The sequence below is a fragment of the Triturus cristatus genome, chromosome 7 (assembly GCF_964204655.1).
Source record: "Triturus cristatus chromosome 7, aTriCri1.1, whole genome shotgun sequence".
Taxonomy (NCBI): Eukaryota; Metazoa; Chordata; class Amphibia; order Caudata; family Salamandridae; genus Triturus; species Triturus cristatus.
In genome coordinates, this window is record NC_140590.1 from 4,543,176 (window position 1) to 4,687,354 (window position 144,179).

At 51.4% G+C, this 144,179-nt stretch overlaps 1 protein-coding gene across 1 annotated transcript; it reads right to left on the bottom strand.

Moving 5' to 3' along the window:
• Window positions 1-6,834: 6,834 nt before the first annotated feature.
• LOC146808669 (anionic trypsin-like) lies at window positions 6,835-101,771 on the bottom strand. The gene is made up of 3 exons (XM_085614210.1): window positions 101,537-101,771; window positions 79,148-79,284; window positions 6,835-6,984 (listed from the first exon to the last, which is right to left on the bottom strand). Exons 1-3 carry the CDS (start codon window positions 101,679-101,681, stop codon window positions 6,835-6,837), a joined length of 432 nt encoding a protein of 143 aa, XP_085470336.1. The 5' UTR covers window positions 101,682-101,771.
• Window positions 101,772-144,179: the final 42,408 nt, after the last annotated feature.

The following is a 144,179-nucleotide window of genomic DNA, read 5'->3' on the forward strand; positions in this document are numbered from 1 at the left end:
AACCCCTACGCCGGAGGTGGGACGTCCTCCTCCCATGTCTCCTGTTCGCCTACCGGGAGGTTCCCCAAAAATCCCTGGGATTCAGCCCATTCGAACTACTATATGGACACCCCGTCCGAGGACCCCTGAGCCTGGTCAGGGAGGGGTGGGAAACAACCCCCCGGGGGACCCCTCCGGATGTGTTCCGATACATCTTGGCGCTCCGCAACCAGACCCGAAAATTCAGAGAACTCGCAGAAGCGAACCTCGAGGCTAGTCAGGAAGAAATGAAGCGCTGGTATAACCAGAATGCTACGCTGGTCGAGTTTCAGCCGGGCCAACAAGTCTGGGTCATGGCCCCAGTGAGACCCTGCGCTCTCCAAGATAAATGGACTGGGCCCTTCAAGGTGGTCGAGCGGAAGAGCCAGGTCACCTATCTCGTCGATGTGCAGTCCCCGCGGAACCCCCTCCGGGTTCTCCACGTGAACCGCCTCAAACCTCACTTTGTACGGACCGAATTGAGTTTACTCCTGGCCACCGACGATGGGGCCGAAGAAGACACTGAGCCCCTTCCAGACCCTCTGGGGGCGAAAGAGACCGATGGGTCCGTGGAGGGAGTGAGACTGTCAACCACCCTCACAGCCCAACAGTCCGACGACTGCCGCCAGCTACTAGGGCAGTTCGCGGACCTCTTCTCCCTGACCCCTGGGGTCACCAACTGGTGTGTCCACGACGTGAACACCGGCGACAGCCCGCCAGTGAGACATCGGGCCTACTGGGTCCCTGATCGGGTCCGAACCTGCATCCAGACCGAGGTGGCGAAGATGCTAGACCTCGGGGTGATTGAACCCTCCGACAGCCCCTGGGCCAGCCCGGTAGTCCTAGTCCCGAAAGCGACTTCCCCGGGTGTTGCCCCCGAGCTGAGGTTTTGCGTGGACTACCGAGGACTCAATGCGGTCACCTGAGCGGACGCTCACCCTATCCCCCGTGCCGACGAGCTCATTGACCGCCTTGGGGCCGCTCGCTACCTCAGCACCTTCGACCTGAGCAGTGGATACTGGCAGATTGCCCTCACCGAGGGAGCCAAGGAGCGCTCCGCCTTCTCCACCCCGGATGGACACTACCGCTTTAGGGTGATGCCGTTTGGATTGAAGAATGCCCCGGCCACCTTCCAGCGGCAGGTGAACAGGGTCCTGTCCGGACTAGAGGGGTTCAGCGCAGCATACCTCGACAACATAGCGGTCTTCAGCTCCCAATGGACCGAGCACCTCCAGCACCTCCGTCAAGTCCTGCTGGCTCTGCGCCGGGCCGGCCTCACCATCAAAGCCAGCAAATGTCAAATTGGGCACGGCTCCGTAACCTATCTGGGGCACCAGGTGGGAAGTGGGCAGGTCGCCCCCCTCCAGTCAAAGATCGATGCCATCTTGTCCTGGGAACCACCCGCAACCCAAACGGAAGTCCGGGCCTTCCTGGGCCTCACCGGCTACTACCGAAGGTTTATTAAGAACTATGGCAGCATCGCAGGCCCCCTCACAGAACTAACCTCCAAAAAACACCCCAAGAAAGTACACTGGACTCCCTCCTGCCAGAAGGCGTTCGACCACCTAAAGGCCGCCATGTGCGCGGCTCCAGTGCTCAAAGCACCCGACTACGCCCAGGAGTTTGTGGTCCAGACGGACGCCTCGGAACACGGCATCGGGGCAGTCCTCTCCCAGTTCGACGACAAAGGCATAGATCGGCCGATAGACTTCATCAGCCGAAGGTTGCTGCCCCGGGAACAGCGGTGGAGCACAATTGAAAGAGAGACCTTCGCAGTAGTCTGGGCCCTCAAAAAGCTACGGCCCTACCTGTTCGGAACACACTTCCGAGTACAAACAGATCATCGACCCCTGCGGTGGTTGATGCAGATGCGAGGGGAAAACCCCAAGCTGCTACGCTGGTCCATCTCTCTCCAAGGGATGGATTTCACTGTGGAACATCGCCCCGGGACGGACCACGCCAACGCGGACGGCCTGTCCCGATTCTTCCGCTTCAGCAAGGAGAACCCCCAAGTGGATGGGTAGTTCTCCCAGCCTTTCAGCTGGGGGGGGCACGTGTGAGACCGGCCTCGTGGCGTGGGCCCTCCCGACCAGCAATTTACACTACAACCACGCCGAACCTCGTGGACACGGCCTTCCGGCTCCCGTGGGCCAACATCCCGAGGGCCGACCAGATCCCCAACACGCATGCCCGGCCGAGGGCGAACGAAACATCCCCCCCCAAACCAGACCGAGAGGCGCCGACCCTGTCACACCTCTGGTCTCTCCCCCGAGGGAGGTTTCGATCAACCACCAGGCCCCCGGTGAGCGGGCGCCTCGCCTGCTGGGCGTCTGGAGTCCCTCCCGGACCCACCTGAACAGATCAAAGGGCCGAGCGACAGGAAACCCCATCACACCGCCCCCAGGCACCAGACCCCTCTCCGCGAGGACTCCGGACTTCAAAGAGGAGGGGGAGTATAACAAGGGGTGCTGAAGGGACGGGGGCAGAGAAGACCTGGACTGACCAGAGCCTGCTAAGTTGGTCGCGGCTCGATCGCTCCCCGAACAGAAGAACGCTACCCAAACTCTGAACCACCTGAGCCCTGCGGACGCTGTCGCGGCTCCCCGAACTCTGAACCATCTGAGCCCTGCTGACGCTGTCGCGGCTCCCCGAACTCTGAACCATCTGAGCCCTGCTGACGCCGTCGCGGCTCACCGAATTCTGAACCATCTGAGCCCTGCTGACGCCGTCGCGGCTCCCTGAACTACGACCCTCTGGTGCCTGCTGAGTGACTCGCGGCCCGCTCCTCCAAGAGAATCGGCAGAGATTGCCAAGAGAAGTAACATCCCCTCAGCTCGAGGATTGAGAGCGGGGCGCCGGATACCTCGCAGAGACACTGATTCAAAGACTGTCCCGCTACCCCTTTTCCCCTCATCACGAGATCGCTGCCGCTTGTGGCATTAATTCTGCAACTGCCTGCCGGATCATAAAGATCCCTGACAACCACCGATAAAGCATATTATCTTACAACGAATTACTGTGTGGTGTCCCTCTATCCGAAGAAGAGAGTAAGCGCAGCGTGTGCGATCCTAGGTATGAGACCCTTCCAGGAAGGGCCTCCCTGCTCTTGCTCGGCCTAACTCTGGGTAAGGTGGGCCTCCGGGTGGTCAGGAACGCATTCAGCAGCCTCCCCGGGGAACGCCTTCCAACAGTGAGTGAGACTCCACTGGTGTGTGTGAGGTCTGAAGAGTGCAGTGAGTGAGACTTCATATATGTGTGTGAGGTCTGAAGAGTGCTGTGAGTGAGACTCCATACATGTGTTTGTGAGGTCTGAAGAGTGCAGTGAGTGAGACTCCACTGGTGTGTGTGAGCTCGAAGAGTGCAGTGAGTGAGACTCCACTGGTGTGTGTGAGATCTGAAGAGTGCAGTGAGTGAGCCTTCACTGGTGTGTGTGAGCTCGAAGAGTGCAGTGAGTGAGACTCCACTGGTGTGTGTGAGATCTGAAGAGTGCAGTGAGTGAGCCTCCACTGGTGTGTGTGAGGTTGGAAGAGTGCAGTGAGTGAGACTCCACTGGTGTGTGTGAGGTCAGAAGAGTACAGTGAGTGAGACTCCACTGGTGTGTGTGAGGTCTGAAGAGTGCAGTGAGTGAGACTTCATATATGTGTGTGAGGTCTGAAGAGTGCGGTGAGTGAGACTTCATACATGTGTTTGTGAGGTCTGAAGAGTGCAGTGAGTGAGACTCCACTGGTGTGTGTGAGCTCGAAGAGTGCAGTGAGTGAGACTCCACTGGTGTGTGTGAGATCTGAAGAGTGCAGTGAGTGAGCCTCCACTGGTGTGTGTGAGGTTGGAAGAGTGCAGTGAGTGAGACTCCACTGGTGTATGTGAGGTCAGAAGAGTACTGTTGGAGCCGGCCTCGTGGCGTGGTCCTGTTCCCCCTCGCTAAGCCGCACGAGGTCCCGTGCACCTCGGGGCTCCTCCATTTTGGATTGTACGTGACTCTACGTAACCACCTACGTGACCCCGCTCCACCCGGCCTCGGTCCCAGCGAGGCCCGACATCGAGGCGCCAACCCCTGGCCCGGGGGATACCACGTGAACCCTTCCCACTCCCGGCGGAGGGCAGTATCGATGGGACCCCCAACCGTCCTTCCCCACCTAGGTGCGATCGCCCCACAGCTCTCTGGGGCCTTGCGCCTCTCCTGCTGGGCGTCTGGCCGCTCCCAACCCGGCCTCGCCGCCCCCCGAGCGCAAGGGTCCGGACATCAAAGGGCTCCAGACCTATATCTGGGGCGACCCGGCAACAAGAGGGCAGTTGTATCCCGGAGTCAAGAGCCCTGCTGATCGGATCGCGGCTGACCCTACGGAGAAAGACTCATCCTGAAACCACACTCTGAGCCCTGCTGACGACGTCGCGGCCCCACCGTGCTTAAAGACCTCCACGAACCTTTGGGGCCCTGCTGACGCTGTTGCGGCCCGACCTTGTTGAACGTACCATCAGAGCCCAGCTGACCTCGTCGCGGCTCGACCGAAGCGGACCTACCACCGGAGCCCTGCTGACTGTGTCGCGGCTCGACCCAAGCGGAACTACCACCCGAGCCCTGCGTACGCCATCGCGGCTCTCCACGTCCGAGCTGCTTTGAGACCAGCACGCAAGGTCTGGCGCAGAGCCTCCCCGTACCTGGCTGGTACTAAGACTGTCCCGCTACCCTATCCCTCCAAGGACATTGAGACTCTTCTGGATCACTCGATCCCACTGTAAATATTGAATGTGCTACCATTGATAAAGAACCAAGATAAGCAACTGATACGGAGTCCTGTGTGGTGGTGTTACTGGGCCTAGTACGATCACAGGAGAAGGACCTCTCCTAGGAGGCTTCTCAGCGGCGCTCGGCTATAACTTTGCGGTAGGAAGGTGCCCCGGAGTAGTCCCCCCGACTCCCCGAAGGTCCTCCCTCCAACAAGTACAGTGAGTGAGACTCCACTGGTGTGTGTGAGGTCTGAAGAGTGCAGTGAGTGAGACTCCACTGGTGTGTGTGACGTCTGAAGAGTGCAGTGAGACTTCACTGGTGTGTGTGAGGTTTAAAGAGTCAGTGAGTGAGACATCACTGGTGTGTGTGAGGTCTGTAGAGTGCAGTGCATGAGACTCCACTGGTGTGTGTGAGGTCTGAAGAGTGCAGTGAGTGTGACTCCACTGGTGTGGGTGAGGTGTGAAGAGTGCAGTGTGTGAGACTCCACTAAAGTGTGTGAGGTCTCTGAAGAGTGCAGTGAGTGAGACTCTACTCATGTGTATGAGGGCTGTATAGCGCAGTGAGTGAGACTCCACTGGTGTGCGTGAGGTGTGAAGCGTGCCGTGAGTGAGACTCCACTAAAGTGTGTGAGGTCTCTGAAGAGTGCAGTGAGTGAGACTCTACTCGTGTGTATCAGCGGTAGGGTGCAATGAGTGAGACTCCACTGGTGGGTGTGAGGTTGGAAGAGTGTAGTGAGTGAGACTCCACTGGTGTGTGTGAGGTCTGAAGAGTGCAGTAAGAGACTCCACTGGTGTGTGTGAGGTCTGAAGAGTGCAGTGAGTGAGACTCCAATAAAGTTTGTGAGGTCTCTGAAGAGTGCAGTGAGTGAGACTCCACTGGTGTGTGTGAGGTTTGGAGAGTGGAGTGAGTGAGACGTCATATATGTGTGTGAGGTCTGAAGAGTGCAGTGAGTAAGACTCCACTGGTGTGTGTGAGGTTTGAAGAGTGCAGTGAGTGAGACTTCATATATGTGTGTGAGGTCTGAAGATTGCGGTGAGTGAGACTCCATACATGTGTTAGTGGGGTCTGAAGAGTTCAGTGAGTGAGACTCCACTGGTGTTTATGAGGTCTGAAGAGTGCAGTGAGTGAGACTCCACTGGTGTGTGTGAGGTGTCAAGAGTGCAGTGAGTGAGACTTCATATATGTATGTGAGGTCTGAAGAGTGTGGTGAGTGAGACTCCACTGGTGTGTGTGAGGTTTGAAGAGTGCAGTGAGTGAGCCTTCATATATATGTGTGAGGTCTGAAGAATGCAGTGAGTGACACTCCACTGGTGTGTGTGAGGTTTGAAGAGTGCAGTGAGTGAGACTTCATATATGTGTGTGCGGTCTGAAGAGTGCGGTGAGTGAGACTCCATACATGTGTTTGTGAGGTCTGAAGAGTGCAGTGAGTGAGACTCCACTTGTGTGTGAGGTCTGAAGAGTGCAGTGAGTGAGACTCCACTGGTGTGTGTGAGGTTCGAAGAGTGCAGTGAGTGGGAATCCATACATGTGTGTGAGGCCGGTGCTGCGAGTGCCAGTGAGACTCCATTGCAGTCAGGAGTGTGGGGTCAGCGCCTGGAGGTGGGAAACTGTCAGTGACAGAAAAGCACTTTAATTGCATTATTAATATTTTCATTAGCATTCTTACAGGCACATGCATCAAAGGAAAAACCGGTCGCAAACGGGCAGATTCTCAGAATCTGCCCCTTTGCGACCGGTAGTTTTTGCATTTGGGATGCTTCATCCCAAATGCAAAAATCGTAATTTAAGGAATCTCTAAATTGCTATTACTTAAATTGCGATTGCATTTAAGGAATCCCAAATTGAGATTCCTTAAATGCAATGCATTAAAGTAAAAAAAAATTGCGAGTCGCAATTAAGGAATGTATAGGAATCACTATTTTTATAGCGATTCCTACATGCATAGGCTTTTGCAACTCCTTAATTGCGATTCATTAATAATCGCAAATTAAGGGATCGCAAAAGCCTACGTTGATGCATGTGCCAGTTAGTATTAGTTCCATCATGTCTCGTCCGCATAGCGCTGCAGCGTCCTCGAAGCGCTCGCTCCTTCAGTAGTTTTCCACCACGTCGTGGATCCAGTCGATGTAATTGCAGACTTTGACGTAGACCCCGGGGTAGTTCTTCTGAGCGCAGCCTTTCCCCCAGGAGACGACCCCCATCAGCGCCCCCTCAAAGATCAGGGGTCCCCCCGAGTCACCCTGCAGGGGCGAGAGACAAGAGAGGGGGGTCATGTCAGGAGTGCGTGACATGTCGGGGGTGGGGGGGGGCTAGGGAGCGGGGGATGGACTGGGGGACATCGGAGCTGGGGTGCAGACATCTTGAAATAAGGGGTGCACCGGGAGTTTCGGACAGACAAGGACTCAGCTGTTGGGGGGCGGGGACACTCAGTGGGAGTGGCTGTCGGAGAAGGTTGTAGAAGGTAGGGACAGATGGTGGGAGGGGCTGCGGGAGAGGGTCTTACCACGGAAGAGGATGCCAGAGAGTGACCCAAGGGTGGAGGGGCTGTCTCAGAGGGAGTGACATTGGATGTGGCTTCCAGAGAGGGTCTTACCAAGGGAGGGGCTGCCAGTGAGTGAAACAGGGTGGGAGGGCCTATCAGAGAGGGTCCCAAGGGTGTAGTGCCTGTCAGAGAGGGACCTAAGGTGGGAGGGGCTGTCAGAGAGGGAAACAGGGTGGAGGGCCTCTCAGAAAGGGACCCAAGGGTGGAGGGCCTGTCAGAGAGGGAACTGATAGAGCGCCATGTGATTTTGAGATTTGTAGGGGTGCATTATATGCACCGTTAGTCAGCACCCGCATATTAATCGATGTATGTTTAGAGGTACCATAGAAATGTATTTGCTGTAATCGTTTAACATAGAAGTGATAGAAATGTAATAACGTTTTGTGAGAATTAACGTTGCAAGCTATTGTGAATGTATTAGTAACAAATTCAATGATTAGTTTTCGTATAATGCAATGTATTAGGTTAAACGTGTGCCATGTTAGCATTAGATACGTAGGCTGCTTATATATTCAAATTGAGAATAATGAACTAGGGCCCGATTCACAGAACAAACTTAAGACAAAATCCTAAACTTACTACCATTTTCGTATTCACAGAAGGCACTTACACATTTTGGTATTCACAGAAGACACTTACTCACTTCGGTATTCACAGAAGTTAGGAGTCCTAACTTTAGGACTCCTAAATGCCTTCCGTGAATACCGAAAGTCTTAAAATTAGGATTTTTCTCAGTTAAGGAGTCCTAAAGTTAGGAGTCCTAACTTTACTACTACTAAATTGAGAAAAATGCTTATTTTAAAACTTTCGATATTCACAGAAGGCATTTAGGAGTCCTAAAGTTAGGAGTCCTAACTTTACTACTACTAAACTGAGGAAAATCCTAATTTTAAGACTTTCGGTATTCACAGAAGGCATTTAGGAGTCCTAAAGTTAGGACTCCTAACTTCTGTGAATACCGAAATGAGTAAGTGCCTTCTGTGAATACCAAAATGAGTAGGTGCCTTCTGTGAATACCGAAATGGTAGTAAGTTTAGGATTTTGCCTTAAGTTAGTTCTGTGAATCGGGCCCCTAATGTTTAGAATGTGATTTAGTAACGTGTTTAATTTTGTAAAGGCCCGATCGCATATACGTTAGAAGAGAAGGCCTGTTCATTTCATATATTAGCTAACGTTGTAGGCCGAAAAAGATTCCCTTGGTAAAGGCTTGGGTTGCAGAGAAATGTAAAACCTTAAGATGCGAAGTTTCTTTTTTCTTTTCCCATGTTTCTGTTGCAGGTGCAAGGACATTTAGCTCGTTAGTGAGAATAAGTCTTTGTTTTAGGAGTTGAGATGCTGTGAGAAACAAACAGGGGAGTGTATTGGAATGTGCAAATGTTACATCTAGTATGGAAGGTGCCTGGGACCCAAGGTCAAGCTAACGGACGTTGGACGACAGACAGCTCCTGATGGAAACTTACTGAAGGAAGACCTGGCTGAAGAGGTGTGCCGAAGGCGTGTTCTACGATTTTGGGGGTTTGTATTAGGGACAGTGCCCCGTGGGTTGAGCAGATGAGGTTTAGGCGGGAAGCTAGATGGAGCATCTTAGATCGAGCTCTGACTAAGTAAATATACTTCTTAGGAAGTTTTCACTTCTGACACCTTTTTCTTGAATCTCTTACCTGGGAGGGAATGTGTTGGACCCGGCCTCGTGGCGTGGTCCTTAACCCCCTGGATTGTGGCCGTTCCCCGCCCGGCCTTCACGGGCCACCCGTCTGAACTGCACCAAGGCCCTTCACCCGGAGCTGCACGTGGTCGCATACTCCTCGTGGCTCCGCCATCTTGTTGGCATCCACGTCACACCGTGCACCAGCCGGCGCTACCCCGCTCAACCCGGCCTCGACCCCAGCGAAGCCCCGACATCGAGGCACCACGAACTAGCCAGGGGGTGCCGCAGGAACCATTCATCGCCCCCGGCGGAGGACAGTATCGATGGGACCCCCAACTGTCCTCCCCTCTCGAGGTGTGATCGCCCTGCAACTCCCATGGGCCTGGCGCCTCTCCTGCTGGGCGTCTGGCCACCTCCACCCGGCCACTCCGCCCCCTCGGGCGCATAGGTCCGGACATCAAAGGGCTCCAGACCTATATCTGGGGCGACCCCACCACAGCTCGGCAGTTGTATCCCGGAGTCGAGAGCCCTACTGATTGAATCGCGGCTGACCCTACGGAGAAGAACTCTTGTCGGAACCATCACGAGCCCTGCTGACTGCGTCGCGGCTCCTTCTTGTGAACCCTTTCTGAACCACTTGGAACATCGGAGCCCTGCTGACGCTGTCGCGGCCCAACCTCGCTGAAACCTTCCTCGGAGCCCTGCTGACGACGTCGCGGCTCGAGCTGAGCAGAAACCATCTTGAGAGCCCTGCTGATTGAATCGCGGCTCTCCACGAACTGTACGCCAGAGCCCTGCTGACGCCGTCGCGGCTCGACCCATCCGAGATCCGGAGGTCCTCCAGCTTGGGGATAAGAACTGGGCCCCAGGTACCCTCGTACCGCATTCCTGCCAAAGACTGTCCCGCTACCCCGACCCTTCCAAAGAGACATTGAGACTTTTGGTGGATCCCTCGATCCCTTCGTGTAAATATTGACCTCGTAACCTTTTTATTGCTGATAAAGAATTGCTTGTCACAAGACAACCTCCTTGAGTCCTGTGTGGTGGTGTTACTGTGCTAGTACGTGATAGGAGAAGGATCTCTCAGGAGACTTCTCGGCAGCGCTCGGCTACTTTGTGCAGTGAGAGGGCCCCCCCCTTGGTGGTCTCACCGACTCCTCGGGGTCCGCCTTCCAACAGAATGCTAAGTAGGGATGCCACTTTAGAGTAGTGTAGGGATAGAAATGGTTTGACTAATGATTCCAAAAATTGATTTTAGCATAACGATCCTTTATCTGATGCTTTTAGAATCTGTAATTATTTTCATTTTCAGTCGGATGAGAATTTTGCGTAGGCTCGCCTTTGTATTAGTGCCCATTTATCTTTTGTGCCTCGTTTTGAGGTGTCTTTATGTTCAGATGTTTTTGCTTATAATAAAATCCTGAAAATCTTAGACTCAGAGTCCTTGGTCCTTTCCAAATGATGTCTAACTGTGGTAGATATATTTTGATAATCGTGTTCATTCACTCTACGCTGTCTGGCAAATAAAAAGATCCTGGCGACCTGTGGGGGTTCTTGTGGATAATTAGGTAGACAAGAATCCGTCCCTATCAGTTGGTAGCAGAGTAGGATGGTTTATTTCCGATAGCGAGGGAAGATCTAGATTCGGATAGGAGATCCTTGAGGCCCACAGACGTTAAGTGATGGTGATTCATCAGATGGCGAGCAGTGGACGACGGCGGCTGATGGACATTGACGGAGAGTAGCAGTGCGGCAGAAAGCAGCAGTTCGAGGAGGAGTGAGTATGAATAGGGTGAGATGTTTGTAGATTGTGGTGTTGATTTGTTGTGTGATGTCTTGCGGAGTTGGAGTGAGTGTTGAGTGATTGTGAGATCAGGCTGTGAGCGCGCGCAGCCCGGGAAAGTCTTAGGCTCGACGAGTAGCTTAAGCGATTGTGGTGAAGAAAACACCTTAAGTAGATTTTGTTGACCACCGAAAGGGGATCGTGACATGTCATCGATCACCTGGACCGAGATAGGGGGAGTGAATGTGTGAGTGCGTGAGAAACCGAAGCTGGTCGTGGGTTGTTGTATGTGGAATTGAGTATTTGTAACTGTTGTAATCTCCTGTATTCCCTTTTTCCTTTCCCCCCCCCCCTTTCTTCTTAACAGTAAAATATCAGAGGTGATTGTCTGGCCGGACGTGGACGGACATTTACCAACCGAGGTCGACAATTTCGAGAGACTGTGGACGTACAGTCAGAGAAGTAACTTGTGTGGGATAAACGGTTATTTCAGCGTATGAATGGGACGAATGCAAGGGTAAAAAGTGAGTTGTGAAGGAGGGCAACTGCTGCGAGTGGAGGAAAAGTGACGTCACAAGGTGTCGCGCTGCGATAGGCCGGTTGGTGTGAGTCGCGCTGTTATTGGTGGATTTGACATCAGGAAGTAAATGGAAACATTGTGTGCTATCGAAATTTGTTCATCATGTAATGTTTTAGAGTTTTCCGAGAATTGTGCAGAGGTGTCAAGCATGTGGTTACTCGTGGGAGAGAAGAGGCCCCTCCCGAGGATACTCCGGCACATTACATGGCAAGAAATCTGGGATTGCATACCATAATTTGGCTTGAAAATTGGCATAAAATGACCCAGGGTGAAGGAGAATTAGCTTTCCCGAGATATGTTTCATTCAGGTTGGAAGTGTTCTATCAGTTGAAGTCTGTGATGGTGGCTTTACGACCTTTGCCGAGACCAACACAGTTTGAAGCATTGCATGCATGGATTAGAGCAGCGCATGATGGGAAAAGAGATCGAAATCAGGAAAGGGTGAAAGAGTCGATTAAGGCATTTCAGGATGCGAGATGAGACGCCGAAGAGAAAAGGTGGAGAGTGCAAACGATAGAGGGAGACAGGCTGTATCCCTTATTGGTAAAGACTGATGGTTCAAAGATAAAGAGAGTGGATGATGATGATGACAGCGATGCAGATGATAGCCTACTAGAGAGGTTATTGTCTGAAAGACCACCTCCATACAATCCAGATGTCTCTGAATGAAAGTCAGCTCAAATGGAAGGGACTAGTGGAGTACCAGCTCAGTCAGAGGTGAGAGTAGAAGGAAAGATTTCAACGGGAGCTGAGGGTACTAGAAATCAGTCTGTAGCTAGCACGGAGGTTGGGAGAGGTGTGAGGTTACCAGATGCTCTAAAGGTACCGGTCACTATTGGACCTATTGTTTTTGTCTACGACCCAGATCAAGAGAAGGTTGGAAGCTCAGTACAGTCAGTCGTAGGAGCGAGGAGTGTGGCAGAGGGAAATGGATCAGTGAGTGCAATGGAACAGACTCCAAAGCCTATAGAATGGAGTACGCCATTACCAGCCACAGCAGCCTCCTCCAGGGGACAGGGAGAGTCGAGACCAGTGAGACTGAGGTCTTTGGCTGAGTCAAGGTCAGACTTGCGGATGTGGGTACCGCCGGTGAGAAACCAAAACCAGAGTGTGATAACAGCAGAGAGCGAACGAGGCACAATAGTGAATCGTTCTGTTCCTATGAGTATGTCAGAAGAGAGTAGGTCTCAGGAACGAGAATGCGATTACAATGAAAGGGATGGTGTAGCTTGCCGAGAAGTACTGAAGGGAGCCATGAAGGGGAGAATATTAGATGCTGTGAGGCTGAAGGCTGAAGTAGATGAGAGAATAAGTGGAAATTTACCTCTTGAGAGAACATTAATGTACAAACAAGATGAGTTACTCTTCGTAGCGAAAGATGTGACTCGCAAAGCACAAACCGCACTTGAGAAGTTGTCAGAGTTGGCCAAAAAGTATGATGTGGATTTGTCTAAAACGAAATCATTGAAAGGAAGCCATAGATTGCAGTATAACGATCAAGAATTGGAAGAGAAAAGAGTCATAGGTTTGAGGACCCATATCAAAGATTTGATCATAGCAATGCGTGCATGGATCATGCTTGATAAGTGGGAAGAAAGATGGCCCAAGAAGAAAAGCTCTAAGAGAACAATAGGAGAGACACCACCTCCAGGTGGGGGGGTGACGGAGGTAGGGAATTACCCTTTACGAGAGGTACAGACTGGAGGATATGTGCATGTACCTTGGAGTAGGGATGACTTGGCTGCCTTCACTAATGATTTCCCCCGGTTAAGGGAGAAGCCTGTGAAGTGGTACAAGCAAGTTTATCGGTTTGTTAAGATCTCGAAGGTGTTGTGGGTTGATTTGAATACATTGTTTGACATTGTGGTTCCGAGTGACTTGTGGTCGGCATGTAAAATTGCTATTGAGTGGCCAATTTCAGAGCCTGACAGAGACCCAATTTCGAATGGTCCGTCGCCTATAGTGATGAAAAAGTTTGAACAGGTGATTACGTGGTTGAAGTCGAAAATATCACCTCAGGACATCGATTGGGTGAAGATAGATAGGACAGTGCAAGAGCCTAAGGAGACTGAGCATGAGTTTCATGAGAGACTTTTGCAGGCTTTTAAACAGTACAGTGGTCTAGTTGTGTTGGATACAAAAGACATGTGTTGGAGCCGGCCTCGTGGCGTGGTCCTGTTCCCCCTCGCTAAGCCGCACGAGGTCCCATGCACCTCGGGGCTCCTCCATTTTGGATTATACGTCACTCCACGTGACCACATACGTGACCCTGCTCTACCCGGCCTCGGTCCCAGCGAGGCCCGACATCGAGGCGCCAACCCATGGCCCGGGGGATACCACGTGAGCCCTTCCCACTCCCGGAGGAGGGCAGTATCGATGGGACCCCCAACCGTCCTTCCACACCTAGGTGCGATCGCCCCACAGCTCTCTGGGGCCTGGCGCCTCTCCTGCTGGGCGTATGGCCGCGCCCTACCCGGCCTCTCCGCCCTCCTGGGCGCAAGGGTCCGGACATCAAAGGGATCCAGACCTATATCTGGGGCGACCCGGCAACAAGACGACAGTTGTATCCCGGAGTCAAGAGCCCTGCTGATCGGATCGCGGCTGACCCTACGGAGAAAGACTCTTCCTGAAACCACACTCTGAGCCCTGCTGACGACGTCGCGGCTCCATCGTGCTTACAAGACCTTCACGAACCTTTGGGGCCCTGCTGACGCTGTCGCGGCCCGACCTTGTTGAAACGTACCATCAGAGCCCAGCTGACCTCGTCGCGGCTCGACCGAAGCGGACCTACCACCGGAGCCCTGCTGACTGTGTCGTGGCTCGACCCAAGCGGAACTACCACCCGAGCCCTGCTGACGCCATCGCGGCTCTCCACGTCCGAGCTGCTCCGAGACCAGCACCCAAGGTCTGGCGCAGAGCCTTCCCGTACCTGGCTGGTACTAAGACTGTCCCGCTACCCTATCCCTCCAAGGACATTGAGACTCTTACTGGATCACTCGATCCCACTGTAAATATTGAGCGTGCTCCTTTTTATATAAAGAACCAAGATAAGCAACTGATACGGAGTCCTGTGTGGTGGTGTTACTGGGCCTAGTACGATCATAGGAGAAGGACCTCTTCTAGGAGGCTTCTCAGCGGCGCTCGGCTATAACTTTGCGGTAGGAAGGTGCCCCGGAGTAGTCCCCCCGACTCCCCGGTGGTCCTCCCTCCAACATTTGGTGGCCAGCGACGGGATCCGAGCCAGACGCAATCGTACAGGCAAGTAACGCACCCACTACCTAACCAGACGGAAAAAGAAAAAGGGAACCATGGACGGCCAAGAAGCAACCGTGGCCGCAACCTTTGTGGTAAATAATTTAATTACCGGGACTTAATTTGATACAGAAAAATAATAAAAATAGCTCAGTAAAATAAGAGGCAAAATCCGTGATATTAGAGGTTCGGAATGGGCTTTATTCCAATGGACGATTCGAAATCGTGGACTCCAAGTTCCATCACCACGGAGGTTCAGGAAGTGAAGTACATACTTTATTGATAAGTAATCACTTTTATACAATAGGCATTACAGTGAAGCAAATGCAGGAGGCGTAACAATTGATAGTAAAGATAAAACATACATGCGTAGCAAAAGTGGGCGTAACTAAAGAACGTCATCAGGTATGATGTCATAATAGGGTGGTTCCATGAAAGAATTTCGCAATGTCAGCAGAAATACTTGGCAGAAATGCGCGCGCAGCAGCATGACGTATGATTGACGTGCAACTAGGGGGTGAAGGGGATTTGACATTTAACTCTACATGTGGCGACAGATGTCTGGAGGGTCAAGTCAACCTAATCCCAAATCATATCTAACATCCTATGTTTAAAGAACTATGGTATCACAAAAAAGAGGTCTCTTAGAGTAGAATCTTATTCTATACTGACTATACTGACTGTTAGTGCGTGTACAAGCGTCTAAGTGTCTACACTAGATGCGAGGGCAGAAGTCTTCCATAATAATAGGGCTATAAATTACTTGCATAAAGACAGAGAAGCCGGGCCTCTGCTCGGTAGCTGGAAGAATGTTTACTTAAACTACTAGACAGGAATGCATTGGGCAGGGAGCGGAGCAGATAATTTCGAAGGTGAAATACAGTTTTTGGCAGGCAACAGGCTGATGTCAGGCACCGTGAGCCGCGCAGGAAATGAGACAAAGTTCATGGTCACAGATGCAGGCTCAGACTGGAGCTTTCAGAGGCAGAAGGCAAGAAAAGCTTGATGGCAGAATCAGGGCCTACTTGTCTGGATTGTAAAATGGCATAAGTGAACCATATAAAGCCGGTGGCCTTTCATACTTAGGAATGGAATATCCGACCTATTCATGGCGGATCTGAAAGAGGACATGTTGACGGTGGACGCACATGTGTTTGCGTCTTCATAACTGGAACTGGAGGGAACATACATGTACTTGTGATTCATACATGAAACCGTTGGGGTCCAAGATAGGGGACATAACTGATCAGAAAAATCCATATTTCCACATTCCCTCCTTGTCCCCTACTTGCCCGTTAAGAGATATCAATCTTCATCAATCCGTTGATCTGTTCATATAGCATCATTTGTTCTTCTTTTTTCTTCTGGGATGAATGAAATCTTGGTGGTGGAATACACGATGTGGCACACAGACCACAGATCGCTGGTCCACATTGTAGACATAGACAGCAACTGAATAGTATGAGAAAGCCAATACCTAGGAAGGATAGGACCTTCCATCCAAAGATAGATAATACACTCCAAAACCAACCGGACCAAGTCCAGGTGCCTGGATTCTGGTGTATCTGGCTTACAATCTTATGAAGGCGAGTTATGGCTTTATATACAGATGGCGAATTTTCTGGTATGAAAATGCAACAACTTGATCCGATGACCCTACAAGCTCCGCCCCTATCGGCCAGGATGACGTCAAGGACAAGACGATTTTGAAGCACAACAATCCGCATAGCAGACTGCTCTTCTGTTAAATTGCCTAAGGCGGAAATAGTTTCGTTCACTACTGCTTCAAGGGTTCTAGTTAATCTACGTATCAGCTTACTATTAGTAACGGTACCTATATAGGGAAAGAGACCTTTATTGAAATCTGTGTATTTTTCCCATGCTGTTTCAGTGTAATCGACTATTGGGAGATCTCTCCTTTCTCTATTGTGTACTAAATGAGTATTTCTGTGATAATCGGGAGGAGCTAGGAAAACAGGTGGCAAAAGGAATCCGATGTAACAGGTACCATCCCAATCTAGTGGCAAACGTATGTATGCTGTCTGACCACATATGAAGTAGGAATGGCGGGAAGCTCTAAATGTAGACTTGCCTTGATCACTAAATTCTATTATAGTGGTGCATCTACTATGGCCCATATGTATGGAACCATTCTTTCTTACACATAATTCACCTTTTACTGGAAATACTGACCTGGCGGGCAAAATTGGAGTAGCTTCGGATTCGACATTTAGGATCATAAGATTAAGCGTAAAATTACCTAATCCATACACTTCGTTTTCCAGATCAGTTCCTGTTCCTTTGGGAAGTCCCTCCTTGTTAGGGTAGCAGACTTTAAGTAAAGCTAAGTTCAAATTTCCCCATACCCAGTTGTCTTGATAAACTGCAGAATTCGAATCTAGGGAATTGATTAAACTAAACCATGCTCCACAGGAGCCGTTGTGTGTGAACGGGTATGGAAAGAGAGGTAGAATTCCTTTATAATTCTGATAGGGAGGGAGTCGGCCACATATCCAACAATTTGTAGCATTGCTAACCTGATGAGAATGATGTAACATACTAATAAACGTGTTATTGCGCAGCGCAAATCTATAAGACAACTCATGCAGAGGTAATTCACTAAAAGAATGTTCAGCAGTAACCTTATAAACATGTCTAGAAATAGGATAATATATGTGCAACAATATACTTGCAGTAATTATTAAAAGACTTAAGAAAAACAAAATTAATAACGTCACTGTGCAATGACTACGCAGTGATTTACAGTACACCTGTCGTTTCAGTTTTATCCTTCTGTTTCTTTCTCTATACAGGTCTAAGTGATACATGTCAGAGACAAATTCGACCGATTCACCTTGGAGAGGACTTAAACAATCAAATTGCCTGACTGGTTAGACCTAAGTTTTAGTTTGTACTGTTCGTGGTTACTCAGTTCAACCAAAGGAAGTTTTGAGTCAATCGAGGAAGACACGCAAGGTGTGTCGTTTACGTCTGACGACAGTCCATGAAATTTCTTGATATGACTTGAATGTATCCAGCCTTTTCGACCTTCGATCTTTACGGCTGTCCTCGTCGTTAGCAATACGAGCTGAGGCGACCTCCACCTAGGATCCAGCTGAGACTTCCGATCAAAGTTCCTCACTAAGACCAAATCTCCTGGAATTACGTCATGGGGTTTCACCTCAGTGTTGTCGGGAAAAGCTGCAGCTACCTGTGAACGACAAGATTGTAGTGCAGACATCAAGGAAGCCAAGTAATCTGTCAGCATATTACAGTCAATATCAGTTATTTTGCGTGGTATAGGCGTCCCCCACATATTTGGTGGTCTACCGAAGATCACCTCATAAGGGGATAGCCCTGTTCGAGAGTGTGCTACCATTCTCATGTAAAAGAGTGCAACTGGTAACGCTACTACCCAGTCGACACCTTTCTCTCTGCATATTTTGGACAATCTAATTTTCAGGGTCTGATTATGTCTTTCCACGAGACCTGCTGCCTCGGGGTGTCGGACACAGTGAAATTTCCACTGATAACCTAACAAAAGTGAAACGTGTTTCATTAGTTCGGATGAGAACGGCTGGCCGTTATCTGAGTAGACAACACGTGGTAAACCGTACCGTGGGAAGAATTCTCGAACTAACTGTTTGGCAGTAGTCGGGGCAGTGTAATCTGAAACCGGGTATGCCTCTGTCCAACGGGAAAGAGCACAGACAACTACGAGGACATATTTGAATCCTCGACATCGTTCCATCTGGATATAATCCATCTGGAGGACTTCAAAAGGGTGATCAGGAGGCTGAAATCCACCCTGTTCTACGGGAATGCTTTTTCCTGGGTTAAACTGACAACAGATCATACAGGTACGGACTTTTTGTTTAGCTGCTGCTCGTAAATGTTTGTTGAACCAAATGTGTTGGATGCTGTCTAGCATAGCTTTTTCTCCTAGATGTGCTGGACTATGTACAGTGTTAATAACGACTTGGACCATTGAATCAGGAAGGAACCACACAGATTTTTCCTTCGTCATCCATCCTTGATCCGTTTGGATCCCTCCTAATTCAGTCCATTTCTTTATTTCGTCTGGAGTAGCATGTGTCTGTATGTCAATTACGTCAAGAGCGGGATCCTTAACCATCATGCAATGTGTTGGTGTCGGGACTATTGTCTTTGTCATGTCGGATGTTTAAGTTTGAGCAGTCTGTTTAGCTGTTCTGTCAGCTAGATCATTGCCTTGAGAAATGATATCAGTAACTTTCGTATGAGCTTTACATTTCATAATTGATATTGCAGTGGGTAGATGTATTGCATCTAATAAGGCATGAATGAGGGGTCCGTGCTGAATGTGGGCACCGTGAGAAGTTAAATAACCTCTCTCTCGCCACAGCACGCCGAAGTCATGTACAACTCCGAATGCATAACGTGAATCAGTGTATATGTTGACTTTTTTATTTGTGGCTTGAATACAGGCTTGTGTCAGAGCGATGAGCTCTGCTGCTTGAGCGGACAAGGTATTTATACAATTTGTTTCAATGATTTCAGTGTCTGTTGTGACTGCATAAGCGGCCACTAACTCTCCTGTACCTGTTCTCATACATGAACCATCTACATACAATGTCAGGTCTGGGTCTGACAATGGGACATCTGTCAAGTCTTGTCTGGGTTTCGTCGTGATTGTAATAACTTCAATACAATCATGAGCTAGTGGGTCTGTTCCATTTACAGGTAACAGTGTGGCAGGATTCAATGTACTACAACGTCTGATTTCTATATGTGGCTGAAACAATGTTAATTCGTAACCAGTGAGTCGTGCTATAGTCAAGTGTTGTGTTTGTGTGCGGTTCAAGAGAACCTCTACTGCATGTGGTACTTGAACTGTCAATGGATGTCCTAATACTATGGCATCGCTTTGTCTGATTGCTAAAGCTGTTGCTGCCACTGATTTTAGGCATGCAGGCAAAGCCTGAGCTACGGGATCTAATGTACTAGAAAAATAAGCACATGGTTTGTGTGATCCTGCTTGTTCCTGTGTGAGTACTGACAAGGCAGTACCTTCGCGTTCTGTAACAAAGAGTGTAAACTGTTTATTGTAACATGGTGTTGCTAAAACAGGTGCTTGGCATAAGGCTTTCTTTAGGCTTTCAAAAGCTTGTGCATGTTCCTGAGTCCAAGGGAGAACAGTCGATGTGGCTGCCTCCTGTGTTGTCAATTGAATGAGTGGTTTTGCTAGAAATGCATACTGAGGGATCCACTGCCTACAATATGAAGTGAGGCCTATGAAAGCCCGCACCTCCTTTTGTGTCTTGGGTATTGGCATATTTGCAATTAGCTGGATGCGATCTGGTGTAAGCTGCCTTCCCTCCTTGGACAGCGAGTGACCAAGGTAAACAACTCGCTGGACACAGAATTGCAGCTTAGAAGGGGACACCTTGTGCCCCTTTTCGGCCAAAAATTGTAATACCGTCAGTGATGCTTTCTCACATTCAGGTTCGTTTCTAGCGGTGATCAGCAGATCATCGACATATTGAAGCAGGGCAGTGTTGACTGGCATGTGGATACTGTCGAGTTCTCGTTTCAGTGCTTGGCTATAGATGCTGGGGCTTTCTGTAAATCCTTGAGGTGCGCGTGTGAATTTAAAGCTACGTCCATTTAAACTAAATCCGAACAAGTATTGGCTTTCCGGATCTATTGGGACGCTGAAAAAGGCATTCTTGAGATCAATTACAGTAAAGAATGTTGCTCCGGAATCAATAGCTGTCAGTAATGACGAGATATCTGGGACCACAGGGAATTGTGGCACAATGCATTTGTTCAATTCGCGCAGATCAATAACCAATCGATACACTGGCGGGGCCTTTGGATCTGTTCGTTTAAGAATCGGAATTATCGGGGAATTACATACATTGGAGTCTGTTTCCACAACCACTCCTTGGACAATGAGCTCGTCAATGATTTGCAGTAAAGCCACTACAGCATCTGGTGGTAACTTGTATTGTCGCATTCGTGGTAGTACCACTCCTGCCTTTAGTGTAACTCGATATGGTGTAATATTCATGCAACCCACATCAGTAGGGCCTTGTGCCCATAAATGTGTAGGTAAAGTCTGCAGTCGGGGATCCATGTCTCGAGACACATAGTGACCTTTGAAATCACGTAAAAACAATCTTACTCCTTCCGGAGAACAACATATTATAGCTCCTAGAGCTTTCAGTGTTTTTATACCTAACAAGTTTTCTGGACATGATTTAGTAAGCAATAAATCTGTAGTTCGGGTCAAGGGTCCTATCGTAAGTGGAAGAGGCTGTGATACTTCATTAACAATAGGTTTTCCTGAAAAACCAAGGGAAATATTCTGTGAGCCTGAGAGGGGTGCCCCTGGAACTTCACTACGTTTTATAGTTGTTCGACTTGCCCCTGTATCAAGTAAAAATTTTCTATCCTGGCCTAATAGTTCACTATGTACATAAGGTCCTTCTTGGTCTACAGGGACCTCGATAAGGGGTAAGTCAACTTCCCTCTCTAGGCTGGTTCATGCGTATCGTTGATAATCAGGATAGTCATACTGTGCGGTCTGGTACAGCTGTCGTGTCGTGGTTTGTGTGGCAGCAACAGGCAGCGCTGGTGCGGCTGGCACAAACTGTATAGACTGTTGTGGAGCTGGCATGGACTGTGCATGCTGCGGGGCTCCTTGTTCATTCTGATCCTGTCTAGGTGGCCGTGGTCTTTCTTGTGTTTTACCTGTGGCGATATTACGCTTCAGGACTGGGCAATCGTGTATGTAATGACCTGGTTGTTTGCAATAGTTGCATGTCCCTTTTACAGGTCCTGCTGAATCACCGGACTGTGTCGTACCCTTTTTATGACCTTCAGCTGGAACTGTCTGGGAGACTAGCATTTTCATTTTTGTGTCTTTCATGCGTCTCTGTTCATGTTCTTGTTCCTCTCTAATTCTATTGTAATGGTACTGTAACATTTGTAACATTTGTGATGGGGTATTACCTTGCCAGGTACTCTCGAATTTTAATACTCTATTCTTCACTTGGGGCAAGGAATTTTCAACTAATTTTGTCACAAACAGATGTGGGTATGATTCGCTACTTGCTTTTATGCCACTATTTATACCAAAACATTTTTCGAATCGGGCATAGAAATCACTAGTGTCTTCATCTTGCTTTTGTTTACAGGCTGAGATTGCACCCCAGTCTTCCTTTTTCGTAGTTAATAAACGTGGCAGTACCTGTACTAGTAAACCTGGTAGTGCTTTAGTTTTATCCCCAAGCCCCGAACCTGGACCTCGGGCCTTTTCTTCATTTTCTAATGCTGTCCAGTCTATCTTTTGGTCTCCCACCTCCCACTCTTTTTCCTTGAGTTTTTCATAAATGCCAGCAGGCATTAATACCTTTAATATTGTCATAATGTCGGGATAGGTATACTCTCCCATGAGTAACATGTCTTTAATTTCTCGGTGAAAACCCGCTGGGTCTTTGTCATGACTGGGTACCACTTTCTTCATTTCTAACAATTCTATTTTCGATATAGGCGTATATACAAATACACGTTTAAACTGATTGTCCTCGCCCTTTATTGGGTGTACTTCTCGTAAGGGATTCTGTCTGTCCATGTAATACGTCGTTCTTTCCTTGATGGGCAGTGAGACATGTTCTGGGCATACAAAAAGAATGTACTGCTTTCTTGATTCTAGTATATCTCTAATTACCTTAGTACCTGAACCTCTCCATCTATTCGTGAGTAATTCAGTCAATATATCAGGTAAAGGACCAGGATCTGAATGTTGGCTTTTATAAAGTATAAGAAGTTGTTGAATCATATAAATCCCAGCTAAACGCTGTTCATCTGGGGTGAGGTTCAAAAATGTGTGTGCTACTGTATCATCACCATATTTTCCGGGACTGTCAACCCAATGAACGGCTGACCTGGCTAATTCTTGTTCATCCATAGAATCGAGTAAATGATAACCCCTTCGTTCTCGGAGTAATTTGTCAGCGGCTTGGAACGAATGCTCGGGGGACCTTATATTTATTATAGGTGTTTGGAAATTTCTGTTATTATCCGGACATATCGGACGTATCGGGTCAGTGAAACATCTAGTACTATTACAAGATCTTCCTCTACCTACATAGGCTATGGTTTCTGACTGTCCTGTGGGCAGTCCTGATCCTTCCTCCTCCTCGTTTTGTTCAAACTGGTCTACCGCTAATCTCTCTTCGTGTAGGCGTTCTATTTCTTTACGGATCTTTCGGCACATGGCTATTATACATTTTTGCCTATCATGTCTCCCCTCTGATATATTCTGGCTCCATCTGGTAAGAGTTTGCATTATTTCCGGATCTACCCCCGGTCGGTCTTGATTTCTGATCACACAGTTTATGAGGAAACGTAACAGTTCCCCCTGTATCTCCACTTTCTGGTATTCCATAGCTCTGTTAATACATTCAGAATCTCGCCCTGTTTGGACAAAATTATATATATTATCTAGATGCATAGTCATTCCTGGTAGCTTCCCTAAATACACCGCAGCTCGTCTGATACGTAATGATGCCAGGATCATTTCGTCCTCTTTGCCGGGCACAGGGTCATATCTACAATCTACAAGAAGTTCCTTAAGCGTGCGGGAATTTATGAGTTTGGGCGTACGTGGATGCGCTGATTCTTGAAAAGTAAGTTTATTTGTTCTGGGTGGCGTAGAAAAAATGTTGGTAGCACCTCCGGTAGCCCCGTCTGGGGTATCGGGCGTGAAAGGATTCGTTGAACGCGATACAGCAACTATAGGTGTGGACACAGCTGTAGAAGCAGCTGTAGGAACAGATGTGGAAACAGATGTGCTTGCCGGAACTTGTGTCAGGATTTGTTGCTGTAGAGATACAGATACAGGATCTTGGCGTTGAACCTCCCCGGCAGACGGTCTATGTGGGGCGGGGTTAGCATACTCGGGAGCTGCGTCATCTAAATATGAGGAAAGAAAAACATCTTCTGCTGTTCTAGGATGCCCCTTAGGATGCATTTTTATTGGGAACAATGGGGGTGGCAAGTCTTTTGGTATCTCCGGAGTAGCCTTAGGTAATCCCTCGGCCAGAAGGGGATACATACCATTCATAAGGGCATTTCTTTGTCTGTCTGCTTGTTCTGATTTCACTCGTGTACCTTCTTCAATTAATAGATTTTCTCGGACTTTATTTGAATTCTCCTTATTTTTCTCCTCCTGTCTGAGTGCTTTTTCTGTACGTCTATGAGATTCTTTACGCCATAACTCAACGGCGTCTTTCTGTGACTGTCTGGCTTTCCTTTTCCATAACTCTTCCTCTACTTTCATGATGCACTCTGCATCCCAGGTCCCAGCTGCGGGCCACCTCTGACTTTCTGGTAATTCCTTGGTGTAGTCTACCCATAAATCAAGAAATAATATAGCGTATAAGCCGTGTTTATGATACATGAAGTACCCTGGAGTGTCCCTAGGGGGAATAGGAACAGCTTCTTCGAGTACCCCTTTTCTAGTTGTGATCTGTCTTAGTTTCGAAAAGAGCGGCATATTGAGAACTGATCTGATACTGGATCTTGAACAAACTTAATACAATAAACACAATAATGAACAGTCATTCACACCACAATATGCAGGACGTATTAACACATTTAACATTTAACGTTCAAATGAGCAACAATGATGATGACGATCTAAGAAAACTTAATCACAAAACATAATCCTTGGCATTAACTGAATTATTCTGAATTTATATACTTGATATACTAGATATACTGCTAAACAGTACAGATACACTGCTAAAACAGTGCAGACCGGATTTGTGTACCCAAACCCGTCTGGACCGGCACAACTTATGTGCACGTCAGAACGCCTCCCCAGTAATGGTACTCACCGGGTAGCTCGGAACGGAAGGCCTCGGAACGGAACTGAACTGAACTGGACTGGACTCGACTCGAAAACTTCGGAAACTTCGGAACATCGGAAACCTCGGAACTTCGGAACTTCGGAACTTGGTGGGCCTCTGTATACCTCGGATCTTGCTCTCTCAGCTAGGCTCTGGTCGGGATACTTCGCACTTCTCACCGCCTCGTCTGGGTGTTGATCGCAGCCTCAGTCGCCCCCGCTTGACCGGAGGGAGATACAGGAAATCCTGCTGGTACGCGTTGTTGTCCGTCCAGCTGTGGCAGGAGACCGGGCCTGCAACGCACCGCCGGCGCGTGAGATGAGAAAGTGTCCCTATTCGGGCGCCATTCATGTGGTAAATAATTTAATTACCGGGACTTAATTTGATACAGAAAAATAATAAAAATAGCTCAGTAAAATAAGAGGCAAAATCCGTGATATTAGAGGTTCGGAATGGGCTTTATTCCAATGGACGATTCGAAATCGTGGACTCCAAGTTCCATCACCACGGAGGTTCAGGAAGTGAAGTACATACTTTATTGATAAGTAATCACTTTTATACAATAGGCATTACAGTGAAGCAAATGCAGGAGGCGTAACAATTGATAGTAAAGATAAAACATACATGCGTAGCAAAAGTGGGCGTAACTAAAGAACGTCATCAGGTATGATGTCATAATAGGGTGGTTCCATGAAAGAATTTCGCAATGTCAGCAGAAATACTTGGCAGAAATGCGCGCGCAGCAGCATGACGTATGATTGACGTGCAACTAGGGGGTGAAGGGGATTTGACATTTAACTCTACATGTGGCGACAGATGTCTGGAGGGTCAAGTCAACCTAATCCCAAATCATATCTAACATCCTATGTTTAAAGAACTATGGTATCACAAAAAAGAGGTCTCTTAGAGTAGAATCTTATTCTATACTGACTATACTGACTGTTAGTGCGTGTACAAGCGTCTAAGTGTCTACACTAGATGCGAGGGCAGAAGTCTTCCATAATAATAGGGCTATGAATTACTTGCATAAAGACAGAGAAGCCGGGCCTCTGCTCGGTAGCTGGAAGAATGTTTACTTAAACTACTAGACAGGAATGCATTGGGCAGGGAGCGGAGCAGATAATTTCGAAGGTGAAATACAGTTTTTGGCAGGCAACAGGCTGATGTCAGGCACCGTGAGCCGCGCAGGAAATGAGACAAAGTTCATGGTCACAGATGCAGGCTCAGACTGGAGCTTTCAGAGGCAGAAGGCAAGAAAAGCTTGATGGCAGAATCAGGGCCTACTTGTCTGGATTGTAAAATGGCATAAGTGAACCATATAAAGCCGGTGGCCTTTCATACTTAGGAATGGAATATCCGACCTATTCATGGCGGATCTGAAAGAGGACATGTTGACGGTGGACGCACATGTGTTTGCGTCTTCATAACTGGAACTGGAGGGAACATACATGTACTTGTGATTCATACATGAAACCGTTGGGGTCCAAGATAGGGGACATAACTGATCAGAAAAATCCATATTTCCACACCTTCCAGCTGGAAAAACTGGAAGAATACACCCACAAAGAACTAAAACAATTCTGCAAGGACAAAGGGATCCCAACCACAGGATTGGGCACCAAGGAAGAAATGCAGAAAGCCCTGAAAGCCTGGGAAGAAGCCGAGGCCACTCCACCCCGCACCGAAGGGACCTCGGCCCGGGACGAAAACCTGCCGACCTCAACCCCGACAGATGGGGGGCGAGGCATCCCCGAAGCCAGCCTATCCCACGAAGAAATGCGAGAATGGGAGAGGGTCCGGACACACGAAATGGACCTCGCATGACTCCGGCTGGACGGTGAGCTCCTACTGGCGGAGAAGAAAATAGCCTTGGAGCAACTACGGCTGCAAGAGGAAATCGAAGAAAAGAAATGGCATCGGGAACTCGAAGAGAGACGGCTAACCCTCGAGCACGAGAGGAGCCTCAAAGAACTTGAACTGAAATCCAAAATGGGGGAGACCAGCACCCCCGGGGCCCGGGACGCTCTGCCACTGACCGAGCCAAAAGTTCATATCCCCAAGGATGTCGTCAAGGAATACTACAAGAACGACGACATCCAGCAGTGGTTCCGAGCCTACGAGGTAGCCATGACCTCCCATCGGGTACCCCGGAAGGATTGGGGTGCCGGCCTATGGGGGAGGTTCCTCAGCGAGGGCCGTGATACCCTGCTGCAACTCCCCGACGCAGTGATGACCTCCTACGACCACATGAAAGAAGCCCTACTCACCCGCTGTAGGAGAGTAGGGTCTGCTTTCTATGTTCACCCCCACTTTTTGCTTTTGCTTTACTGGTTTTCGACTTAGATGTGGCTGTGGGCCTGCTAATCAGACCCACAGCCCTGCTGTTCTTTCTCTAAATTAATACTATGTACTTTAGGTGCATAACCCATTTGGATAGGATCACCTTATTGGCCCCTGTACAGTGTACCCTAGGTACCCAGGGCATAGTTGTACCCTAGGCCTACCAGGGGCTGCAGCATGTATTATGCCACCCCTGGCCTGGCCTTCCATTTTGACACAACTGGCTGATCACTCAGCTGGGGCAAGGTCGTGTAATCACCCCTTGCTTAGGTGTAGTATTCCTATACCTAACTTACATATAGGCACATGTGTACCTATCAGTCACTCCTATGGCAGGCCTTGACAATCCTGGAGGCAGAGTGCTTGGTAACATGTGAGATGGTGCTCTAGCATGAGCTGAGCCTGTCTGCAGCTTTCGGAACCTTGTCCTTATAGCTGTTCTATGATATAGCCTACCATATACTCTTAAAGTGCCTTATAATCTTAGACGGTTATGGTAACTATGGTTTGGCTTTATCGAAACATGTCGTGTAAGGTGTCTAACACTGTGGAATAATACCCCCATGCCATTTCTGGACATGAGAATATTATTCCCCCCTTCTAGAGGGAAAGACATGTTAAAATCATACTTCAACTGTTAGCCTCTGACCAAAGCCTCAGCATCACAAAATGGATGCTGCTGCCACGACACAAGTCTGACCTCCTGCAGCTGGGAGTGATCCCAGCCAGGGAGGCCTGGACAATAGGTTTCCTGCTTGGGGGGGTGCTAGCACCTCCCCAGACAGCCTTTAGTGTATTGGGGCAGGGTGGGCTGAAAGGAATGAGACATGCCTGGGGCACACAAGGTGTTCCTTGCATAGTCCAGTTCAAACCGGCGCTGGGGCACTCCAGCCCCAGCTCTGGCGCGAAACTGGACAAAGGGAAGTGGGTGTAACCACCCCCTCCCAGGTCCCACCCATAAGGCGTGACCTAGCAGGTATCCCAGCCCCCCAGATTAGTATAAGAGTGGGAGTTGGGCCTCAAGACTTTAGATTATCCTGAACCTGCAAAACTGAACAGAAACTCTGGACCTTCGACATTCGACGAAAGAAGAAGACTGAAGAATCTCCCTTGTGGCCAAGGAGTGGCTACCCTGTGCAAACAGGCACCATCAAGAGACTACCCTTTGCTTTGCGACCGGTCTACGAGGAACCGACTGCAGAGCCCGACCAGAGCCTTGACTTCCAGACTTCTCCGACCCTCATCCACATCTGCAGCAGAGCTGAGATCCGTGGAGGCGACGAGCGACGTGGGACCGGCTACCTGGGAAAAGTGGCTAGTAACTTACAGCGCAGCTTCTGAGGTACCCTCGAAGTTGTGCACCGGGGATTGAGAAGCCCCAACCCCAAGCACCATCTGCACCGAAGATCAGCCCCCCACACTCCACGAGTCCTGCGTGGGGCCCTTCAGCATTTTCCTGCTTGCCGCGTCTGTCCGGTTGCTTGCCCGCTGGCTAGTGGCCTCTGTGACGACGCACCCTGAAATCTTCTGCGCTGGTTTGGCTCCTCCAGACTGGCTCCCGCTTCTCTGCAAAGAAGAAGCACCCCAGACCTTCCTGGTCTGCACCAGAAGCAAGTCCTTTGTTCTTCGTGGGTTCCGCTTGCCAAGGCTTGGTGAGTCCTAGTCCAACTTCGACGCCGCCGACAGCAAGAGCCTTCGTGGGACAGCTCGCCTCCTGGTCCTGGTCGTCCTCGACGCTTCCTGGTCCTCCTGGCTGCAGCGACAAGCTTCACCTTCACCTGCAATCTTCACGACATCGCCTGGTTCCTTCCTGGTTCCACGTGGTCACTGGCTAGTGACCTTGACTCTGTCCCTTCTGCTTGCAGGTTTCTTCTCTTCTTGATCCCAGCCTTGGGATCCACCGGACACTCTCCCCTGACTGCCTGTCAGCATCTTTCTTCAGGCATCCATAGGAGTCGACGAGGAAAACGATGCATCTTCACCCCTATGCACCCGCAGCCTGTGGGCTAGGTAACTTGGGTACTCCGGTGCTCATCAGGATAGTGACTATCCTAGTGTCTAGTTTTCAAGTCTCACCTTCCTAGCTACTCCGGAAGTGTCCTAAATCTACCGTTTTCTAAACTGTACTATTGCTATTGACTTTTACGCATTACGCGTGAGTGTTTCCACTCTGCACACGAATCCCGTGGGCCTCCCACTTCCTAACTAACGCTAGTGTAGTGTAGCCCCAGCGATTCCCTAGGCCTAGGCCTATTCTATTTCCGTGACAGTGGTTCTTATACCACTTACTTAGTATATGGTTTGCGTGGCCCTTAGGGCCTAACTGTATTACTTACCTGTGTGACTTACTGTATGCATTAATAAGACTGTGTTGTACTTACCTCTAATCTCATAAAGAGTGCTGAGGGTTTGCTTAGAATAAATACACTTTATTTTATATATATATCTGTTGTGGTGTCCTTTCATTTGGTATTCAAGGGATTATATAGGGTATCACAGCTGGCTTCACATGCCATTCAGAGTTTAGCCTAAGACTGCTCTTGTCCATGCTACCACTAGGATAGCTGGTCTATAAGGTTGACTTTACAACCAATCACCATAAGGGTATTTGGACTGATATAAGGTGTACACTAGAACTAGTGACATCATACATCAGGCCAACTTCTCACACCCGCTACGGACTATCAGCCGAGATGTACCGGCAGCGCTTCCGGGACTGCAAGAAGCTCCCCGGTACCACATGGGTCGAGTACGTGGACTTCTTCAGCCGGGCCTTTGAAGGGTGGATAAAAGGGAGCAAGGTCACCTCATACAATGAACTGTTCGACCTCATTGTCTGGGAGCACCTCGCCAACAACTGCTTTGTGGAACTAAGGCAACACCTCCTGGACAGTAAGCTGACCGAGCCCCGGAAGCTCGCCGCCGAAGCAGACCGATGGGTCAACACCCGGGTCCCCCGGAACCCCGTGGGGGACTACCAACGGAGTACCACGGGACCCCCTCGCCAGCGGGGCGGAGGAGGGGGGTCCCACCGCAGTCGAGAATTCCCGGCCGGACCGCCCAGAAGCCCTCCACGAGGCCAAGCCGCCAACCACACGTCCCCGACCCTGGGCCGAAGGGGGACCCCCATCGCCCGGCCTGGACCCCGACCACCAGTGACCTGCTTCGGCTGCCAGCAGACCGGCCACTATGCGAGCGACCCGGCCTGCCCCATGAACCGACGGAACGGGACCGCTGGGCCCCCTCCCCGACAAATAGCCGCCGCAGCCCTGGGGGAAGGAGTGAACGGGGAGGAAAACCGTGACAACGGATCCCCCGAGTGGGAACCAGCTGCCATGTCGCTCTTATGCCTGGGCTCCCGAGAAATGGTGCCCCGAGCGGCCATCCCAAGCAACACCCAGAAGTACCAGCAGTGGGTCACCATCAATGGACGACGGGCCGAAGCCCTCCGGGACACTGGGGCCAGCGTGACCGCTGTCCGCTGCCACCTAGTGACCCCCGAACAAATCCTGCCACATGTCCCATGCCCTGTCCGGACCGCGGACAACACCGAAAGCATGTGCCGGATGGCCAGGATCCCCTTCGAGTGGGGAGGAGTGTCCGGCACCCTAAAAGTGACTGTCCGCAACGACGCCCCCGTGGACTGCCTCCTGGGGAATGACCTAGAGAGCTCCCCCCGGGCCCAAGTGGAGTGCCGAGAGCATCTGGGGATGCTAGGGCTGCCCGAGTGGGCCTGCGCCACCACCCGGTCCATGACCGCCCAACCAGCCGCTGCCGCGGCCACCGACAAGCCTACGGGCCCAGAACTATCACCCTCCTCCGGCACGGAGGAACCCGACGATGAGGCCGGGCCATCTGAACCTCCTCCCGACGGGGCCGCCTCCCTCAGCGAGATCCCCGAGCTGGCCCAGTGGCGCCACGATGGGGGCCCCACCCGCGAACAATTCCAGCAAGAACAGAAGGCCTGCCCGTCCCTCGAGGGGGCCCGACAGCAAGCGGCCGCCCAGGCCTCGGGGGACTCCACAGGAACCCACTGGGTCTATTGGGACAATGACTTACTATATAGCGAGCAGAAAGTCGCCGAACTGGGAGCCGGCCGGGTGTTGGTGGTTCCCCTCCGGGTCCGGGAGTTCCTCCTGAACCTGGCGCATGACGTGCCCCTCGCCGGACACCTCGGGCGGGACAAGATTTACAGCCGCCTAGTGACCCATTTCTATTGGCCCCGAATGCGGAGAGATGTGGACCACCACAGCCGGTCCTGCCAGACCTGCCAGGCTAGCGGAAAGACTGGGGGTCGAGTTAAAGCCCCCCTCCAACCATTTCCAGCCGTCCACACCCCGTTCGAACGAGTGGGGATCGACATCATGGGGCCCCTCGACCCCCGAACCGCCCTGGGACACCGCTTCATCCTGGTACTGGTCGACCACGCCACCCGATACCCCGAGGCCATCCCACTCCGCACTGTGACAGCTCCAGTGGTGGGCCGGGCCCTGATGGGCATCTTCTCCAGGGTGGGGTTCCCCCGAGAAGTGGTGAGCGACAGGGGTACGAACTTTATTTCAAAGTACATGAGATCCCTCTGGCAACAATGTGGGGTCACCTACAGATTCACCACCCCTTACTACCCCCAGGGGAACGGACTGGTCGAGCGGTTCAACAGTAAGGGTGGGCGGAATTTGCGTAATCGCGTTACGCAAATCTCCGCGAAACGGTAAAAAATCTCCGCGAACATGCAGAAATTCCGCGAACACGCGGAATTGCTTGTTCGCGATGCTTTTTTCCTGTTCACAGTTGCTGTTTCCGTGCTCGGGGAGAAATATCTCGTGAACACGCATTTTGAGAACGCGAACATGAAAAATTTCGCGAAGTCGCGGAAAGCAGAATTTTGGGCAATTTTGCGTCCTCCGCGGAATGCGAAATTTCCGAAATTCCGCAAATTCCGCAAGCGGAACGGAATTTACCGCCCAGGCCTATTCAACAGAACCCTAAAAGGGATGATCAAGGGCCTGGAAGAGCCCCTGAGGAGGAGGTGGGATGTCCTGCTGCCCTGCCTCCTGTTCGCCTATCGAGAGGTACCCCAGAAATCCCTGGGCTTCAGCCCCTTCGAACTATTGTATGGGCACCCCGTCCGAGGGCCCCTCAGCCTGGTCAAGGAGGGTTGGGAGGCGAACGTCCAAGATGCCCCCCCCCGACGTCTACCGGTACCTCCTGACCCTGCGGAACCAGACTCGGAAGTTCCGGGCCCTGGCAGAAGCCAACCTCGAAGCCAGCCAAGAAGACATGAAGCGCTGGTATGACGCAAATGCCTCGACCATCGAGTTCGAACCGGGCCAGCAAGTCTGGGTCATGTCACCCGTGGACCCCTGCGCCCTGCAGGACAAGTGGACCGGGCCCTTCAAGGTGGTTGAGAGGAAGAGCCCCGCCACCTACCGGGTCGACATGGAGTCCCCGAGGAACCCCCTCCGGGTCCTACACGCCAACCGGCTCAAGCCCCACTTTGCCCGAACTGAACTAAGCCTGCTGCTGGCTACTGGCGATGGGGGCGAAAGCGACTCCGAGCCCCTACCAGACCTCCTGGGGTCCTCGGGCCAAGACGGCTCCTTGGAGGGCGTCCACCTCTCCGCCACGCTGACCCCAGAACAGCGCCATGACTGCCGGAGGCTGCTGCAACCATTCGCTGCCCTCTTCTCTCTCACGCCCGGGGTGACCCCCTGGTGCGTCCACGACGTGGATACCGGGGACAGCCCCCCTGTGCGACACCGCGCCTACAGAGTACCTGACCGAGTCCGAGCCTGCATACAGACCGAGGTCGCCAAGATGCTCGCCCTCGGAGTCATCGAGCCCTCAGACAGCCCGTGGGCCAGCCCGGTGGTCTTGGTGCCGAAGGCCGCCGCCCCCGGTACTTCTCCGGAACTCAGATTTTGTGTAGACTACCGGGGCCGGAACGCAGTCACCAAGACCGATGCCCACCCCCTGCCACGGGCAGACGAGCTGATCGATCGCTTAGGGGCCCCCCGCTACCTAAGCACCTTTGATCTCACCGCTGGGTACTGGCAGATCAAGCTCACTCCCGGCGCCCAGGAACGATCCGCCTTTTCCACCCCCGATGGGCACTACCACTTTCGGGTGATGCCCTTCGGTATGAAGAACGCCCCAGCGACCTTTCAGAGGCTGGTGAACAAGGTCCTGGCCGGGCTAGAAGCCTTCAGCACGGCCTACCTCGACGACATTGCAGTCTTCAGCGACCACTGGGCTGCGCACCTAGGACACCTCGGAGAAGTCCTGGCCGCTCTCCAAAGGGCCGGGCTCACAATTAAGGCCAGCAAGTGCCAGATCGGTCAAGGATCTGTGACCTATCTTGGCCACCAGGTGGGGAGTGGCCAGGTAGCGCCCCTCCAGTTAAAGGTCGATGCCATCCAGGCGTGGGAGCCCCCCGCAACCCAAACCGCTGTCCGGGCCTTCTTAGGCCTCACAGGCTACTACCGGCGATTTATTAAAGATTATGGCAGCATTGTGGGCCCCCTTCCGGAGCTCACTCGCAAGAAACAGCCCAAGGTGGTGCACTGGACGCCCCGCTGTCAGACCGCTTTTGAAGCCCTCAAGGCGGCCATGTGTGCTGCCCCGGTGCTACAGGCCCCTGACTACAGCAAGGAATTTGTGGTGCAGACCGACGCATCAGAGTACGGGATCGGGGCGGTCCTCTCCCAGATGGACGCCGAGGGCCTCGACCGACCTGTGGCCTTTATCAGCCGCCGACTGCTGCCACGAGAACAGAGGTGGAGCACCATCGAGCGGGAGGCCTTCGCTGTGGAATGGGCTCTCAAGAAGCTCCGGCCCTACCTTTTCGGCACCCACTTCAGGGTCCAGACTGACCACCGGCCCTTGCGGTGGCTCATGCAAATGCGGGGCGAGAACCCCAAGTTGTTGCGATGGTCCATCTTGCTGCAAGGGATGGACTTCACCGTGGAACACCGGCCCGGCAACGACCACGCTAATGCTGACGGCCTGTCCAGATTCTTCCGCCTCGGCGAGGAGAACCCCCAAGGAGATGGGTGACTCTCCCTGCCTTCAGCTGGGGGGGACGCGTGTTGGAGCCGGCCTCGTGGCGTGGTCCTGTTCCCCCTTGCTAAGCCGCATGAGGTCCCATGCACCTCGGGGCTCCTCCATTTTGGATTATATGTCACTCCACGTGACCACCTACGTGACCCTGCTCTACCTGGCCTCGGTCCCAGCGAGGCCCGACATCGAGGCGCCAACCCCTGGCCCGGGGGCTACCACGTGAGCCCTTCCCACTCCCGGCGGAGGGCAGTATCGATGGGACCCCCAACCGTCCTTCCACACCTAGGTGCGATCTCCCCACAGCTCTCTGGGGCCTGGCGCCTCTCCTGCTGGGCGTCTGGCCACGCCCTACCCGGCCTCTCCGCCCTCCTGGGCGCAAGGGTCCGGACATCAAAGGGCTCCAGACCTATATCTGGGGTGACCCGGCAACAAGACGACAGTTGTATCCCGGAGTCAAGAGACCTGCTGATCGGATCGCGGCTGACCCTACGGAGAAAGACTCTTCCTGAAACCACACTCTGAACCCTGCTGACGACGTCGCGGCTCCATCGTGCTTACAAGACCTTCACGAACCTTTGGGGCCCTGCTGACGCTGTCGCGGCCCGACCTTGTTGAAACGTACCATCAGAGCCCAGCTGACCTCGTCGCGGCTTGACCGAAGCGGACCTACCACCGGAGCCCTGCTGACTGTGTCGCGGCTCGACCCAAGCGGAACTACCACCCGAGCCCTGCTGACGCCGTCGCGGCTCTCCACGTCCGAGCCGCTCTGAGACCAGCACCCAAGGTCTGGCGCAGAGCCTTCCCGTACCTGGCTGGTACTAAGACTGTCCCGCTACCCTCTCCCTCCAAGGACATTGAGACTCTTACTGGATCACTCGATCCTACTGTAAATATTGAGCGTGCTCCTTTTTATATAAAGAACCAAGATAAGCAACTGATACGGAGTCCTGTGTGGTGGTGTTACTGGGCCTAGTACGATCATAGGAGAAGGACCTCTCCTAGGAGGCTTCTCAGCGGCGCTCGGCTATAACTTTGCGGTAGGAAGGTGCCCCGGAGTAGTCCCCCCGACTCCCCGGTGGTCCTCCCTCCAACAACATGGGACAGTTTGTTTTGAAGTTTGTGTTAGCATTGAGACCAGCGGTTAGTCTCATGATACAGCAGCATCTGATCTGTTGGCAGAACAAGCCTGTGGATGAGATTTTAAGGTATGCTAGATACTGTGGTGATGTGATAGAATCCAAGCACAGGAAGTTAAAGGATAAATTGATGCTTGTTCAGATGCAAACAGCTCAGGGACAGTCTAATGGGGGGACGTTGGGAAGGAAACAGGGAAACAATCAAGGAGGAAATCAAAATGCCTAGGGTCAGGGAAGACCAAAGTCAATTGATCCTAAGACAGGGATGGATGTGGCAACATTGAAAAAGACTACAGCATGTCATCTTTGTCACCAGGTCGTACACTGGAAACGCAAGTGTCCTTTGAACCCATTGAATCAGTTACAGCAGGAAGGAGAGATAGTTTAGGTTCCTGTGGGGGACATGGTCCCTACAGTGACTCGACCTAAGATGGTCAAAGGGGGGACGAGTGTTCCACAGGTGCAGGTTCCTCAACCACCCAAGATACAGAATATGCAACAGGGAGTTCGAACATACTTGCAGATGCCTATGTTTGAAGGGAGTGAGGAATACGGTCCAGACTCGTTGGCACGACTGTGCTTGGGAGGGGAAGAAGACTGTGCACTTGGAGCAGTATTAGAGGTGGATAAGAGGGGACCATTTGTGGAAGCCGACATTGATGGTCACTCTACAACCTTTTTGGTTGATACGGATGCTACTCGGTCGACCTCACGATCTGCAGTAGTCCCTGACTTACCTCTTTCGGGACAATCAATCCAAGTTGTTGGCGTAGCAAATAAGAAACTGACTAGCCCATTGACGGAGCCAATTCCAGTGAGGATAGGGAACTTTAGAGATCGGCACCAGTTTGTGGTGTGCGATTCCAGTCCAGTTTGCTTGTTAGGTAGAGATCTGTTGTGTAAGCTGAACTGCACTATCTATTGTACCCCAAAGGGAGTGGAAGTACAGACGAGGTATGATGATGCAACCTTTAAGGTTGCGAATCAGCGTGTGTGCGTAGAAATGTACCCAGCATTGACGGTGGAGGAACTTCCACTTGATCTGAGGGATTCTGTGTCAATTGATGTGTGGGACCTCAGTGGAGAGGAGATCGGATTGGTCAAAGGTGTAGACCCAGTGAAAATCCAGATTAAGCCAATTGTAGAGTTCCCGAGGACGCCCCAGTATAAGTTGTCACCTGAAACAATTGCAGGGATTAAGCCTGTAACTGAGTCTATGATCAAGCAGGGAATTTTGAAGGAAATAATGGGTAGTCCATGCAATTCACCTATCATGGGGCTACAGAAACCTAGTGGGAAGTTTAGGATCGTACAAGATCTGCAAAAAATTAATGAGATAGTCGTTCCATGTTGTCCAGTGGTACCGAATCCGTCTGTGATCTTGTTTCAGATCCCATGTGAAGCCAAATGGTCCACAGTGATTGACTTGTGTCAAGCTTTCTTCTCGGTTCCTCTGCATGAGGAGAGCCAATTTCTTTTTGATTTTCGGCTGGAAGATCGTGTGTTAACGTGGTGTCGTATCCCACAGGGGTATACTGAGAGCCCGTCTATTTTCAATCAGATCTTGAAAAAGAATCTTGAGGGTCTTGTGTTGCCCCAGAACTCTGTTCTGGTGCAGTAAATCGACGATCTGCTTGTTACGTCAGAAACTGAAGACGCTTGCAGGATCGATACCATTACCTTGTTGAATTATTTGGCGGAAAATGGACACAAAGTGTCTCCGAACAAGCTGCAGTACTGTTTGAGCGAGGTACAGTATTTGGGTCACAGAATTGAGAAAGGCAAGAGAAAGGTGTCACCAGATCGCATTGAGGCTATTATGAAAATGCCTGTGCCCACTACTCAAAGAGAAGTCTGAATGTTCTTGGGAATGGTTGGTTATTGTCGCCAATGGATCCCTAACTTTTCCTTTGAAGCGAGGCCTTTACAGTGGCTGACGCGTAAGGATGTGAGTGATCCGTTACCATGGGACAAAGACTGTTTAAGGTCATTTTTGAAGCTGAGAGAAGCCTTGTGTTGCACACCAGCTTTGGGAATGCCTGATTACAACAAGGCATTTGCCTTATTTTGGTGTGAAAGGGAAGGTTGTGCATTGGCAGTTTTGACTCAGAATCATGGAAGTGTCCGTAGACCAGTTGCCTATTTCTCAGCTACTTTAGATCCAGTAGCTTCTGCGTTGCCCGGATGTCTCAAATCCGTTGCTGCAACAGGTGTCAGTATCGAAAGATGTGAGAGCGTTGTAATGGGTCACTCGCTTACAGTTTACGTACCACACTCTGTTGAATTGTTGATGACAAGGACTAAAACACAGCACCTCACGAATAACAGGTTGACGCGTTATGAGCAAGTCATCCTTGCTGCAGATAACGTGACGTTGAAGAGGTGTTCTGTTTTAAATCCTGCCACATTGTTGCCTATTCCAAAGGTAGATGATGATGAAGATTGTGAGGACCATGATTGTCTCGATGTGATGGAACTATGCACCAAACCAAGACCTGACATTGTTGATGAGCCGCTTCCAGTTTCAGATGAAATTTTCTTTGTGGATAGTTCATGTTTAAGAGACAGTGCTGGTCGATTAAGAGCAGCGTTTGCTGTATGTACCATCACAGGAGTGGTTGAAGCCGCTGTACTCCGCACAGGTGGCTGAACTTATTGCTTTGACCCGTGCCTGTTTGGCTGCTGACAAGATTCGGATAACGATTTATACCGATAGTCAGTACGGGCTTGGTGTCGTTCATGACTTTGGACAGTTATGGTCACAGAGAGGGTTCATGACATCTTCTGGTTCACCCATCAGAAATAGGGAATATATGAGACAATTGTTAGAAGCATTGCAATGTCCGGAGGAAATCGCAGTTGTTAAATGTTCTGCGCATAGCAAGGGGAATGATTTTGTGTCACTAGGTAATAGCTATGCAGATGAAGTTGCTCGATTTTGTGCAGAACAGGGATGCATATTTACTGAAGGGCACGTTGAGAAAATCCAAGAAAGAACCGATTTCAACGTGATGTTAGCCATGGCTGATACATGGGAGGAACTAAAACGGTTGCAGGATGAAGTCTCTGATCAAGAACGGGATAGTTGGGTACGAGCTGGATGTGAGAAGGGAGATGTGGATGTATGGATTTCGAATGATGGAAGAGCTGTGTTGCCGGAATGTCTGTTGAACCCAATGGCAAGATTGATACATGGTGCTGTACATCTTGGTAGAGATGCGATGATGCGAGTGCTCCGCCAGACGTGGTACAATCCAAAGTTTCGTGCAATAGCTGAAGCTGTGTGTCAGAGGTGTGTTACGTGTCAGCAAATTAATGCAGGGAAGAGGACTGCTGTGACTTTGAGCCACATTGGGTGGTCAGGAGGGCCTTTCAATAGAATGCAGTTGGATTTCATTGAGATGCCAAGGTGCAATGGGTTGAGGTACATATTAGTTGTAGTATGTGTTATTTCTAGATGGGTGGAGGCTTACCCAACCCGTAGGTGAGACACACTCACCGTAGCTAAACTATTACTGAGAGAGCTTATTCCGAGGTTCGGTTTCCCAACCTCTTTGGAGTCAGATAGAGGGACACCCATCCATAGTGAGATCATGAAATTGGTTTGTGCTGCCTTAAATGTGGATCAAAGGTTGCATTGCAGTTATCGACCAGAAGCTTCTGGGATTGTGGAACAAGTTAATAGGACTTTGAAAGCACGGATGGCAAAAGTGTGTTCTTCGACGTCTTTGAGCTGGCCAGACGCATTACCCTTAGTTCTCATGAGCCTTCGTAGTGTTCCTGATAGGAGGACTGGGTTGTCACCGCATGAAGTACTTATGGGAAGAGCGATGCGTTTGCCAGCGATACCTGCTACTGCTTTGATTAACATCACTGATAACTTGATTCTCGACTACTGTAAGGGCCTAGCTGACGTAGTCTGTTCTGTGTCTCAGCAGGTGCAAGCAGCAGCTGTTCCAACCACAAGTGACCTGTGCCACGACTTGTGCCCATGGGATTGGGTACTTGTGCGTAAACACGTGAGGAAGAGTTGCCTGGATGCTCGCTGGCGTGGTCCATACCAGGTAATCCTGGTTACGAATACGGCAGTGAAGTGTGGGGGATTGCCGAACTGGGTGCATGCCTCCCATACCCGCAGAATTCCAGCACCCTTGGAAGATACAGCCCCTCTCGTGAATGAAAATCCAGCTGAGGTGGCAGAGCCATCTGAGAGGGAAAGCCAAGCTGTGAGGGTTGTTCATGCAGTTGGTTGTGCACTAGATCGAGCTGAAAGGGGATGTGTAAATCGAAGTCCCGAATTTGACTCAGATGAAGAAAGTGTTGCTGTGGGTGGAGTAGAGTCAAATTCTGCTGAAGAAGGAAGTAGTGCACAGGGTATTCGAAGGGAGAGCAGAAGTGCCACAGAAGCAGAAAGAGTTTGGCCTGTGGATCAGAGACGGGTAAACTTGCGATTGGCACCTGGAAGAGATCTTGTCCCAGTTTCTGAAACGTCTGAATCGGAGCAGAGTGACGAAGAGCAAGCTCGAGTTAATCTGAGAAGATCGAGGAGAGTAAGAGTGCCATGTCAAAGGTACGCCTCACCAGAGTGGACATACGCTGTGACTGATGCCAGGCATACCGAGCACGGGGAGGCTAAGATCCTTGACATTGGTCAGCAATTCTCCGAACCTGAAAATAGAACTGTTACTGAAAATTCCAGGATTGGAAATCGATGGAATACTGACCCTCAATATTCTGAATCCACCGCTTCTGAGTAAAGTTTGTGAGCTGATCTTGGAGACATTGGTTTTTCCGACTTTTGCTGTTATACCAACACCTCAGGAGTTGGTGATACTTCGTCTCGAAATATTGCAAGGAGTTTTAGAGCTTTTGGGACCGAATGTTGTTCTGGACTGATAATGAACTCTTTTTGTTGTATATAAGTCTGAAAGAAGATAACCTAGACCCGAGTGGAAGAAGAATACATTTAGGGACTTTACGTTACAGAAAACGAAAGAGGGCAAGGGATGTCTTTTATGGACTGTGTAAATAAGGAACTGAAAATTGCTAGGGGATTTCCAGCATCAAAGTGTTGATTGAACTGATTTGACAAGCAATATTTGGATGAGAAAGAGACTTTTACTTATTGCTATCGAACTGAATTCTGAGAACTTTACGAGAATGGCAGAAGCTGGAAATACTCACCGTAGGGCTAAATTAGTGATAGGTACACTTTTAGGGGTAGTGATAGCTGCTATAGTTGCGATAGTTGTAGCCTCATATATAGTGTCATATGAGCAAGAGGAGGAGGTACAGGGGACACCTACACCTACCACTTCTAGTCAAAAAGGGGTAACTATAGGAGATCAAAGAGCTTTGATACTTGAAGAGAGTCGTAGATTTCACATAGATCTGTCTAGAAGTGATTTTAAGCTCAATGCTTATGCGAAGCTGTTGTATGAGTACGTGGATGCGATGGATGCGAAAGATTGCTACGTGTGCATGCAGTTACCTTCTTCAGTAGATGAGGGTATTAGATACCATCATCTTCCATTAACCTATGGGATTTCTTGCAGCTTATTGCTTAGCATCTTTTATGAGAGGAGACAGTTTGAGTTCTTCTTTTCTAATTATGATGCAGTACTTCCTGAAGTTCCGGCCTATAAGCATTTTAATAAGTATGATTATTATAAGTCAGAGGATAGACTTCGGACTTATTTCATACCGACTATGAGTTTGGATTCAGCTTATGCGCACCAACATAATTTGACATGTTTATTGTCGGAGACTGAAAAGAAGTTTATTGGTCAAATTGAAGATAGATATAGAAAACTAACCCAGACACGAAATACAGGAGAGAGTCCAGTAGATTGGACCGATGAGGAGAGATTGCACAGATCTAAGGTGAGTTATGGACCTATAGCGTCAGATCAAACGCAGAAGGGGAAGTTGTGTGTGAGACGTCCTCAAACCTATTATGAGAAGGTTTCGGTGGGACAGAGTACGTGTGATTATACATTTACTATGGAGGACTCTGCTAAGAACTTTTTGCAAGGTCCGGTACAAGTGATTCCAACGGTGTATTTTGTGTGCGGAAGGAATGATTATGTGAGGTTGCCTGCGAATTGGTATTGTACATGTTAATTGGCTATCATTTTTCCAAAGATTTATCATACAGAAGATTTGAATCTTTTGGAAACATGACATCATTCTAAAGTACGGAGAGCTGCAAGTGCAGGAGCAGTGATTGGGGATATCTTTGGAGCAATGATACCGAGTTTGGGTGTGGTTTTGAATGACGGAAGATAAGAAAGTTGGCGACTGTGGTTGATGAATTGTCAAAGAATACTGCGGGGTCATTGCTGTTGGTGGATGGAGAGATGTTATCGATAAGGACGATGGTTTGCAAAATCGTCTTGCTTTAGACGTATTATTGGCAAAAGAGGGCGGAGTCTGTAAATTTTCGAAAGTTCAGGAATGTTGGACGTATATTCCAGACAACAGCAAGGATCTGGAGAAATTTATAGACAAAATTACCACGATTTATGTTATGTTATGTTATAGGTTTGTTGAGCGCGACAGCTGCCCCAGCAACGGGGCGTCCCGGCGCTAAGAACCATAGCACAACCTACTGGGGGGGGGGGGAGGGTAGGGAGAGTAGAGACTACATGAGAGGGAAGAGGTGAGTTTTTATTGCTTTGCAAAAAGCGGACAGATTGTCAAGGCGGCGGATGTGGAGGGGCAGGGAATTCCATAATTTTGCTCCCAAAAGTCTGAAGGAGCGACCCCCGATACGGCAGAGCTTCGTGCGGGGGACCACTACTAAGTGTTGGCCCATGGAGCGAAGATTGCGTTGGGGGGTGTAAGGTGTTAGCAGCGATCGGAGGAGTACGGGACCATCAGTTTTAAGGATTTTGAAAGCAATGGTAAGTGCCTTAAATTGAATACGGGCTTCCACCGGAAGCCAGTGGAGTCTTTGTAAGATGGCTCTAGCAGAGCACCTTCTGGGAAGGCCTATAATTGCCCTGGCTGCTGAGTCTTTGTAAGCTGGCTCTAGCAGAGCACCTTCTGGGAAGGCCTATAATTGCCCTGGCTGCTGAGTCTTTGTATGCTGGCTCTAGCAGAGCACCTTCTGGGAAGGCCTATATTTGCCCTGGCCGCTGAGTCTCTGTAAGCTGGCTCTAGCAGAGCACCTTCTGGGAAGGCATACATTTGCCCTGGCTCCTGAGTCTCTGTAAGCTGGCTCTAGCAGAGCACCTTCTGGGAAGGCCTATATTTGCCCTGGCTGCTGAGTCTTTGTAAGCTGGCTCTAGCAGAGCACCTTCTGGGAAGGCCTATATTTGCCCTGGCCGCTGAGTCTCTGTAAGCTGGCTCTAGCAGAGCACCTTCTGGGAAGGCCTATAATTGCCCTGGCTGCTGAGTCTTTGTAAGCTGGCTCTAGCAGAGCACCTTCTGGGAAGGCCTATATTTGCCCTGGCTGCTGAGTCTCTGTAAGCTGGCTCTAGCAGAGCACCTTCTGGGAAGGCCTATATTTGCCCTGGCTGCTGAGTCTTTGTAAGATGGCTCTAGCAGAGCACCTTCTGGGAAGGCATACAATTGCTCTGGCTGCTGAATTCTGAATTCGCTGAAACCTGGTTGTTTCGGCTTTGTTAGCGCCTAATAATAGGACGCTCGCATAGTCCAACCGGGCAAGGATGGTGGATTGGACAATAAGCTGCCGTGTTTTGGAGTCAAAGAAGCCTAGAATGGGATTAAGGCTTCTCAGCAGCCCAATGCATGTTGCTGCTACTTTTTTAGTGTGAGTTTGGTAGTTCAGCGAGGAGTCTAGCCATACTCCTAGGTTTTTGACCAGAGATTTGGGAGGGGGGATGGGGCCCAATAAGGGGGGCCACCAGTGATCATTCCAACAACTGGTGCTCTTGCCCAGGAGTAGCACCTCGGTTTTCCCTGCATTCAGTTGTAGGCAGTTTGCAGTCATCCACTTGGCGATTGCAGCCAACCCATCCCTAAATCTTGTAGCGGAGACCGAGGGCATATCAGTAAGGGTAATTACCAGCTGTGTGTCGTCGGCGTACGACACCAGCGTGAGATCCCATTCTTTGGCCACTGCCGCAAGGGGCTGCATATACAAATTAAAAAAGGATGGACTGAGGGAAGAGCCCTGCGAGACTCCTTGGCCGATCGCATGTGATTGGGAGATAAATGGGGGGGCTGACACGCGAAAGGATCTGCTCGTGAGGAACGATCGGAACCACTCGAGTGCCAGATCACTGGTCCCAATGCTTTCCAAGCGACTCAGTAGGATATTATGGGAGACCGTGTCAAAGGCTGCGCTGAGATCGAGCAATATCAGCGCAGCACTCTGACCGGTGTCCATAATCCTTCGGAGGTGTTCAGTGGTGGACAGAAGGGCGGACTCCGTACTATGTCCAGGCCTAAACCCGTGTTGGGAGGGGTCCAAGATGTTATTTTTGGCCATATGGTCAGTGAGTACGGTGTTCGCATGGGCTTCTGCTAATTTAGACACCCAAGGGAGCAAGGAGACGGGCCTGTAGTTCTCCTGCTTAGTGGGGTCTAGATTGGGTTTTTTAATAATGGGGGTAATACAGGCCTGTTTCCAACATATGGGTACTGTGGCCGATGAAAAGGAGAGATTAAGGAGCGAGGTCAAGGAGGGAAGAAAGAAGTCCAGAGCTCCTAGAAAATGGGCTGGTCTCATGGGATCTGAAGGGGCACCGGTTTTCACTTTCCTGCAGAATTTAGCTAGGTCTTCAAGAGTGATAGCTGGCAGATAGGTGAGCCTGGGACCTTTAAATGAGAAATTGGGGGAGCTAGTGTGGTCAGAAGGGATATGTGAAAAGGTGTTATAGATCTTCCTCACCTTTTCTGTAAAGAAAGTGGCGAGGTCCTCGCATTGCTGAGTGGAGGAAATACACGAGGCAAGGTTGCCACTGTTTTGTAGTTTTTGGACCAGTTTAAAAATTGTTTTCGTGGGGTTGGAGCTGGAGTCGATTTCCTTGGCATAGAAGGATGCGCGAGCAGTGCGTATAGCTTTATGATATGACTTGAGTGTGGCCAAATAAAGAGCTTTGTCCTTGTCCCTATAGTCTTTCCTCCAATGACGTTCCGCTCTTTTGCATTCCTTTCTAAGAATTTCAAGTTCTCGTTATACCATGGGTTAGAGGGGGTGCTCCGTCCTCTAGTCCATTTGGCAGGTATGATAGTGTCGAGTCCTTTGGTGACCCAATCCTGAAAGGCGGCATATGATGTGTTAATGTCATTTGTGATCTCAAAGTTGGGTTCTCCTAAACTGGCAGGAAAATCCATATTCTGGAGTTTATGCCAGGGCCGTTTAAGACAGGAGGCGGACGACGCCCTGTTAGATTGGATAGCGGCCGGTATCACAAATGTGACAAGGAAGTGGTCAGTCCTTCCCATGGGTTTAGGAGGATCTGCTCTTGCTTCCGGAATATTAGTGAAAACCGGATCGAGTAGGTGACCAGCAGAGTGAGTAGGGAGTTGTATCAGAGGGGTCAGCTGCAAGGCAGTCAGGTCCGCTAGGAGATTACTGATGGTTGGATCCGAGATGGAATCGAAATGGAGGTTTAAGTCCCCTAGGATCGTGAAATTAGCGGAGCGTGCAACCAGAGCATGGGCTATCTCTAGGAATTCCTCTGTGAATTTAGAGGTGGGCCCCGGGGGTCTATAGATAAAAAGGCTAGAGAAGGAAAAATGAGGGCTAGTGGTGATTTTAACACGTGCGCACTCGCAGCCCGTAATATCTTCCTTTACAAATGAACAAGTGTATGATGTTCTATAGATGGCGGCAATGCCGCCCCCCCTAGAGTCTCTATTAATGGCGGACATAGAGAATCCATCTGGTAGCGTAAGATTCGGGATGCTAGTTAGTTCATCCTTGAGCCAGGTTTCACTCAAGAACAGTATGTCTGGGTTCTCGTCTGTCAATAACGTAAATACCTCAGAATGGTGCTTTACCAGGGACCTGACATTAAGCTGAGAGATTGTGAGCGAGGAGTGGTTCCTTCTGGTGGCTCTGTGTCGGGGCAGTCTTGGTTCAGATATAATTAAGTTACAGGAATTACACTGAAGAGCAGTCTGACCCATGCAGCCCTCTAGCTTGTGACAGCGTAGGCGTGGGTTAAGTGCTAGGAGATGATTTTTATCATAGCAGTGTGCCGTCCGAGTTTTCTGAGCAGGGGGACTGGCGAGAGGCGATGACTTGGCGATGACGGGCGCAGACGGGCTTGCCTTAGGCGCGCCCGCTGCGCCCGTCCGCTGCGCGTACGGTAAAGACACATACTTTTATGGGAAGGGAGGAAAGGGGCGTGTCCTCCAAGTGGGCGTGGCCTATCTGCACGCCGGTAATGGCACCGTGGTTGTTTGCGAGTCCGCTGACAGCGCAGGGGCAGCTGTGCGGTGTGCTTTTAGGACCAAGTCCTGTGAAGCCAGGTGAGTCAGTGCTTATAAAAACAACAGTTTATCCACAAGTGACACACAAATATATAAAAACAGATTAGTGGCAATCTCCCGGCTTTCCGCCTCAGGAGGTTACGGATTTGACTGAAGAGGGTGTGTGTGAAAAGATTGGTGAAGGATTTGGTCGTGTGGGAAGTTGGTTTGCTTATTTGGGAAAAGGATTCCTTGGATTTGTGTTGAAGCCACTCATTATTGTTGTGGTTTGCGTGATCTGCTTGTGGGGACTTATTAGAGCCTGCAAGTGGTACAGGGGAAATAGAGGTGAAAGAGCTCTCAGAGCGAATGAGAGGCGAATGGCGAGACTGCAGGACAGTCAATATCAAAATCTTAAGCGAATGGAGAGGTTCCGGCAGAGTAGGATGGCAACAAGCACTTTTTAGGTCGGTTCTTTCTCCAAGGGAATGAGATTGTGATGGTGTGATGACAATTGTCATCAAAGTGGGGAACTGATACAGCGCCATGTGATTCTGAAATTTGTAGGGGTGCATTATATTCACCGTTAGTCAGCACCCGCATATTAATCGATGTATGTTTAGAGGTACCACAGAAATGTATTTGCTGTAACAGTTTAACATAGAAGTGATAGAAATGTAATAACGTTTTGTGAAAATTAACGTTGCAAGCTATTGTGAATGTATTAGTAACAAGTTCAATGATTAGTTTTCGTATAATGCAATGTATTAGATTAAACGTGTGCCATGTTAGCATTAGATACGTAGGCTGCTTATATATTCAAATTGAGAATAATGAACTAATGTTTAGAATGTGATTTAGTAGCGTGTTTAATTTTGTAAAGGCCCGATCGCATATACGTTAGAAGAGAAGGCCTGTTCATTTCTTATATTAGCTAACGTTGTAGGCCGAAAAAGATTCCCTTGGTAAAGGCTTGGGTTGCAGAGAAATGTAAAACCTTAAGATGCGAAGAGTTTCTTTTTTCTGTTCCCATGTTTCTGTTGCAGGTGCAAGGACATTTAGCTCGTTAGTGAGAATAAGTCTTTGTTTTAGGAGTTGAGATGCTGTGAGAAGCCAACAGGGGAGTGTATTGGAATGTGCAAATGTTACATCTAGTATGGAAGGTGCCTGGGACCCAAGGTCAAGCTAACGGACATTGGACGACAGACAGCTCCTGATGGAAACTTACCGAAGGAAGACCTGGCTGAAGAGGTGTGCCGAAGGCGTGTTCTACGATTTTGGGGTTTTGTATTAGGGACAGTGCCCCGTGGGTTGAGCAGATGAGGTTTAGGCGGGAAGCTAGAAGGAGCATCTTAGATCGAGCTCTGACTAAGTGAATATACTTCTTAGGAAGTTTTCACTTCTGACACCTTTTTCTTGAATCTCTTACCTGGGAGGGAATGCTAAGTAGGGATGCCACTTTAGAGTAGTGTAGGGATAGAAATGGTTTGACTAATGATTCCCAAAATTGATTTTAGCATAACGATCCTTTATCTGATGCTTTTAGAATCTGTAATTCTTTTCATTTTCAGTCTGATGAGAATTTTGCGTAGGCTCGCCTTTGTATTAGTGCCCATTTATCTTTTGTGCCTCGTTTTGAGGTGTCTTTATGTTCAGATGTTTTTGCTTATAATAAAATCCCGAAAATCTTAGACTCGGAGTCCTTGGTCCTTTCCAAATGATGTCTAACTGTGGTAGATATATTTTGATAATCGTGTTCATTCCCTCTACGCTGTCTGGCAAATAGAAAGATCCTGGCGACCTGTGAGGGTTCTTGTGGATAATTAGGTAGACAAGAATCCGGCCCTATCAGACCCAAGGTGGGATGGGCTGTGGGAGGGGCTGTCAGAGAGGGACCCAAGGGTGGAGGGGCTGTCAGAGAGGGACCCAAGGGTGGAGGGCCTGTCAGAGAGGGACCCAAGGTGGGAGGGGCTGTCAGAGAGGGACCCAAGGGGGGAGGGCCTGTCAGAGAGGGACCAAAGGTGGGAGGGGCTATCTCAGAGGGACACTGACATTGGATGTGGCTCCCAGAGAGGGTCTTAGCAAGGGAGGGGCTGCCAGTGAGTGAAACAGGGTGGGAGGGCCTGTCAGAGAAGAACCCAAGGTGGGAGGGGCTGTCAGAGAGGGACCCAAGGGTGGAGTGCCTGTCAGAGAGGGATCCAAGGTGAGAGGGGCTGTCAGGGAGGGGAGGGTCCTGCCAAGGAAGGGCTGCCAGAGAGGGTCTTACCAAGGGAGGGGCTGCCAGATAGGGAAACAGGGTGGGAGGGGCTGTCAGAGAGGGACACTGACATTCCATTCTAGGAACTGCCAGAGAGGTCTTTCTTCCATGAGAAAGCGTGTGCAGGTCCCTGTCAGGGGAAGAGCTCTGAGAAGGCTTTGTTGGGTCTCGCCTAAAGCTGTTTGTAGGCAGACACACTTCTCCGAGATTGTTAAATTGGGATTGGGGTCAGCCTCCTCCTCATCACTGGGTACTTTTGTTACCTGCCTCAGTTGTCTGCTCTGGATTTGACTGCTTTTCATCCCCATTCCTGTATTTATTGCACTGGGGAACATTCCCATCTCACAATGTTCTGATTCGAGGAGTTGTATCTTTCCACTACTGATGTGAGGGAACTATTTTTAGGTCTCACCTACTGTGGACCAAACCAAACACGTACAGTGGGTTTATTGTCACTCTCATCTGCTCGCTCTTTATTTGAAGGATTGCCTTCCTCTTTTTGTATGTTTCCATCCCCTGAGGCAGGCCACAGTAGGGCCGACCAATGCCCAGTGTACTTGGCTTGACCCCTCAGACATGTATACACTAGGAAATGTTGTCTAATGCATGATTGGCATTTCTAAAACTCCTCTAAGGCCACAGTAGATGATAAAACAACTACATCCTTGGTATGGAAGTCTAAATGTCACCGGTGGACTGCAACACTTTTTCAGGACTACCAATAGAGCCAGACTCTTGCAGTTCAAACCTGTAGTGTGATCCGTTAAAATAACACTTTTCATAAGTGACAAAACTTCATTTTAAATATTAATAAGTCACCTCTAAGTAGGCCTTTTAGCCCACAAGGTGGGATGCCTAGTTTTCAAAAAATGGGACATATAGACATTGAATATTACCAATTTCCTACAGTGACAAGCCCCTAAAAGCTATTGTCACTGTGGCATGCTCAGGCTGTCGAATGAAGAAAACTAGAGAGGAAATGTATATAATAATTTTGCTAACTCTAGTTTGAGGCAAGCTAGAGAAATGGTTCAACCACTATTTTTAATGTTTATTACAAATATTATTCAATGCTGAAGTTAGATTTTTGTTAAATATTTTGAAATAGTAACCTTTAAAAATGTTATCTTTCCGCTGCTTCGAGCTCCTGAAGATAAATTTTAATTAGCCCCTCATCAGATGCCCCTGCCAGTGCTTGACCCTAATTAGACTTTGAAACTGCTCCCAGGCCAGAGACAACGACTTGAGTCTGGGGACAGCATGGGCTGGGGACGAGATATGGGACACCGGTCAGCCCAGATAGGAGTGTTCAGGATTTTAATCTACTTAATGGGGCAAGGGTGATACCTGCCTATTGGGGTCAAGTGGAAGTGAAAGTCTGAGGAAGGGAAGCCTTTGAACGCTAGTCAATTGAACGTCATCCCAGTGGGAGGTGGAGCTGGTCCCAGAACAAGTTTGGTGCAGCTGAGGATCCGGGGATGGCTTATTTCTCTAAATGCACCTGTGACTAGCCCACAGGCTCTCTTCAGAGCAGGAGGAACGCACCTTCTAGGATTTCCCTTACAAAAGTGCACTCTGGGATAGTTGCAGTCTGGCAAACAGGATGTGCTGTGAAAGCGGGTTGGTTTTCCCCCAAGATCAGCCCGACATCTGTTAAAGTTAAAACTTGACTTCACCACCAGCTCCTCAGGAACACTTTCTGGACCTGTGGAGAACAAAGGAGGAGGGCTGACCCTGCAGAGCTGGGCATGCTCCTAGTTCTACCCAGGGCATAATAAAAGTGGACTCCAAGGGTCAGTCGGCCTCCTGTGTGGCTACTAGGACACCAAAAGCAGCATGAGACCTTCCTCCTGGAGTGACCAGTTGCAACGGGAGGCGGACTGGTCCCCGCTGCTTGAGTGTATCCTGATCACTAAGTGCTGTTGCACCAGGACTTATTCTGAAATAGCTGAGAAATTTGGATTTAGAAACTATTTGGACCTCCGGAGGACCAGTACCAACCACCTAAGTCAATCTACCCAGGCCCCAAACTTGCTAGCTGAGAAGATCAGGTTGGCCCCACTTAGAGCATTTTTCTGGTAGAAAATCCGGTTTGGCAGACCCTCGCGGCAAGCCTATGGGACTTCGGTGTGAAATTGCCAGGTGCCGCCTGCCCGCATTGCCCACTGTAGTTTTCCGAGCTAAAAAAATAAGAAATTCCAAAGGTAGAAATCTGACCAGGTGAAGGCAACAAACATATATGAGCGATGACAGGACTCCCCTGTGTGCAAAATATGAAATTTCTCACTCTGAGCTTTTCTCACCAAAACAAGCGGCTTACACTGGACCTCGTTCAATGCCTATCCAACTTCGAGAGGGACTATCCCACAAACAGCCTGCTGCCTCGCCCTGGTCCGGAGTGAGTTTGCCTCCCACTTCAGAGACTATGGACCTGGTTTATAATTTGGCGGATAACCTTTCCTCTGTCAGGGTGAGATTCGAATCACCGAGGAAGATGCCAGTCACCAAATGATGAGATGCACGCGTACCCAGCGGGCATTTCAAGCACTGACAGCCACCATAGTCAAATAATGACTGGCCCATACCCCAAAGATACATTCATTTTTTTACTTTCAAAAAGAAAAACCCAACGTTTGATTTTCGTTTTGAAAATTAAAAAAATGCACCCCATGCTATAAGAGTTTCCTCCCCTGGTCAGGGGGTCATTTAGCACTTTTCAGTGCCCCTTACTGCCAAGTTTTACCTTATATGTCCGCCCATCTAAATTAGGTGCGCAGACATATAGCCAAACCTCTGAAGTTAAAACTCTCTGCTCTGTGCCATAGCTACCAGGGATTACGTATGGAAACCTTGTGTTGGACCTAAGAAGCTGGTGGCTTTGTTGCTTGTTGTGGAATACCATCCCCTCAACTAATAATTTGCGTTCTTACGGATCGGTAAACTGAAAAAGAATATATATGGCTGCTGCGTCAATCTGTAGATGCTTGCGTGCATGGTGACATCACGCATGCGCACATACAGATTTTTACCCGCTACCAGCAGCCGTCACATATTCGCATGACTTCTTTTTTTCCTTTTTTTTCTGATGCTGCAAAGCATCAGCTTTTCACACATGCAGCACACCATCAGCAAAACTCACTGCCAAAACCAATAGGTCAATCAACCAAGTAATCAGTCAATCAATCAATCGGGGTTTTTGGAAAGGGCGACTACTCACCCGTAATGGTCTCACGGCGCTGGATCAGCACGGTGAGACATATTGGCTCTGTCCACACTTGTTTATGTTGATTTCAGCTCTCCGTGGGAGTGAATCGCTTCCTTTCTTTATCCGATCCTAGACGTAATATTTGTTCTTCTTTTTAAAATTTAAAATACAAGAAATCGCTTTGTTCTCTGCGGACCGATTCACAATGGTAAACTTAGACAAAAAGTCTAACTTTACTACAGTTCGGTATTCACAAAGGTACGTTACTACAAGTAAAGTTAGAGTTTTGGTCCTAAGTTTACCTTTGTGAATACAGAAAAGTAGTAAGATTACACATAAGTGCAAGTTTCAATCAACCATGGGTTTGTATAGCGCGCTACTCACCCGTGAGGGTCTCAAGGAGCTGGTTGGGGGGGTGCGGTGCTGCTCGGTTCAGTTGAAGAGCCAGGTCTTGAGGTTCTAGCTTTGTGAATGGGGCCGGCAGAGAACAAAGGGATTTCTTGGATTTTAAGAATTAAGTTTTACCTTCAGGAATGTGGTCTTTCCAGGTTTGTCTCATTTTTATTTCACCAATGAAAATTATATTATTGTCACTTTTCTCAGTTTTTTCTTCATAAGCAGCAGAAATAGAATGGGCCGTGTGTGCTTGATCCAAAACTCAGAGGGGCGTGGCTTACTCAATAAGATTGGGGGAGCGGTGCGCTTCAGATCTTCCTACAAACATGAGGCGTATAATGTAAGACTAGCTATGCGCATGACAGGGACTAAATGCATGCGGTGGACAAAGGGGGAGAAAGAATAGGAGAGTGACGATGGAGCCAGCAAATGGGAAGCCTGTGGGCGAGCTGAAGCCCGCAAAATAGATACAACATGTCTCTTTGAGACAGCACATGCGCTCTCAACAACCAAGAACTACAAATTAAAAAGGAAACTAGAAAATAAGGGGCATATTATCAACGGCCAGCGATTATAATTATAATTATCGCTGGCCGTGCTTAGCGATAAATTTCTTATCGCAGGCTATCTCTGTAATTTATCGCCCTGGTAGCGCGTTATTAACAACGCGTTTCTCCAGGGCGATAAAAATTCCAGAGATAGCGAGGTTATCGCTGGTTTTCCAGGGATGTTCCCTGCAAAACGACGATAACCTTGCTGATAAGAGCCTGTGGTCGTATCAGCAGTATCCACCCCTATGTCAAACATAGGTAAGTTAGGATTTTAGCAGACATTAGATTTTGGCGAAAACGGCCGTTGTCGCCAAAATCTAACGTCTGCTAACATCCTGTGGGCTGCCTTGTAAATATCGCGATGTGAACATCAGCGATATTTGCAAGGTAGTCCATCAGGGGTACGCCCAGTGACACCCACTATGCATTTCATTAGAGATGCAAAGGGAGGCGCTGGGAAGAAAGGTGCTGACCTGCGATTATGCATGTTTGCATCCTCCTGTAAATAGTGCGATATTTTTATCCCCGCTTTTTGGGCGGAGATAAAGCCCTTGTAAATATGCCCCTAAGTTTTCTAACTCTGATCTCCGGGATCTAGAACAGAATTAAAATTAACACCAGAAAGACCTGCACCAGCCGACAATTCAGGAACAACTTGAAAAGTCACCTCTTCAGAGAAAACAACATCCTAGACATTGGGAGTGCCACCTATGAATAATCTGTCAGGTGGAAAATGATCCTTTGACAGGGATGGCCGGGGCAGGTAAGGGCAGTGGGCGGGGAGGGGGAGAGTGGACATACGACTACACGGGAAAATAAAATAAATAAAAAGCACTTGCCTTGAGGCCGTTGTATCGGCGATGCTGTGAGCGCAAGGTAAGTGATTTTGTGTTTTTTATTTCATTTTCCTTCATCGTCGAATGTCGACTCTCCCCCTCCCCTACCCCACTGCCCCACTCCTCTTACCTGCAACGGTCGTCCCTGCCTTTTGATAAGAAAACCTGCAAGGGAAGAATGTACCATAACATAAACTCCCGTGAGAAGTCTCCCTCTGGCATATTTACCATCAGAGAACCTACTTCAAAAAGCCACAATAGATCAAGGTTTTTCACAAGAAATATCAGCAGATGACTCTCCATGATAATACCTACCACTGCATACCACAAGAAGAGCTTCCAGAGGGGCTACCAGCTGATAACACACCATGAAGATGTCTGCCATTGGATACCAGAAGACGACCTACAAGAGGAACTATCAGCTGAGGACGCAACATGATGATGTCTACCAGTGGATACCAGAGGAAAACCTACCAGATGGACTACCAGCTGAGGACGCACCATGATGATGTCTACCAGTCGATACCAGACGGACTACCAGCTGAGGACGTACCATGATGATGCCTACCAGTGGATACCACAGGAAGACATACCAGAGGGACTACCAGCTGAGGACGCACCATGATGATGTTTACCAGTGGATACCAGAAGAAGACTACCAGACGGGACTACCAGCTGAGGACATACCATGAAGATGTCTGCATTGGGTACCAGAAGACGACCTACCAGAGAAACTACCAGCTGAGGACGCACCATGATGATGTCTACCAGTGGATACCATAGGAAGACCTACCAGAAGGACTACCAGCTGAGGACGCAGCATGATGATGTCTACCAGTGCATACCAGAAGAAGGCCTACCAGACGTACTACCAGCTGAGGACGTACCATGATGATGTCTACCAGTGGATACCATAGGAAGGCCTACCAGAGGGACTACCAGCCGAGGACGCACCATCTACCAGTGGATACCAGAAGAAGACTTACCAGAGGGACTACCAGCTGAGAACGCACAATGATGATGTCTACCAGTGGATACCATAGGAAGGCCTACTAGACGTACTACCAGCTGAGGATGCACCATGATGATGTCTACCAGTGGATATTAAAAGGAGACCTACCAGACGGACTACCAGCTGAGGATGCACCATGAAGATGTCGTCATTGGATACCAGAAGACGACCTACGGGACGTACTACCAGCTCAGGACGTACCATGATGATGTCTAGCAGTGGATACCATAGGAAGGCCTACCAGACGTACTACCAGCTGAGGACACACCATGATGTCTACCAATGGATACCCTAGGAAGGCCTACCAGACGTTCTACCAGCTGGGAACGTACCATGATGATGTCTACCAGTGGATACCATAGGAAGGACTACCAGACAGACTTGCAGCTGAAGACGTACCATGATGATGTCTACCAGTGGATACCATAGGAAGGCCTACCAGAAAGACTACCAGTTGAGGACTGTTAGAATCCGGGGTCTCTGGTTGGCGCAGGTATGCACTTGCGACAAGCAGGGACCCTTTTCATCTAAGTCAGGGCGTAGGATTACCTCTTTAAAAATAACCCCTGCTCACCCTCTAGGTAACGTGGCGTGAGCAGTCAGGCTAGATTTCCAGAGGGCATAAGGTTAAGCGTTCAAGTTGTCCCCCACAATAATCACCACCCCACCACACAAAAGACACAAGGCTGTATTTATCAAAAATAGAAGTCTTTATATAAAAGGTTTCTTTCAGGCAGGTTGCACAAATACAGTTCTCTTGGGGAATATCAATCCAGTTACTCTTTAAATGCTTAAGGGCAGTCCACAGGTTTTAAAATGGCACAGGTCTATTTAAAATCAGCTTCTTAGGGTTTCTGGGCACTCCGTAGCGCCTTTGTGATGCTCTGGGTAAGGTTTTGACAGTACCTTGCCGTTTCTCACGCTTCCGCGTGAGCCGGAGTACGCTTGCCGAGTCTCACGCTTCCCGCGTGAGCACCGGCAATAGGTTTCAATGCTGTTCGGCTCCAAGCAGGTACAGTTCGAACCACGCTGCTCCAGAGGCCAGTACAGTTCAGACCAAGGCTGGTACGGTTCGAACCAAGGCCAGGCAGTACGTCTTCAAAGCGCAATGATTGCAGTTAGTACGGACCGTACAAGCACAAGTACGACTCGGACACGGGTCGTACAATTTCAACCAGGGTATTATCAAAGCAGGTACTAGTCAGACTACGGCCCCAGGCACCAGGCAGTACGGGTCGAACTCAGTAGGGTTAAAAGGCAGTACGGTTCGAACCCAGTGTGTTTAATGGCAAGTACGGCACAGACACCGTACGTTTCAAAGGCGGTATGTTTAAAAGCAAGTACGCTCCAGCCAGTACGTGTCAAAGCACGGATGTTTCAATCCAGTACGTTTCATGGCCAGCACGTGTCAAAGCAAGGATGTTTCAAGCCAGTACGTTTCACAGGCAGTACGGCTCGGACACAGTATGTACAAAAGAAAGTACGGCTCAAAGAAAGTACGGCTCGTACTTTTACCGCGATCGGCACAGTACCTTTCAGACTCACGGGGAAGGTTCGTGGCGGCCTTGCAGTCCAGTCCAGGGGTGTCCCACGTCGCGCTGGCGTCCCAAGTGTCCAGGGGACGGCGAAGCTTCGTGGGGCGCTCGGGCTGGATGCAGGTTGCCACGAAGGGGGACAGAAGCAGGAGGGCAGCCTCGGGGTGAGGTCACAGCGCCGCACGCTGTTAGCTTCGGCCGGATACGGTGAACCAGGGCACTTTAGTCCTTTGCAGCAGCCTCTACAACCCGGCGGGGGTCACAGGGGCTCGGCGCTCAGGCACAGAGATCTCCACCTTACTTTGCGAGCTACGGCTCGAGGGGGCAGCTACTTACTTTGCTCGGGCTGACGGGCCTTTACGTTGCTCACAGCCACTCCAGCAGCAGAAGTCGCGCTGCTCAGCGAGATCAGGGGATGCACAGGTTCTCCGGGGTCAGCTTGCAGAATCACTTCCAGGCACCTCTCCTCTTCTTTCAGGAAGGTAGCGCCCATTGTTCCTGGGGCGCAGATCAGGGGGCAAGTTCACCAAAAAAGCCCTTGGATATTGTTTAACAGCACAAGTTGATGCAAAGTCTTTTCCTTAAGTCTTTTCCTCTCCTTCTTGCAGCAAGGCACCCACTGCAGGCCAGTCTCTCAGGCAGAGAGACAGTATTCCTCCTTCAGCTTCTCCAGGTCCTTCTCTTCGGGCAGAGTTTCTTCTTGGCGCAAACAGGATCGTATTTCTTAGGAGCCAGGCTCCTTCTTTTAAAGCCCAAATCTTTTGTTCTTTGTCGCCAGGGGGCCTGGGCCTGGCTCAGTCCAGTTTTGGAGCACTTTGTTGTGGTGACTCTGCTCTTTCCTTTCAGCAGCAGGGTAGAGACATCAGCCGCTCCACAGGGGGTGGAGCCGGCTTTGTGCTGGCAGAGCACAGGTCTATTCAAGAGTCAAGGTGTACTCCCCCCACCCATCCTGGTGTAATCTCTCTACCCACCACCTGGCAGCCAGCCTGTCTCTTGGAATTCCCCAGCCCTGCTCCTTCCCTGTTACTAGGCAGAACACACACACATAGCGCAGAGGCAGACTGAAATGGCCAGGTCAGTAAATACTAACTTTCTAAAAGTAGTATTTAGAAACACAGGATATTAAAATAAACTTTACTAAAAGAAGTATTTTATTATTCTGAGTTCAGGCGTACTAAACATGACTTTCTACCATGCTCTATGAGTCCACTGCTTTCACAGCGTGTAGTGACTCCAGCAGCCCATTCTGGCCTATGGAGAGCAGGTAGCCTTCAATAGTGAAAAACGAAAATGGCTGTAATTCACTATTAAGACATGCCACACACATCAGGGCATGTCCTACCTTATCCCTACAATGCACCCTGCCCTTGGGCCTACCAGAGGGGTGACTAATATGTAGTTAAGTGAAGGTTTGGGGACTGGCAAGTAGGTGCACTTGCGCCATCAGCGCGACAGTACCAGACCGCGCGCAGGTTCTGCAGTGGCAGACCCTAGACACATTTTAGTAGGCCGCATCTGTGGGTGGCACAACCAGTGCTGCAAGCCCACCAGCGGTATTTGTATTTACAAGCCCTGGCACTCCTGGTGCACTTTACTAGGGGCTGACAGTAAACCAAATGAACCAATCATGGACACCAATCAATGTATACATTTTACCATAGGGAGAGCATATGCACCTTAGCCCTGGTCAGCAGTGGTAAGGTGCCCAGAGTCATAAAACAGCCAACACCAGGTCAGAAAAAATACAGGAGGAAGGCAAAAAGTTTAGAGAGGACCCTGCAAAAAGGGCCAGGTCCAACACAACCCCCTTCCAGCCAAAACGCAGGGTAGACCAATCACCACCGTGATGGTCTTCCCTGCTTGGGGCGATAGAACAAGGACCTGGCCCGCAACTGCAGGGGCAGACTCCAGTTCTACGCCAATCTGAACCTATTGGACTCCCTCTGTCCATACTCTCAGGGCCCACCAAGCCAATCCATGGGGAACCCTTTTCCTCACCTGTGGACACCACCTGGGCAGCACCTAACCTTAACTGGGCCCCAGGTGTGTCCCAACAGACAGACAGCAAAATGCTACAGTGGCCACTGACAGTAGTCAGGGATGAGACCCAAGACGTATGCCTCTCAGGGCTCTCAAACCTCTGTGGCGCCAGGGAGCGGGGGGCAGTAGCCCCAAGTGCTTGGCACCCTTTGTCCATTCTCCCTCCTGTCAGGTCAGGTATGACATCCTGGCACTGACCCACAAGCCCCAGGCCTGTACCCGGCGGCTGGACCAAAGACTGGGGTGGCCTTTCCCACACCCGGTCCTCCTCCTTGGGGTTCTGTACCCTCCCACCTGGAGTGGTACCCCCTTCCAGAATTGCCAGGGTACCTGTGGCAGGTGTCCTGCACAATTCGCCCACTAGTTCAGGGGTTCTATCCTGCAACTGGGCGTCCAGGTCAGGGGGGACACCCTGAACCTGGTCCTCCAACCTAGGGTCTAAACCCTTCAGTTGAGCCGGGGTCAGAGGCGAGGACTCCCTCCCTCTGCACCCCCTTCCAGGTGGCTGCACACTCCCAACTGGAGTGGTACCCCTAGAATTAACCTGGGTCAGGACACTGATTACAGTTGTCCCACCCTCCAGGTCAGACAACACATGACGCTGGCTTCCCAACCCTGGGACCAACCCATGCGGTTGAATGCTCGCCTGGCGCACCAGGATTTCCCGGGGAGCACGCATGCCCCCCCTGAGGGGGACACATAACTCATGTGTCGTGTGACAGTCTGCCTGGCGCTGATCTCCCGACCCCTGTCCATCTGACAGTGCCTGAAGATCCCCCAGGACAGAAGTGGTGTCACCATGGTCATTCACTGGTGACGCAGCCCTTCTGGCTGGCCCCTGACCCACTGGTTTTTCCACTGGGGACTCGTTCCCCCTCTCACCCCTCAATCTGGACCTCTGCACCCTCCCAAATGGAGCGGTACTGCCAGACACCAGAACTGATGGAGGTCTGATTACAGACACTCCTAGCTCACCAGACGCTAGGGGATCCCGCAAAACGGGCAGCCCCTCAGGACAGACGAGGCTCCCCACCTGGTGTTCCCTGAAAGAACCATCCAAGCTCTGAGACTGAGGTTGGGCACTTCCGGGACATAACCCATTCTCACTCCTTTCCCTTACAGACAGGACGTGAGGCCCTACACCCCTCTCACTACTACAGGACCTAGCTGGGCTACTCTGAGCCACTTCCACCACACTGGGTTTGAAGATACCTGGACCACTCATCGTGGGATCACTCCCCAATGCCTCTCCAGACCCTCTGGAATCCACCAAAAGGTCTGCCTCCAATGTGAGCTCCCTGCGGTCAGAGAACTCACTCTCCAACAGGTGTTGGCATAGCTCTGGAAAACAGGGACTTACAATATGCTCTCCCACAATTGGATCACACAGCCCCCTAGCAGGGTTGACCAAACTATCCTTCACCTCACCGTCCACTGCCTCGCACACGTACTCCACACCACTCCCCTGAGACTGGCAACACAGTATCTGACTGTCTCTGTCACACAACCCACACTCTTTTGGGCGGTCTTCACACTCACCCACCAGGACTTCAGTTTTGGGGGAAACCCTCTCCCTGCACCTCTCATCTACAGTCAGTAGAGTGTCCCTCCCGCCACTAGGACCATGAACCCCTGCGCCAGTTACCCTATTCCCTTCAGGGATACTGCGCACTACTGGAGCTACCTCATGCCCTTGAACCTCCTGGTGTATGTTAACCCCCTCCTTCAAGTCAGGCGCCATATCTCTGGGTATGCGTACTACTCTCTCAGCACTATAAACTTCAATATTGCTGCCACCATCTGAGCTGGATTCCTCCTCCCACTCAGAAAAGCTCAATCTCTGAGCTACGCTCATTTCTTCTTGCTGGGCTGAGACACTCCTGGCCTCAAGCCTCTCAAGCTCCATATCATATTTCTTCATTCTGAAGTCATGCTCCATTTGCATTTTCTTTTCTTCAAGAGCCAGCTTCTTCTCTTCCAGAGCCAGTTTCAGTTTCGCCAAGGTGACCTCTTGTTCTCTTGCGGCCTGTCTGTCTGCCAGCTCCTCTGGCGACAGGTCTCTGCCAAAACTGCGAACGCTTTCCGCTGGTTTCAATAGTGTAACTTCCTTAGTTGCACCCCTTGATTCAATCCAGGCTTTCAGCACCTTGTAGAGATCTGATCTGTTTTTGCATCCTGCATGTGGAACCTTGAGCTTCCTGCAGAAATACTTGAGTTCAGTTCTGTTGTAGCTGTCCAGTTTTGACGCCTCCCATTCCAGTCCTAGGATTTCAGAGGTTTCAGAGATTGATTTCTCAATGCTGTTTGGGCCAGGCATGACTCCAAACACAAGGGATCTTCTTTCTTGGCAAGTGAAAATTAAAACTTTAAAAGTTCTGTGGCTTAAGCTACTGGACTGTCCACTGTGCAATGCTTAGTAATCACTGCGCAGACACCAAGAACGCAAATCTGTAAATCCCACCGCTGCCATCAATGTTAGAATCCGGGGTCTCTGGTTGGCGCAGGTATGCCCTTGCGACAAGCAGGGACCCTTTTCATCTAAGTCAGGGCGCAGGATTACCTCTTTAAAAATAACCCCTGCTCACCCTCTAGGTAACGTGGCGCGAGCAGTCAGGCTAGATTTCCAGAGGGCATAAGGTTAAGCGTTCAAGTTGTCCCCCACAATAATCACCACCCCACCACACAAAAGACACAAGGCTGTATTTATCAAAAATAGAAGTCTTTATATAAAAGGTTTCTGTTGGACCCGGCCTCGTGGCGTGGTCCTTAACCCCCTGGATTGTGGCCGTTCCCCGCCCCGGCCGTCACGGGCCACCCGTCTGGACTGCACCAAGGCCCTTCACCCGGAGCTGCACGTGGTCGCATACTCCTCGTGGCTCCGCCATCTTGTTGGCATCCACGTCACACCGTGCCCCAGCCGGCGCGACCCCGCTCAACCCGGCCTCGACCCCAGCGAAGCCCCGACATCGAGGCACCACGAACTGGCCAGGGGGTGCCGCAGGAACCATTCATCGCCCCGGCGGAGGACAGTATCGATGGGACCCCCAACTGTCCTCCCCTCTCGAGGTGTGATCACCCTGCAACTCCCATGGGCCTGGCGCCTCTCCTGCTGGGCGTCTGGCCACCTCCACCCGGCCACTCCGCCCCCTCGGGCGCATAGGTCCGGACATCAAAGGGCTCCAGACCTATATCTGGGGCGACCCCACCACAGCTCGGCAGTTGTATCCCGGAGTCGAGAGCCCTGCTGATCGAATCGCAGCTGACCCTACGGAGAAGAACTCTTGCCGGAACCATCACGAGCCCTGCTGACTGCGTCGCGGCTCCCTCTTGTGAACCCTTTCTGAACCACCTGGAACATCGGAGCCCTGCAGACGCTGTCGCGGCCCAACCTCGCTGAAACCTTCCTCGGAGCCCTGCTGACGACGTCGCGGCTCGAGCTGAGCAGAAACCATCTTGAGAGCCCTGCTGATTGAATCGCGGCTCTCCACGAACTGTACGCCAGAGCCCTGCTGACGCCGTCGCGGCTCGACCCCTCCGAGATCGGAGGTCCTCCAGCTTGAGGATAAGAACTGGGCCCCAGGTACCCTCGTACCACATTCCTGCCAAAGACTGTCCCGCTACCCCTACCCTTCCAAAGAGACATTGAGACTTTTGGGTGGATCCCTCGATCCCTTCGTGTAAATATTGAACTCGTAACCTTTTATTGATGATAAAGAATTGCTTGTCTTGAGACAACCTCCTTGAGTCCGGTGTGGTGGTGTTACTGTGCTAGTACGGGATAGGAGAAGGATCTCTCAGGAGACTTCTCGGCAGCGCTCGGCTACTTCGTGCAGTGAGAGGGCCCCCCCCCTTGGTGGTCTCACCGACTCCTCGGGGTCCGACTTCCAACAGTTTCTTTCAGGCAGGTTGCACAAATACAGTTCTCTTGGGGAATATCAATCCAGTTACTCTTTAAATGCTTAAGGGCAGTCCACAGGTTTTAAAATGGCACAGGTCTATTTAAAATCAGCTTCTTAGGGTTTCTGGGCACTCCGTAGCGCCTTTGTGATGCTCTGGGTAAGGTTTTGACAGTACCTTGCCGTTTCTCACGCTTCCCGCGTGAGCCGGAGTACGCTTGCCGAGTCTCACGCTTCCCGCGTGAGCACCGGCAATAGGTTTCAATGCTGTTCGGCTCCAAGCAGGTACAGTTCGAACCACGCTGCTCCAGAGGCCAGTACAGTTCAGACCAAGGCTGGTACGGTTCGAACCAAGGCCAGGCAGTACGTCTTCAAAGCGCAATGATTGCAGTTAGTACGGAACGTACAAGCACAAGTACGACTCGGACACGGGTCGTACGATTTCAACCAGGGTATTATCAAAGCAGGTACTAGTCAGACTATGGCCCCAGACACCAGGCAGTACGGGTCGAACTCAGTAGGGTTAAAAGGCAGTACGGTTCGAACCCAGTGTGTTCAATGGCAAGTACGGCACAGACACCGTACGTTTCAAAGGCGGTATGTTTAAAAGCAAGTACGCTCCAGCCAGTACGTCTCAAAGCACGGATGTTTCAATCCAGTACGTTTCATGGCCAGCACGTGTCAAAGCAAGGATGTTTCAAGCCAGTACATTTCACAGGCAGTACGGCTCGGACACAGTATGTACAAAAGAAAGTACGGCTCAAAGCAAGTACGGCTCGTACTTTTACCGCGATCGGCACAGTACCTTTCAACTTCACGGGGAAGGTTCGTGGCGGCCTCGCAGTCCAGTCCAGGGGTGTCCCACGTCGCGCTGGTGTCCCAAGTGTCCAGGGGACGGCGAAGCTTCGTGGGGCGCTCGGGCAGGATGCAGGTTGCCACGAAGGGGGACAGAAGCAGGAGGGCAGCCTCGGGGTGAGGTCACAGCGCCGCGCGCTGTTAGCTTCGGCCGGATACGGTGAACCAGGGCACTTTAGTCCTTTGCAGCAGCCTCTACAACCCGGCGGGGGTCACAGGGGATCGGCGCTCAGGCACAGAGATCGCCACCTTACTTTGCGAGCTACAGCTCGAGGGGGCAGCTATTTACTTTGCTCGGGCTGACGGGCCTTTACGTTGCTCACAGCCACTCGGGCAGCAGAAGTCGCGTTGCTCAGCTAGATCGGGGGATGCACAGGTTCTCCGGGGTCAGCTTGCAGAATCACTTCCAGGCACCTCTCCTCTTCTTTCAGGAAGGTAGCGCCCACTGTTCCTGGGGCGCAGATCAGGGGGCAAGTTCACCAGCAAGCCCTTGGAGATTGTTTAACAGCACAAGTTGATGCAAAGTCTTTTCCTTAAGTCTTTTCCTCTCCTTCTTGCAGCAAGGCACCCACTGCAGGCCAGTCTCTCAGGCAGAGAGACAGTATTCCTCCTTCAGCTTCTCCAGGTCCTTCTCTTCGGGCAGAGTTTCTTCTTGGCGCAAACAGGATCTGATTTCTTAGGAGCCAGGCTCCTTCTTTTAAAGCCCAAATCTTTTGTTCTTTGTCGCCAGGGGACCTGGGCCTGGCTCAGTCCAGTTTTGGAGCACTTTGTTGTGGTGACTCTGCTCTTTCCTTTCAGCAGCAGGGCAGGGACATCAGCCGCTCCACAGGGGGCGGAGCCGGCTTTGTGCTGGCAGAGCACAGTTCTATTCAAGAGTCAAGGTGTACTCCTCCCACCCATCCTGGTGTAATCTCTCTACCCACCACCTGGCAGCCAGCCTGTCTCTTGGAATTCCCCAGCCCTGCTCCTTCCCTGTTACTAGGCAGAACACACACACACAGCGCAGAGGCAGACTGAAATGGCCAGGTCAGTAAATACTAACTTTCTAAAAGTAGTATTTACAAACACAGGATATTAAAATAAACTTTACTAAAAGAAGTATTTTATTATTCTGAGTTCAGGCGTACTAAACATGACTTTCTACCATGCTCTATGAGTCCACTGGGGTCACAGCGTGTAGTGACTTCAGCAGCCCATTCTGGCCCATGGAGAGCAGGTAGCCTTCAATAGTGAAAAACGAAAATGGCTGTAATTCACTATTAAGACATGCCACACACATCAGGGCATGTCCTACCTTATGCCTACAATGCACCCTGCCTTTGGGCCTACCAGAGGGGTGACTAATATGTAGTTAAGTGAAGGTTTGGGGACTGGCAAGTAGGTGCACTTGCGCAATCAGCGCGACAGTACCAGACCGCGCGCAGGTTCTGCAGTGGCAGACCCTAGACACATTTTACTAGGCTGCTTCTGTGGGTGGCACAACCAGTGCTGCAAGCCCACCAGCGGTATTTGTATTTACAAGCCCTGGCACTCCTGGTGCACTTTACTAGGGGCTGACAGTAAACCAAATGAACCAATCATGGACACCAATCAATGTATACATTTTACCATAGGGAGAGCATATGCACCTTAGCACTGGTCAGCAGTGGTAAGGTGCCCAGAGTCATAAAACAGCCAACACCAGGTCAGAAAAAATACAGGAGGAAGGCAAAAAGTTTAGAGAGGACCCTGCAAAAAGGGCCAGGTCCAACAAGGACGCACCATGATGATGTCTACCAGTGGATACCATAGGAAGGCCTACCAGACGGACTACCAGCTGAGGACGCACCATGATGACGTCTACCAGTGGATACCAGAAGAAAACCTACCAGAGGGACTACCAGCTGAAGACGCACCATGATGATGTCTACCAGTTGATACCAGAAGAAGGCCTACCAGACGTACTACCAGCTGAGGACGCACCATAATGATGTCTACCAGTGGATACCAGAAGAAGGCCTAACAGACGGACTGCAAGCTGAGGACACATCATGGAACCGTTAGCTGAAATTCTGCATAGTGGACTCGGTCAAATCACTAGGAATCACAGTGGACAAAAATTTGAATATGAGAGCCCACATCAACACACTGGACAAAAATGCCAGGTTTCACCTGAGCTACCTGAGAGAACTAAAACCATTCCTAGATACATCGGACCTTAAAATGGCAGTGCAGGTACTAGTTATTTCTAGGATCGAATACAGATGGTCAACCCTCTCTGGCCTCCCCAAGATCTCAACGGCTCCCCTGAAAGCTTGTCTCAACGCACCTGCAAGACTCTTAACAGGTTCAGAAAAATTCAGCCATGTTTCTCCGCAACTCAAGGCGCTGAACTGGCTTCCGTACGAAGCCAGAATACAACTTAAATTGACCTGTATCACACTCAAAGTGTTACACTCTAATTCTCCAGCGTCTCACCCAGAAAATCATGGTTTGCGGAGGAGACAGGCACTCCCAGTCTGCCAGGGCTTTTTTTCTGAAATGAAACCACCCCTCTTCTGGTAGAAGAAAACATACAACAGAGCTTTCTCTGGGGACGCACCGAGAATCTGGAACTCGCTGCCACCCAACGTCAGAAAAATAACTCCCTTGTCTAGATTCAGAAAGGAAGCGAAGACTTTCCTAAGAGGCAAATTCCTTCCATAAACACTCTCAGTGCCTCCACAGCTCAGCGGCCTAGTGGTATGCTCTCTTCTTGACCTCTACCCGTGTATGACATTCCGGATTTCAGTATGTAGCCTACGCAATGTCTTGTATCATGATTGTTTCTGTCTCCTTTTGCTTCATTCGTACTTCACTGTCACTTTAAAGGGCAGAGGCTGGTGCTGTGCAGTCTGCCTCTGCTCCTATAAACGTTTGTTTATCTCCCTTCAGTTGTACCCATTATCGCCTATTCCCTCTCATTGCAATATCCTGTTTATCATGGCAAACGTTCTCATGATCGTCTTTCCTAAATTTGTAAACATCTTGTTTAGCCTTGTAAAGTGCTCCGATACCATAACGGGTCACGTTTGCGCTCTATAACACACTGAGGGACATATTATCAAGACAGGCGTTAAAATTATCGCCGCTTTGGCGGCAGAAAACTGCCACTGAAACGGCGATGATGGGCTTCATAATATGCCGCAGAGAATTCCCATAGAAGCTCAGGTTAGATGTCCTTCACATCTAACATGGGCTTCAATTGGAATTCCATAGAGCATATTATCAAGCCAATTATCGGCGTTTTAGCGGCAGTTTTCTGCCGCTAAAGCAGCGATAATTTTATCGCCTGTCTTGATAATATGCCCCTTAATAAATAAAATAAATACAATGATAATATCTACCAGAGGAAACCAGTAGAAGGCCTGTAGGAGAGTAGGATCTGCTTCCCATGGGTACCCCCACTTTTTGCTGGTGTTTCACTGTTTTTCGACCTTAGTCTGGCTGTGGCCCTGCTTATCAGGACCACAGCCTAGCTGATTCCTCTCTAAAATGGTTTGCATGTACATTAGGTACATTTCTAATTGGATTCTTGAGTGCCTTATAAGACCCTAGTATATGGTATACTATGTACCTAGGGCATAGGTACCTCAGAGGCCTACCAGGGGCTGCAGCATGTATTATGCCACCCCTGGAAAGCCACCCAAAATGACACCACAGGTCTGCTACTGCAGCCTGGGTAAGGGTGTGCTTGCACCCCTTACTGTGGTATAGGCTACCTATATCACTACCCTATACAGACACATATAAACCTATAAGCCACTCCTATGGCAGGCCTTGACAATCCTGAAGGCAGAGTGCTTGGTTTTATGTGAGAGGGTGCCCAAGTATGAGCTGAGCCCCTCTGCAGCTTTCGGAAATACTTCCTTATGGATGTTCTATGATACAGCGATACCATATACTCTTAAGTGCATTATAACCTCGCGGTAAATGCTAACTTTGGAATGGCTGCATCAAAACATCTCATGGTTGGTGTCAAACACTTTGGACTACTACCCCCCCCCCACCCGCCAGTTCTGGTGGCGGGGGTAGCATTCCACCCTTCTAGAGGGAGAGACATGTTCACACTGGTAAAACCCGGTTAAAACTTTCCAAAGCCCTGGCATCACAAAATGGAGGTCACTGCCACAGACACAGGTCTGGCTTCCTGCTGCTGAGGGAAACTCCGGCAGGGGGGCCTGGACAATAGGTTTCCTGTCACACGGAGGTGAAACTACCTCCCCAGACAGGCAGATGTGTATTGGGGCAGGGTGGGTGCATTCAGAGAATGCTTTTGAGACACTGCCTGGGGCACACAAGGTGTCCCTGTGCATAGCCCAGTTCAAACCAGTTGCTGGGGCACTCAGCCCCGGCTCTGGCACAAAACTGGACAAAGGGGAAGGGGTGTAACCATCCCCACCCCAGGTCCACCCATAGGTGGGGCCTTAGAGTTAGTCCATCCCCTAAACTTGGTATAAGTATAGGAACCCAGTCTCTAGGACTTTAGATTACCCTGGACGAACCTCTGCAACATATATCCTGGACCTTCGACTTTTTATCACGACTAAAACACGGAAGAAATCTCCCCTGCTTGGCAGGCACCAAAATCAACTGACTGCTCTGCAATTCTGAAGCTCCCACCGGACAACGAAGTCTCTGCATCCGCAGAGGTGGATTTCCAGACTTCCCCGAGGCTACCCTGAGTCCACAGCAAAGCTGAGGCCCGTGGCTATCGTGGGTGACGTGGAACTGTGACCCCTGGACACCGTGAACTTTTGCAGCAACACCATCTTCCAGGTCATCCTCGAAGTTGTGCCTTGGGCTCCGAGTAGCCCCAGCCTTGAGCACCTCCTACACCGAAGATTTTTGGCCCCCACTCCACGAGTGACCCGTGGGCCAGCTTCAAGTGCGACCGCTAGAGGCTCCTTCGCAATCAATAGCCTGTTGGCTAGCAGGTCCCCATAAAGGCAACTTCTTTTCTAATTGGGTGTTCCTGGTTGCTCCAAACGTGCCCTGAGACCTTGCTGGTCTGCCCCGCAGTCCTTTCTCCGCATTCCTGTGACTTGCCGTTGCCAAGGCTTGTTGGGTCCATTCTGGTCGCCGACATGGCAGCACTCGACAGACTTCGTGGACAGCTCGAATCCGGCTCATGCACTTAGTCGACGCCTCCTGGACCTCGTGGCTGAAGAGTCAAGACACCCATCAACTCACCTGAAGCACCCGACATCTGTGGGCATTGGTCCATCCTACCCTAGGTCACTGGCAAGTGACCCAGACTTTGTCCCCTCTGCTTTCAGGTTCCATACATCCTAGATCCAGGCTTGTATCTCTCTGGACACTTCCCCTCTTCACGGCAGCAGCAGTTCTTTGCAGGCTTCCATTGAAATCGATAATGCAACCCGACACCAAAAGACACCTATGCACCCGGCTTCCCTGGGTGAGGTAACTCGAGTACTCCTGTTCTCTCGTGGGTGCTAGCCCTAGAACTACTAAGTCCAAAAGGGTTTGGTCCTGACTCGATTAAAAGTGTCCCTAATCTTTAAAATTCCAATAGCGACATTCCCCATAGAAGATAATACGAACCCGCGGTTGTGTTCACACACTGCATACGGCTCCCGTGGGTCCCCTGTGTCTCTACCTCGGGTGGTTCCTTGGGGTCCCAGCGATTCTAGAGGCAATAGGCCTAGTGCCTATTCCAGTCGTGGTTCTTATACCATTTTTTTAGTATATGGTTTGGTACGCCCCTAGGGCCCAAACGTGTATTTGTGTTTTTACTGATGCTTGATCACTTGTAACTTTAGTACTTTGAACTCCAGTCTCATAAAGAGACTAGAGGGGTGTGTTTAACCTTAAATACAAATATTTTGAATATATACCTGGTGTTGTTGTCTTTTCATTTGATCATTCAAGAGATTATAGACTGGTAAAACAAGCTGCTTTACATTCCTTCAAGACTTAGCCTGAAGGCTGCTCTCCATAGCTACCCCTAGGATAGCTTTCAATAAAGGTTGTCTTTAACCTATCACCATAAGGGGTTGTTTGGACTGATACAGGGTGCCCACTAGAACTAGTGGACAGCATATATCAGGCCACCTTCTCACAAGGCCTACCAGATGGACTACCAGCTGAGGACATATCATGAAAATGTCTACCATTCGCACCAGAATAAGGCCTAACAGAATGACTTCCAGTTGAGGACGCACCATGATGACGTTTCCCACTCATGAGAAGACATATCATGACATCACCAATAATCAAAATGCCTTCCAGGGGAGAGGGTTAGAGTTTGCTGTACTGGGACCAATGGATGCCAATAGCAATGTGAGTGCAAGACCCTGCACTCTACAGCATGTGAAAGCCATGAGCATCAGCGGACAGGAATCTACTACTACTCTAAAGCTAGGACCATAATCTATTTATATTAATGTTTAAGACCTGCCCAGGTCAATGTGCTTGCTGTAGTTCACTAGGTGAAGGCTTGGTTCTGCCTGACATCATCAGACCATGTACGTCTACTCACAGCGCACATGCATGCTAGAGTAGCAGTGTGCTCACTGGTGTCACCCATGAACCAGGGAATTCTGGGCCTGCTCACTCAGGCTGGTCTACCGTTGTCAGCAGATTCAGTGGCAAGCAACCCTTTGGTTTGAAGCGCTCTTTATAAATCCTCTATAACATAACTCAGCCTTGTAAATCAATGCCCGAGTATTATAAATACGGCTGTTATTGGGGCTAGGTTTAGAGCTGGGATTAGGCATAGAGTTCAATCAATCAATCAAACATTTGTAGAGCGCCCCCCCTTTAGAGCCTTGAGACCCCGCGAGGGTCTCAAGGCTGCTCGAACAGCCAGGTCTTGAGACGTCTCCTGAAGGTCAGCAGGTCCTGGGTCTGTCGCAGGTGGATGGGGAGGGTGTTCCACGTCTTGGCGGCGAGGTGGGAGAAGGATCTGCCGCTGGTGGTCGTTCGGGGGATGCGTGGAGGTCAGCGGAGCGAAGCTGGCGGTTTGGAGTGTAGAAGGTGAGTCGTTTTTTGAGGTATGTTGGTCCAGCGTCGTGGAGTGCTTTGTGAGCGTGGGTGAGGAGTTTGAAGGTGATCCTCTTGTTGACGGGCAGCAAGTGAAGGTTCCTCAGGTGGGCAGTGATGTAGCTGTGGCGGGGGATGTAGAGGATGAGGCGTACGGAGGCATTCTGTATGCGTTGGAGTCTCTTCTGGAGTTTGGCCGGGGTTAGAATGACAACTGGGGTTAATATTTGGGATAGAGTGATGGTCAGGAGACACTTTAGGATTAGAATTAGGGACAGGGTTAGGGTTAATATAACGGGTAGGTATAGAGATAGGAACAACATAGCCAAATGGATGAGAGACAACTGCCTCCAACTCAACTCCGAAAAAACTGAAGTTATGAACTTCAGGAAAAACACTTCGGCTTGAGACCACGGCCTACAGAACTGGAACCTACACCCACTGTGAACGACCATGCACGCATCCTCGGCATCATCGTCGTCAGCCAACGGACCATGAAAGAATAAATCAATGCAGTCACCTCCTCCTGCTTCCACACTTTGCATGCTCTGCAGAATCTTTAGATGGATCCTAACCAACACCAGAAAGACTGTCACTCAGGCCCTCATCACCAGGGGTGGGCGGAGCTTGAAGAGTTGCACTACGCCAAATTCCGCAGAGTTGCATAAAAACTCAGTGGAATTTTGTGGAGGTCCGCACTGCCCTAATTCACAGCCACCTGATTACATACGCTCATCTACAGCAGAGGCATGGACCTGTGTTGCCAGGGGTCGTCCTACGAGCCCTATAGTGCTTTAAAGACACAGAATGTCAAAGTTTGCCCCAGCAGAATGCAGGTTCTTCAATATTCCGATCATATTGATTCGACGAGATCGCAATATATTGCAATATAATCATGGCACGTCCTCCCCGCCTCCTTTGTTCCCTCAGAGGTGCCCTTCTGCTCTGTTGGAAGCTCTTGCATCTCCATGGCAACAGCAGAATGAGGTCCCCAGCATCCACTGACCCCCATGGTATCCAAGTCCAACAACACAGGTGCATAATCTTTCAGAATTATAAAAGGAGAAGCAGCCAGAGGACCCTCAGATCACCACCAGCCATCGCCGAGCCCTGGCCCCTTATCCATCAGTCAGAAGAAGACAAGATGGCAAGTTCAGGGGAGACCCCCAAGCACCCCACTACAGCAAGCCGCCATCTTCCCACCCTGCATCTCTCGATGTGAGCGCAAAGACAGGGGGCTTCAATGGGCACCAGGAGATTCATCCTGCACAGTGCGCATGCGGTGTCCCTCTTACCTTCCCCATCTGCACTTCTCCCCAAATTCTGCTCCCCGCATGTTAACTTTCCATTGGCGGGAGGATGCCTGAGGGAAACGGTGTTCCGGGGTCTCTGCCGGCATCCTTCAGTGCCAGCAGAGCCCTTGGCTTGGGTGCTGTCCGCGGAATCCTCCTCATGGCAGCAGCACCTCCCGGCAGTCTGGTGCTTTAACTGATGTTCATCTTCCCGTCATTTGGGCACTTCTGGGTCACATTGCAACCAATCCCACAGCTGTCTGATAGTGGGCAGTACTGCTTATATGTAAGAAGTGCTGATTGGTGGATTGGATGTGAAGCCCCCCTACTACTGTTAGCTGTACTTGTGCAGAATTTGGGGCTGGTAAACTCTGATACGCTTTGCGGGAGTTTTCGTTTTTTGCTGAACTCCACGCTCCAAGCGGAGTGAGGAGTGGAAAAAACTTTGCAAGCTCTGCCAGCGGAGCGGAGTTCACTGCCCATTCTTACTCGTCACCAGTTGCCTCGACTACGGCAATTCCCTCTATGCCAGCATCTCCACCGAGCTCCTCAAAAGACTCCAGAACATACAAGACACTGCAGCTAGACTCATCCTGGACCTCCACAAACGTACCCACATCACCCCCCACCTGAGAGACCTTCAGTGGCTCCTCATCCGGAACAGATGCTAGTTCGCGATCCTCATGAACACCTGCAAAGCCCTCCATGACCTAGGACCTGCCTACATCAACCACCGACTGAACGTCCACCATCCCTCTAGACACCTATGCTCCGCTTCACTCGCCCTTGCACACACCGCCTGCATCCGTCGCAGCTGCAGCGGTGGCTGCTCCTTCTCCAACATCGCTGCCACGACCTGGAACGAGCTTCCTCTCCTGCTCCGTACAGCCCCTTCCCTGGCAGACTTCAGAAAAAGACACAAGACCTGGCTCTTCAATGGGGACAAAGCGCCCAGATACCCTTAAGGGGTACAGTGTTGCGCTTTACCAATGCTGATTGATTGATTAACTTTAGGGTTACAGAAAAGGTTAGGGTTAATACTATGGTTATAGTTAAGGGTAGGTTTACAGCTAGGCTTTGAGTTAGGGTTAGAGCTAGGGTTAGGTTTAGGATTAACATTAGGTTTAGAGCTGAAGTTAACATTAGGGTTTATGCTAGGATTTAAAATACCATCATTAGGCTTAGGTTTTGGGTCACAGCTAGGGCTAGGGTTAATGTTAGAGTTAGTGTTTAGGTTGAGGTTAAGGCCAGTCTCAGGGTTCATGTTAGAGTTAGGGTTAGGGTTAGGGTTAGGGTTAGGGTTAGAGTTAGGGTTAGGGTTAGCTGTATGGTTAGGCGTGACTTCAGGAAAACGTTAGGATTAGGGATAGCATTAGGACTAGGTCCTCTTGAGCTAGAGTTGTAGTTGGGTGTAGTATTATGGTTATGTTCCCCGGGGAGGCTGCGGAATGCGTTCCTGACCACCCGGAGGCCCACCTTACCCAGAGTTAGGCCGAGCAAGAGCAGGGAGGCCCTTCCTGGAAGGGTCTCGTACCTAGGATCGGACACGCTGCGCTTACTCTCTTCTTCGGATAGAGGGACACCACACAGTAATTCGTTGTAAGATAATATGCTTTATCGGTGGTTGTCAGGGATCTTTATGATCCGGCAGGCAGGTGCAGAATTAATGCCACAAGCGGCAGCGATCTCGTGATGAGGGGAAAAGGGGTAGCGGGACAGTCTTTGAATCAGTGTCTCTGCGAGGTATCCGGCGCCCAGCTCTCAATCCTCGAGCTGAGGGGATGTTGCTTCTCTCGGCAATCTCTGCCGATTCTCTTGGAGGAGCGGGCCGCGAGTCACTCAGCAGGCACCGGAGGGTCGTAGTTCAGGGAGCCGCGACGGCGTCAGCAGGGCTCAGATGGTTCAGAATTCGGTGAGCCGCGACGGCGTCAGCAGGGCTCAGATGGTTCAGAGTTCGGGGAGCCGCGACAGCGTCAGCAGGGCTCAGATGGTTCAGAGTTCGGGGAGCCGCGACAGCGTCAGCAGGGCTCAGATGGTTCAGAGTTCGGGGAGCCGCGACAGCGTCCACAGGGCTCAGGTGGTTCAGAGTTCGGGGAGTGTTCTTCTGTTCGGGGAGCGATCGAGCCGCGACCAAGTCAGCAGGCTCTCGTCAGTCCAGGTCTTCTCTGCCCCCGTCCCGTCAGCACCCCTTGTTATACTCCCCCTCCTCTTTGAAGTCCGGAGTCCTCGCGGAGAGGGGTCTGGTGCCTGGGGGCGGTGTGATGGGGTTTCCTGTCGCTCGGCCCTTTGATCTGTTCAGGTGGGTCCGGGAGGGACTCCAGACGCCCAGCAGGCGAGGCGCCCACTCACCGGGGGCCTGGTGGTCGATCGAAACCTCCCTCGGGTGAGAGACCAGAGGTGTGACAGGGTTGGCGCCTCTCGGTCTGGTTTGGGGGGGGGGTTTCGTTCGCCCTCGGCCAGGCATGCGTGTTGGGGATCTGGTCGGCCCTCGGGATGTTGGCCCACGGGAGCCGGAAGGCCGTGTCCACGAGGTTCGGCGTGGTTGTAGTGTAACTTGCTGGTCGGGAGGGCCCACGCCACGAGGCCGGTCTCACACGTGCCCCCCCCAGCTGAAAGGCGGGGAGAACTACCCATCCACTTGGGGGTTCTCCTCGCTGAAGCGGAAGAATCGGGACAGGCCGTCCGCGTTGGCGTGGTCCGTCCCGGGGCGATGTTCCACAGTGAAATCCATCCCTTGGAGAGAGATGGACCAGCGTAGCCGCTTGGGGTTTTCCCCTCGCATCTGCATCAACCACCGCAGGGGTCGATGATCTGTTTGTACTCGGAAGTGGGTTCCGAACAGGTAGGGCCGTAGCTTTTTGAGGGCCCAGACTACTGCGAAGGTCTCTCTTTCAATTGTGCTCCACCGCTGTTCCTGGGGCAGCAACCTTCGGCTGATGAAGGCTATGGGCCGATCTATGCCTTTGTCGTCGAACTGGGAGAGGACTGCCCCGATGCCGTGTTCCGAGGCGTCCGTCTAGACCACAAACTCCTGGGCGTAGTCGGGTGCTTTGAGCACTGGAGCCGCGCACATGGCGCCCTTTAGGGTGTCGAACGCCTTCTGGCAGGAGGGAGTCCAGTGTACTTTCTTGGGGTGTTTTTTGGAGGTTAGTTCTGTGAGGGGGCCTGCGATGCTGCCATAGTTCTTAATAAACCTTCGGTAGTAGCCGGTGAGGCCCAGGAAGGCCCGGACTTCCGTTTGGGTTGCGGGGGGTTCCCAGGACAAGATGGCGTCGATCTTCGGCTGGAGGGGGGCGACCTGGTGCCCCAGATAGGTTACGGAGCCGTGCCCAATTTGACATTTGCTGGCTTTGATGGTGAGGCCGGCCCGGCGCAGAGCCAGCAGGACTTGACGGAGGTGCTGGAGGTGCTCGGTCCATTGGGAGCTGAAGACCGCTATGTCGTCGAGGTATGCTGTGCTGAACCCCTCTAGTCCGGACAGGACCCTGTTCACCAGCCGCTGGAAGGTGGCCGGGGCATTCTTCATTCCAAACGGCATCACCCTAAAGCGGTAGTGTCCATCCGGGGTGGAGAAGGCGGAGCGCTCCTTGGCTCCCTCGGTGAGGGCAATCTGCCAGTATCCACTAGTCAGGTCGAAGGTGCTGAGGTAGCGAGCGGCCCCAAGGCGGTCAATGAGCTCGTCGGCACGGGGGATAGGGTGAGCGTCCGCTCGGGTGACCGCATTGAGTCCTCGGTAGTCCACGCAAAACCTCAGCTCGGGGGCAACACCCGGGGTAGTCGCTTTCGGGATCAGGACTACCGGGCTGGCCCAGGGGCTGTCGGAGGGTTCAATCACCCCGAGGTCTAGCATCTTCACCACCTCGGTCTGGATGCAGGTTCGGACCCGATCAGGGACCCGGTAGGCCCGATGTCTCACTGGCGGGCTGTCGCCGGTGTTCACGTCGTGGACACACCAGTTGGTGACCCCAGGGGTCAGGGAGAAGAGGTCCGCGAACTGCCCTAGTAGCTGGCGGCAGTCGTCGGACTGTTGGGCTGTAAGGGCGGTTGACAGTCTCACTCCCTCCACGGACCCATCGGTCTCTTTCGCCCCCAGGGGGTCTGGAAGGGGCTCGGTGTCTTCTTCGGCCCCATCGTCGGTGGCCAGGAGTAAACTCAATTCGGTCCGTACAAAGTGAGGTTTGAGGCGGTTCACGTGGAGAACCCGGAGGGGGTTCCGCGGGGACTGCACATCGACGAGATAGGTGACCTGGCTCTTTCGCTCGACCACCTTGAAGGGCCCAGTCCATTTATCTTGGAGAGCGCAGGGTCTCACCGGGGCCATGACCCAGACTTGTTGGCCCGGCTGAAACTCGACCAGCGTAGCATTCTGGTCATACCAGCGCTTCATTTCTTCCTGACTAGCCTCGAGGTTCGCTTCTGCGAGTTCTCTGAATTTTCGGGTCTGGTTGCGGAGCGCCAAGATGTATCGGATCACATCCGGAGGGGTCCCCCGGGGGGTTGTTTCCCACCCCTCCCTGACCAGGCTCAGGGGTCCTCGGATGGGGTGTCCATATAGTAGTTCGAATGGGCTGAATCCCAGGGATTTTTGAGGAACCTCCCGGTAGGCGAACAGGAGACATGAGAGGAGGACGTCTCACCTCCGGCGTAGGGGTTCCTCGAGGCCCATGATCATTCCTTTCAGTGTTTTGTTAAAGCGCTCGACTAGGCCGTTTCCTTGGGGGTGGTACGGGGTGGTGAATTTGTACGATACTCCGCACTGCTGCCAGAGGGACTTCATATATCGGGAGATAAAGTTCGTACCCCGGTCACTCACAACTTCGCGGGGGAACCCCATGCGGGAGAAGATCCCCATCAAGGCCCGGCCTACCACGGGGGCCGTCACGGTGCGGAGAGGGATGGCTTCGGGGTAACGGGTGGCATGATCCACCAGGACGAGGATGAACCAGTGGCCCTGGGCGGTCTTGGGGTCCAGCGGTCCCACAATGTCGATTCCTACCCGCTCAAAAGGGGTACTGAAGACGGGGAAGGGCTATAGCGGAGCCTTGCGCTTGCCCCCACTCTTTCCGCTGGCCTGGCACGTGGGGGCAGGACTTGCAGTGGGCCTCCACATTTGCTCGCATCTTGGGCCAATAGAAGTGGGTGACGAGTCGTTGGTAGGTCTTATCTTGGCCTAAGTGTCCGGCCAGGGGTACATCATGGGCCAGGCCCAGGAGGAGACTTCGGAAGCGTAGGGGTACCACTAGTACCCGGGCCGATCCCAACTCGGCCGACTTCTGTTCGCTGTACAGGAGGCCGTTCTCCCAGTATACCCAGTGGGTGCCAGTCCGGTCGCCTGCTGCTTGGGCCTCGGCCTGTTGTCGGGGTCCAATGAGGGACGGGCAGGTGGATTGTTCTTGGCAGAACTCTTCACGGGAGGGGCCCCCTTCGCAGGGCCACTGGGCCAGTTCTGGCAAGTCCTCGAGTTTGGTCAGGGTTTCGGGGTCGGAAGGCACTGACCCTTCGTCGGGAGCGGTCGGTTCGTCCAGAAGGGGGTCGTTGGCCTCTGGTGGTGTATTCTGGATCTCGGGGATGGTGGCGGTGTCTAGCGGCATGGCCTCTACACCCCCTCGGAGGAAGGCGCCCTGAGAGTCATTGAGCGCGTGGTGGCGCACACCCACTCGGGTAGGCCCATCATCTCGAGGTGGGCTCTTCGTTCCACTTGTCCCCACGGGGAGTTCTCAAGGTCGTTGCCCAGGAGGCAGTCCACGGGCTGGGAGGTTCGGACCGCCACCTTTAACTTGCCGGTGACTCCCCCCCATTCGAAGGGGACTAGGGCCATCCGGCAGAGGCTCTCGGAATTGTCTGATGATATGACGGGGCAAAAGGCGCCAGGCAGGATCTGATCTTCGGAGATCAGGTGACAATGAACCGCCGTGACACTCGCCCCCGTGTCCCGGAGGCCCTCGATGCGGTGACCTTTGACCGTTACCTGCTGTCTGTACTTCTTCATGTTGGCGGGCAGGGACGTTCCGGGGACCATCTCCCGGTCCCCTAGGGAGACCAAGGCCATGGCGGCTGGTTCCCATTCTTCGGAGTCTTCCATCTCTTCCCCTAGGGCTACGGAGGCCATCTGTCGAGCCGGCAGGGTTGTTGTGGTGGTCCGCTGGTACAGGGGACATTGAGGGTCGCTGGCATAGTGTCCGGTCTGTTGGCAGCGAAAACAGGTGATCCTCACTTGGGGCCCCGGCCTCCCTGGTGGCCCGGTGCTGGCCGGAGGTGGAGCTGGAAAGGGCGGAGATTGTCCTCTGGGAGGGCTGAGCGGGGATACCCCCGGGAGCTCCCTTTGCCGGCCTTGATTCCCTCCGCCCCTCTGGCGGGGGGGTCCCTGACTGTGGCGACCGTAGTCTCCCACGGGGCCCCGGGAGGCCCGGGTGTTCACCCACCGGTCAGCCTCGACGGCCAGTTTTCGAGGGTCTGTGAGTTTGCTGTCCAGGAGGTGCTGGCGCAGCTCTATGAAGCAATTAGCGGACAAGTGTTCCCATGCGATTAGGTTGAACAGCTCCTCAAAGGTGGAGACCTTGCTGCCCTTGATCCATCCGTCCAAGGCCCGGCTGTAAAAGTTCACGTACTCCACCCAGGTGGTACCGGGTATCTTTTTGCAGTCTCTAAACCGTTGCCGGTACATTTCAGGGGTGAGCCCATATCTGGCTACTAGGGCCTCTTTCATGTGACTGTAGGAGTTCATCACCGTGGAGGGCAGGTCCAGCAGGGTATCTCTCCCCTCGCTCAGGAACCGGCCCCACAGCCCAGCCCCCCAGTCTTTCTGCGGGACTCGGTGGGAGGTCATGGCGACTTCGTAGGCCTTGAACCATTGCTGAATATCGTCGTTCTTATAGTATTCTTTCACCACATCTTTGGGGATGTGGACCTTTGGTTCCACGGTGGAGGAGATGGGTTGGGTTTCCGAGGGTCGGGTCTCCGCCTTCTTAGCCTTGAGCTCGATTTCTTTTAGGCTACGTTCGTGCTCTAGTTGGAGTTTTTTCTCTTCGTGTTCTCTCTGTCGTTTCTTTTCCTCTAGTTCTCCTTGTAGGCGTAACTGTTCCACCGCCAGTTTTTTTTCAGCCAGTTTTAGCTCTCCTTCGATTTTTAATTTTGCTAGTTCTAGTTCGTGGTTGCGACCTCTTTCTCGGTCCGCTAGTTCCTCTGGGGATAGACCCCCCTCGGGGGCGCCGTTCCTCCCCGGGGTGCTTCGTGGTTCGTTGGGAGGCTCTCCTTCTGTTTGTGTCCGGGGAGTTTCCGCCTCGACCCAGGTTTTTAATGCCCCCTGGAAGTCCTCTTTCGTGCTTAGTCCAGTGGTAGCGATTCCAAAGTCTTTGCAAAATTGTTTCAGTTCTCGGTGCGTATAAGATTCTAACTGGTCCTTTTGGAATGCCGTGCTCGGGTTGGTGCCTGCGGCACCTAGGGAAGTTTCTCCTTCCATTCTTCTTGGTAGTGCGTAAGCCGTCTACTGCACGATCTCTAGGTGTTGGCTCGGATCCCGTCGCCTGCCACCAAATGTTGGAAGACGTTCCCCGGGGAGGCTGCGGAATGCGTTCCTGACCACCCGGAGGCCCACCTTACCCAGAGTTAGGCCGAGCAAGAGCAGGGAGGCCCTTCCTGGAAGGGTCTCGTACCTAGGATCGCACACGCTGCGCTTACTCTCTTCTTCGGATAGAGGGACACCACACAGTAATTCGTTGTAAGATAATATGCTTTATTGGTGGTTGTCAGGGATCTTTATGATCCGGCAGGCAGGTGCAGAATTAATGCCACAAGCGGCAGTGATCTCGTGATGAGGGGAAAAGGGGTAGCGGGACAGTCTTTGAATCAGTGTCTCTGCGAGGTATCCGGCGCCCAGCTCTCAATCCTCGAGCTGAGGGGATGTTGCTTCTCTCGGCAATATCTGCCGATTCTCTTGGAGGAGCGGGCTGCAAGTCACTCAGCAGGCACCGGAGGGTCGTAGTTCAGGGAGCCGCGACGGCGTCAGCAGGGCTCAGATGGTTCAGACTTCGGTGAGCCGCGACGGCGTCAGCAGGGCTCAGATGGTTCAGAGTTCGGGGAGCCGCGACAGCGTCAGCAGGGCTCAGATGGTTCAGAGTTCGGGGAGCCGCGACAGCGGCAGCAGGGCTCAGATGGTTCAGAGTTCGTAGGAGCCGCGACAGCGTCCGCAGGGCTCAGGTGGTTCAGAGTTCGGGGAGCGTTCTTCTGTTCGGGGAGCGATCGAGCCGCGACCAAGTCAGCAGGCTCTCGTCAGTCCAGGTCTTCTCTGCCCCCGTCCCGTCAGCACCCCTTGTTATACTCCCCCTCCTCTTTGAAGTCCGGAGTCCTCGCGGAGAGGGGTCTGGTGCCTGGGGGCGGTGTGATGGGGTTTCCTGTCGCTCGGCCCTTTGATCTGTTCAGGTGGGTCCGGGAGGGACTCCAGACGCCCAGCAGGCGAGGTGCCCGCTCACTGGGGGCCTGGTGGTCGATCGAAACCTCCCTCGGGGGAGAGACCAGAGGTGTGACAGGGTCGGCGCCTCTCGGTCTGGTTTGGGGGGGGGGGTTTGTTCGCCCTCGGCCGGGCATGCGTGTTGGGGATCTGGTCGGCCCTCTGGATGTTGGCCCACGGGAGCCGGAAGGCCGTGTCCACGAGGTTCGGCGTGGTTGTAGTGTAACTTGCTGGTCGGGAGGGCCCACGCCACGAGGCCGGTCTCACAGGTTGGAGTTAATTCTAGGTTTAGAGAATGAGTTAGGGATAGATTTAGGATAATGTTAGGGTTAGCATTAGGCTAAAGCTTGAGCTAGGGTTATGGTTGGGGTCAGTATTGAGGTTAGGGACAGCGCTATTCCAATATGCAGACCTCGGCCATCATTTCTTACCTGGCATGAGTCCTTCCCTCCCTCCAGGTCACCTGCACAGAACATGTTTCTGGTGATCTGTCCTGTGTAGGAAGACTTGCAGCTGGCCTCGGTCAGGACTGGCACTTCAAGGCACTGGAGCGTGTTTGAGTACTGCACTGCGGGCGTAAAAGAGCATGTTAGCAGCGTACAATATAACTTAAAATCTGCACCCAGGCTGCTCCAAGCACATCCCCGGTGTCTTCCCTCCAGCGCACGGCAATAATCTTCAGCCAACCCCAGGCTCCGCATGCAGAGGATTATAAAGAATCTCCTTATTGCCGACCCTCCCAGTTGGAGCCAATTTCTGGCTGTGTTTTGCCAACCAGAGAACCCGGATTCTAACAAGCGTGTGTGAGTCTCTCGTGTGAGACAGGTCTATCATCATGTGTCAGTCTCTCCTGTGACATGGGTCTATCGGCATGTGTGAGTCTCCCGTGTGACAAGGGATTAATTGGCATGTGTGAGTCTCTCACTTGACATGGGTCTATCAGCATGTATGAGTCTCCCACATGACAAGAGTCTATTGGCATTTATGAGTCTATAGCGTGACATAGGTCTAACAGCATGTGTGAGTCTCTCATGTGACATGGCTCTATCGGCATATATGAGTCTTTCACACGACAAGGGTATATTGGCATGTATGAGTCTCTTGTGAGACACGGGTCTATCGGCATGTATGAGTCTCTCAAGTGAACAAAGTCTATTGGCATGTATGAGTCTCTCGTGTGACACGGTCCATCGGCATGAATGAGTCTCTCACATGACAAGGCTCTATCAGCATGTATGAGTCTCTTGTGTGGCATGGGTCTGTATGAGAACCTTGAGTGACACTGGTCTATCGGTATGTATGCCTCTCTCGCGTGACACTGGTCCATCGGCATGTATAAGTATTTTGCATGACACCGTTCTGTCAGCATTTATGAATCTCTCATGTGACACGGGTCAATTAGCATATATGCGTCTCTTAAATGACACTCGTCTATCGGCGAGGGTGAGTCTCTCACTTGACACAGGTCTATCATCATGTCTGATTTTCTTGCATGAAACTGGTCTATCGGCACGTGTGAGTCTCTCTGGTGACATGGGTCTATTGGCATGTGTGAGTCTCTCACGTGACAAGGATCTATCGGCATGTGTGAGTCTCTCGTGTGACAAGGTTCTATCGGCATGTTTTAGTCTCTCATGTGACACGAGTCTATCGGCACTTATGAGTCTCTAGCATGACACAGGTCTATCGGCATGTATAAGTTTCTTGCGTGGTACGTGTCTATTGGCATATATGAGTCTCTCATTTGACAAGGGTCTATCGGCATGTATGATTCTCTTCCATGACAAGGGTCTATCTGCATGTATGAGTCTCGAATGTGGCACGGGTCTATCGGCATGTGTGAGTCTCTATCGGCATGTTTGAGTCTCTTGCGTGACAAGGGTCTATCGGCATTTATGAGTCTCTCGCGAGACACAGGTCTTTCGTCATATGTGATTCTCTTGTGTGACACGGGTCTATCGGCATGTGTGAGTCTCTCCCATGACATGGGTCTTTCGGCATGTGTGAGTCTCTTGCATGACAAGGGTCTATTGGCATGTATGAGACTCGTGTGCCACAAGTCTATTGGCATTGATGAGTCTCTAGCGTGACACAGGTCTATGAGCATGTATGAGTATCTCACGTGACAAGGGTCTATCGGCATGTATGATTCTCTCACGTGACACGGGTCAATCGGTATGTATGAGTCTCTCACAGGAGAAGGGTATATCGGCATGTATGAGTATCTCGTATGACACAGGGCTATTGTCATGTGTGATTTTCTCGCATTACACAGGTCTATCAGCATGTGTGAGTCTCTCCTGTGAAAAGCGTGTTTCGGCATGTGTGAGCTCCCGCGTGACACGAGTCAATCGCATTTATGAGTCTCTCGCGTGACATGGGCCTCTCCACATATATGAGTCTCACTGTGACACGGTTCTATCGGCATGTATGAGTCTCTCGTGTGACACGGGTCTATCGGCATGAATGAGTCTCTCACGTGACATGGGTATATCGGCATGAATGAGTCTCTTTTGTGACACTGGTGTATCAGCATGTATGAGTTTCTCGCATGGCACGGGCTTATCGGCATGTATGATTCTCTCGTGTGACATGGGTCTATCGACATGGGTCTATCGGCATATATGAGTCTTTCACGCGATAAGGGTCTATTGGCATGTCTGAGTCTCTTGTGAGACACGGGTCTATCGGCATGTATGAATCTCTCACATGACACAGGTCTATTGGCATGTATGAGTCTCTCGTGTGACACAGGTCTATCAGCATGAATGAGTCTCTTGTGTGACACGGGTCTATCGGCATGTCTGCCAGTAGCACAAGCAGGGAGCAGAATAAAGAACAGAGACAGAAGGGGGTGAGTGAAGGGAAGAGTTAAAGGAAAGAAAGGGAGAGGAAAAGAAAAACAGAAGGAGGAAGACAGTGGGAGTAGAAGGATCAAGAAAAAGGAATAGGACATGGGAAGCTAGAGCAGAAGAGTGAAATAAAAAGAGTGAGTGAAAGGATTAGCAGCTGTCAGGACAAGGAGAGCAGGGCAGGAATTCAGCTTGAAGAGTGAGGCTTCAGTGGCTGCATTAGTTGCATCACAGCACCTTAGGGTGAGGAGACAGGACGTCACAGTACCTTAGGGTCATAGAGACCCTTCAAGGTGTACAGAGACACTCATGGAAGGTGTCGGTGGGAGAGACCCTTCAACATGTATAGAGACACTCATGGAAGGTGTGGGTGAGAGAGACCCTTCAACATGTACGGAGACACTCATGGAAGGTGTGGGTGGGAGAGACCCTTCAACATGTATAGAGACACGCATGGAAGGTGTTGGAGGGAGAGACCCTTCAACATGTATGGAGACACTCATGGAATGTGTTGGAGGGAGAGACCCTTCAACATGTATGGAGACACTCATTGAGCTCTGGGTTAGAGACACCCTTCAACATGTATGGAGAAACTCATGGAAGGTGTGGGTGGGAGAGACCCTTCAACATGTATAGAGACACGCATGGAAGGTGTTGGAGGGAGAGACCCTTCAACATGTATGGAGACACTCATGGAATGTGTTGGAGGGAGAGACTCTTCAACATGTATGGAGACACTCATTGAGCTCTGGGTTAGAGACACCCTTCAACATGTATGGAGACACTCAGGGAAGGTGTGGGTGGGAGAGACCCTTCAACATATATGGAGACACTCATGGAAGGTGTGGGTGGGAGAGATCCTTCAACATGTATTGAGACACTCATAGAAGGTGTGGGTGGGAAAGACCCTTCAACATGTATGGAGACACTCAGGGAAGGTGTGGGTGGGAGAGACCCTTCAAGGGGTATGCAGACCCTCATGGAAGGTCTGGGTGGGAGACACTCATTGAAGGTGTGGGTGGGAGAGACCCCTCAAGGTGTACAGAGACCCTCGTGCAAAGTGTGGGTGGGAGATGCCCTTCAAGATGGCAGACAGGAACTTCCCTCAAAGACCTTGCAAGCTGCAGATCAACCTCATGCGATAATTTATGCTGGGAATGAGGCATGAGTGAGTTCTCCACGCCCGTCAACGAAGTCCTGTCGGAGAACAGCATGTCACGTCTCGCCGTGCATGGTTGTCCATAATGTGGGCTCCGGGGGTGTCGTCCTCCAGCCTCACTCGAGCGAGTGGTGCAGTCCAGGCCTTGGGTAGTGCTGGATTGGCCAGTTTGGTGTGAGGGACGGGACTGTAGTGACAGAGAGGGACCTGCAGGACAGTTTGGCACATTGACAGGTGCACTCTGGGTCTGGCAGGTAGTGTAGGTGGCCCCTCCTCCCCCCCCTTGTTTATAAAGGAAGTTGGTATAATTGCCGATATGCTCACTTTGTGGGTTTGGCAGGTTGGGTCTGTGGCTTTAGTGGTCATGTTAGGACAGGTGCCAGACAAACATAGGGCTCACTCAGCAAGGGAGACATTGGCAAATCGAGCACAGTGGAGTGACACTTGGGTCACGTGCGAAAGGACAGTGAATAAAATGAAGAGCAGGAGAGAGTTAGTAGATAGTGTGAGGGACGGAGAAAAGGTGTGAGGGAGAAGATAGCTTGAGCGAGGGAGAGCAGGAGACAACTATAGCATGAAGGAGAGCTGGAAAGAGTGAGACAAAAGCTTGAGATAAAGTAAAGCAGGGCAGAGTGGGATCATGATGTGAGAGGGGGAGAAGAAGAAAATAAGAGGATAGTGTGAAAGAAGGTGTTATAGGACAGAGTGAGACAATAGAGTGAGAAAAGGGGAAGCAGGGTGGAGTGCCATGCTAGTATAAGAGGGGAGCCAGAAAAAATGGGAATAGAATGAACAAAGAGGCAGCAGGACAAAGAGTGAGACGATAGCAATGGAAAGTGTGAATAGGAAAAAGACTGAGATGATGTCATGAGAAAGTGTGAGCAGGAAAAAGAGTGAGGGCCCGATTCACAGAACTAACTTAAGACAAAATCCTAAACTTACTACCATTTTGGAATTCACAGAAGGCACTTACTCATTTCGGTATGCACAGAAGTTAGGAGTCCTAACTTCAGGACTCCTAAATGCATTCTGTGAATACCAAAAGTCTCAAAGTTAGGATTTTTCTCAGTTTAGGAGTAGTAAAGTTAGGACTCCTAACTTTACCACTCCTAAACTGAGAAAAATCCTAACTTTAAGACTTTCGGTATTCACAGAAGGCATTTAGGAGTCCTGAAGTTAGGACTCCTAACTTCTGTGCATACCGAAATGAGTAAGTGCCTTCTGTGAATACCAAAATGGTAGTAAGTTTAGGATTTTGTCTTAAATTAGTTCTGTGAATCGGGCCTTGAGATAATACTGTGATAGAGGGGGTAAGAAAAGGGTGATAAGAGGTGGAGGACTAAAGAATGAGACAATGTGAGAGAAAGAACAACGGGACAGAGTGAGACGACAACCAACAACAATAAAAGGGCATGCCAGGAATCACAATTATACCCAAAAAAATTCAACTCCCAACTCAAGAGAACAAGTCAACCAGATCATAAAGAGCAGTTCCTACACAATGAAAGCACTGCAACAAATCTTCTCATAACTCGGGTTCCTACAAAACCTACAAGCCATCCTCACACTTGTAATCAACAAGCTTGGCTATGCCAAAAGCGAATACCTTTGCGCTCCCATCTGGATCATGCCAAAGGCAAGCCTGTCTGCGCCCGTCCATGACCCGAATGCGACCAGCGCCAGGAACTCTGGACCTCTGCCCTGCCAACACTACGACACAGCGACACTCCACGCACTCAACACAGGCCGCAACAACAACCTAGAGCTAGCATCACCAGCCGACACCCATGGACCCTTCAGCCGTCACCACTGCCGGCACTCCTGCAGCACCGCAAAGAACACGGAGCCAACGCAACCCGCCCACAAGAACACAACCGAACCAAAGACCCTGCAATGCATCCTCCTCAACGTCCGATCCCTCCACAAACACGCCACCGAAATCTGGGACCTCTTCGACAGCACCATCCCGGACATAGCGTTCTTCACCGAAACCTGGACCAACACCACCTCAGGACCAGACATCGCCATCGCCATCCCCCAAAGATACAAGGGGGCAAATTTACAAGCCCCGTGCGCCACTTTTGCGTCACTTTTCCAATGTTAAAAGTGATGCAAAAGTGGCGCATGGGGCTTGTAAATCTGCCCCAAGATCTCCAGGAAGGACCGCCCCACCGACCCGGGAGGAGGAATTGCCATCGTGCACAAATCCAGTCTCCGCCTGAGCACACTCCCCAACGAGCCTACAGAAATGATAGAACACCTTCACTTCAAGATACTGGCCAGCCCCATCGCCACCCTCCATGGAACCCTCATCTACCGGCCCCCTGGACCCGCGTCCCTTTTGCCAACTCTATCACGGACATCATCTCCCTGCAAGCCATCGCATCCACCAACTACACCCTGCTGGAAGACCTCAACTTCCACCTTGACATCCAACTGGACCCCAAACCCACATCCCTCCTGGACAGCCTCCACAACATTGGACTCCACTGGACCGAACCCACGCACTCAGCAGGACACACCCTCAACCCCCTCTTCAATACAGGAAACTCCATCACATTCAGCCACACCACCAAACTCCCATGGACCGACCATCGCTGCGTCCACTTCACCTTCAGAACACCCACCATCCACAGACACCAGCACCTGCTCCGACGAAGAAACTGGACCAAAACCACTGACGACCAGCTAACCTCATCACTCAGCAACTCCACCCCAACCATCGCGGGAAACGACGACCCCAACACTGCAGCCCTAACCCTGAATAGATGGATCTCAGACAGCGCCAACACCCTAGCCCCCCTCAAGAAAAACATCAATACCCGCGCCAAGAAAGCCAGATGGTTTACCACCGAATTTCGAGAGTCCAGACGCACTTGTCGCTGCCTCGAAAAGGCTTGGGTGAACACCAAATCCACAGAAGCCCACAACAACTTCAGAGTCGTCACCGATGCCCACCATCAACTTATCAGAGAAACGAGGAAAAAAGCGATTGAAGACAGACTCTCCACCCACGTGCACAACAACAAGGAACTCTTCAGCATCATCAAGGAGTTCGCCCAACCCACCAGCGAGTCTACCGACATCCCTCCCTCACAAGATCTCTGCGACAAACTGAGCACCTTTTTCCACCACAAAATCAGGAGCATCTACGACAACTTCGACGAAGACAACCAACACACTGAACCCTCACCAACCACCCCGACACCCGGAATTCAGCGTGTGACAACTGGACAGCCCTCACCACCAAAGACACACTGAAGGCAATGAAGTCAATCCACTCAGGGGCCACCACGGACCCCTGCCCCCACCACATCTTCAACATAGCCGCCGACACCATCGCACCCATGCTCCGCCACACCATCAACCGCTTCCTGGCGACCGCCTCTTTCCCCGACGACTGGAAACACATCGAGGTCAACCCCCTCGGCGGACCCCACCGTCCTCAAAAACTACAGACCCATCTCCCTGCTTCCGTTCCCAGCGAAAGTAATCAAGAAAGCCATCAACAGCCAAGTCGCCACATTCATTGAAGAACACAACATCCTCGACTCCTCCCAGTCCGGCTTCAGACAAAAACACAGCACGAAAACCACCCTCCTTGCTGCAACAGACGACATCCGCACCCTACTGGAAAAAGGAGAGACAGTAGCCCTCATCCTCCTCAACCTCTCAGCGACATTCGACACAGTCTCCAACCGCACCCTAATATGCAGACTCTACGACACAGGAATCCAGGACAAGGCCCTCGACTGGATCTGCTCTTTTCTCTCTGGCAGGACGCAGCGGGTCAGACTCCCCCCTGTCCTCTCGGACCCTACACCTACCACCTGCGTAGTCCCCCAGGGCTCCTCCCTCAGCCCGACGCTTTTCAACGTCTACATGGCTCCACTCGCCCCCATCGTGAGAACCTAAGGACTCAACATCGTGCCATACGCAGATGACACCCAACTCATCCTCTCCCTATCCAACAAGCCCAACACCGCCAGACACAACTTTCGAGAAGGCATGGAAGCCGTCACCAAATGGATGAAAAACAGCTGCCTACAACTAAACACCAACAAAACAGAAGTACTCATCATGGGCCCAAACCCCGATGCCTGGAGCGACACCTGGTGGTCCCCTGCCCTCGGAAGCCCTCCCACCCCCACAGACCACGCACGCAATATGGGAATCATCCTGTTCTCTGAGCTCAAATGGACCGCCAAATCAACTCCGTCTCGCCTTCCTGCTTCCACATCCTCTGCCTCCTTCGTAAGACCTTCAAATAGATCCCCCTCGAACACCGAAAGACCATCACTCACACCCTGGTCACCAGCAGACTCGACTACGGCAATGCACTCAATGCCAGAATAAACAAAAACCTCACGCATAAGCTACAGAACAACCAGAATGCCGCTGCAAGACTAGTCCTCGGCCTGCCAAAACACTGCCACATCTCCCAGCACCTGCACACACACCACTGGCTCCTCATCGAGGTAACAATCACTTTCTAGATACTCACCCATGCACACAAGAACCTCCACGGCACGGGACCAGCATACCTGAACAGCCGACTCAAATTCGATGAACCTCAAAGGACCCTACAATTAGCCCAGCTCTTCCACGCCATTGTCCCCCGCTCGAGAGAGGCCAGATCGGGAGGCCACTCCTTCTCCTTCCTCACGGCCAGAGCCTGGAACGCCCTTCCGCTCCACCTCCGACAGACAACATCACTCCCCATCTTCGCAAGAAACCTCAAGACCTGGCTCTTCGACAGACCCCCTCCTTGACGGAATGGAACCTGCACCAACCCCTAGCGCTTTGAGACCCTTACAGGTGGGTAGTCGCGCTTCAACAAACCCCTGATTGATTGATTGATTGAAAATTAAACTCATTCAAAACGCTGTCGCAAGAATCCTTCTCCACCTTTCCCCAAGAGAACTCCTGACTCCAGTCCTGCAAACCCCACTGGCTTCCTTCATCTAGAAAAGCAATGTTTGAGGCGCTTTGCTTCATCTACAGAACGTCCAAAGGAAAAGGGCCACTGCTCCTACAAGACAAGCTCAAGCACTGCCAGCAAAATACCACCCTCTCTTCCAAGCATGCACCCGGATAAATACACCACCCTTCTATAAGATATCCATAGGAGGCACCGCCTTCTCAGTACAAGCCGCCAAGCTCTGTCGCTCACCACCAAACAAATCTGGGAGCATTCAGGAGCATTTGCACTTGAAAACAGAGGTGAAAACCAGGACATGGACTAGGAACCCACACCATCCCCTAATCCTGAGATGGAATACTAATCGCTCCTTCGAGTACAATCTACGGGTCACAGATATGGAACAGCCAACCAGCACCACCAGTGCACAACTTTCTGTCCATGCAGTCCTGTGTCTCGTCTCGGCATTATACAGTCATGTCAATGCATATATAACCCTGCCGGATTCAGGACACTAATACCATAGCATCCAGCTGTCGGGCAGCAGATGGTATTTCAAATAGGCGGTATAGTAACCCCCTTCTACTGCTACACCACCTAACACTCACATGACACAAAACCCCTACGAGTGTTGTCCATGACTGGACTAGTCAACAGCAACAAACCACTCATCACCAGTGAAATAGCTGAAAAGATTAGCCCCATATCGCTGGCCAATGGAGGACATTAATCTAGTCTACGACTGCGGGACCCAACTAGGTCCTCACTAGGGCGGCTTCTTGACATCTCACAATGACAATCAGATATGGGGTGATAGCAACAAAGTCCGTCCCAGTCGAGCTCTAACCCATGACTGCTCAGGACCATGAACTTTTAAGAAAACATCTCAGAGCGGATAGCACAGCGAGTAAGGAGCTAAATGGACTATGATCCTGAGAAAGACCATAACGGGAACTGCAGAGCTGCTCAAAGCTGCCGCCTGAAACCATAAGATGCATGTATGTCTCACCCTTCTTCATACATCACACTGCTACACGCGGCTTCTCTTAACATGACAACCACACCTCGGTGGTCATCACGCATGACACAGAAACACTTCCCACATAGGATCAAAACTCAGAGAACAGCACACATCCTGCACGGCGTAGGGTGCTTCTCACGTGGGCACGTGCTCTACTCGCCCAAAGGGGTAGTGAGTGACATATTATTAATGTTACAATATAATACAGCGTGAAAGGAGGGGGAGCTTGCCGGCCAATATAGTGTGTCCCTGTATATATGTATTTGTGTGAGTATGTTCTTTCTATAGCATTAACCTGGACAAAAAGCAGTGGTGCGCGACAACACACCATCTTCCAAAAATGGAAAGATATGTCTATCCTTGTGGACGCAAACTCCTAAGGCGCTGTGAACTGGGTATTATGCCACGCACCGACAAATTGGATCCAGACCTGGTGGTTCCGCTTTCCTCATGAACCAAGAAAGCATAACTGCATCCCTGTTGCGTTCCCTAAAAACATAGGCTCTGATACATAACAATTTGCCATGCATAGTTTGTTTTCATGTTCACATCTGGTTGTTCTACCCCAGCTAAACATGGATGCACAACTTGTCATCCTGCTGGCCCCCATTCTTGGATGAACACTTGATCACCTGTTGTCCTGCAAACACAGCTGCACACCTGGTTGTACTGCCCCCCAACACAACTGCTGGTTGTCCTGCCCCACACCCTCCATCATCTCATGCAGAGAACTTAATTCTGCAGGCCCCCACTGATTCTAGAGTGTATAGTATTAGAGTGCATGCACCCACTGCTTCTAGAGTGTATAGTATTAGAGTGCATGCACCCACTGCTTCTAGAGTGTATAGTTCTAGAGTGCAGGCCCCCACTGCTTCTAGAGTCTACAGTTCTAGAGCATAGGCCCCCACAGTTTCTAGAGTGTATAGTTCTGGAGTGCAGGCCCCCACTGCTTCTAGAGTCTACAGTTCTAGAGCGCAGGCCCCCACTGTTTCTAGAGTGTATAGTTCTGGAGTGCAGGCCCCCACTGCTTCTAGAGTCTACAGTTCTAGAGCATAGGCCCCCACTGTTTCTAGAGTGTATAGTATTAGAGTGCATGCACCCACTGCTTCTAGAGTGTATAGTATTAGAGTGCATGCCCCCACTGCTTCTAGAGTGTATAGTATTAGAGTGAATGCACCCACTGCTTCTAGAGTGTATAGTATTAGAGTGAATGCACCCACTGCTTCTAGAGTGTATAGTATTAGAGTGCATGCGCCCACTGCTTCTAGAGTGTATAGTTCTAGAGTGCAGGCCCCCACTGCTTCTAGAGTGTATAGTATTAGAGTGAATGCACCCACTGCTTCTAGAGTGTATAGTATTAGAGTGAATGCACCCACTGCTTCTAGAGTGTATAGTATTAGAGTGCATGCACCCACTGCTTCTAGAGTGTATAGTTCTAGAGTGCAGGCCCCCACTGCTTCTAGAGTCTACAGTTCTAGAGCATAGGCCCCCACTGATTCTAGAGTGTATAGTATTAGAGTGCATGCACCCACTGCTTCTAGAGTGTATAGTATTAGAGTGCATGCGCCCACTGCTTCTAGAGTGTATAGTTCTAGAGCATAGGTCCTCAGTCCTTCTAGAGTCTATAGTTGTAGAGTGCAGGTCCCAATAGCTTATAGAGTTTATAGAGTTTATAGTTTTAAAGTGTGGCCCCCCACTGCTTCTAGACGTTATCGTTTTAGAGTGTAGGCACCCTCTAATTCCAGAGGGTATAGCTCTTGAATGCAGCCCTCAGGGCTTCTAGAGTGTATAGTTCTAGAGTGCAGCCCCCTACTGCTACTAGAACACACAGTTCAAGAGCGCAGGCTCCCACTGCTTCTAGAGGGTATAGTTCTAGAGCTCAGGCTCCCTCTGCTTATAGAGTGTATAGTCCGAAAGGCCAGGATCCCACTGCTTCTAGAAGGTATAGTTCTAGAGTGCAGGCCCCCATTGCTTCTAGAGTGTATAGTTCTAGAGCAAAGGCCACCACTGCTTCTAAAGTGTATAGTTCTAGAGTGCAGGCCCCCATTGCTTCTAGAGTGTATAGTTCTAGAGCAAAGGCCACCACTGCTTCTAAAGTGTATAGTTCTAGAGTGCAGGCCCCCATTGCTTCTAGAGTGTATAGTTCTAGAGCAAAGGCCACCACTGCTTCTAAAGTGTATAGTTCTAGAGAGCCACTCCTCAATGCTTTTAGAGTGTATAGTTCTAGATGGTAGCCCCCCCACTGCTTCTAGAATTTATAGTCCTAAAGTGTAGTCCCCTCACTGCTGCTAGAGTGTATTTTTAGAGGGCAAAGACCCCCTCAGCTTCCAGAATGCACAGTTCAAGAGAGCAGGCTCCCACTGCTTCTAGAGGGTATAGTCTGAGAGCGCAGGCTCCCACTGCTTCTAGAGGGTATAGATCAGGGGTCTCCAACCTTTACTGTAGTGAGAGCTACTTCTGATCAGTGAAAATCGTCGTGAGCTACTAAAGGCCAAGCAACTCGCGCATTTTTCGGAGACACCTCCCACACCCTCATTCATTGTCTTAAGCCTAATTTCTTTGTGCCTATACTGTGGTTTGATCAAGATACATAGACCTATGGAGCTGTTTAAAGCTGTCAGCAGACTGAAAATCATAACATAATAAACTGTATATCTGTCTCACACCTCATTCACCACACTGCTACGCACTGTGCCCCATAACATGATAACGATAACCGCATCTTGGTGTTAATCAGGCAAGACAAGGAAATACTTCCCACATAGGATCACAAACCAAAGAAAACACTTTGAACCACCCACCCTACACTGCCATAGCTTGCTAACCATGTAGGTAAGTGCTTTAGTGCCACACATTAGTAAGTGCTATAAAAATGCTGCAACAGAAGGCTTCCCCTTTCTTCATTATCAAAAAAAGTAAAACGAAGGGAGAAAAGTTATGTTAGTAATAATACATATGATTTTCTTTCATGTCCGGCCCTTTGCAGACTATTGGAACAACAAATGGAAGATATTTGGAAAGGTGACAACCTTACTTTCATTATAAAGCACTTCACTCAGTTCAATAACACATGCTTTAACGCTGCAAAGTCAATTTTCAGAAAATGCATAGTTCTGCAATGTTCAGCAACAGACTGTCTGCTAAGCTTTGCACTCGCTGCACAGTCCTCTTCGACTTCCAGTAATAATATAGTAGCATGAAACATAGGGCAATGTCCCTTAGCACACACCTCAATAAACAGAAAGTTCCATGATTAACTACTAGATCCACAGGGTAGTCCCCTCACTGCTCCAAGAGTGTACATTTCTAGAGCACAGACATCCATGGCTTCTGGAGTGTATTCTAGAGTGTAGGCGCCCCGCTGCTTCTAGAGTGTACAGATATAGAGCATAGGTCCTCACAGCTTCTAGAGTCTATACTTGTAGAGCAGAGGTCGACCACTGCTTCTAGAGTCAATAGTTCTAGAGTGTAAGTCCTGGTACTTACCGAGTGTATATTTCTAGAGTATAGACATGCATAATTCTAGAGTGTAGTCCCTCACTGCTTCTAGAGTGTATAGATCTAGAGTGTGGGTGCTCACTCCTTCTGGAGTGTATAGTTGTAGAATGCAGGTCCCAATAGCTTCTAGAATTTATAGTTTTAGAGTGTAAACACCCTCTAATTCCCAAGGGTATAGCTCTAGAGTGAAGCCCCCAGTGCCTCTAGAGTGTATAGTTCTGGGGTGCAGGCCTCCCCACTGCTTCTAGAGTGTAAACTTCTAGAGTTCAGCCCCCCACTGCTACTAGAGTGTATAGTTCTAGAGTGCAGCCCCCTACTGCTACTAGAATGCACAGTTCAAGAGCACAGGCTCCCACTGTTTCTAGAGTGTATAGTTCTAGAGCTCAGGCTCCCTCTGCTTCTAGAGGGTATAGTTCTAGAGGGCAGGCTCCCACTGCTTCTAGAGTGTATAGTTCTAGAGCAAAGGCCTTCACTGCTTCTAAAGTGTATAGTTCTAGAGAGCCACTACTCAATGCTTCTAGAGTGTAACCCCCCCAATGCTTCTAGAATTTATAGTCCTAAAGTGTAGTCCCCTCACTGCTGCTAGAGTGTATATTTAAAGGGCAAAGACCCCCTCAGCTTCCAGAATGAACAGTTCTAGAGTGCAGGTCCCCACAGCTTCTAGAGTATATAGATCCACAGTGTAGTCCCCTCACTGCTCCTACAGTGTAAATTTCTAGAGCACAGACACCCATTGCTTCTGGAGTGTATTCTAAAGTGTAGGCGCCCCGCTGCTTCTAGAGTGTACAGATATAGAGCATAGGTCCTCACTGCTTCTAGAGTGTATAGTTGTAGAGCGTAGGTCGACCACTGCTTCCAGAGTCAATAGTGTAAGTCCTGACAATTCTAAAGTGTGTAGTTCTAGATTATAGGCATGCATAATTCTAGAGTGTAGTCCCTCACTGCTTCTAGAGTGTATAGTTCAAGAGTGCAGGCCCTCCAATGCTTCTAGCATGTATAGATCTAGAGTGTATGTCCCCACTGTTTCTAGAGTGTATAGATCTAGGGACCGATTCACAGAACTAATCTTAGACAAAGTCCTAAACTTACTACTTTTGGTATTCACAGAAGGCACTTACGACTCCTAACTTTACGTCCGCACTCGGGCCAGAATTTCCGCACCCGGACCGTACTGTCTGCACCCGGAGGGTACTCTCGGCACCCAGAGTGTACTCTCCGGCTAGGGCCGTACTCTCTGGCTCGAGACGTAATCTCCGGCTCAGGCCAGATAACGTGTACTCACTGGGCCGGATTGCAAATTTTACAAAAAGGAACATTAGGAATGTGTGATAATTGTTAGAGGAGGTCTTGAAAAACAGTTTGGGCAGGGAAAAGGGTATGGCCAGACACTACATCATAAAGTTTTCTCCTTTGCTTCACCGCACAATTTGACCTCCCCTCAGTGATGACTTTGCAGTCAACACTGTTATGTTATTTAAATCTATTAAGAATAATGTTGATCCTTTACACTATATAAACACTTTCATTATGTTGCTGATGTCATCACCCAGGTAGTGATCCTTTCACACAAATACTATCCATGCTGTCATCTAATCTCTGTAGCACAACTTTGGCACTAATAGTATAATGCAGGCATTATCCTTGCATTTTTCATTTCACAGAGGCAAAACTCATGCACTCATGCAATCACTGAGACACTACCCCTGCACTTATGCAATCACCAATGCTCTACCCATATATTCATGCAATCACCAAGACACTACCCCTGCACTTATGCAATCACCAATGCTCTACCCATATACTCATGCAATCACCGAGACACTACCCCTGCACTTATGCAATTACCAATGCTCTACCCATATACTCATGCAATCACTGAGACACTACCCCTGCACTTATGCAATCACCAATGCTCTACCCATATACTCATGCAATCACCGAGACACTAACCCTGAACACTACCCCTGAACTTATGCAATCACCAATGCTCTACCCATATATTCATGCAATCACCGAGACACTTCCCCTGAACTTATGCAATCACCAATGCTCTCCCCATATACTCATGCAATCACTGAGACACTACCCCTGCACTTATGCAATCACCAATGCTCTACCCATATACTCATGCAATCACCGAGAAACTACCACTGAACTTATGCAATCACCCATGCTCTACCCATATACTCATGCAATCACCAAGACACTACCCCTTCACTTATGCAATCACCAGTGCTCTACCCATGCACTCATGCAATCACAGAGACACTACCCCTGCACTTATGCAATCACCAATGCTCTACCCATTTACTCATGCAATGATTCAGGCACTACTGTTGAACTCATTCATTCACCTCTAATACTACTTCTGCACTCCTTCATTCATTGATACACTACCCATGCACTCATCCAAAGACCCAGGCATTTCTGTTGCAGTCATCCTTTTAAGCAGGCACTACTCATGTACTCATCTGAGCAACCAGACATTAGCCATGCACTAATAAAGTCACTCAGGGACTACCTATGCTCTTATCCAATCACTCAGACAGTACCCCTGCACTTATGCAATCACCCAGGTACTGCCCATGTACTTATGCAATCACTCAGGCATTATTCTTCCACTGAACCATTCACTGAGGCGCTAACTAACCCTGGGCGTAGTTCGTGAAGTAGCACTTCGCGAAGCTACGCAAAGTGCAGTTCACACTACGCGAGCTACGCGTAGCACTTCAAGAACTGCGTGGTACCTTGTTCGCACTGTGCCAGATGTCGTTTTCAATGATTGCACAGTGCGGACAAGCAACCGGCACTGTGCAATCATTGAAAATGGCATCTTGCACAGTGCGAGCTGTAGTTTTCTGCTGCTCGAGTTGATTTTTACTCGAGCGGCAGCTTTCTCAACGCGAACTGATAGTTTCTCATCGCGAGCGGTCGCGAGCATACGCGACCACTCGCAATGAGAAACCTGACCTCCTCGCATTGGGAATCTCGCCGGGAGGTTTATTTTCCATGCTCGCGATCGCCAACTTGATGTTGCTGATCGCGAACAAGGAAAAAGTCTCGCCGGGATGTCATTTTGCTTGCTCGCGGTCGCCAACTTGACGTTGAGGACCGCGAGTAGGGGTGGGCGGAATTTGCGAAAGCGACTTTCGCAAATTATCGCGAAAATGTTTAAAATCTCCGCAAACACGCGGAAATATCGCGAAGATGCGGAAGTTTTTTTCCCGCCCGTTCGCGGTATTTTCTGCGTGTTCGCAGCTCGCCAACTTACCCATGCGGTTGCTTGCGGGCACGGCCATCTTGTTTTCACTCTTCTCGCGGTGCATGATCGCGAGAAGAAAGACGTGATCGCGCGACGCATGACGTCACTGCGGGCGCGAACTGTCGCGAGACAGCGCAAATGGCTAAAAACAATACAACATCTCATGGAGAACGCGACCGGATCAAGAAAACTTGTCGGCGAAAGCAGGGATTCAGGTAAGGCAATCGCGCGCGCGCGAGAATGTATTATTTTACAGCACGAGCAAGAAACAAATTATCGCCAAGCTGCGGAAACCGGAAATTTTGACATTTTCGCGCTCTCCGCGGAGCGCGAAAATGTCAAATTATTGCAATTTCCGCAAACGGAATGAAATTTTCGCCAAGGCCTAACCGCGAGCAAGCAAAAAATGACCGCAGCACTACGCAACACTACGCTACGCGTGTTCACACTGTGCTACGTGCAATTTGCGTAGTGCGAAGTAGCGCGAACTTCGCAAACTACGCGAGCGTAGCGTAGTGCTTTGCCCAGGCTTAGCGCTAATTATGCACTCATCCAATGACCCATGCGTTAACCTTGCACCAATTCTTCCAGTCAGGCATTACCCACACACTCAACCAATCACTGAGGTACAACCCATGTACTCATGGAATCAGATAGGCACTACTCTTGCACTCTAGCATTCACTTAGGCAGTACCCATGTAGTCATACATTCACTCAGGCACTACCCATGCACTCATAAATGACCCAGGCATTACTCTTGCACTCATACGTGCACTCATGAAATGACCCACACATTACCCTTCCACAAAAGCTTCCACTCAGGCACTACTCATGCACTCATCCATTCACTCAGGCAGTACCCATAAACTCATGCTTTGCAGTCAACACTGAGGCAAGCACAAATTGTGCAATGCATGTGCCATAATGCAAAGGAGAAAACTTTTCTGGGTTATGATGTAGTGTCTAGACATACCCTTTTGGATGCCCAAACTGTTTTTCATGACATTCTCTACCATTTATCACACATTCCTAATGTTCCTTTTTGTAAAAATTGCAATCTGGCCCATCGATTACACTTTATCCGGCCCCAGTCGGAGAGTGTGGCCCTAGCAGGACAGTATGGCTCGGGTGTGGAGAGTACACTCGGGGTGCGGAGAGTATGCTCCCGGTGCGGAGAGTAAGGTCCGGGTGCAGATTTTCCGGCCCGAGTGCGGACGTAAAGTTAGGAGTCGTAAGTGCATTCTGTGAATACCAAAATTCGTAAGTGCCTTCCGTGAATATCAAAAGTAGTAAGTTTAGGATTTTGTCTCAGATTAGTTCTATGAATCGGCCCCCTAGAGTGTAGGTCCCCATTGTTTGTAGAATGTATAGTTATAGAGAGTAGGTCTCCCTGTTTCTAGAGGGTACAGTTCTAGACTGTAGGTCCCCACTTCTTCTAAATCATATGGCACTAGAGGGTATGTCCTCATTGTTTCTAGAGCGTATAGTTATAGAGAGTAGGTCCCTACTTCTTCTGGTGCATATAGTTCTAGAGTGGAGGTCTCCACTGCTTCAAGAGTGTATAGTTCTAGAAAGCAGGCCTTGCCACTGCTTCTAGAGTGTATAGTTCTAGAGTACAGGCCCCCACTAGTTCTAGAGTGTTTAGCTCTAGAGTGCAGGCCCCCACTATTTCTCGAGAGTATAGTTATAGGGCGCAGGTCCCCACTCTTTATTGAGTGTATACTTCTAGAGCGCAGGCCCCCCTGTTTCCAGAGTGTATAGTTCTAGAGTGCAGGCCTCCAATGCTTCTAGCGTCTATAGTTCTAGATTACAGGCCTCACAACTGTTTCTATGGTGTATATTTTGGGGCAGATTTATGTTTCTTGGCGCATCCCTGCAAATCAGCAGGGATGTGCCAGGAAAGATGCGTCACGCAAGTTTACCCTTGCGCCACCACAGATGCGCTGCATTTACAATGCAGTGCATCGTGGCGCAAGGATAAACAGATGCGTGACGCATCTGATGGCGTAAGGGCGGTGCATTGCTGGAGTCGCGTCGCAAGTACGACGCAACTCCAGCAATGTTTAGGGGCTCCCCATACCTAACATGCTGCGTCATGCCTTACGCCTGCTTCAAGCAGGCGCAAGATTTTGACGCAGCAGTGTCGGAAAAGTGACTGAGTGAAATCTTGTAGATTTCACTGCGTCACTCTTCCGAGGCTTTTTCCGATGGAGCGCCCACCCTGCATACATTAAACCCGATGCAGGTTTAATGTAGCGCAGGGCTTTACAACGTGACGCATCTCCCTAGATGCGTCACGTTGTAAATAAGGCGCAACATGGCGCATGGTTTACGCCGCCGCTGCATCACAAAAGTGACGCAACGGCGGTGTAAAAGGGGCGCAAGTCTAACATAAATCTGTCCCTTTGAGAGCAAAGGCTTCACTGCTTTTAGAGTATATAGTCCTAGATCACAGGCCCCCACTGTTTCTAGAGTATATTGTTCCACAGTGCAAGCCCCCACTATTTCTAGAGTGTATAGTTCTAGTGTGCAAGCCCCCACTGTTTCTAGACTGTATAGTTCTAGAGCGCAGGCCCCCACTGTTTCTAGAGTGTATAGTTCTAGTGTGAAAGCCCCCACTGTTTCTAGACTGTATAGTTCTAGAGCGCAGGCCCCCACTGTTTCTAGAGTGTATAGTTCAAGTGCACAGGCCCCCACTATTTCTAGAGTATATAGTTCTAGAGTGCAGGTCCCCATTGTCTCTAGACTGTATAGTTATAGAGAGTAGGTCTCCCGGTTTCTAGAGGGTACAGTTCTAGACTGTAGGTCCCCACTTCTTCTAAATCATATGGCTCTAGAGGGTATGTCCTCATTGTTTCTAGAGCGTATAGTTATAGAGAGTAGGTCCCTACTTCTTCTGGTGTATATAGTTCTAGAGTGGAGGTCTCCACTGCTTCAAGAGTGTATAGTTCTAGAAAGCAGGCCTTGCCACTGCTTCTAAAGTGTATAGCTCTAGAGTGCAGGCCCCCATTGCTTCTAGAGTGTGTAGTTCTAGAGCGCAGTCCCCCTCTATTTCTAGAGTATATAGTTCTAGAGCACAGGACCTTACTATTTCTAGAGTGTATAGTTCTAGATTGCAGGCCCCCACTGCCTCTAGAGTGTATCATTCTGGAGTGTAGGTTCCTGCTGCTTCTAGAGTGTATAGAATCAGAGGTTATAGCTCTAAAGCAAAGGTCTCCACTGTTTCTAGAGACTATAGTTTTAGAGTGTAGGCCCCACTTCTTCTTGAGTGTATAATGCCAGAGTGCAGGTCCCCACAGCTTTTAGAGTATATCGTTGTAGAGCGTGGGTCCTCAATGCTTCTAGAGCATGTAGTTCTAGAGCAGAAGATCCCGCTGCGTATAGCGTCTATAGTTCTAGAGTGCATGCCACCACTGTTTCTAGATTGTATAGTTCTAGAGTGTAGGCCTCCACTGCTTCTAAAGTGTATAGATCTACAGTGCAAGTCCCTGCTGCATCTAGAGAGTATAGATCTAAAGTGCAATTCCCCACTGCTTCTAAAGTGTGTGGATCTAGAGTGCAAGTCCCCACTGCTTCTAAAGTGTATGGATCTAGAGTGCAAGTCCCTACTGCTTCTAAAGTGTATATATCTAAAGTGCAAGTCCCCAATGCTTCCAAAGTGTATAGATCTAGAGTGCAAGTCCCCACTGCTTCTAAAGTGTATGGATCTAGAGTGCAAGTCCCCACTGCTTCTAAAGTGTATGGATCTAAAGTGCATGTCCTCACTGCTTCCAAAGTGTATAGAACTAGAGTGCAAGTCCCTACTGCTTCTAGAATGTACAGATCTAAAGTGCAAGTCCCCACTGCTTCTAAAGTGTATAAATCTAAAGTGCAAGTCCCCACTGCTTCTAAAGTGTATAGATCTAGAGTGCAAGTCCCCACTGCTTCTAAAGTGTATGGATCTAGAGTGCAAGTCCCCACTGCTTCTAGAATGTATAGATCTAAAGTGCAAGTCCCCACTGCTTCTAAAGTGTATGGATCTAAAGTGCAAGTCCCCACTGCTTCTAAATTGTATATATCTAAAGTGCAAGTCCCCAATGCTTCTGAAGTGTATGGATCTAGAGTGCAAGTCCCCACTGCTTCTAAAGTGTATGGATCTAGAGTGCAAGTGTCCACTGCTTCTGAAGTGTATGGATCTAGAGTGCAAGTCCCCAATGCTTCTAAAGTGTAGGGATCTAGAGTGCAAGTCCCCACTGCTTCTAAAGTGTATGAATCTAGAGTGCAAGTCCCTACTGCTTCTAAAGTGTATATATCTAAAGTGCAAGTCCCCAATGCTTCCAAAGTGTATAGATCTAGAGTGCAAGTCCCCACTGCTTCTAACGTGTATGGATCTAGAGTGCAAGTCCCCACTGCTTCTAAAGTGTATGGATCTAAAGTGCATGTCCTCACTGCTTCCAAAGTGTATAGAACTAGAGTGCAAGTCCCTACTGCTTCTAGAATGTACAGATCTAAAGTGCAAGTCCCCACTGCTTCTAAAGTGTATAAATCTAAAGTGCAAGTCCCCACTGCTTCTAAAGTGTATAGATCTAGAGTGCAAGTCCCCACTGCTTCTAAAGTGTATGGATCTAGAGTGCAAGTCCCCACTGCTTCTAGAATGTATAGATCTAAAGTGCAAGTCCCCACTGCTTCTAAAGTGTATGGATCTAAAGTGCAAGTCCCCACTGCTTCTAAAGTGTATATATCTAAAGTGCAAGTCCCCAATGCTTCTGAAGTGTATGGATCTAGAGTGCAAGTCCCCACTGCTTCTAAAGTGTATGGATCTAGAGTGCAAGTGCCCACTGCTACTAAAGTGTATGGATCTAAAGTGCAAGTCCCCACTGCTTCTAAAGTGTATGGATCTAGAGTGCAAGTCCCCACTGCTTCTGAAGTGTATGGATCTAGAGTGCAAGTCCCCAATGCTTCTAAAGTGTAGGGATCTAGAGTGCAAGTCCCCACTGCTTCTAAAGTGTATGGATCTAGAGTGCAAGTGCCCACTGCTTCTAAAGTGTATAGATCTAAAGTACAAGTCCCCACTGCTTCTAAAGTGTATGGATCTAGAGTGCAAGTCCCATCTGCTTCTGAAGTGTATAGATCTAAAGTGCAAGTCCCCACTGCTTCTAAAGTGTATAGTTCTAAAGTGCAGACCCCCACTGCCTCCAGAATATATAATTCTAGATTGTAGTCCCCCATGCTTCTAGAGTGTATACTTCTAGAGTGCAGGTCCAACTGATTCTAAAGTGTATATTTCTAGATTGCAGGCCTCACTGATTCTAAAGTCTATAGTTCTAGAGTGCAGGTCCCCACTGCTTTTAGAGTGTACAATTCTAAAGTGTAGGTCCTAACTTCTTCTAGAGCATATAGCTAGAGTGTAGCACCCCCAACGCTTCTAGAGTGTATAGTCTTACTGTGTGGGTCCCCACGTCTTCTAGAGTGGCTGTAGATGTTGCTTCTGCAGTGGACCCGGTGTTGGAGATTGAATAGCACCCTGATCTAGAGACCTAGATCATTAGAACACACGTGGGTTCTTCAATCTTTCCAAAAATCATGGGTCATCATGGGTCATTATCGTGGCCCTCTGACAAACCTGCCTATCGCTTACTTTCTAGACCACTGACAATTCTGCCTCAGGACCTGGCCCAGGTGCATCTCTTCCCACACTATTCCAACTTTGTTCAATGAAAACCGCCCCACCCACAATCTTTTGTCCCACCACCTATCTCCTGTCTGCTGTTCAAACCCTGCCTCTATCTCCAGGCCCACTCCATACCTCCTGCCAAACCCTGTCTCTATCTCCTGGCCCACTCCCTACCTCCTGACAAACCCTGCCTCTATGTCCATGCCCACTCCCTACCTCCTGACAAACCCTCCCTTCATTTCCTGGCTCATTGACAATCTTTCTCATCTCCTGACGTCACCTCTGGTGAAGCCTTACTAGCTTGTTACATTCTCAGTGACTGCAGCTGACCATGAGTAGGGTCATGCCAGCTGCTTGCAGAGGGCCTGAGCACTACTCATGTCTGGAGAGTAGAGCATCGCTGCCTTGAACAGTGTTCACGTTGCACTGAGTAAGAGTTGTGCATTTTCTCACCACTCGAAGTCAGAAGATTGCCCCAGCCGGACACCAGGCACTGACTTCCCACCGCAGGGCACCGGGTGCCCACCTTCATTGGTTGCACATACTGGTTGAACTTCGCGGGAGAGGCCAGCTTCACCATCATGATGTCGTTGTCCATGTTGTACTCGCTGTAGTAGAAGAACTGGTATGCCTTCTCCACCTGAATGTGCTGCTCCGTCCCTTCCTCTTCTGCGATGTTGTGTTCACCTAGGTGGTGTGGTAAATTTAAATTACCTAGACTTAATTTATGCGGTAAAATTCAAGAAGAATAACTCAGTAAAAATAAGAGGCAGAATCCGTGGTATTCGAGGGTATAATAGGGAATTTATTCCTTACAAAGGAATGATGATGGTTCGAACCAGGCAATCGAGTTCCGTCACCACGAAGGTTCAGGAAGGGATCCGCAATACATTATTGACAGGTTATAATATATATAGTCAATGCATTACAGTAAAGACAGATGCAGGAGGCGTAACAGCTGATAAGAATACACATACGTAATGAAAAAGGCGTTACAATAGGCGTGCATAGAGGCGTATACTAAAAACGTCATTATGATGATGACACAAATGGGTGGATCCATAAGAGAATCCTGCAAAGTCAGCAAAAATACATGGCAGAGATGCGCGCGCAGCCGCATGACGTGTGATTGACGTGTGACTAGAGGGTGAAGGGAACTTGACATTTAGCCCTACATGAGGAGACAGAAGTCTGGGGTGTCAGGACAACCTAGTCCCAAATCATATCTAATATCTTGTGTTTAAGGAACTATGGGCCATATGTAGGTAGACTGTGTTTTGCGATTCTCTAATTGCAATTTTTAAGGAATCGCAATTAGAGAATAGCAAAATGCAATGTAGGTAGGATTAGCAATTTTTTTTGCGAATCCCACCCATTCCTTATTTGCGATTCTCTAATTGAGAATCGCAAATAAGGAATACCTTGCCATGCATTCCTATGGGCTAAAAGGCCCATAGGAATGAATAGGAAGACATTCTCAATTTGCGATTCTCAATTAGAGAATCGCAAATTGAGAATGCAATTTCAAGGTTGCAAGGGTGTCAATAGGACACCCTGTTGCACCCCTGAAATTAGCATGGGTGCACATGTGGTGCACATACATGCCCTAAGGGCATGTGTGTGCACCACATTCCACTTTGAAAAATGCAAAAAACTGCATTATTACAAGAAATCGCAAATTACCACCAACCTGTAGTTGGTGGTAATTTGCGATTCCTTAAGGCCAAATAGCACTTTTTTGGAGGTTCCTACATTGCATTTAAGGAATCGCAAAATTTGCGATTCCTTAAATGCAATTGCAAAATAAGGAATCGCAAATTTAGCGATTCCTTATTTTGCATGCAGATTTGCCTTCCTACATTCCACTTAGCAAATTTGCGATCGCAAACGCCGAAATTCGGCGAATTTCAGCGTTTGCGATCGCAAATTTGCTTTCAACATATGGCCCTATATTATCTGGAAGGAAAGGTCTTTTCGGACAAAGTCTATCTTATACTGACTGCTAGTGCGTGTACAAGCGTCTAAGTGTATACATGAGATGCGAGGGGGCATGGGCCTACCATGGTAACGAAAGTCATGAATTACTTGCACGGAGACAGTAAGGCCGGGCCCTTTGCTCTGCAGCTGGAGGGATGTTTACCTAAGCTACTAGACAGGAATGCATTTCTTGAGGAGCGGAGCAGATAATCTTGAAGGCTGAATATAGTTTTGGCAGGCAACAGGCCGGGCTAGGCACCGTTAGCCGCGCAGGAAGTAAGACAAAGTTCATGGATACAGATGCAGGTCCAGGCTGGAGCATTCAGAGGCAGAAGCAGGAAAAGCTCGATGGCAGAATTCAGGGCCTACCTTGCCAGAGCTGGAAAACGTGGAAAGTATACCATATAAAGACGGTGGCAAGGCATACTTAGGAACGGAATATCTGACCCATTCATGGCAGATCTGAAAGAGGACATATTAACGTTGGACACAATTGTATTTGCGTCTTCATAGCTTGAAGTGGAGGGAACATACATGTACTTGTAGCATGTACATGGAGCCGTTGGGGTCTAGATAGGGGACACAATTGATCATAAAAATTCATATTTCCTCAGTGGGCCACCAGAGACTTGGGTCTGCAGGCATGGGGGCATGGGGAGAGGAAAAAGGAAACCATTAGGAAACAGTACATGGCCATCCCTCTGACGTCACTCCCAGCTGAGAACAGCCTCAGTATGAGGTCACTTCCTGTACCTCTGCTGGGAACTGCCTCTATGTGATGTCACTTCCTGTCTCTCAGCTGAGAACAGCCTCTATGTGATGTCACTTCCTATCTCTTCGCTCTCACTCTCAGCTGAGAACTGTCTCTGTGTGATGTCACTTCCTGTCTCTCTGCTGGGAACTGTCTTTCTGTGAGGTCACTTCCTATCTCAGCTGAGTACAGCCTCTATGTGATGTCACTTCCTATCTCAGCTGAGTACAGCCTCTATGTCATGTCACTTCCTGTCTCTCAGCTGAGAACGGCCTGTATGTGATGTCCCTTCCTGTCTCTTCACTCTCACTCTCAGCTGAGAACAGCCTCTATCTGAGGCATTCCTGTCTCTCAGCTGAGAACAGCCTCTATGTGAGGTAATTTCCTATCTCTCCACTATGATTCACAGCTGAGAACAGCCTCTATGTGATATTACTTCCTATCTCTCCACTATGATTCTCAGCTGAGAACAGCCTCTATGTGATATCACTTCCTAACACTCCAGTATGATTCTCATCTGAGAACAGCCTCTATGCGATGTCAATTCCTATCTCTCTGCTGGGAATAACGTCTATGTGATGTCACTTCCTGTCTCTCAGCTGAGAACAGCCTCTATGTGATGTCACTTCCTATCTCTTCGCTCTCACACTCAGCTGAGAACAGCCTCTATCTGAGGCCTTCCTGTCTCTCAGCTGAGAACAGCCTCTATGTGAGGTCACTTCCTTTCTCTCCACTATGATTCTCAGCTGAGAACAGCCTCTATGTGATGTCACTTCCTATCTCAGCTGAGTACAGCCTCTATGTGAGGTCACTTCCTATCTCAGCTGGGAACAGGCTCTATCTGATGTCACTTCTTATCCCTCCACTATCACTCTCGTCTGAGAACAGCTTATATGTGATGTCACTTCTTACCCCTCCACTATCACTCTCATCCGAGAACAGCCTCTATGTGATGTCACTTCTTATCCCTCCACTATCACTGTTAGAGAACAGCTCCTATGGGATGTCACTTTCAATCCCTTCTTCGTCACTCTAGCTGAGAACACTTTTTTATGAAGCCACTTCCTATTTCTCTGTTATCACTCTCTGCTGAGTACAACATGTATATGATGTCACTTCCTGTCCCTCTACTACCATTCTCATCTGAGTTCCCTATCCCTCTTTTGTCATTGATGCAACGTGAATATGAAGCCACTTCCTATCCCCCTGCTTTCACTTTCTACATGATGTTATTTGCTATCCCCCTGTTGCCTCTTACAGAGGAGAACAGCCTCCATATGATGTCACTTCTATCCCTCTGCTGTCACTCTCAGCTGATTACACCATGCATATTATGTCTCTTCCAATCCCTCCTTCACCACACTCAGCTGAGTGAGTGGGGGTGGAGCCAAGCTGCTTCAGTCCTATGTTGGTGACGTTCTCCAGGAGGGTGGTGGTGTTGGGATCGCTGTGGTTGTCTAAGTGGAATTTCAAGTCTCCGAGCAGTATGTAGTCCATGGAGGAGAGTGCGTGGGGAGTGATGTGGTCTGTGATGACGTTTGTGAAGGGAGTGCGGGGTCCAGGAGGTCTGTAGGCGAGTGTTTCGCGGAGCGTCGTTCTAGGGTTGGGCTGGATCTGGAAGTGGATGTGTTCCAAGAGAGGCGAGGCGTAGTCCGAGTTGGTGGTTGTCAGTCGAAGAGAGCTTTTGTGGACGATGGCGAGGCCTTCTCCTGGGCGGTTGGAGCGGTCCTTCCTCAGGATCTTGTATCCGTCGGGGATGGCGGTTGCGATGTTGGGTGCGGAGATGGCATTTGTCCAGGTCTCTGTGAGAAAGGTGATGTCGGACAATTGAGTGTTGAGGAGGTCCCAGATTTCTATGGCGTGTCTGTGCAGGGAGCATACGTTAAGGAGGATGCAGCTCAGTGGCTTGTGTGCTGTGGCGTCTGGTGGATTGGGGGTGGCTGCCTGGGTCCGCAGGTGGGTGAAGGTACAGCGGCAGCGTTGGCAGGAGATCAGGCCCAGGGTGTTGCTCTGCGTTGAGAGCTGCCAGTTGTTGTTACGTCCAGGACTGAGTGCGTGGAGAGCGCTGAGGTCATAGCGGCAGGTGGTCGGGGTACCAGGGTCCCTAGCACTGGTTGCGGTGGTCGGGTCATGGACGGGCAGAGACGGGCTTGCCTTTGGCACACCTGAGGCCGCCATTAGGTTGGCATCTGAAGGAGGTGGAGCAGCTGGGAGGCGGGAAGCAGGAACGGGAACACGCTGGGGGGAGGGGCCGCAGGAGCACCAGCAGCAGCGAAAAAGCAACCAGAAAAGGGCAAACAAGAAAAGGCAAAACAGAAAAAGGATGACACACACAGTGTGGACTAGCAGAAGAGCAGACTCTTTCACTAGAACACCAAGGATGAGGAGCAGACAGGAGCCTGTGGGTGGAGGAGGGGGTTCTCGAACACCGACATGAAGCGCAAGTTGACGCTAAGTGCAAACAGAACAGATGATGGACGGAATGCTGAATTAATCAAACATGCACCCCCAGTCACAGATCTGGGTTAAATCCATCATTTGTTTGCACGCCACGCCATTCCAGTTTAGACCCAGCCATATGCAAATCAGTCTAGACCCTGATCCCCATGGGACCAGTCCAGCCCAAACTGCCTGGTGAGTGTCTGAAAAGTTTCAGCATTCCATCTATCATCTCTTTGTTTTGCTTTGTTTGCCCTGGGTTGGCAGAATATGCCCATACGTGGGTCCCTTGCTCACTTTGCCACAGGATTCAAGCTAGCCTGCCTGATGAGGGGTGTTACCCCGAAACTGGTCCCAGGATGCTTGTTTCCAGTTTAAGGAAGACCTGGCTTGGCAGTTCGGGCTGTACTGTTCCCATGAGGCACAGGGTCAAGACTGATTTGCATATGGCTGTGTCTGAACTGGGTTGGCAATGTGAGCTAAAGAACAATGATAGATTCAACCCAGATCTATGACTGGGGGTGAGTGTCTGAAAAGTTTCAGCGCTCCGTCCATCATCTTCTTGTGTTTGCTTTGTTTGCCCTAAGTTGGCAGGGTATGCCCAGACTCTGGGCCCGATTCACAGAACTAACTTAAGACAAAATCCTAAACTTACTACCATTTTGGTATTCACAGAAGGCACTTACTCATTTTGGTATTCACAGAAGGCACTTACTCATTTCGGTATTCACAGAAGTTAGGAGTCCTAACTTTAGGACTCCTAAATGCCTTCTGTGAATACCGAAAGCCTTAAAATTAGGATTTTTCTCAGTTTAGTAGTAGTATAGTTAGGACTCCTAACTTTAGGACTCCTATATGCCTTCTGTGAATACCGAAAGTCTTAAAATAAGGATTTTTCTCAATTTAGTAGTAGTAAAGTTAGGACTCCTAACTTTAGGACTCCTAAATGCCTTCTGTGAATACCGAAAGCCTTAAAATTAGGATTTTTCTCAGTTTAGTAGTAGTAAAGTTAGGAGTCCTAACTTTAGGACTCCTAAATGCCTTCTGTGAATACCGAAAGCCTTAAAATTAGGATTTTTCTCAGTTTAGTAGTAGTAAAGTTAGGAGTCCTAACTTTAGGACTTCTAAACTGAGAAAAATCCTAATTTTAAGACTTTCGGTATTCACAGAAGGCATTTAGGAGTACTAAAGTTAGGACTCCTAACTTCTGTGAATACCGAAGTAAGTGTCTTCTGTGAATACCAAAATGAGTAAGTGCATTCTGTGAATACGAAAATGGTAGTAAGTTTAGGATTTTGTCTTAAGTTAGTTCTGTGAATCGGGCCCGTTGATCCCTTGCTCACTTTGCCACTGGATTCAAACTAGCCTGGTTGATAAGGGCTGTTAGCCTGAAATAGGTCTCAGGATGCTTCTTTACGGTTCAGGGAAGACATGGCTTGGCAGCTCGGGCTGGACTTTTCCAATGAGGCACAGGGTCAAGACTGATTTGCATATGGCTGGGACTGAACTGGTTTGGCGAAGTGAGCTAAGGAACGATTATGGATTCAACCCAGATCTGTGACTGGGGGTGAGTGTCTGAAATGTTTCAGTGCTCTCTTCATCATCTCCTTGTGTTTGCTTTGTTCGCCCTAAGTTGACAGGCTATGCCCAGACGTGGGTCCCTTGCTCGCGTTTTGCCACTGGATTCAAGCTAGCCTGGCTGTTGAAGGGTGATACCCAGAAACCGGTCCTAGGATGCTTGTTTTTGGATCAGGGAAGACCAGCCTTGCCAGTTCGGGCTGGACCTTTCCCATGAGGTACAGGGTCAAGACTGATTTGCATATGGCTGGGTCTGACCTGGGGTGGCGAAGTGAGCTAGAGAACGATGATGGATTCAACCCAGATCTGTGACTGGGGGTGAGTGTCTGAAACGTTTCAGCGCTCCGTCCATCATCTCCTTGTGTTTGCAAGTTGGCACTAAGGGCAGTGCCTTAATGGTGGAGCTGCGTGAGAGGAGAGCAGTGACTCTGACCATGAGGTTGATTAAAATATTCTCTGTCCTTATAAATTGGACCTGATTTTGATTGTGTTGTGTTTTTGACATTTCACATTTTTTGAGCCTGTCTGCTCTGTGCTTTAGCTACTAGGGGTTAAGCTCAGGTTTAAATTACAGAAATATTTACTGGGCCTAAGAAGGATAATGACCGTATTACTTGTGGCAACCGCCCTGCCCACCCAATAATCCACTTTCTCATGATATCGTAATCCTCGTTCAGTACGGCTTCTACATCGCAGTGCTTAATTTGTGGAAGAGTGAGTGCCCAAAGCTCTGCTACTCGGTGTTATTTAAAGTTGATGCACCACATCCCAAGGCCTCACAGTTTTGAGTTCCCTGGCGGCCTCCGTAATCCAGTCCCAGGCACTGCTGTCTTTTAATCCCACTCCTTATTTCTCCCTTTTTGATAGTTTTTCCGTCTTTCTCTTCCTCTTTTTTTCCGTTTATGTGTTTTCTCTCTCTTGCTCATGGTCAGTATCTCATGCAGAAAAATAAATGCCGGTCCCCAAAAAGGAGTGCCGGTGGACCCCACCAGTTACCACTGGCATAAATTAAGTACTGTCTACATGATGTGATTTCCAATCTCTTTCTGTCGCCGTCGGCAATAAGAGCATCTATGGTATGGATGTGGGAACTTCTTCAGGAGTCCAGAGCAGACTGGGTTCAAACATCGACAATCAGATTCTGGTACCATGGGTGTCTAGCCCAAAATTGAGCACCAAGCATTCCCTTTAGCGCCTCACCCTCAGGGAAGGGAGAAGAGCCCCCAAGGATGGCTCTGGGAGTGGTGTGGGCCTTCAAGTGCTCACTGTGGTTGATCTGTTGAGTGCTAAGGCCCCCAGGGCCACCAGGGCTCCTTACTTGTTTCTGGCGTGAACCCTGGCTGTGGGTGTGACGTTGCCAGCGCCTAGCCATGACAAGCGATACAGCGAGGCCATGGGATGTGATCTCGGTCCGCATGAGTGCCTGGTCCTCTCAGATGCTCCGGGTCCTTGGGCATGCAGGGGTTCACCAGTGCTCCAAGGCCTCTGCACACAACCTTGACATTCAGGTCTTTTCCTGGTGATGCAGGAGGCAACCTTCAGCTCTTCCTGACTTGGCTTCTCACAGTCCTGCTTCCTTCTTGGCAGCATCTTCTTGGTGCAAAGGCACATATTGACCCCTTCTCAGCAATCGGTCAAGGCAGGACCAAGGCTTGTCTTCTCTTGGCAGGCTGAGTAATTTCAAAGTGAGGGGGTTTAGCAGTCGCGAACCACAACCCTCGTATGGATGGGCTTCTCGGTATCCAGTGGTGTGGAACACCAGATTCTAGTGGAGAGAAATCGTGGTACACCGACGAGCAGTTTCTGTCCCATCTTTATGCTCAGGTGCAGAAAGAGTTTGTATCTTCCAAAGATTGTGCTCTGGAAGCAGTATCCAGTAGTTCTTGCCTTTGGCTTATTCCTCCCAGACAGGTCAGGCAGGTCAGGCATGTCAGTCAGGTCAGGCATGTTAGGGAGGTCAGGCACGTCATGCACATCAGGCATGTCAGGCAGGCCAGGCAGGCCAGGTAGGTCAAACAGGCCATGCAGGTCAGGAAGGCCAGGCATGTCAGACAGGTCAGGCATGCCAGGCAGGTCAGGCAGGTCATGTACGTCAGGCAGGTCAGGCACGTCAGGCTGGTCAGGCAGGTCAGACACGTCAAGACAAGGGTGCAGAGGCAGACGGGGCTGCCCCACTTAGCTGCTTGTAAACCTGTGGGGGCGAGCAGTTCTGGGAAAGGGTAAGGGTTTCCCCAATCTTGTAAGAAGGATCCCCTATCTCCAATCCTCGACAGTCTAGAGTCTGGTGCACCACACTAGGCCCAAGAACTCACTAGGAGAGCCCCACCATCCTCTTCTGCTGCCTGCAGACCCCCTTCACTCCTCCATCCTATGCAACGCGTGCACACTGCAATTCAAGATGGATTCCAGTATGCCTAGAGTCCACCACCACTCACAGGCATCAGGCTCACCCCACTTCATGTTCAACATGTATGCTCACATGCACCAACCATGCCCCTCATGTATAAAATCAAGGGTTTGTTGCAGGAAGTGCAGGCCACTCTGAACAGGAGAGGTCAGAGGGCACACCATGTGGGAGAGTAGGATCTGCTTCACATGGGTACCCCCACTTTTTGCTGGTGTTTCACTGTTTTTCGACCTTAGTCTGGCTGTAGCCCTGCTAATCAGGACCACAGCCTAGCTGTTTCCTCTCTAAAATGGTTTCCATGTATATTAGGTACATATCTAATTGGATTCTGGAGTACCTTATAAGCCCCTAGTATATGGTATACTATGTACCTAGGGTATAGGTACCTCAGAGGCCAACCAGGGGCTGCAGCATATATTATGCCACCCCTGGGAAGCACTCCAAAATGACACCACAGGTCTGCTACTGCAGCCTGGGTAAGGGTGTGCTTGCACCCCTTACTGTGGTATAGGCTACCTATATCACTATCATATACAGACACATATAAACCTATAAGCCACTCCTATGGCAGGCCTTCACAATCCTGAAGGCAGAGTGCTTGGTTTTGTGTGAGAGGGTGCCCACGCAAGAGCTTAGCCCCTCTGCAGCTTTCAGGAATACTTCCTTATGGCTGTTCTGTGATACAGCCATACCATATACTCTTAAGTGCATTATAACCTCACGGTAAATGCTAACTGTGGAATGGCTGCATCAAAACATGTCGTGTTTGGTGTCAAATGCTTTGGAATACTACCCCCCCCCGCCAATTCTGGCAGCGGGGGTAGCATTTCAACCTTCTAGAGGGTGAGACATGTTCACACTGGCTAAACCCGGTAGGACTTTCCTGAGCCCTGGCATCACAAAATGGGTGCCTCTTCCACAGACACGGGTCTGGCCTCCTGCTGCTGACCGAAACTCCGGCAGGGGAGGCCTGGACAATAGGTTTCCTGTCGAGGGAGGTGTAATAACCTCCCCAGATAGGCTGATGTGTATTGGGGCTGGGCGGGAGCACTCTCTGGTGCTTTGAAGTCCTGCACTGGGGGCACACTTGGTGTCCCTCTGCATATTCCTGTTCAAACCGGTTGCAGGGGCTACCTGCCCCTGCTCTGGCGCGCAACTGGACAAAGGGGAAGGAGTGTAACCACCCCTCTTTCCAAGCCTACCCATAGGTGGGGCCTTAGAGTTAGTCCATCCCCTAAACTTACTATAAGTATAGGAATCCAGTCCCTAGGACTTTAGATTACCCTGGACAAAACTCTGCAACATATATACTGGACCTTCGACATTCTATTTTAACTAGAATACTGAAGAAATCTCCCTTGGGGTCAAGGAGTGACTCCCCTGCTTGGCAGGCACCAAAGAAGCAACTGACCGGTCTGCATCGGTGAAGCACCCGCCGGACGCCATCACCAGAGGTCGATTTCCAGACTTCACCGAGGCTACCCTGAGTCCCTAGCAAAGCTGAGGCCCATGGCTATCGTGGGTGACGTGGAACCGTGACCCCTGGACACCATGAACTTTTGCAGCAACACTATCTTCCTGGTCCTCCTCAAAGTTTTGCTTTGGGCTTCGAGTAGCCCCAGCCTTGAGCACCTCCTGCACCAAAGATTGCTGGCCTCCACTTCACGAGTGACCCGTGGGCTAGCTTCAAGTGCGACCACTCGAGGCTCCTTCGCGATCACTAGCCTGCTGGCTAGCAGGTCCCCACGAAGGCAACTCCTTTTCTGCGTGGGCTTTCCTGATTGCTCCAGATGTGCCCTTACTTACCCTTGCTGGGTGAGTCCCTCAGACCTTGCTGGTCTGCACCGTAGTCCTTTCTCTGAATTCCAGTGATTTCCCTTTACCAAGGCTTGTTGGGTCCATTCTGGTCGCCGGAACAGCAGCACTCAACAGACTTTGTGGGACAGCTCGAATCCGGCTCGTGGACTTTGTTGACACCTCCTGGACCTCGTGGCTGAAGAGTCAAGACACCCATCAACTCACCTGAAGCACCCGACATCTGTGGGCATTGGTCCATCCTGCCCTAGGTCACTGGCAAGTGACCCAGACTCTGTCCCCTCTGCTTTCAGGTTCCTTACATCCGAGATCCAGGCTTGGATCTCTCCGGACACTTCTCTTCACGGCAGCAGCAGTTCTTTGTAGGCTTCCATTGAAATCGATGACGCGACCCGACACCAAAAGACACCTATGCCGCCGGCTTCCCTGGGTGAGGTAACTCGAGTACTCCGGTACTCTCGAGGGTGCCAGCCCTAGAAGTTCTTAAGTCCAAAAGGGTTTAGTCCTGACTCACTTAGAAGTGTCCCTAATCTTTAAATTTCCAACCGCGACATTGCCCATAGAAGATAACGTGAACCCGCGGTTGTGTTTACACACTGCACACGGCCCCTGTGGGTTCCCTGTGTCACTACCTTGGGTGGTTCCTTGGGGTCCCAGCGATTCTACAGGCTCTAGGCCTTGTGTCTAGTTCAGTCGTGGTTCTTATGCCACTTTTTTGGTATATGGTTTGGTACGCCCCTATGGCCCAAACATGTATTTGTGCTATTACTGATGATTGCTCTCTTGTAAATTAAGTACTTCGAACTCCAGTCTCATGAAGAGACTAGAGGGGTGTGTGTTAACTTAAAAATACATATATTTTATATATATACCTGGTGTGGTCTCCTTTTATTTGATCATTCAAGAGATTATAGACTGGTAAAACAAGCTGCTTTACATTCCTTCAAGACTTAGCCTGAAGGCTGCTCTCCATAGCTACCACTAGGATAGCTTTCAATAAAGGTTGTCTTCAACCTATCACCATAAGGGGTTGTTTGCAGGGGCGTAGGAGACACTAAAATTCTGGGGGGGGACAGGGACAACCTTGTGCACTTTCCAGTGACCCTATACAAATCACCGCCCGTTAAACAAATACAATTGCATGTTTTCGAAGTGAAATATTGAGAAAAGCAGGCATGTAGTCACAGTTTGCATGTATGCTTTATTGTTATTTACATTCATATAGCAATGAGATCAAATATTTTACAAAAAACATATATATGAATCTTGCATCTTAATGCACAAAGCAAACAAAGGCCGCTGACTTAGGGTGGGCGCGTCGTGTTTGCAAGTGCATTATGGTTTGAAAAGTACCTGCTGCTGCATTCCTGGTCTCCAGCAATTTTCAGGCAACAATAAAAATGTGAAGATAACTTTGGTGATTAATGTTCTTTTTTTTTTAGAGATCTCGAAGGCTTGCCTAGTGAAAGTTTTAATTCAAAAGGTCAGTGAGTTACTGCTTTTGTCTGAGATATTCTTTTGGTATTTGAAGTTTATAAGTTAAAATCCTAACATTGAACAGTGAGCTATTAACCGTCATCAAAGAGCTGCATAAAAACTCCAATGTATAGATTAGAACGTTATGATTTTTCCCCAGTCTTTCCCTATCCTAATGTTGGAAAATGGGTTCATTAGGATAGAAATCAATTCTGATTATTGAAGAGAACCCCCCAACCATGGGCACTCCCCAACTTTTTGCTGACTGGTACTGGTGGTACCTGACTGACTGACTGACCCTGGCCTCTGCCGAAACAGCCAGTGCTATTCTGAAAGAGGCACTTAAAAATACAGTGAAAACACCTACATACACTAGGGTGCACTATGGGTTAGGGTACCCCTATGATTGGCATGACCTCTCCTATAAGGCCCTAGTACATAATAGGGCAGGGGGATTAGAACTACTTTTAAGTCCCTAGAATATAATAAGGCATGGCAGTTTAGAGGCCAGCAGCCCTTTCTGCGCTTGCATGTGTGCACTGCTGAAGCCTGAGGTCAGTTTAAAAGTAGCCCTGTGTTATAGGGCTGCTTTTAAAATGCAAATTGTGCCCAAACTCGACTTTTGGGTTTGGGGAACTTACAAATTGATCAACTACAATGTTGGGGCAAAATTAAGTGGAAAAATGTTTTCCACTTAACTATGGCTGTATCATATTTGCCACATAATACATCATCTGCTGCATAATCTAACGATTTCCTCCAAAGCTATTTTGTAGCTCAAACGGATCCCAAATTACTAAAATAAATGTGACTTGTGTTGCTGTGAGGTTTAGGGCCCTTTGCAAAGGTTAGTAAAGAAAACAATTCCTAAGAAAACAATTGGTCCCAGACACTCCTAATGACACTCAAATTAATACCTGTAGGAGAGTGTAGTATGCAATCAATTCATACAACCGAAAATGTATAATGTAAAGGCACATTCAACAGGGAAATCTCATAGATAAGAGGCCAACCAAAGTCAATTAAATTGCAAATATCAATTTATTTCCCGCTGAATCATATTCATAAAATGCAAACTTAGGGGCTGACTACGATGGCAGGCAGACTTCAGTACCACCGCCATCGAATCGGGGAATGGGACCGCTGGCCTTCAAGGTGGAGGCCCCACGATAGGCATTACAATGCGACTGCCACTACGGTGTTCGCAGTGCCTATCTTTTACATTGCAGCAGGTGCTGCTGGCTTCATCATCCGCCGCAAAGTAAAAAAAAAGGAACATGTTAAATATATCGGTGCCTGCCACATGGTGCAGTGATATGTTGTGGGGCATCATAGATGCCCCCCAGGACCCATGTCTGAGGGCCAGGGGTAAAAGGGCCTGCTACGGGCCCCCAATGTCCCTTTCGCCAGCATTTCCATGGCAGGTGAACCGCCATTGATAAGCTGGCGGGTAAGGGACATCGTAATCCCTGCTGCGGTGCATGGTAGGCACCACCAGCATTGTAGGAACCACGAGCCCCTCCACCACACCGGCGGGCTCAAGAAGCCCGTCGGTGCGTGGTGGTTGGTCTTTCCGACCGCCAGGTAACCACCCGCCATTGTAATATGGCTGTCTGTGATGCAGTCACCAATGGCCGTGGGACCGCCACCGACGGGGTGACGTGGCGGTCCCACTGCCATTATAATCACCCCCTAAGTTTGGTGTGCATGCAAATCCTACATTGCCAACCCCTGGCAAGTTGCACTGCTAGTGCTGGAAAAAGGCCAATGGAGGTACCAATGGGTGAGGTGGACTGGCCTCAAGGGTCTTGTGACCTCAGTGACAGATTCACTGTCGATCTAGGATGTGCTTCTTCATATGCCTGCCCGTAAGACTGGAAGTGAACTGCAGTTTGGATTGTGGTGGACAGGTCCACCTGCGGGTGCTAAGACACCTGGGCTTCTAAGGTCTATCGGGCCTTCTAAGGTGTAGCATCGGAATAAACTCGTCAGGAGTGTGGTATGGTGAACTGGTCATGAAGGTCTGAAGATGGTTCTCCAGTTCCAAATTCAGCAGCTCTGGCCAGAGTGCCACATTCTCTCCCACACTGAACACCATACTGCCCCACTGAGAGAAACTCGCACTGCCTTCAGCACAACTCAATTGTGCTGCGACTAAATTCAAATTATGCACTAGACAACAGTAAAATGCTGCCTGAAAAAAAATGAATAACACCCTGGAAAAAGCAAACACTCATAGGGAATGCATGTTCAAGCAAAGCATGTGAACTGTAATCAGAAAAAAACATGGTTACCTTAACGGTTTTAAACTCATTAGTCAGAAATCAGTAAGTGATTTTGCCTGAAAAGTTCAAGACATGGCTACAGGACCAGGAAGGGACACCTTACAATGTCCATTGCTTATATCCTTTTAAAATGTATGCAGTTTGGTTTAAAAACGACCACATCCCCAAACACAGAGCCGCATTTTATAAGCTAAAATAATTAAAAAGTTGAAAACGATCATATTAAACGTTTCCACTCTACCCATCAACCAGGTATTGCAGTCCCTTTAGGAATGGCGCACTTACCCACCCTGGGAAAACATTGTTGTTCAAAGAAAGAAGATAAAAAGAAAGTAGCGCTTTCACTGGCAAACTCTGTAAAGTGGCGCTAATGTGTGTGGGTGTAAATAACAGTCTGGCCTGTCTGCTCTGTTTTGCTTTATTTAGGTATTTAACTATTTTTTCTCTCCATTCCGAGGTTTTTCTTTTCAATAGAAAACGGTCAGAAAATGAGGACATTTACAGCCAAAGTGTTCCGCCTTTTTTGGATCACTTTCACAGGGGAACAAATAAAGAAAAGGAGAGGCAAGAGAGAGTACCTTAAGAGCTGCCTCTTGAAATCAGCAGGTGAGCAGGAGCGAGACAGAGACAGAAAGAGATGGAGGAATAAAGAGAGGAGGGCAGCCGCCAGAGGCAGGTCAGGAGTAGTGGACACTGTCCTTGCCATGAAGGAGAAGAGACAGCGTTTATTTTTCCTCCGTTCTCTGCCCTTCCCAGAACGGCTGAGCCTTCCTGCAGAGGAACAGAAGGCAGAGGGCGGGGGGCCTCTGACTCCAGGCAGGTCAAGTGCAGGGCCATTAGGGAGCGCTTTCGCGTGCTAATGGCCCTGCGATAACAGAAGGGAGAGGGGAAATTCCTTTGTCCCCTCGTCCCCCCCACCCTTGTCCCCCGTGTCCCCCCCACTCCAAAATCTGGGGGGGATATATCCCCCGCGTCCCCCACACTTCCTACGCCCATGGTTGTTTGTACTGATACAAGGTGCCCACTAGAACGAGTGGACGCATATATCAGGCCACCTTCTCACACTCCAGGCCTGCTCCATCATCATTATGTTTCTGCTGCCACCGCTGGCACCGCTGGCACCGCTGGCAGTCATCCACGGCCTCTCACTCACATTCATAACAAGCATTTGCAAAGCAACAGGCCTGGCGTTTGTTAGGGTTAGAGATATTGGGCGGTGGTGATGATGTCTGTTACCCTTCAATCAATCAATCAGTGACACTTGTAAAGCGCGCTACATACCCGTAGGGTCTCAAGGCGCTGGGGGGGGGGGGGTGCCGCTACTGCTCGAACAGCCAGGTCTTCAGCTTCTTCCTGAAGGAGAGGTGGTCTTGGGTCAGGCGCAGGTCGGACGGGAGGGAGTTCCAGGTCCTTGTGTTTTGTTTTGCAGTGAAGGGGGTGTATAGTGTGTGGAGCGGAGTTATGTGGGTTTCAAGTGTTAGTTGTGTAATGGAGTGTTGTGTAGTGTGATGTGGCATGGTTCATAGATTGTAGTGAGAGCTGCGGGGGAACAGATAGAAGGAAGGCCGGTCCAGCTGAGCCTGCCATTGCTGTAGCTTTGGAAGCAGAGTTGCCTCCAGGAAGGAGCGGATTGGTAGCTTCAGTTTGGGGGTCCCTTTCTGATACCAACAGCTCCCCATTCCGTACCACAAAGAAGCTTTCATTGGTGGAAGCTAGGACTCTGCCCGAACGGGTTCATGTGGCCAAATGGTTTAACCCAGCATGTCGACGAGCCAGGGGGCCTCAATTGGTTGCTAATGGGGGGGGGGGGGGGGTCAGAGCAGTCATTCAGGAAGCCAGGGCTGCGGATTAAGCTGTTTTGAACGGGGTTAAAGAGACCGCGAGAGGCCTAAAGAGAGGCTTTATTGGCTGCATCCAGGGGGGAGACCAGCGCTCCTCTGGCACTTAGAGCCGACCAGGGCCAGATTGAACCTCCCCGCTGTGGACTAACGTTGCGGCTGGTGCTTGGGTTGAACAGTTTAGAAGCCTTAATGCTCAGGATGGGGGAAGGAATGAGGGGGCCGCCCCTGAGCCTGAGGGTAGGGGTACACGAGGGGCTGGCTCTGGCTACGCATGCTGAAGGCCCGGCCTCATGGCGGAGTGTGGATGAGCCTCAGTCCTCTGGTGGGCTCCTGCTGTCGGCGCATCCCTCCAGTTGGATGGAGCCCCGAGCCTGGATTACACCCGGGAAAGCCCCGGGGCTTCATACGGAGCCTGGGAACCTGCTTAAAGCAGAGGGGGAGACACGGAGTGGGCTTTCCGCGCCACAGATGTGCGCAGGGGCTGAAATGGTCCCGATATTCGGGACTGGCCCCAGGTCTGCCCCATCAAATTATCGCCATATTAGCCTTATCGACAGCTCACAGCTCAGAGAAGCTTGCAAGCATGGATCGAGGAAATGGGCGTGTACTAGCGTGCTTTAGGGCTCGGACAAGTACTATCGATCAAGTTTTACAAAAACAATTAATTTATTGGAAATATGCTAGTTTGGGGGGGTGGGTGGGAGCCTTTAAGTCATTTTTGTCGACCTACAGTCGGCTTTTGATTTAGTTACCAGGGAGGCGCTCTGGGCTGTTCTAACCAACATGGGGGGCCCGAAATAATGTATTAATTAGGAGGCTTCACCTGATAACTGTGCCCAAGTTAGGTATGGCCCTGCGGGGGAATCGACAGATCCCATTCCATTGTCTTGGGGGGTGAGACAGGGGTGCGTACTAGCCCCCACTTTGTTTTTGTTATAGATAACCAACTTGGCTAACATGTTAGAACAGTGCAGGCTCGGCGCCCGGTGACTGGCTAATAGGGAAGTCCCGGCACTCCGGTACGTCTACCACCCCAGTGGGTGTCCAAAATCCTCTGGAGCAGATCAGAGTCTTTTGTAGACAGAGCGGGCTGCAAATCAGTACAAGCGAGACCAAATAATGGTTTAATTTATTCTTCCCTGATTTTAATGCTGGGGCTGCCCTCTTACCTGCATCATAAATTGGTTTTCCACCGCTGTTAGAGCGGGCCCTGTTCCTGGGGTCGGGTCGTTGTGATCTCAGTGGCCATTTTGGATTGGGAGCTGTGGGGGACGATATTGGACGCCATCTTTAGCGTCGTAGCGGCGCTTTCTAGACGCTGCCTACCCTACTTAAGCCAGCCCTTTCAGCACGCAGCGGTGACGCGCAGCGGGAGCGCCTTCCCTGCGCCAGAGTCGTGCCAGAGTCTTGCCCGTCTGTGCTCGTCCGTGCCAGACCGGGCCCAGGGGCCATGACTCTTTCTACTAGCTCCTGTGGTAGTTTCTTCTATTCAGGTGATGTTTTAGAATCCCTAAGTCCCACTCCTAATACAAATTGTACTGTTTGCTCTCTCCCGACTCATAATTTTGAATGTGCTGGCTGTAGTTTTCTCACTGGCAGAATGTCTAATTGTAAAGCAATACGTCGTTCTCACACTCGTGGTAGACGGAGGAGATTGCATACACATCTTAACAGCTTTACACTCCAATTTTGGAGTATTAATTGCCGATCCCTACCGAAACACAAACATCATATCTACGACTTCATTGTCGAAGAGCAACCTGACGCATTGTTTCTTACTGAAACTTGGCTTCAGGATTGCTCCGGTCCTGACATCGCCGTTGCTGTCCCTAACAACTATGTAATTGTGAGACTGGACAGAAACTCCGGAAAAGGGGGGGGGGATTGCCATAATCTTCAAGTCTACTTACACATGTAAGCTTGAAGCCCTTCCCATGTCTGGAAGTGAGACCGCACTAAATTAGTCATCAATCCCCAATTCACTTTATCGGGCCTCCTGATCTACCGCCCTCCTGGCAATGCTCGTCCTTGGGTATCTTCACTAGCTGATATTATAGCTCCCCTACTCCTCAGGGCAGCCAATTTTACCATTCTTGGCGATCTCAACTTGCATCTTGAAGACCCACAGTGTACCACCAGCAAACGCTTTATATCTGATCTGGAGGCACTTAACCTTTCCCTGCTCAATGTTGGCCCCACTCACTCTGCTGGACACCAATTGGACCCCATTGTCTCTACTCTCTCTTTTGATTGCTCTCAGAGTGCTCGCCCTTTGGAGTGGTCCGATCATTTCGCAGTCCACTTCTCCTTACTCTATATTAAGAACCAGGAGAATAGTGGCCTCGACAAGGGTGCACCAACTCATCGTTGGGGTAAACTTGATATTAATAAGTTGAACCAGCACCTCTTGAATACCCGTCCTGAGGAATGCGAGGCTTCAGTCGCGGAGTTGAACACCGCTGTTTCCCACTGGCTTACTAACGCTGTAACTACCCTTCTTCCGCTCTCTTCGAAACATTCCAGGTCACACCGCCTCCCGGCACCATGGTTTTCCACCGACCTGAAGGCCTTGCGTACCAAATGCAGGGCCCTAGAACGGAAATGGAGGCACTCTTACTCAGTCTCACGGAAGACTGTTTATAAAGAGGCCCTAAAGGAATACCACTCAAAATGTAAAATCGCGAGAGCTGCCTATACTGTGGATACAGTAACACAAGCTCAGAACTGTCCTCGCACTCTTTTGTCTGTCGTCAAAAAATTGACAGGAGCGGACACTATCCCGACACCTCCAGTTTTAGAGGAGGCCCAGTGTAACTCCATTGCGAAATTCTTCATTGCCAAGGTTGAGCGCATATACGACTCTATGAGCACTCCCTTGAACGCAAAGGAACTTCATTCGGGACAGGTTGCAGGGACCAAACAGCCTCCTCCTACGGTGAAGGTAACGCACTGGCAATTGTTTGATGACATCTCGTTCTTCACCTGCTTAAGCAGTATAAGATCTGGCTCACCTCGTGATCCTGTACCTGCCAAAATCCTTAAACTGCTGGATCTTGAACCTCGACGGGTTCTTATGAGACTCTTAAATGCCTCATTACTTGAGTCCCATGTGCTACAGGACTGGAAGCACGAAATGGTCGTTCCTCTCCTAAAAAAAGCTGGAGCCGATGTGTCCAATTTCGCCAATTTCAGACCGATATCCTTGCTGCCTGTACTTTCCAAAGTGCTGGAAAGGCATGTTAACACTCAACTATACCATCTAGTGGAATCTTCGGGATTTTTACATCCATCCCAGTCTGGCTTTCGGGCTCACTACTCCACAGAGACCGCCCTTCTCGGGGTGACGGAGAGTCTAAGACACGGTATCGACCGCGGGGAAACATCTGCGCTCATCCTTTTGGATCTGAGCGCAGCGTTCGATACCGTGTCCCATTACATTCTTTTGAACTCTCTTCGATCCCTGGGAGTGGACGGTCCGGCTTTGGCCTGGATTGCCTCCTTTTTAAGTGAGCGCACTTTCCAAGTCTTCTCTGCGAAAGCCACATCTTCCACTTGTCCATCGGCATATGGTGTTCCTCAGGGGTCCATACTCAGCCCTTTGTTGTTTAACATCTATGTGAGACCCCTGGCCTCCATAGCGGAGGACGCTGGGCTGACTATTTTTTCATATACGCCGATGACACTCAAATTGTTTTCTCCCTTTCCAGCAGCGAGAGCAACGATATATCGGCTCTGAAAATTGGATTGTCACGTATAGCTGAGTGGATGCAAAGACATCTCCTCAAACTAAACGGTGACAAAACCGAAATTCTTATCTTAGGGAAGCATAAAGATCTATGGGGCCCTCAACATTGGCCTAGTGAGATGGGACCCCTTCCTCAGCCATCTTCTGTAGTCCGCAACCTCGGTTTTCTTATAGACGACAAACTCTCCATGAGACAGCAGGCCACACAGGTGGCCGCCATATGCTTTGCCATTCTGCGATGGCTCCAGAAAATTCTTTGGATGCTGCCTCTTGCCACCAGGAGAACCGTTGTCCAGGCGTTAGTAACATCTCGCCTGGACTACGGAAATGTCCTCTATCTCGGCGCCGATGTGGCCACCGTAAACAAACTCCAGGTTGTTCAGAACTCGGCAGCCCGACTTCTCTGTAATATCCCGAGGAGATCATCGGCCACACAGGCTCTGCGCGATCTACATTGGCTCAGGATTCCCAGCCGCATCATTTTCAAAGCTATATGCTATCTTTTTAAAATCAAGCAGGGCTCGGCCCCAAAATACTTGCAAAGTCTGGTCCAACCCTACAAGCCTAGTCGCACACTTAGATCCTCTGCCAATTGCGACTTTGTTGTCCCTCGATTCAAGCTTGTAAGGATGGGGGGACGGACCGTCTCCCAACTAGGTCCCAAATATTGGAACGCGTTACCCACTATTTTAAAAACAGAAACTGATTTTCTTATTTTTAGGAAAAAACTGAAAACTTTACTTTTCCAATGATCTTCTTGCCGCTTTAGTTGATTCATGGTGCTGTCTCAGAGGTTTGTTTTTCTTCTTGAGTCTATCCCTTGAGCCGGGAAACCCACTGCGGGTAGCTGATGCGCGTTATAAGTTCATATATAAATAAAAAAAAAAAGAAGAAAAATACATGGTATTGAACCCTTGTGCGGCGGTCTGATCGCATCCGGACCTCAATCACAACCAATTGGAGAAGGTCCGCACCTTTGAATACCTGGGGCTTACTCTTAATGGGCAATCGGGCTGGTCACCCCAGATTCAGAAGTCCAGACTCAGACTAGAACGCTACAGTGGTGGCCTTCTGTGAGCCTTGAAGGGATCTGGCTTATTCCCGATGACAGCTGCACTGACACTTTACAACTTGCAAGCCTTGGGGGGGGGAGGAGTCTTTATATGGCATAGAGCGCTTGGAACATGTTAATGTCAACGATGTGGAGTTGACTGAAAATCGTTTCCTCCAAATACTCACCAATCTTACCCTCAGTACTGCACTGGCACCTCTTCGCATAGATCTTGGCATTCACTCACTCACTCACTCACCCATAAAGTACAACTCAGATCTTTGATGTACTGGAGGAGGGCCTGGCCCTCGTAGATCTAGTACCCCATCAGCTGGGCTTGGAAGCGATTATAAACCGTCCCGGGGCCATTAGAATTCCATGGTTGGGGTTTATTAAGAATTCACTTGAAGAGATCGGGTGCAGTGACATCTGGGCTCACCCGCAAATGTCTAGTGGCGTTTCCAAGTCTACGTGCAAGGAGCGGCATACAAGATACGCAGATGGAGGAGCGGTATGCAAGATACGCAGATGGAGGAGCGGTATGCAAGATACGCAGATGGAGGAGCGGTATGCAAGATACGCAGATGGAGGAGGGTATGCAAGACACGCAGATGGTAGATGGCACTAATAGGAGGGCGGGGGCAGGTACCCTAACTTCTACCTTTTGGAATTCAAAGATACTTATCTCTTGGAAAGGTATATGGACACCATTGATCCTCCGGATGCTGGGACACTCTACATTAAGTTGGGACTTTGCCACTTCGATCGTGTACCACGAAGTGGCGGCGCGCCCTTGTCGATGCTGAACCTGGCCTAAGCTGCCCATTGCGCTCAGAGGTTACGGAAACTGGAGATCATGTACTCTACCTTTGCCCACAGTATCACGTACACAGGAGGAAAGGGATCCTGCATCTATGCTATCACTTGGGCATTTTGGACTGCCACATTGCAACTAGGGTATTCAGGGCAGACACCGCTCAATGAATTGTCTTTGTTGTCTCCTGGTTTCTTGTATAAATGTGGAGACACAGACAGAAAAAGTCTGCCACATTGCCGTCCAGTGTCTAGTAGCTAAGATTCTTGCGTGTCCGAGTTCCACCCCCTGTCATGTATGATTCCTTTTATAGACTGTGTAACAGCAGATCACCAATAGAGATGAAATTCACTCTTCCATCTTAAAACTGTTCTGATGTTCCCTCTATATGCTGCTAGTCTGAATTGTGGGTATTATAAATATTTCAAATGGGTTTTGTTGGTGTTTTTAAGTGTTTTTATGCATGATTTTACAGTTTTAAGCTATTGGGTTTGCTTTTATGGCAAATGCCGAAATAAAGCGTATTATGGTGATGATAGAAAGGAGGAATGGGCGGGACGGGCAGTCTATTGAACTCGAGACAGAGGAGCAGAAAATCTGTGTGAGAAAGACAGAAAGAAGGGAGGAGCAAGCCATGGATGGTACAGAGGGAGGCTTTAAGAAGAGGCGGAGAGTGTGGGTCTAAGGGAGGGAAACTTTGAAAAGCTACAGGACAGAAACTGTACTCGAAGCCCTGAAGTGAACCACAGGAGAGAGGCGGGAATAGTGCATGAGAGAGCGAGAGAGATGGGTGAGAAGGGGCCGGGGAGGCGAGAGGTGGACTAGTGCACAGCGTGAGGAGGCACAAGAAGGCAGCATGTGCGAGCAGACACTATAGAGAGGAGACAGGCAGTGAGGGAGGGGTGAGAGAGGGCAGTGAGAGTGGGAGTGTGAGAGGGAGATGAGAGGGGAAGGGGACGGGGAGGCGAGAGGTGGACTAGTGCACAGCGTGAGGCGGTACAAGAAGGTAGCATGTGTGAGCAGACACTATAGAGAGGAGACAGGCAGTGAGGGAGGGGTGAGAGAGGGCAATGAGGGAGGGGTGAGAGAGGGCAGTGAGAGTGGGAGTGTGAGAGGGAGATGAAAGGGCAAGTGGAAGGGGCCGGGGAGGCGAGAGGTGGACTAGTGCACAGCGTGAGGAGGTACAAGAAGGTAGCATGTGTGAGCAGACACTATAGAGAGGAGACAGGCAGTGAGGGAGGGGTGAGAGAGGGCAATGAGGGAGGGGTGAGAGAGGGCAGTGAGAGTGGGAGTGTGAGAGGGAGATGAGAGGGGAAGGGGACGGGGAGGCGAGAGGTGGACTAGTGCACAGCGTGAGGCGGTACAAGAAGGTAGCATGTGTGAGCAGACACTATAGAGAGGAGACAGGCAGTGAGGGAGGGGTGAGAGAGGGCAGTGAGAGTGTGAGAGGGAGATGAGAGGGGAAGGGGCTGGGGAGGCAAGAGGTGGACTAGTGCACAGCGTGAGGAGGTACAAGAAGGCAGCATGTGCGAGCACACTCTAGAGAGGAGACAGGCAGTGAGGGAGGGGTGAGAGAGGGCAATGAGGGAGGGGTGAGAGAGGGCAGTGAGAGTGGGAGTGTGAGAGGGAGATGAGAGGGGAAGGGGACGGGGAGGCAAGAGGTGGACTAGTGCACAGCGTGAGGCGGTACAAGAAGGTAGCATGTGTGAGCAGACACTATAGAGAGGAGACAGGCAGTGAGGGAGGGGTGAGAGAGGGCAGTGAGAGTGTGAGAGGGAGATGAGAGGGGAAGGGGCTGGGGAGGCAAGAGGTGGACTAGTGCACAGCGTGAGGAGGTACAAGAAGGCAGCATGTGCGAGCACACTCTAGAGAGGAGACAGGCAGTGAGGGAGGGGTGAGAGAGGGCAGTGAGGGAGGGAAGGGTGAGAGAGGGCAGTGAGAGTGTGAGAGGGGGATGAGAGGGCAAGTGGGTACAGCAACAACCGCCCAGCCTGGGCTAACTGTTCGTGAGTGAAGCTCGCGCCAATGCCTGCAGCCCTGTGTAGGATAAAGCGCAGAGTGAAGGCCATGTTTATTTTTGCCAGGGAGAGCCCAGTGTACACCTCCACTCCTCTGAGCTGCACTGTGCAGTGCGTGTCTCCACTCATTCATGTAAACCTCCTGGGGGTTCCTCAGCTAAGAACGGATTGTGGAGAGCGGCGAGGTGTGTGGTTGATGTGCCCTGCGCTGTCAAAAACACAGGTTTGTACCGCGGGCAGATATTTCTATCTCTATGCTTGTTTTGTGCAGTAAAGAATTTTGCTCTTTGATCTGTAAATAGTTGTCCCTCCCCGTTAAACGATTTCAAAGTCGTCCCAAGGAATGTGCTCTATTTAAAATATCAACAACAGACATTTTCATTTCTCATAGCTGAATTAAAAATGCAGACAGCAACTTAAAATAGCAGAGAAAAAATAAAATACTTCAAATGTTTTAATGCCGTTCATAGGGTGTGAATATGACACAACTCCCCCTGCAGCAGGGAGGACACGTCACAGGAAGACGCTGCGCCTGAATACGACACGAGAAAGAAGGTCAAATATAAAGCATGTCGCTTGTAGAGCTGGCGCTGCGCTGATAGTTTAAATATTTTTACAGATATTAAAAATAGAGGTGAGCAAGCCGTGCCATGTTGAATAAAAGAAAGGCGCGGACACTATACTTAAAGATAACGCCAACAATTAAAAGAGAAAAAAAGAGTTCCCCTCAACAACAGATAAAGAAAGCAAAGGGAAGGAAACGGTAGTTGGGAGGTGCTCCTCTGCGGAAAAACAGAAGTGAGGTGTTAGACGGACCAGGAGGGTCGGCCGAGGACAATGGGAGAGGTCTCCGGGGAGAGCCGTCTCCAGCGATCGTACAGATAAATAACTTCCCCCCCACAGACAGACACCACACAAGGAGAAGATTTAGCGTTCTTTATAGGCAATTTCTTACGGTACGATGAAATGGTACAAGGAGGTCTGGACTCAGGGGTCCCCTCGATTCAAGTCTCTCAAGGTGGGGAAAGGGGGTAGCGGGACAGTCTGGTTACCAGTCTGGTAGTTGAGATGGTATGGCGGATAGCTCACAATCCTCGAGCTCGGTGTTCTAGCTGGGACGGGCCGCGGCAGCGCCAGCAGGTCCCGGTGAAGATGGATGATACACGGTCCGCGGCAGCGCCAGCAGGTCCCGGTGAAGATGGTTGATGCACTGTCCGCGGCAGCGCCAGCAGGTCCCGGTGAAGATGGTCGTTACAACGGGCCGCGGCAGCGCCAGCAGGTCCCGACGAGGATGGATGTTGCAGAAGGCCGCGGCAGCGCCAGCAGGCAGGACGATAGTTCACAAGATAGGGCTACGGCAGCGCCAGTAGTCCGTCAAGGCTGAGTTCTCTCGGTGTCTCTCGACTCCAGGATACAACTGCCGTCCTGCTCCGGAGCGGCCCTAGTTATAGGTCTGGCGCCCTTTGATGTCCGGACCCTCGCACTTGGAGGTCGGAGGGTCCGGGATGAAGGTGTCCAGACACCCAGCAGGGGGTGGAGCCAGCGCCTGGGGGAGCTGGAGGCGATCGGCACCTGGCGGGGGAGAGCCCTTGACGCTTTGTTCTCCCATTGACCTGCCAAGTGGTCCGCTCACCTCCTGGGTGGAAGGTGGTGCCGGGATGCCGGGGCCGTCCAGGCCCAGGGTTAGGGTCGGGTGGAGGCCACGCGGCCTCGTGGCGCAGGGCCCAAGATGGCGGCTTGATCCGGCCGGGGGAGCCGGTGGTGGCTCGGTCCCGTGATACATGGAGGTCCGGGGGCAGGAGTTCCGTCGGGAGACGGGGTGCGGGTGATTCGTGTGGGTCACGCCTGGCGGGCCGGGGCTTAGGCCCTGTCATGCGGGGAGGGAGCAAGCCCTTCGTGTGGCCTGTCCAACATGCGTCCCCCCCAGCTGAAGGCGGGGAGAGTCACCCATCTTCCTGGGGACTCTCCTCGTCGAGGCGGAAGAAGCGTGACAGGCCATCTGCGTTGGCGTGGTCTTGGCCCGGTCGGTGTTCCACGGTGAAGTCCATTCCCTGCAGGGAGATGGACCAGCGCAATAGTTTTGGGTTCTCCCCCCGCATCTGCATCAGCCACTGCAGGGGTCGATGGTCGGTTTGTACCCGGAAGTGGGTACCGAAGAGATAGGGCCGGAGCTTTTTGAGGGCCCACACCACTGCGAAGGCCTCCCTCTCGATTGTGCTCCAGCGCTGTTCTCGGGCCAGGAGGCGTCTGCTGATGAAGGCCACCGGCTGGTCATGGCCCTCGGCGTTCAGTTGGGAAAGAACCGCTCCGATGCCGTGGTCGGAGGCGTCTGTCTGTACAATGAATTCCCGACTGTAATCGGGGGCCTGGAGCACAGGGGCGGTGCACAGGGCGGCCTTCAGCTTTTCGAAGGCCGCTTGACAGTCGGTGGTCCAATTAATCCGCTTCGGCTGGTTTTTGGACGTGAGACCCGTGAGGGGCCCCACAATGCTGCCGTAGTCCCTCACGAACCGCCGGTAGTAGCCGGTGAGTCCCAAGAAGGCTCGGACCTCGGTCTGGGTGACGGGGGGCTGCCAGGACTGGATGGCAGCAATTTTAGGTTGCAGCGGGGCCACTAGTCCGCTTCCCACCTGGTGCCCGAGGTAGGTCACGGACCCTTGACCAATTTGGCATTTGCCAGCCTTAATCGTGAGGCCGGCCCGCTGGAGGGCCTGCAGGACCTCTTGGAGGTGGAGGAGGTGGTCGGACCAGTGGCGGCTGTACACCGCGATATCGTCCAGGTAGGCAGCGCTGAACTCCTCGAGCCCCGCCAAGACCTGGTTCACTAGACGTTGAAAAGTAGCGGGGGCATTCTTCATGCCGAAGGGCATGACCTTGAAGTGGTAGTGGCCATCGGGGGTAGAGAAGGCAGACCGTTCCTGAGCCCGGGGTGTGAGACCGATCTGCCAGTATCCCGCTGTTAGGTCGAAGATGCTGAGATAGCGGGCGGCCCCCAGCCGGTCGATCAATTCATCTGCTCGGGGGATAGGATGAGCGTCGGTCCGGGTGACAGCGTTCAAGCCCCGGTAGTCGACGCAGAATCTCAGTTCAGGCGTGGTGCCGGGGGCAGCGGCTTTGGGGACCAGTACAACTGGGCTGGCCCAGGGGCTGTCCGAGGGCTCGATGACCCTGATCGTGAGCATTTTGGCCACTTCCTCTTGGATGCAGGCCCGTACCCGATCTGGCACGCGGTAGGCCCGGTGTCGGACAGGGGGACTGTCCCCGGTGTCCACGTCGTGCAAGCACCAAGGGGTGATCCCGGGGGTGAGGGAGAACAGTGTAGCGAACCGCAGTAGGAGGTCCCGGCAGCTCTGGCGTTGCTCTGGGGTGAGGGCATCGGAGAGCCGGACCCCGTCCACGGAACCGTCATTCTCCTGAGTCTTCAGGAGATCCGGGAGGGGTTCGGAGTCTTCCTCCGCCCCACTGTCCGTAGCCATCAGGATGCTGAGTTCTGAGCGCACAAAGTGTGGTTTGAGTCTGTTGGTGTGGAGGACCCGAAGGGGGTTCCGGGGGTCCCCATGTCGATGAGGTAAGTGACGGGGCTTTTGCGCTCGACCACTTTGAAGGCCCCGTCCACTTATCTTGCAAGGCACATGGTTCGGTGGGGGACATCACCCACACTTGTTGACCAGGTTCGAACTCGACGGAGGAGGCATTGTGATCGTACCATTTTTTCATGTCCTCCTGACTGGCCTCGAGGTTCGCTTTTGCCATCTCCCTGAAGCGTCGGGACTGATTGCGGAGGGCCAGGAGGTACTTGAAGACGTCTGGAGGGGTCTTTAGGGGGGCCATCTCCCAACCTTCTTTGACTAGGCTGAGGGGCCCTCGCACAGGGTGCCCGTACAGGAGTTCGAAAGGGCTGAAGCCGAGGGACTTCTGGGGAACTTCTCGATAGGCGAAGAGGAGGCACGGGAGTAGTACATCCCACTGGCGACGGAGGGGCTCTTCCAATCCCCCAATCATCCCCTTGAGGGTGCGGTTGAATCGCTCCACTAGTCCGTTCCCTTGGGGGTGATAGGGGGTCGTGAATCGGTAGGTGATCCCGCACTGTTGCCAGAGGGACTTCATATATTTCGAGATAAAGTTCGTGCCTCGGTCGCTGACGACTTCTCGGGGGAAGCCCACTCGGGAGAAGATCCCCATTAGGGCCCGGCCAACCACCGGGGCTGTTACAGTTCGTAGGGGCACCGCCTCGGGGTAGCGGGTGGCGTGGTCCACCAGTACCAGGATGAACCTATGTCCTTGTGCCGTGCGGGGGTCCAGGGGCCCCACAATGTCTATTCCTACCCTCTCGAACGGGGTGGTGACCACTGGGAAGGGTTGCAGAGGGGCTTTCAGCTTACGGCCGCTCTTCCCACTGGCTTGGCACGTGGGGCAGGACCGGCAGTGGTTAAGGACGTCGTTCCGCATCTTCGGCCAGAAAAAGTGAGTCACTAGGCGACTGTAGGTTTTGTCCTGGCCCAGGTGTCCAGCCAGGGGGACATCGTGGGCCAGAGTTAGTAGGAAGTCTCTGAAGCGGAGAGGCACCACCAGCACTCGACTGGCCCCTAGTTCTGCGATTCTTTGTTCGCTGTATAGCAGGTCGTTATCCCAATAGACCCAATGAGTTCCGGTGGAGTCCCCTGCGCTCTGGGCGCTGGCTTGCTGGCGGAGCCCCTCGAGGGAGGGGCAGGTCTTTTGCTCCTGGCGGAACTGCTCTTGGGTGGGCCCCCCTTCTTGACGCCACTGAGCCAGGCCGGGAAGGTCCTGGGGTTGCGCGACCCCTTCGGCCGTTTGTTCTGGGGGGTTGGTCTCGTCGTGGTCCTCTACTGGGGCGACCGGGGGCGGAGGTGCTGGCCATTCTGGATCTTCTGATCGGGGGACGGCACGGGCAGCCATGGACCGGGTGGTTACGCAGGCCCAGTCCGGGAGGCCCAGCATCCCCAGGTGCTCTCTTCTTTCGACGGTGGCCCACGGGGAACTCTCAAGGTCATTCCCCAGGAGGCAGTCCACGGGTGCATCATCCCGGACCGTCACCTTCAACAGGCCGGAGACCCCTCCCCATTCGAAGGGGACGCAGGCCATTTGACACAGACTCTCGGAATTGTCGGCTGAGCGGACGGGGCAGAGAATGTTCGGCAGGATCTGCTCGGGCTTCACCAGGTGACAGCGGACGGCCGTCACACTGGCGCCTGTGTCACGTAAGGCCTCGGCCCGACGTCCATTAATGGTCACCCATTGGCCATATTTCCGGGTGTTGGCGGGTAGGGGGGCCCGCGGAACCATGTCCTTTCCCCCTAGGCATGCTAGAACCATGGCGGCCGGTTCCCACTCTTGCTGGGCCGGCTCATATTCTTCCTGTTCCTCTGATAGTCGTTCTTCCCCCAGGGCGGCGGCCGCTACCTGGCGGGGCTTTGGTGTTTGGTTCTGCGGGCAGCTCGGGTCATTGGCGTAGTGGCCGACTCGCTGGCATCGGTGGCACGTGACGTTGGCTCGGAACCCCGGGCGCATCGGGGGGTTGCCCCGCCCGGCCGGGGGCGGGGTGCTGGCCACGGGTGTTGCCGGGATGGTGTCTCTCCCTCGCTCCTGGCCTCCTCCTCCTCCCCGGGGACGGTGCTGGCCTTGGTTGTTTCTGTTTTGCTCGTGCGGTCCTCTCCGGCCCACTCGGGTGCTTTCCCATCGGTCAGCTTCGGCGGCGAGTTGCCGGGGGTCAGTCAACTTACTGTCGAGGAGGTGCTGCCTGAGCTCGACGAAACAGTTGTTCGACAGGTGCTCCCATACCATAAGGTTAAAGAGTTGCTCGTAGGTCGTTACGTGGCTCCCCTTGATCCAACCCTCGAAGGCTCGGCTGAAATAGTTGACGTACTCCACCCAAGTTGTACCCGGGATCCGGGTGCAGTCTCTGAACCTCTGGCGGTACATCTCGGGCGTGAGGCCGTAGCGGGTGAGGAGGGCAGCCTTCATGTGGTCGTAGGACGACATCTGGTGATCTGGGAGCTGCAATAGGGCATCGCGGCCTTCGTTGACGAACCTCCCCCATAGTCCGGCTCCCCAATCACTCCGGTCGATCCGGTGGGAGGTCATGGCGATCTCGTAGGCTTTGAACCATTGTTGTATGTCGTCCTCTCGGACATATTCTCGGACAACATCCTTGGGGATGTGGACTTTTTTCTCGGTTGCTCCCGGGGTGTGCGGTCGCTCAGGCACCCCCGGTTCTTTATTCTGTTTCCGGAGTTCTATCTCCGCCAGTTTGCGCTCGTGTTCGAGTGTTATTCTTTTTTCCTCGAGCTCTCTCTGTCTCTGTTTTTCTTCTCGCTCTTCTCGGAGCCGCAGATGTTCTAGATTTAGTTTCTGCTCGGCTAACTTTAGTTCCCCGTCCATCTTGAGTCGTGCCATTTCCAACTCATGTAATCTGGTTCTTTCTCTTTCTTGGATCTCCTCCTGCGAGAGGCCCGTTCCCCGCTCCTCAGGAGCCGTGGCGTTCCCCTCTGGTGCGACACTGTTTTGGTCGGGGGATCCGGTGACCCCAGTTTCCGCCCACGACTCAAGGGCGTGCTTTAAATCGTCTTTGGTACTCAGGCCGGTGGTAGCAATGCCTAGTTCCATGCAGAATTGTTTAAGTTCGCGGTGGCTATATTCTTCCAACTTATCCATTTGGAACTTTTCAGTGGAACCGCTATCTTTGGCTGACATCGTGGTTTTGTCGTGGGGTGAGCTACTCTCTGTACGATTACGCGTTGATTCGGATCGCGCCGCTGGCCACCAATGTTAGACGGACCGGGAGGGTCGGCCGAGGACAAGGGGAGAGGTCTCCGGGGAGAGCCGTCTCCAGCGATCGTACAGATAAATAACTTCCCCCCCACAGACAGACACCACACAAGGAGAAGATTTAGCGTTCTTTATAGGCAATTTCTTACGGTACGATGGAAGGTACAAGGAGGTCTGGACTCAGGGGTCCCCTCGATTCAAGTCTCTCAAGATGGGGAAAAGGGGGTAGCGGGACAGTCTGGTTACCAGTCTTGGTAGTTGAGGTGGTATGGTGGATAGCTCACAATCCTCGAGCTCGGTGTTCTAGCTGGGACGGGCCGCGGCAGCGCCAGCAGGTCCCGGTGAAGATGGATGATACACGGTCCGCGGCAGCGCCAGCAGGTCCCGGTGAAGATGGTTGATGCACGGTCCGCGGCAGCGCCAGCAGGTCCCGGTGAGGATGGTCGTTACAACGGGCCGCGGCAGCGCCAGCAGGTCCCGACGAGGATGGATGTTGCAGAAGGCCGCGGCAGCGCCAGCAGGCAGGACGATAGTTCACAAGATAGGGCTACGGCAGCGCCAGTAGTCCGTCAAGGCTGAGTTCTCTCGGTGTCTCTCGACTCCAGGATACAACTGCCGTCCTGCTCCGGAGCGGCCCTAGTTATAGGTCTGGCGCCCTTTGATGTCCGGACCCTCGCACTTGGAGGTCGGAGGGTCCGGGATGAAGGTGTCCAGACACCCAGCAGGGGGTGGAGCCAGCGCCTGGGGGAGCTGGAGGCGATCGGCACCTGGCGGGGGAGAGCCCTTGACGCTTCGTTCTCCCATTGACCTGCCAAGTGGTCCGCTCACCTCCTGGGTGGAAGGTGGTGCCGGGATGCCAGGGCCAGCCAGGCCCAGGGTTAGGGTCGGGTGGAGGCCACGCGGCCTCGTGGCGCAGGGCCCAAGATGGCGGCTTGATCCGGCCGGGGGAGCCGGTGGTGGCTCGGTCCCGTGATACATGGAGGTCCGGGGGCAGGAGTTCCGTCGGGAGACGGGGTGCGGGTGATTCGTGTGGGTCACACCTGGCGGGCCGGGGCTTAGGCCCTGTCATGCGGGGAGGGAGCAAGCCCTTCGTGTGGCCTGTCCAACACCCCAACAAGAGGCAGTAGGGGGAGTGCATGCATCTGAGACCCCAACAAGAGGCTGAGGGGGAAGGACATGCACCTGAGACCCCAGACTCACACAAGAAGCTATGGGGGGAGTGCATGCACCTGAGACCCCAGACTCACACAAAAGGCTAAGGAGGGAGGGCATGCACCTGAGACCCCAACAAGAGGCTGAGGGGCAAGTGCATACACCTGAGAACCCAGACTGACACCAGATGCTGAGGGGGGAGTTCATGCACCTAAGACCCCAGAGTTACATGATAGGCTGATGGGGAAGTGCATGCACCTGAGACCCAAGAATAACAGGAGAAGCTGAGGGGGGGGGGTACATGCACCTGAGAACCAAGACTGCACAAGAGGCTGAGGGGGAAGTGCATGCACCTGAGACCCCAGACTCACACAAGAGGCTTAGGGGGGAGTGCATGCCCCTGAGATCCCGACAAGAGGCTGAGGGGGGAGTGCACACACCTGAGACCCCAGACTCGCACAAGAGGCTGAAGGCTGGAGTGCATGCACCTGAGACCCCAGACTCGCACAAGAGGCTGACGGGGGAGTGCAGGCAGCTGAGACTCCAACAAGAGGCTGTAGGGGGAGTGCATGCACCTGAGACCCCAACAAGAGGCTGAGGGGGAAGTCCATGCACCTGAGACACCAACAAGAAGCTGAGGGGGGAGTGCATGCATCTGAGATCCCAGACTCAAACAAGAAGCTAAGGGGGGAGTGCATGCACCTGAGACCTCAGACTCACACAAGAGGCTGAGGGGGGAGTGCATGCACCTGAGACCCCAACAAGAGGCTGAGGGGGGAGTGCATACACCTGAGACCCCAGACTCGCACCAGATGCTGAGGGAGCAGTTCATGCACCTAAGACCACAGAGTCACATGATAGGCTGAGAGGGAAGTGCATGCACCTGAGACCCCAACAAGAGGCTGAGGGGGGAGTGCATACACCTGCAACCCCAGACTCGCACAAAAGGCTGAGAGGGGAGTACATACACCTGAGACCCCTGACTCACACAAAATCCTGACGCGGGAGTGCATGCAACTGAGACCCCAACAAGAGGCTGAGGGGAGTGCATACACCTGAGACCCCAACAAGAGGCTGAGGGGGGAGTGCATACACCTGCGACCCCAGACTCGCACAAGAGGCTGAGAGGGGAGTGCATACACCTGAGACCCCAGGCTCACACAAGAGGCTGAGGGGGGCGCCCAAGACCCAAAACTCGCACAAGAGGCTGAAGGGGGAGTGCATGCACCTGAGACCCCAGACTCATAAAAGAGGCTGAGGGGGGAGTGCATGCACCTGAGACCCCAACAAGAGGCTGAGGGGGAGTGCATGCACCTGAGACCCTAGACTCACAGAAGAGGCTGAGGGGGGAGTGCATGCACCTGAGACCTCAACAAGAGGTTGACGGGGGAGTGCATGCACCTGAGATCCCAGAGTCACAGGAGAGGCTGAGAGGGGAGTACATGCACTTAATACCCCAGAGTCACATGAGAGGTTGAGGGGTGTGCATGCACCTGAGACCCCAAAAAGAGGCTGAGGGGGAGTGCATGCACCTGAGACCCTAGATGCACAGAAGAGGCTGAGCGGGGAGTGCATGCACCTGAGACCCCAACATTACGCTGACAGGGGAGTGCATGAACCTGAGACCCCAGACTCACACAAGAGACTGAGGGGGGAGTGCATGCACCTGAGACCCAAACAAGAGGCTGTGGTGGAGTGCATGCACCTGAGACCCCAGAGTCACAGTAGAGGCTGAGGGATAGTGCATGCACCTAAGACCCCAGAGTCACATGAGAGGCTGAGGGGGGAGTGCGTGCACCTTAGACCCCAACAAGAGGCAGAGGGGGAAGTGCGTGCACCTGAGACCTCAACAAGAGGCTGGGGGGGAATGCATGCACCCGGGACCCCAAGAAGAGGCTGAGGGGGGAGTGCATGCACCTGAGACCCCAAGAAGAGGCTGAGGGGGGAGTGTATGCACCTGAGAACCCAACAAGAGTCTAAGGGGAGAGTGAATGCACCTGAGAAACAAACAAGAGGCTGAGAGGGGAGTGCATGCACCTGAGACCCCAACAAGAAGCTGAGGGGGGAGTGCATGCACATGAGACCTTAGAGTCACATGAAAGGCTGAGGGGGAAGTGCAAGCACCTTAGACCCCAACAAGAGGCTGTAGAGGGAGTGCATGCACCTGAGACCCCAGATTCGCAAAAGAGGCTGAGAGGGGATTGCATACACCTGAGACCTCAACACGAGGCTGTAGGGGGAGTGCATGCACCTGAGATCCCAGACTCACACAAGAGGCTGAGGGGGGAGAGCATACACCTGAGACCGCAACAAGAGGCTGAGGGGAGAGTGCATGTACCTGAGACCCCAGACAAGCACAAGAGGCTGAGGGGGGAGTGCATGCACCTGAGACCCCAGAGTCACAGTAGAGACTGAGGGAGAGTTCATGCACCTGAGACCCCAACAAGAGGCTGAGGGGGGAGTGCATACACTGGAGACACCAACAAGAGGCTGTAGGGGGACTGCATACACCTGAGAACCCAACAAGAGGCCGTAGGGGGAGTGCATGGACCTGAGACCCCAGAGTCACAGGAGAGGCTGAGGGGGAGTGCATGCACCTGAGACCCCAGAGTCACATGAGAGGCTGAGGGGTAAGTGCATACACCTGAGACCCTCGACTCACACATGAGGATGAGGGGGGAGTGCATATACCTGAGACCCCAGACTCACCCAAGAGGCTAAGGGGAGAGTGCATGCACCTGGGACCCCAGACTCACCCAAGAGGCTGAGGGGGGAGTGCATCCACATGAGACCCCAGACTCTCACATGAGGCTGAGGGGAGAGTCCATGCACATGAGACCCCAGACTCATAAAAGAGGTTGTGGGGGGGAGTGCATGCACCTGATACCCCAACAAGAGGCTGAGGGGGGTTGCATGCACCTGAGCCCCCAACAAGAGGCTGAGGGGGGAGTACATGCACCTGAGACCCCAGACTCACACAAATGGCTGAGGGGGGAGTGCATACACCTGAGACCCCAACACAACGCTGAGGGGGGAGTGCATGCACCTGAGACCCCAAAAAGAGGCTGAAGGGGGAGTGCATGCACCTGAGACCCCAGACTCGCCAAGAGGCTGAGGGGGGAGTGCATACAGCGGAGACACCAACAAGAGGCTGTAGGGGGACTGCATGCACCTGAGACCCCAACAAGAGGCCGTAGGGGGAGTGCATGGACCTGAGACCCCAGAGTCACAGGAGAGGCTGAAGGGGGAGTGCATCCACCTGAGATCCCAGCAAGAGGCTGAAGGGGGAGTTCATGCACCTGAGACCCGAGTGCATGCCAACAAGAGGTTGAGGGGGGAGTGCATATACCTGAGACCCCAGACTCACCCAAGAGGCTAAGGGGAGAGTGCATGCACCTGGGACCCCAGACTCACCCAAGAGGCTGAGGGGGGAGTGCATGCATCTGAGACCCCAACAAGAGGCTGAGGGGAGAGTGCATGCACCTGAGACCCCAACAAGAGGCAGAGGGGGTAGTGCATGCAACTGAGACCCCAGTAGGAGGCTGAGGGCAGAGTGCATGCACATGAGACCCCAGCAAGATGCTGAGGGAGGAGTGCATACACGTGAGACACTGTTGGACAGGCCTCACAGACGACTTGCTCCCTCCCCGCTCGACAGGGCCCGGACTCCGGCCCACCTGGCATAACCCTGCGACAAGCACCTGTACTCCGTCTCCTGACGGACCCTTTGCCCTCGGACCCTTACTCATCACGGGGTCCAGCCCCACCGGCTTCCCCGGCCGGGTCAAGCCGCCATCTTGGGCCCTGCACCACGCGGCCGCCTGGCCTCCCCTCGACCCTAACCCCGGGCCTGGCCGGCCCCGACATCCCGGCACCACCATCCACCCAGGAGGTGAGCGGACCACTTGGCAGGTCAATGGGAGAACGAAGTGTCAAGAGCTCTTCCCCCGCCAGGTGCCGATCGTCTCCAGCTCCCCCAGGCGCTGGCTCCACCCCCTGCTGGGTGTCTGGACACCTTCATCCCGGGCCCTCCGACCTCCAAGTGCGAGGGTCCGGACATCAAGGGGCACCAGCCCTATAACTGAGGCAGCTCCGGAGCAGGAAGGCAGTTGTATCCTGGAGTCGAGAGACACCGAGTGAACTCAACCTTGACGGTCTACTGGCGCTGCCATAGCCCGCTCTTGTGAACCATCGTCCTGCCTGCTGGCGCTGCCGCGGCCTTCTGCAACATTCATCTTCCTGGGACCTGCTGGCGCTGCCGCGGCCCGTTGTAACGACCATCCTCACCGGGACCTGCTGGCGCTGCCGCGGACCGTATATCTTCCGGGGACCTGCTGGCGCTGCCGCGGCCCGTTGTATCGACCATCCACACCGGGACCTGCTGGCGCTGCCGCGGCCTGTACCACCAAGCTCGGGGATTGTGAGCTCATCATCATCTCATCCGAACTACCTGATTGGTAAATAGACTGTCCCGCTACCCCCTTCCCTACCTTGCGAGACTATAATCGAGGGGACCCCTGAGTCCAGACCTCCTTGTATCATTCCACCGTACCTTAAATAAGTGCTTATAAAGAACACTGAACCTTATCCTTGTGTGGCATCTGTCTGTGGGGGGGAAGTTACTTATCTGTACGATCGCTGGAGACGGCTCTCCCCGGAGACCTCTCCTCCTGACCCCGGCCGACCCTCCCGGTCCGTCTACCTTTTCTAACATTGGTGGCCAGCGGCGCGATCCGAATCAACGCGTAATCGTACAGAGAGTAGCTCACCCCACGACAAAGCACGATGTCGAGCAAAGATAGCAGCTCCACCGAGAAGTTCCAAATGGAGAAATTAGAAGAATACAACCACCGCGAACTGAGACAATTTTGCATAGAACTTGGCATTGCTACCACCGGCCTGAGTACCAAGGATGATCTAAAGCGCGCTCTTGAGTCATGGACAGAAACTGGGGTCGCAGGACCCTCCGACCAAAACAGCGTCACACCAGACCAAAACAGCATCACACCAGAGGGGAACGCCACGGCTCCCGAGGAGCGGGGAACGGGCCTCTCGCAGGAGGAGATACGAGAAAGAGACAGAGTCAGATTACACGAATTAGAGATGGCACGACTCAAGATGGATGGGGAACTCAAGTTAGCTGAACAGAAACTCAACCTCGAGCATATGCGGCTTCGAGAGGAACGAGAGGAAAAGCAGAGACAGAGAGAGCTGGAAGAGAAAAAAATAACGCTCGAGCACGAGCGCCAACTGGCGGAAATAGAACTGCGCAAACAGAATAAGGAACTGGGGGTGCCTGAGCGACCACACACCCCGGGGCCAATTGAGAAAAAAGTTCACATCCCCAAGGATGTGGTCCGCGAGTATGTCCGAGAAGACGACATACAACAGTGGTTTAAAGCCTATGAGATCGCAATGACCTCCCACCGGATCGACCGGAGTGATTGGGGAGCCGGACTTTGGGGGAGATTTATCAACGAGGGTCGCGATGCCCTGCTACAGCTCCCCGATCACCAAATGTCGTCCTACGACCACATGAAGGCTGCCCTCCTCACCCGCTACGGCCTCACGCCCGAGATGTACCGCCAGAGGTTCAGAGATTGCACCCGGATCCCAGGTACAACTTGGGTAGAGTACGTGAACTATTTCAGCCGGGCCTTCGAGGGTTGGATCAAGGGAAGTCAGGTCACCACCTACGAACAACTCTTCAACCTTATGGTATGGGAGCACCTGTCAAACAACTGTTTCGTCGAGCTCAGGCAGCACCTACTCGACAGTAAGCTGACTGACCCCCGGCAGCTCGCCGCAGAAGCTGACCGATGGGAAAGCACCCGAGTGGGCCGGAGGGGGCCACACGAACAGAACAGAAACAACCAAGGCCAGCACCGTCCTCGGGGAGGAGGAGGGGGCCAGGGGCGAGGGAGAGACGCCTTGCCCGCAACACCCGTAGCCAGCACCCCGGCTCCGGCCGGCCGGGGCAACCCCCCGTTGCGGCCTGGGTACCGAGCCAACGTCACGTGCCACCGGTGCCAGCGACTAGGCCACTACGCCAATGATCCGAACTGCCCGCTAAACCAAACACCCAAGCCCCGCCAGGTAGCTGCCGCTGCCCTAGGGGAAGAGCAATCATCGGAGGGACCCGAAGAGTATGAGCCGGCCCAGCAAGGGTGGGAACCGGCCGCCATGGTCCTGGCATGCTTAGGGGGAAGAGACATGGTTCCGCGGGCCCCCCTACCCGCCAACACCAGAAAATACGGTCAGTGGGTGACCATTAATGGACAGAGAGCCGAGGCCTTGCGTGACACCGGCGCCAGCGTGACGGCCGTCCGCTGTCACCTGGTGAAGCCCGAGCAGATCCTACCGAACATTCTCTGCCCCGTCCGCTCGGCGGACAACTCTGAGAGCATGTGTAAGATGGCCTGCGTCCCGTTTGAATGGGGAGGGGTCTCCGGCCTACTGAAGGTGACGGTCCGGGACGATGCCCCCGTGGACTGCCTCCTGGGGAATGACCTCGAGAGTTCCCCGTGGGCCACCGTCGAGAGAAGAGAGCACTTGGGGATGCTGGGCCTCCCGGACTGGGCCTGCATAACCACCCGATCCATGGCCGCCCGTGCCGCCCCCCGATCAGAAGAAACCGAATGGCCAGCACCTCCGCCCCCGGTGGCCCCTGTAGGGGACAACGGCGAGTCCGACCTACCGGACCCGACTACCGAAGAAGACGCGCCACACCAGGACCTTCCGGATCTGGCTCAGTGGCGGCAAGAAGGGGGGCCCACCCAAGAACAGTTCCGCCAGGAACAAAAGACCTGTCCCTCCCTCGAGGGACTCCGCCAACAAGCCAGCACCCAAAACGCCGGGGACACCACCGGAACCCACTGGGTCTACTGGGATAACGACCTGCTCTACAGCGAGCAAAGAATCGCCGAGCTGGGGGCCGGTCGAGTTCTGGTGGTACCGCTCCGCTTCCGAGACTTTCTGCTCAACCTGGCCCACGATGTCCCCCTGGCTGGACACCTGGGCCAGGACAAAACGTACAGTCGCCTGGTGACCCATTTTTTTTGGCCGAAAATGAGGAATGACGTCCTGAACCACTGCCGATCTTGCCCCACATGCCAAGCCAGCGGGAAGAGTGGCCGGAAGCTGAAGGCCCCTCTACAACCCTTCCCGGTGGTCACTACCCCGTTCGAGAGGGTGGGGATAGACATTGTGGGACCTCTGGACCCCCGCACGGCACAGGGACACAGGTTCATCTTGGTACTAGTGGACCATGCCACCCGCTACCCCGAGGCGGTGCCCCTACGGACAGTGACCGCTCCGGTGGTTGGCCGGGCCCTGATGGGGATCTTCTCCCGGGTAGGCTTCCCCCGAGAAGTCGTCAGCGACCGGGGTACGAATTTCATATCCAAATACATGAAGTCCCTCTGGCAACAATGCGGGGTCACCTACAGATTCACGACCCCCTATCACCCCCAAGGGAACGGACTAGTGGAGCGTTTTAACCGCACTCTCAAAGGGATGATTGGGGGATTGGAAGAGCCTCTCCGTCGCCAGTGGGATGTACTGCTCCCGTGCCTCCTCTTCGCCTACCGGGAAGTTCCCCAGAAGTCCCTCGGTTTTAGCCCCTTCGAACTCCTATACGGGCACCCTGTGCGGGGGCCCCTCAGCCTAGTCAAGGAAGGTTGGGAGATGGCCCCCCTAACGACCCCTCCAGACGTCTTCAAATACATCCTGGCCTTACGAAACCAGACCCGGCGCTTCAGGGAGATGGCCAAGGCGAACCTCGAGGCCAGCCAGGAGGACATGAAGAGGTGGTATGATCACAATACCTCCTCCGTTGAATTCGAGCCTGGGCAGCAAGTATGGGTGATGTCCCCCACCGAACCATGTGCCCTGCAAGATAAGTGGACGGGGCCCTTCAAAGTGGTCGAGCGCAAAAGCCCCGTCACTTACCTCATCGACATGGGGTCCTCCCGGAACCCCCTTCGGGTCCTCCACACCAACCGGCACAAACCACACTTTGTGCGCTCCGAACTGAGCCTCTTGATGGCTACAGACAGTGGCACAGAAGAAGACTCCGAGCCCCTCCCGGATCTCCTGAAGACTCAGGAGAAGGACGGCTCCGTGGACGGGGTCCGGCTCTCTGACGCCCTCACTTCGGAGCAACGCCAGGACTGCCGGTACCTCCTGCTGCAGTTCGCTGCCCTGTTCTCCCTCACCCCCGGGGTCACCCCCTGGTGTTTGCACGACGTAGACACCGGGGACAGTCCCCCTGTCCGGCACCGGGCCTACCGCGTACCAGATCGGGTACGGGCCTGCATACAAGAGGAAGTGGCCAAGATGCTCACGATCGGGGTCATCGAGCCCTCGGACAGTCCCTGGGCCAGTCCGGTTGTACTGGTTCCCAAAGCCGCTGCCCCCGGCACCGCACCTGAACTGAGATTCTGCGTCGACTACCGGGGCTTGAACGCTGTCACCCGGGCCGACGCTCATCCCATCCCCCGGGCAGACGAGCTGATCGACCGGCTGGGGGCCGCCCGCTACCTTAGTATCTTCGACCTAACGGCGGGCTACTGGCAGATCGGCCTCACACCCAGGGCTCAGGAACGGTCAGCCTTCTCTACCCCCGATGGCCACTATCAATTTAAGGTCATGCCCTTTGGCATGAAGAATGCCCCCGCCACATTCCAACGCCTTGTGAACCAGGTCTTGGCGGGGCTTGAAGAATTCAGCGCTGCCTACCTGGACGATATCGCTGTATACAGCCGCCACTGGTCCGACCACCTCCGTCACCTCCAAGAGGTCCTACGAGCCCTCCAGCGGGCTGGCCTCACCATTAAGGCCGGCAAGTGCCAGATTGGCCAAGGGTCTGTGACCTACCTTGGGCACCAAGTGGGGAGTGGGCTGGTGGCCCCACTACAACTTAAGATTGCTGCCATCCAGTCCTGGCAGCCCCCCGTCACCCAGACCGAGGTCCGAGCCTTCTTGGGGCTCACCGGCTACTACCGGCGGTTCGTGAAGGACTACGGCAGCATCGCGGGGCCCCTCACGGGTCTCACATCCAAGAATCAACCGAAGCGGGTCAGCTGGACTCCTGATTGTCAAGCGGCCTTCGAGGAGCTGAAGGCCGCCCTGTGCACCGCCCCGGTGCTCCAGGCCCCCGATTACAGTCGGGAATTTGTGGTGCAGACCGACGCCTCCGCCCACGGCATCGGAGCCGTCCTCTCTCAGTTGAACCCCGAAGGGCATGACCAGCCGGTGGCCTTCATCAGTCGACGTCTCCTGGCCCGAGAACAGCGTTGGAGCACCATCGAGAGGGAGGCATTTGCAGTAGTGTGGGCCCTCAAAAAGCTCCGACCATATCTCTTCGGTGGCCACTTCCGGGTACAAACCGACCATCGACCCCTGCAATGGCTGATGCAGATGCGGGGGGAGAACCCAAAACTCTTGCGCTGGTCCATTTCCCTGCAGGGAATGGACTTCACCGTGGAGCACCGACCAGGCCAAGACCACGCCAACGCGGATGGCCTGTCCCGCTTTTTCCGCCTCGACGAAGAGAGTCCCCAAGGAGATGGGTGACTCTCCCCGCCTTCAGCTGGGGGGGACGCATGTTGGACAGGCCTCACAGACGACTTGCTCCCTCCCCGCTCGACAGGGCCCGGACTCCGGCCCACCTGGCATAACCCCGCGACAAGCACCTGTACTCCGTCTCCTGACGGACCCTTTGCCCTCGGACCCTTACTCATCACGGGGTCCAGCCCCACCGGCTTCCCCGGCCGGGTCAAGCCGCCATCTTGGGCCCTGCACCACGCGGCCGCCTGGCCTCCCCTCGACCCTAACCCCGGGCCTGGCCGGCCCCGACATCCCGGCACCACCATCCACCCAGGAGGTGAGCGGACCACTTGGCAGGTCAATGGGAGAACGAAGTGTCAAGAGCTCTTCCCCCGCCAGGTGCCGATCGTCTCCAGCTCCCCCAGGCGCTGGCTCCACCCCCTGCTGGGTGTCTGGACACCTTCATCCCGGGCCCTCCGACCTCCAAGTGCGAGGGTCCGGACATCAAGGGGCACCAGCCCTATAACTGAGGCAGCTCCGGAGCAGGAAGGCAGTTGTATCCTGGAGTCGAGAGACACCGAGTGAACTCAACCTTGACGGTCTACTGGCGCTGCCATAGCCCGCTCTTGTGAACCATCGTCCTGCCTGCTGGCGCTGCCGCGGCCTTCTGCAACATTCATCTTCCTGGGACCTGCTGGCGCTGCCGCGGCCCGTTGTAACGACCATCCTCACCGGGACCTGCTGGCGCTGCCGCGGACCGTATATCTTCCGGGGACCTGCTGGCGCTGCCGCGGCCCGTTGTATCGACCATCCACACCGGGACCTGCTGGCGCTGCCGCGGCCCGTACCACCAAGCTCGAGGATTGTGAGCTCATCATCATCTCATCCGAACTACCTGATTGGTAAATAGACTGTCCCGCTACCCCCTTCCCTACCTTGCGAGACTATAATCGAGGGGACCCCTGAGTCCAGACCTCCTTGTATCATTCCACCGTACCTTAAATAAGTGCTTATAAAGAACACTGAACCTTATCCTTGTGTGGCATCTGTCTGTGGGGGGGAAGTTACTTATCTGTACGATCGCTGGAGACGGCTCTCCCCGGAGACCTCTCCTCCTGACCCCGGCCGACCCTCCCGGTCCGTCTACCTTTTCTAACAGACACCAACAAGAGACTGAGGGGGAAGTGCCTGTTCCCGAGACCCAGACTCCTACCAGAGGCTTAGGGGGGAGTGCATGCACCCGAGACCCCAGCAAAAGGCTGAGTGGCGAGTGCATACACGTGAGACCCCTACAAGAGGCTGAGGGGGGAGTGCATGCACCTGAGAGCCACTCATGAGGCTGAGGGGAGAGTGCATGCACCTGAGACCCACACATGAGGCTGAGGGGGGAGTGCATGCACCTGAGACAAACA

Excerpts from the sequence above, each read along its gene's own strand:
- LOC146808669 (XM_085614210.1), bottom strand. The coding sequence starts at position 101,681 with ATGGACAACGACATCATGATGGTGAAGCTGGCCTCTCCCGCGAAGTTC. Across the intron at positions 79,285-101,536 it reads CAATCTTCTGACTTCGAGTG|TGCAGTACTCAAACACGCTC; the intron begins GTGAGAAAATGC and ends TTACGCCCGCAG. Across the intron at positions 6,985-79,147 it reads GAGGGAAGGACTCATGCCAG|GGTGACTCGGGGGGACCCCT; the intron begins GTAAGAAATGAT and ends TCGCCCCTGCAG.